The sequence below is a fragment of the Tauraco erythrolophus genome, chromosome 21 (assembly GCF_009769465.1).
Source record: "Tauraco erythrolophus isolate bTauEry1 chromosome 21, bTauEry1.pri, whole genome shotgun sequence".
NCBI lineage: Eukaryota > Metazoa > Chordata > Aves > Musophagiformes > Musophagidae > Tauraco > Tauraco erythrolophus.
Window position 1 is genome coordinate 7,293,290 of NC_141485.1, and position 137,608 is coordinate 7,430,897.

Below are 137,608 nucleotides of genomic sequence, written 5' to 3' on the forward strand. Positions count from 1 at the left end.
ACTCTCCCAGGCCACAATGTCCCCTGCAGTCACAGCGCTGTCCCTGGTCCATCACAAGCACTGGGATGGGACCGAGCCAAAGGGGTGTTTGATGTTTGCTGGCAAGGCTCTCGTTTGAAGTTATCACAGCTCAAATATTCCTCAGGTGAGAGCAAACCCCAGTCCTGGGGTCTGACTTCTTTGGTGGAAAGCTGTTCCCCCAGTCACATGAATGACTCATTTCTAGGTTTTCCTTTTCTGTCACATTTACACTGGAATTTCTAATGGCTGCTGATTTGCATCATGCCAGCCCTGCCAACTGCCCACAGCCTCTTCATCCATCAAGCCAACATTTCTGCAATTACCCTTTGTTTGCATAGTTTATTTAATGAGACATCCGGAAAGCCCCGAGGGACTTTCAGCTGGCTCCTGCCCCCGTGCAGACCACATCACTGGTAAGGCTGCAGGATTCAGCCTCACACAGATGCCCATTCAGCTGGAAGTTCAGCTGGCACTGAAAAAAACATCACAGTTCCAGTCTGCCTCGAAGGAAGAAGCAGACAAAGCTCAAGAGAAACCAGCTACGTTGCTGCAGATGAAGTAGCCAGAGCTGGGGGGCTGCTGGCCATGCACCAGGGACCGCACTGACCTCCGAGTTCCACTGCTAGATCTACTCTGATCTCCCCCAGGAGGGTTCAGCACTGCCCAGCCTGCGCCTGCTGCAGCTCCTCCTGCCCTCCAGCTTCAGTTCACGGCATCCCCCAGCCTGCCAGGCCTCCTTTCCGCAAGAACTGGTGCCCTCCCGTCCCAAGCTCTTGTGCACCACAACGGTCCCTTCCTCTCCCTTCTCCTGCTGAGTTTCACTGCAAAGGCATTCCTCCTGTGCAAACCGTAGGGACACTTCTGTACAGGGAAATCCCCAGGGGTCCAGGGAGGTCACTGGCCTGCCCTTCTGTCTGTCCCCATGGGCCATCTCCTATTTCATCTGCACATACCTGGTGGACCTCCATTCCAGCTGTCCAGGCTCCTTGGCAAGCTCAGAGAACAAGCCCTGCACCAAATGCCAGCCTTGATTAAAAGATCAGTGACATTTTCATATATGTATGTGTATATGGAAATTTGCTGGTTTAATTTATAAAAGGGCATATTCAAAGAACATTCGCTGAAGGCTTTCTCCAAAACATCTTTTGTAAGCACCATTTTGTTCTGTCAGGCCAAGGAGGCTGCAAGCACGAAGATAAAAAACGGCTAACAATGTCTTATTTTGCAAGAATCGCTTCTCTGGTTATAATATTTTTTTATTTTTAAATTTTGCTCTCGAGTTTCTGTAAGATTTTACACTATTCAGACCTTTAACTAGCAAAACTAGTAATAACTATGTAGACCTGCCTGCATCTCTGTGTAACCTTAAAATTCAACGCACCGAATCCTGCCATGTAAATGTGCTGGGTAATGAGCACGAGGCCAGAGCCTGATCGTCTAATCAGAAGAGTCCACTCTAACAGGACCTGCCTTTGGCATCATCTCAATCAGAAATATGTTTTGGTACTTTATTGATAAAAAGAATATTCTCTTAACCTTGTAACTCAATCCTGAAAAGGGCTTCAGGGACAGGCAATTCAGCGATTAGTGATAAGCACAACAGAAACACCCAGGAGGAAATTAAGTATTGCTTAGGTAGCACGCAATAAACCTAACAGGGTCACGACGCAAATTACGATTAAAAAAAAAGAGACAGTGAGCACGACACACTCACCGAATGCTTTTTGTCCGGGCACTGAGCGGGTCGCTCCATGAAACGTGAGTGTGTCATTGATACGTGACAATGCACACACCTCAATTCTGCTACTCGAGAGCTGGGCATTCGCCTTCACAGCCGTCACATCAAAAGGCTGAGAGGAGACCTGACTCATGCAGAAGACACGTCACCCAGCTCTAGGCCAAGGACACTGCTCGGCTTAACAGGCCACGCTCCCTAATACGTGCTGGCAGCTTCTTCCATCAAAAGAGAGGGGCAGCAGGTGAGGGAGGTGAGCAAAAATCCTTTTATAACTGAAATTGCCAGACACACTCAAGCTGCCAGACTGATCTAGGAATTACAACAAAGGTCAAGGAGGAACAAACCTGGCAGTTTGGTTTTCCCAGTGAAGGCTGGGACAAGATCAAACTGGTAAGAAGGGAGTGAGGAAGACAACGGAGCACCAGGGAAGCGGGGGATGCTCTAAGTCACACATGTGGCTGCAACCATGAGTCTCACATTCCCTGCAAAGGAAGAACGTGCAGAGCAAGAGGAGGAAGGCCAATTCGTATTTCATATTCTGCCTGTGAGTTCAAACTTTACAGACACAGTCAGACCTGCACGATCTCAGCCTGAGATTTTTCTTCCTGTGCCTTGTGTTTGGAGCAGAGGAAAACACATGGAAATGTGACTTGTGCACGAATCAAGGCAGCACTGTCAGTCTGCATGTAGCCTTGTTCCTTTGAACTGGAAACAGGAACAAAAACAGGCAACAGGAACAGTCTGAGAAAAGAACAGCAGAAGAAACCGGGTAAAAACTGAGTACGCACACGTCTCCTCAGGAAGCAATGGAGTGTACTGCAATCAGAGATGAAACAATGAACCAAATGAACAGCTTGAACAGTTCAAAGTTCAGCTGCTGTGCAAATGTTATCATCTGCTCTCGATGTCAGCAAACCGTCCAGCCTCAGCCAAAGTTCTGCTATGAACTACGGGGAACGTGTTTTCAGCTGTACTCTTGAACAAAGAAGCCTCCTGCTCCTTACCGCAGAGCCAGAAACGTTACGGGCACGTGCAAGGAAATACAGAATGTGGCCCTTTTCTCCGGTTCTCAATCTGTCAAACATCATTCCTTTGCTTTGATTTCATATATTACATGTGGCAGAGAGCGCTCTCTCTAGGAATGAATCAACCTTAAGGCACAGGTGGACAGATACATTTTACTATTGAGCGACCCACAGCTATAAACGCTGACAGTTATCAGCACTTCTCGAGAAGTTATCTACTCATTTCATTAAATCTCAAACAGCATTCATGCCTTGACCTTTAACATCATCCTCTTCTTTAAGAGGAAAACTAAATTTACCAAGTCATGTAGACTTGAAATTTTTCTAATCATTTACTGTTCAATTCTTCAAAAGGTGTTAAAAGGTTCACAGGTCCCATGTCAGTATTTTAGTCTGCTCAGCAGAAATGTGATTATAAAAATACAAAAATACAATTGGCTGTATTGTTAGGGCCTAGTAACAAAATGCCTTGGAAACACGGGGCTCCTTCCACAGGTGCCTATGGAAATGCAAAGATTTTGGGTCTGGATGTGTTACAGACTCCTTCCCCCACCCAGGGAAAAGGACAAAGGGAGGGCTTCCAAAGCTTCAGGCAGCAGCACTGTGACTCCTGCTGAACAATGGGAGCTTGTGCTGGAGAAAAGATGCTGAGCGCTCCCAGGCAGTGGAGGTGGTCAATCACGGCTCCTGCGGCTGGTGCACAGTGGAGGCAGAGGTGCTGATGAGGTCTTGAGGAAGGCTCTCACGTGCTTCCTGCATCCGGCGCCGTGCCCTCTGGAAAGCCTCTACAACACAGCACGTGACAACAAGACAGAATGCATCAGACAGCCTCAGGGAAGGGGAGGGATGAGTCTGTCCAGTGAAATTCATGTCTCCTGGAGCAGGAGTCTTACTTCCTAAGTTCCACCAAGAAAGCACCTGACCCTTGCTGCTCTCTTCACTTATTTCTAGCACTGTCTTTGCTCTGCACAACAGACTCAGAGACAGAGCCTGTGCATCAGCGCCACAAGCTACGCTCAGTGCCAGGCACGACTGAGCAGGTCAGCTTAGGCTCTGCCCTCACAGAGTGGTTATCCCTCCTGCCTGCTGAGAGCTGATGCCTCTTGAAGTTTCCAGCTCAGATCAGAACATTTAACCTCTGCTATGGACTCAGAGAGCTCACAGAGAGGGGCAATTATCCCCACAGTAATGGATTCTCCTGAAATATCCTGCCCACTCTGTAAAAAGGGGGCAAAAGTGAGCCAAAGGCTCGCCAGGGAGAACAACACTGAAAGCCCTACCCAAAACGTTGTAGACAGAGGTCTGCTGGCTGAAGTCTCCAAGCCGGTCCAGGACACTCTGCCTGTGCTGCCTCAGGGCACTGGTTTCCAGAAAGGCTCTGCACAGAAGTACAGCAGGAGGTCAGGGCTGCCAAAACATATCACACGAGATGGAGCTGGCACTGACTTTGCTGCACTTACTTAGACTGCTGCAGGCAGTAAAGCCGAAACGTGACGCTCCCTGTCGTCTCTGTGCGAAAACCTAAGCGGCTCAGACGCTCTCCCTGCAAAGACAGCACAAGGTTAGAGTAACCACAGTCTGCCACTTGTTGCAGCAGGCTGACCCTAGTGAAAACAAGCAGGCCCCACCAGGAGCACACACTCCTGCAGGCACAGAGTTTCTCCCTTCCCCGCTGCACACAGAAAGCGACGTCAGAAAGAAGGGCAGCCGGTTCCGGGCTGTGCTGGGGGCAGGATCTAAACACCAGCAAGCTGATAGTGCAGTGCTGATAGTGCTCAACAACTGTATCAGGGCTCATTCTTCCAGCGAGCACCTCTGCAGCTTTCTTCAGAATGTGAAATTTATGCCTGCCTCTCATCCATTGGTTTCTTGCTTCAGGAAGCTGTTCCAGGTGCCGCACAGCCCAGATTCCTTACAAAAACACAGGAAGAAGTCTATAGCTGGTAAAAACCACTATAATTTATTCACAAAAATTTCCCTGTTCCTCTGTCCATGCTCACAAGTCTCACAGAGGAGACATTTCTTTAGTCAGAGGGAGAGCACTACCAGCTCATCCTTGTTCAAGTCTGGCCCAGGCTGTCCACAAACATCTGAAGCGGAGAGCACAATCTACCATCTCCCAGCAGGAGCAATGCCCTGCAGCTGAGCCCACCTTGAAGGTTGATGGTATCCTGACGTAGGTTATGTCTTCTAGCTCAGGAGATCCACCAATGAAAAATCTCCTCAGCTCAGCGACTGTCCCCAGCTCCACAGGGCGCCAGGTAGGGATGGTGAGCATGTGGAGACCTGACCCAGGATAACAGAACATCTTAGCACCTATGACCAACAATCCATTCAGAGTCACAGAGGACAGCATGGCAGATGGATACCTGCTGACCCAAACCAAAGTAGGCTGGAAACTGAAACACTGCATAGTATCTCTATAACATTTTCCCAGTAAGTCAGCCCCATACAGTCACATAGTCAGCACTGACAGTACCCCTGCCCACGAGGAGCATCTCCTTACTACACGTGGCTGTCGGAATAGTTGTGACCCTCAGACTCCATTTGGAACAGAGAGGACTACTGCTATCGTAAAGACGGATGTGCAGCATCACCCCAGAGCTTTGTCACACAAGATTTTGTGATGGAACCGCTGGAGAAGCAACACATGATGCTTCTCAACAACAAGGCAGAACTGTGCAGGATGCATCAAATCCTTCTTTGCTGCCTCACAGACAGCTAACTATCCCCTTCAGTGTGCAAAGGCAAAGCCTCCCCAGGATCAGCTGAATCCATTCCCAAGAGGACCACTCAACTCCTTCTCCCAGACAATTAACATAATGCCCCAAGTATGTTTTACCTGGAGATGATGGCAGCACCAAAGAACCATATCCTTCAACACGATACCTCTGCCAGAAATCCAGGGACAGGACCTCAAAGTAGAGAACAGGCCACTGAGGGAGACTATCTGCAAGGAAGAGGAGCAGATCATAGCTTTGTGAGGGAGACTATCACATACGAAAAAAAAAGCTGAACGCCCAACTTCACTAGCAGGAAGTCCTTTCTATATTTTTTCTACAATGACAAACCTGGATGTATGGGTGATTATTTTCCCCTGTAAAAGCTGAACTCTCAGATTTGAGGATGTAAACAGAATTATTGATATGATGTTAAAAATCTGGGAAAATCCCTTGTTTTGAAAAGAAGTCTAAACTGGTTCCTCAATTATCTCTGGGCAGATGAGACAATCTTTCATGAATGAACTGATGCCAAACAGGGTAACCTTTTATATCTCTGACCTTTCCCACCATTATTGGGGGATGATTAACTTGGATTCTCCTACAGGTTTCCAAGCTTTTCTTTTTTCCACAGTGAAGCAAACTCATCGCGTTTACTGTAGGCTGAAAATTCATTAGTGTTGGTTGAATACTCAAATCCACATTGGATTCAAGAGGCAAGGCACGCCGCAAAGCTGATCCTACCAACTGCAATCCAAAGAGCAATGGGGCTGGTGAGGAAGCAGCAGTAGCATAGTGAAGTAGCAGGAACAGACAGCAGAGAAGCCCAGCTTAAAATAGAGCTGGAATTTTCTAAATGACATAACCTACACAAAGCTTATACAGGTCACTGAATGTGTCTACAAACGTAAGACTCAGCACGGAGTTTTAGTTGCACACAAAAAAACTGCCTGTTTCTTCTGCTGCAGAGTCCCAGGGCTCTATGAAGTACACCAGGCATGGCAACACAGAGGAGCATGCCAGGCATTTTGAGACAGATGAGCTAAGATCCAAGTAGTTTTGCAACTGGATAAAGCTGACTATGGTCTGGAAGTAGAGCAATATCAATGAATTCATGCAAATGCTAATGCATTGCTGGGAAATACAAATACAGCACATGTCCAGAGGTTGTATGGTGACAGGGTGAGCATTTGCTGAATGAGCAACTTTCCCCTTTGTTTAAAACTGTCCTTTCATCTTGGTGAGGGGCAAACCACATGCCAGTTAGCACGATGCCTACACTGCGGTCAAAAGACTTCAGAGTTTCACATTCCAGAGCAACAAGGAAACCCACCTTCTGACTCATCTCCTGGGGTGAAAATCATGTCCAAAGTGAAGAGGTAGCAGAAGTATGCCACATCATCCTAGAAAAGCAACAAGACAGAGATCAGATTCCTGGACAAGAGAATCCATCACTAGCATTGCAGGAGGCACAGAGAGCAGGGAGAAAAGAACTAATGGTGGAGAAGAGGTAATGATACCCAAACAAGATCAATCACATCACACTAACAAACATCTGACTGCATGACGGACCTGCACACACTCCCAGGTGTCACATTGATGGAACAGGCTGTTAAAAATAATGAAAAAGGGGAAAGAGTAAAACACCTCAAATGACAACTCAGCCAGCTGCATAACTATTACACTGCCACAATCTTTACAGGAGCCAACCAAAATACCTCAAATAATGGTATTACTGAAGTGTTGACAGATAATGATTTTTGTAATATGCAAACTAGCTCACATAAAAGACATTTAAAAGTTTATAAAATTCAAATTTTGTAAGAGAAGAGCTGGAGACAGCAATGGAGGCAACACCCCAGACAGGAGGAGGGGTCCATTTTGAGAAATTGATTTAGAGACTGTGTGCATTCCCACCCCTGGCAAGCCAGAACAATGCTTTGTCAACTCTGAGTGTTAGAGAATACAAAAATCAAAGCTCCAAAGGCAATCAGTCAGAAGGAAGAAAAAAGTGAGGTTCCAGAAACTGCTTTGAAGAAGTTTTATTTGGTCTAGTTTTATTTAGACACAGTGGCACCCTGAAAAATGGCAATGATAACCAGAATGAGGAGAATCCCAAACATGCTCTGGCCTTGAAAGGAGCTCTCAAGTCATGATCTTTGCTGAACATATTTGTAGCTTGTTAAATATGTTCCACTTCAGAGAATGCCTGTTCAAACTCTGCTCTGCAAGTTTAAAAGCATCCTTACCCAGCCCACTGTCTTGGTGGCACAGGTCTGTGTCACTCCTGACAGCTGCTGGAACGCAGGGCTTGACCACTCTGGGAGAAGAGGAGAACATGAGCATAGTGGTGACTGCTTTGGGTGAGAGGGAGGAGTCACAAAGCAGAGCAGCTGCAAGGAGAAAATGTTAGTCCCAGATGACCGAGATAACAGACATCATCACCCACACTGAATTTCCCTAGCTGTGTCCCACCCTGTCTTGTTCCAGGCAATGGCTGCTTCCCAGAACCCCCTGAACTGTAGATGAAAAGCACCAACTCTATCTTAAGAGAAAAATGGAACCTCATCTAAATGTACTGAGTAGCAAAAGTGTCTTTTGCTTCTCAAAAGTTTGTCTTCTGACAAACATCATGGTATAACCAGAGAGGGGAGGCAGAGCCACAGCTTCAGGGGAATCAAACATGCAGCAGGATGTGCGTGTTAGTGCTGGGAACCTTATTTATCAGACAAAACTTAACATGTGAGTGTCAGCACAAAACATGAGAACATGATGGTGACCACTGAAATCAGACAAAGTTACTGCTGAGATGCAGAAGGCAGGAAGGCTATTCTCCACAGTATAAGGAATGAACTTGAGACAGACTGCTGGTCACCATTACCACTAGCTAAGAAGCCAATGGACCTCTATGTCCCAGCCTGACTTGGAGAGACGAGAGGGGAAGATGCTACTTTCTCCCAGACATGAGTTCAGTTCAAACAATTGAGTTCTCCAATTTTACCTCTGAAGACCTCTGACTAAATTCCAGCCCCAACATTAACTTTTACTGACTTTCAGCAGAGCTGATGTGATGGACCAACCAAAGCATGCTTCATTTCTTAAACTGCTGTGATACGGCTGGAAACGTGAACACTTACGGTTAGGCAGCTCCAGGAAGAAATGAACATAGAGGTTGTCATACTCATAGCCTTGAGCTGAAACTGAGAAGAAGAGAGAATGAGCTTCAGCTGCTCTCTTCCACACCAACTCCTCTAGTATTCACTGTAGGCTTTTGGGAGAGCCAGCATCAATAACCTCAGGGACAAGTGGTTACTGCTGGAAACTGGGAAAAGCCAGGGTCTTCCAAGTAACAGAATATGACCCTCAGAGAAGATTCCCTCTCTAGACTACCCCTGTCCCAGTCTGCTCTCCTTTCTACGGATCCGTATGACTTCCTAAAACAGCTGCAGTATTTGGAACCTCTAATCTGTAAATGCTGCTCAAAGGGTCAGTTGGCGAAAACAGGGGAGGAGAAGGAGGAAGTAAAGGATTCTAGGGAATCACCTCCTCTGGACCAGCCTGTGATCCATGAATCCTTGGACCCTTTATAGTCTCAATCATCTCAGCAGACTCAGATTTTCCCCTCCAGTTACTGTTCTAGTAAGGACTCACCTATTTCTCCATTCACAAAAAGCCTCAGTGTACGAGGAGGAGTCTGTAAGAACAAGCAGATAAACGAGATAAAGGGCTCAACGACCACTGGTGGAACATCATACAGTCCCCTCCTAACAGGGTCCCACACAGATTTTGCACATCAATGATTCACTCTGCTGGTCAGACTTCTCGTATCATATTTTCCAGAAGCGAACAGTTCCTCTGAGAGAGGCTCCCTACAGAGACCAAATTTCTAGACTGCAGGAGTTCACTACTCTGTAAATCAGGTCTTTTTGCAGGCTTCGAGATGGATATAAATTGTAGTGAGCAGTCACTTGCAGAAATCATAGTCCTGTGCCTCCTGTAGTGTTCCTCCCTAAGGTGGGGCAGGTGGGAAGCACAGGATGAGCTGAGACACTCTATGGAAGTACAAGAAAGTACAACAACTTTCACACTTCAGCAAAGAAGATTTGAACAAAAAAGACTGCATTATGGGTAATTCAGTGAGAAGGGAAACTGTGCATGAGTTCCAGGGTGGGAGCAGCTGTTACTTTCAAGTGGCACATAGATCTGTTTGACACTCAAGAAGTTATAAACATGCAAACCCTCCTTTCTTCTTAAAGTATTAGAGTCAAAGGCCTTCAGACAGTACATGCAGTCTCACAGAGACTGCAGCGTTCAGCACACTCTACTGCTGGTCTGACAGATGCCAGATGGATCTCTGCAGGCCTCATATCCATTGCAATGTGTCCCTTTTGACTGAATTTTCCGTGAGAAGCCACTAAAACTGCCACTATATCCACAGAAAGAAACTATCTTTGAAGACTGTGGTACAAACGGCAGCCATGCTAACCAAGTCAACACTCTCCAAAGGCAGCAGGGCTACAGGTCCCTGCCAAGTGCCACTGGTACTCACCATTTCAAATTCTGAGCCTACAAGACCACTGAGGTATTCCTTGTGCCGACCATACAGCTGAAAACACAGAACAAGCAGATCAAAAAAGTGTCTTTTTTATCATATATATTTTTACTTATTGCAAAAATTGTAATGCATATAACTTAAAACCAATTTAAATTGTTGAGAGGCTTAGCACACAGGGTTTTTAAATTGTTATAGCAGACACAGAGAATATAAGCATCTAACAGAACAAAGACGTATAACTGCTAACATTGCATGGAACTTTGGCTTCAGAGAAGACCTTGTCAAAGGCCAATCTGGGGAAAAAGAAGCTCTGAAGAATCAGCAGAGCTTAAATGACATGTTAAAAGCACAGGTATAAACTATTCCAATGAAATTAACAGATGGGAGATCAGTGCAACAAAATCATGATTTCCTTATTGACCACAAAAATGAAAAACTAAAACATTAAGTACCTTTATAAACTGCCACAGAATTCAGAATTCAGAAAAATCAAGACATAAAATTATATCCAAATACGCTATGACATTATGGGTAACAAGAAATCATTTGATAAGTACATAGGCAGCAAGAGGAAGACCAAGGAAAGGGTTTGCCCACTGCTGGAAAGAGAAGGAAAACCATTGGCAGGTGACACTAGAAAGGCAGGAATTTAGGTGGCTTCTCGCCTCGGTTCTCACTACATACATCACTGCAGTCAGAAGCCAACACACTTAGTATCAGACATGATCACTACCTTGAGTAAGGAATGAAGCAGTCAGGGAGTATCTGAGTTCTCAAATTGCTGGGCATGATGAGACCCACTGCCAGTGACATTCATTTTGTCAACTTTCGGTGTCTACAGCACTAACAATTACATCTACATGAAGGTCTAAGTTCCCTTTGTCAAATCAGGAGAACCAGTCAATGTGATCAGCGCAGGCCAGTCCTTACGTCTCTGAACACACGCTGCTCGCGTTCCTCCTCCTCTGGCTGCACTTGGACAGAGACATTCTCAATGGTGTATTTCCACACCTCTTGCTTCTCTCCATCCAGCTCGATCCTGCAGAACCCGAAAACACATGGGCAAAGCTCCCTCATTACACAGTGAACAGGCGCAGGCAGCAACAGCATCCACTGTGGCATCCCGACGCTGCAATTCCCTCTCCACCAGGGCTGTGCACTAACAGCCCTCTCCTCGCTCCCAAGTGCCTGACAGCATCAAAAAGGGAGACTCACTTGCATCCAGCATATGCATAAACTGTATCCCTAGGGACCGGCACCAAAGCCTCACACATCACACATGCAGCGACACCAAGCACAAGTACACAATAGTCTAGTCTTAGAAATCTCTGGAATAAAACTAAAAAACATCCCTCAATTTAAGCGCTGGTCCACTGCCTGAAGGGTGACCAGGAGACAGCCATTTCAGCCCTCTGTATCAGCCCTGCTCACCGATAGGCTCCTTTGGTGCCAGTAAAGTCAGGTTTCACTGTGATCACCCCGTTGCCATCTACCTTGATTGTGCAAAGAACATGTTCGTATTCCCTGTGACCAAGCCTAATGGAAGACATCAAGAAACACATTCTAAACAGAGAACACAGGCACTTGCTTGCTCTGGAACAGCAGACTCGGTAAAGGCATATGGGGGGAACAAACACATCCATACTTTCCTACATTAGTTTAAGAAGCCTTTTGGAGATATACACTCAGTTACCTCCCAAATGAGGAAAGAAGCAGAAAGAAATGGCAGTCTGAGTTACTGAGCTCTTGGAATTTTCTCTACTTAACTAATGAATGAAACGGGAGACTCGAGCAAGGAGGGAAGATGGGTTTCCCTTTGGGAAATTAAGATCACTTCAGAATTCTACTTACTTCCCATAAGGTCCCAAGTCCCCCATGATGTACATGGTCTGGACAGGAGTGTTAATCACATGACTGTTCTTTTTAAATTCTTCCGAGGGTTCCCAGGTGATGATTTTCGACTTCAGAGAACTTGCTTCTCTGTCAACAACAGAACAGCACAAGTCACAGCTCACCTCAGCAGCCCAGCACAGGCAGCACTAAAGGCCCCACAGCAAGGAGTCAACCTGCTGGATTCCAGGTGCAACATTGCTCAAGCCACCAACTTCCACAGACCAGGCTGCTCGGCAGCTGGGGCACCAGCACCAGGAAATCTGCATTAGCAAGCTCTAAGTCCCAGTTTGCACTCACATTGGCCTACGGTCTTGCCTTCTCCTTCTTACATTGGCCATCCTCTCTGCCAGATATGATGGCACTTCATGATCTGAGTCAGTTACCTTCTGGCAGTGCTGGAAGAGAGAAACAGAGAGGAACCAGCTTAATTATAACAGGGCATCTTTCCCAAACACAGCTCCACTTTTGGAGGACAGAACAGGTATGTATACACCCACATACAAGGACAAACTGTTAAAAAACTGCAGATTTCGTCCACTGTTCTTGTGGGAAAGTATAGCTAAACTCCACCCAGCAAGTTACCTACAGAGCAATGCTATAAAACCAAGTCTCTCCAAGCTATCCCTGACCATTGTTCTGAAACAGGGAAATCTCATCACAGGTCTGGGGCACCAGGTGAAGCTGCTTTGCAGCAGCAGTATGCTCTCCTGCACTCAGGATATCCAGCATGGCCACGAACGGACAAACATTCCCTCTGCAGGGGGCCTGGTGGTTTTGACAGACACTGCTGTACAGATAATGCATAACTAAGAGCTGGTACCTCCTCTAGATTGGTGAACCGGTCATGATCAGTGTAGGTGAAGATGCGACAGTTCTTCCGACCTCCAGCCTTCTCCAGTTTCAGTATCTCCTCGTGGTACTGCCGGTCCAGGGGAGTCTGGCAGGCCGACTCATTTTGGTACAGATCCACCTCAAACTGAGAGCACCACGGGTGAAGTGCGAAAGCTGCCTTTCACCAGCACAGTCAGAGCTACAGACACTTCTCAGCTGAGATTTCCAAAGCCGCCACAGAGAGAAACAAGATCATTTGGGAATCTCCCAGCAAACAACCCGAGCTCCAGAGTGGCTCCGACACTGCTCCGGCGTGTCGCGGCTGACAGCACCCACCGGTGCCCACCCGGAGGGAATCTGACACAGCAGCTCACCCCGAAGCAGGAGACCCTACAAGGCAGCGCGGCAGAGGGGCCGTCGGGCGGCACAAAGAGGAGAAACTCCCCCAAGACCCCTCCCGACCCGGGGGGCTCCCCCGCGGCCCGCCGCCGCACACCCACCTGGCTGAAGAGCTTCTCCTGCCACCCCACCTCGGCCTCCTCCTCGTCCGGGGGCCGCCGGGCACCTGCGGGACAGGGCCCAGTCACCTCCGGCGGCGCTGCCCTCACCCACTGCCCCCGCCCGGCTCCCCACGTACCGGTCGCGGCGCGGCCGGCCAGGCCCAGCAGCTCGGGGCCGCGCGGGGCGGCGAGCGGCGGCGGGGCCTGCGGCAGGAGCGGCCCGGCCGACGTGACCCGCTGGATGCGGACCCTGCGGGGAAGGAGAGAGGGAGCGTCGCGGCGGGCCCGGAGCCGGGGCGGGGCGGGGGCCGGGGGCGGCCGCTCACCGGAGGCGCAGGTTGCGCACGGGGTCGCGGGAGCGGTAGACGGCGCCGCCCGCGCTGCACAGCGGCTCCGCCATGGCCCGCGCCGCCGCCGCCGCCGCCGCCTCACCGTGGAGACGGGGCGGCGCCAGCACAGCGCCCCCCCGCGGCCGGAGGGCGCCGCGCGGCACCGGGGCTCCCGGCTCGGCCGCGGGCGGCCCTTTGCCTCCGGGATCCGGTGCTGCCGCCAGGGCGGCTTCCGCAGGACGGAGCCCCGCTGCCTCCGCGGGAGGGGGGGTCCCCCCCATCCCGCCGCGTGAGACCCCCCCGGAGCAAAGCCCCCGCCATCCCGGTATCCCCGTGGGGACGCGCTGGGCTGTTCCCAACACCCTTGTAAAAAATATTCATTTGATTGGTGTCAGTACGGGACAATGGATGTGCAAATGGGTGGCGAGGAGCAGGGTGCGCCTGTTCAAGAGGAGTGATTGTCTTAGTTTAAGATCTCTGTGAAATGCAAAAACGTGAACCTGCGAAATGCCTCGTGATGCTGCCGACCACCAGTGACACACAGGATGTTCCGTCACTGCGGAGCAGAGAACTCTGGCGACAGTTCATCATGATGCAAAACGAGATAAAAGGAAATGGTGAAAAGTAGAAAAGGATGGAGAGCATAAAGGCTGGGAAGCACTCTTTAGATGGTCACCTTCCGCTTCAGGATTTTTCAGTCATTTAAAACATCCTGTTATAATATTGTTAATAACTACAGCTGCTTTAATATTGTTACTGACACTGCTGTACATATGGGTTTGGCACATGTTTAAGAGGGAATCTTCAACGCACAAAATGTTGTATCAATCAGGAAACTTACACAAGTAAAAGAATTTACTTGATTTAACAAAAAGGGGGGACTGATGGAGGGAATATAGGAATAGACATAAAATACTATATTAGTTATTGTTTAGATATTAAATACTAACTGCTAGATTAACTGTTGTATGAATTATTGCTGTGAAATGTTAGAAGTTTTGAAATACTAACTACCCAATGAGGAGGCTGGTGAGAGAGATAAAACAAATGCCAGCAAGGTTGTAACTCATGACCCACGCATCTGTAGGGAGGAAGGGAGACAAAAACTAGCCTATGTAGGAAAGACAAGGACTAAAGAAACTAACACTTGTATTCAGACAGTGATAGGTAGGAGTCAACCAGATGTCCACTCAAGGACAGGCCAGGCTGGAACCGGTTTGGCTCTGCAAGCTCAGCCAAATCGGGAATTTTAGGGAAGAGGTGAAAAGTACACAGTGAGGAAGACCTCCGGCCTTCATCTTGAAGACCCCTGCCCACGACCACCAGAAGGCGTGTCAAGGAGGAGCCTGAGGCGGATCCTGAGGCGGGGACTATGGAAATGATTTCCTGGGAGAGACTGCCCTTTTGGGGGGGGGTTATGAGTATGTTTGTATAAATACAAGAAAAACTGCTACGGCGGGTGTGCGTCTTGGTGGAGCGGAGACTCCCGGCGCACCCAGCGCTGTTCGCTTGCCTTTATTCCTTTAATAAATTGTAAACTTTGATTGGAATCCTGTTTGGGACCAACTCATTTATTACACCCTGCACAGAGCTCCAGGGTGTTGGGAACAAAACCTGTCAGGATCTGCATGCGAAACGGCTCCTTTCACGGGTTTATTCCCTCCTATCCATCTCCTAATCTTTCCTGACATTTGTCTGTTCGGCTGCCAGGGAAAGGATGTCTTGATGGAGACCACCACCCCCCTCACACTAGGCCCTTGCTCCCAAGTGGCAACAAGCCCATCCCTTCGCGAGCGGGCCGGGGTGGCAGCCCCTGACCCCCCCCTCACACCTCAGCACGCATTTTGTTGCCAGCTGTCCGGTGCCACAGGTTCTGCTGCATTCCCCAGCCTTTCCCTGCTGTGCCTCGTCCGGTGAGGGAGGGGTCTTGTGTAAACATTGTGGAGATGCACATACACGGTGTATGATGCAACCTCTTTGCTCAAAGAGGATGACCTAGGAACCGGTATCCTTCCTCCTTGTGCACCATCCCCTCAGCCAGCATCTTGGCTTCTCCAGTCCCTTCCCTCGAGCCAACCCCGAGGTGGACTCCACATCCCCCAGCAACCTGGTCACCCCATGGTCCTCTTTGCAGTCACTGCTCATGAAGTCGGTGTGTCTGACAGCTCTGCAACCCAGTTCTGCCAGCTGGGACCTCGCCGCCGAAGGGTCCTCCTGCACAGAGTGCTTCCCTCCCGTCCCACTCCTGGAATGCTGGGCTGGGAATTGCTTCCCCAGTGCTACTCTGGGAATGTTTTGGTCAATGCAAGCCTAAATACTGCAGGAGTGCATATTCACTTGAGCGCGCTGCAGTGCTGACGTTAAACTGGCATACTAACAGCCTGAAGTACAAAACCTGGCAGGATTTAGATCTTCCTCCTGCTTGGATCATTAGCTGCAATGAAAATTCCTCAGCGATCCTTGCAGGTATTGCAAGGCTCTCGCGCTTTCAGATCTGGAACACTGGTGGCCACAAATACTAGAGATCCCCAAATCAGAAAAAAGGCATTTATTACAGAAAAGCAGAAAGCTGATAAAATTGTACAAGAGTCACAGTGAAATATCTTTTTTTTTTTTGCCCCTGAGCAAATATGACATTATCATGTCACTATTTATTCAGCTTTTAAAAATCTAATATCAGACTAAGAAATAATAGGAGCTACATTACAAGGCAAACATTAGCAAAGCCCTGGCAACAGTTGGCATCTGAGACAGAAAGAAAAGATGTAATTATGTGGTAGATTCTCAACAGGTTTTTGCACAATCAGAGTTTGAAGAGCCGTACTGCTTATGTCGAATTCGACATGACAGTAAGAATTGGGCTGTCAACATACACGCTGTATTGTATTGACTTCGATACTCCAATAGTCCCAGTTAGAATGAGGAAATTTTAGTGACCCACTGCAGTTTCTAAATGGCTTGAGTGGGTACAAATGGGAGCAGCTACGAAAAGAGAGAAGCATAAACTGAAACACGGGAGGTTCCCTCTAAGCATCAGGAAAGTTTTTTACTGCCTGAGTGACTGAGCCCTGGCAGAGGCTGCCCAGGGAGGCTGTGGATTTTCCGTCTATGGAGATACTCAAAAGCCATCTGGCCATGGTCTTGGGCAGCCTAGGTGTCCCTCCTTGAGCAGGAGGTTGGACCAGATGACTTTCAGAGGTCCTTTCCCACCTCAACCGTTCTGTGATCCTGTGCTGCCTCCTTCCCCAGAAAGCACATTCCTGCTACCCCTCATGCCAGCACTAGCACTTGAGCAGCTGCATGCCAAGGTGGAGCTTACCTGGCTGAATATTAATTTGCCAAAAAAAAAAACCAAGTTCCCAACTCTTTACACCGTTGCACACCCGAGCCTGCTTATGAGAGGTTTGGGACCGTACTGCTGGGGACAGAACTGCCTCCATGGGCAGAAACCTGCATTTCACATGATTCCATGTGAACACAAAACCACAGCCCCATTCCCAGCAGAGATGAAGACAGTCACCACCGCTCCCAAAAGCAGGCTGTAGCTCTATCTTTTTGGATGAGAAAAGAGATGATCTGGCTGCAAATTTGCTAAAATCTCCCCACCACTGGAAAAAAAAGCAGAGTTTTGACCATTTGCACCAGCACCAGCAGGGATGTAAACAAGGATGGCTCCTATTGTGTTTCCTACCAGTGGTCCCACTCTGGTAGTGCTGAAACAACTCAGAATACACAATCAGCTTAAAGAGCAGAGGAATTGAAAGTACAAGTCTCCACACTGTTCTATGATTTATCCAATTTACCCAAGTAGTTTGTAATTGTTGACTTCCTTCTGCAATTGCCATTTTCAGCAATTTGTTCTCTCCAGGTGGTGATGTCCTTTAACTAAAAGCAATTTGATGACATCCTACAGGCCTACACATGATAAAATATATATGTCAAACTGCATAATTTTTTTTTTTTTGCATAGACTACAGAAAGAGCATCAAAAAAATCTTAAGGCCACCCTATAATATCACTGAACAAAAAACAGGCGAAGCATTCTATTGTCCATAGCCCTAGGTTAAACTGTCATCTCAAGATGTGCCTCTTCAGGACATATTTTCTTAGTGATATAGCAAATGGAGTTTAGTGTTGGCTCTGGACACCAAACAGAGCAAAAGATTGAGAGATATCTCCTCCTGTGCAGGGACAGGGTGGATGCCGAACACAATCCTCCTTTCTAGGCCTGAGAAGCGTCGGATGCTGTCAAGAACAATGACGTTTTCTAAAACATCCTCCGCTGACCCCAAGGCCAACCTCACCCTGCCTTTCCTTATTTGTCTTTTTAGCTCAGGTTCCAATATCTGACGGAACTCCTGGGCTGCATCCTGCGTACTGCACAGGATTGCAATATCCCTGACGGGATAGCCTTGCTGGATGTAGCTGTTGCACTGCCTCGTCACGTACTTTGCCATTTCATGTGTTCCCATATTTTTTTTCATTATGTAGTCACCTGAATAAGAATGGGCACATTCAGCCTGTTTAAACAACTCTTTCAGCACCTCATAGGGCATATCTGTGTTACGTTCTCGGAGGATTTTGCTCATTAGATCAAACATGACATCGCATATTTGCATGGCATTACGGACCACTTTGGTCAACCATTCCTGAGGATATAGTTCTGAAAACTCAAGACCACAACCATATGGGTGAGTGGACTGGAAGAAATCCAGGAAGACCCAGAAAATGCCACTGTTTTTCTTGACTAGCTCCCGGGCACGTTGGTGCCAGTTTTCTTCAGGACGAAAATTCTGAGCTTCATCAACCACAATGTGTTTCACTTCTGGGAAGTTCCTAGTTAAGAAGGCAACGCGTGTCACTGACTGGCACATCTCATTTCTAAAAAAAACAAAACAAAACAAAACAAAACCAAGAAAAAACATAAATAAAAAGATGTGACCAAACAAATCTGTATCGACTGCCTTCATTTCTCCGTGAGTTTTTCCTTAGAGGGCTATTGCTGCTTACTGCCTAAAAATGCAAAACTTCCTATCATCTCAGCTGCGGCACGTTGTATCCTTTCCCCCATGGAAGCATTTATTCTGACAGATTGGCTGTGTGCAGGCATTGCTGCACAGCCCCTACCAACTGGCTTTGGATCTCCCCCAGGAGGACACTCAGGCCCACCCATCCTACATGGGGACCCCAAGGCAAGGCTCCCCAGCGGTGTCCCTCTGCCCTGCTCTCCTGACCCAGGGAAGGCAGCGGGTGCCTGAGCTCCTGTGAGAAGGGACAGGTTCATTTTTCCCCCCCAGGGTGAGCAGGGACTGGCAGCACTTCTGCCAGGCCATCTGCCCTCTGGGGCCAGGACCTGCTGCCCTGCTGGAGCTAGGCTGCGATGCCCTGATGGAACTGGCTGCTGACACAAGTGGAAATGCAGTGGGAACAGGGCTGGGGAACTGCTCTGCCGGAAATCCGCTACCAAAAGGGCATTTGTTTCTGTTCTCCTTGTCTAGATGGCCCAGGTCCAAGGGCCAGCTCCTAGCACAGCTGCACAAGAGCTTGCACCAGCCCCAGCACAGCCAGCGTCGAGGCAGCAATGGAGAAAGGCAGGTGGGTATTTTTGGTGTCAGCACCAGCCGTAATAGACCGTTAAACTAAGGCCATCGTCTTTCAAAGGTCTAACACAACCCAGCAGTCACTGGACGTGGGATTCTCACTGCAGTCAGTGAATGCTGGATCTGGGCCAGAGCTCAGCTCAATAATATTTCCAGTATTAACACCTTTCTTGAGACAAATATGGTGTGTTTGTGTCAGCCAAAGTTATATATTTGGCAAACAAAGGTAAAATCAGCAAGGCTTGTGCTGTATGTACAGAGGATGGAATGAAAGAAAAAGGGGAAATACACATTACTGCTTACCCCACAAACTTCTTCAAGGGTTGATTTTCACAAATGTAGAGTATCTCTTTTGCAGAGCAGTGAAAAATATTTCTTATTCTCTCAATGATCTTTGAGGCCACGATTGTTTTCCCTGTTCCAGGAAGACCAAGGACAAACTGCTTCTTGGCTTTGTGCAGGTTCCTGGAAAGCAGCTCATACTGTTTGAGAGTGAGAACATTGAAAATCTCACAGCCAAGATGGTCACTTAAGTAGGACTTAAAGCCCAGCACAACGATCACAAGTGCGCGTAGGAACGCAGGGATGTCCCTGGAGGTGAGGGCGTAATTCTTCGGATACAAGCTGGCATAACCACAGAGGTTTTCTTGGTTTTCTTGCTGGGGAACGTCATCCTCTGCAACTTCCATCTGGTTCTTTGTGCCATTCAGGTGCAGTATTTGGTGAATCACACACACTTTTGAAGTGTATCCCCCATTATTGACTAGCTTCTGCTTTAATTCATAAGCAGTTTCTTTTAAGTTTTCATTTGCAGCAGAAGAGGCATCCTTGACTACAGTATACAGTACTGGATATGCATTTTTAGCTACTAAGAGAACATCACACACAACATCCTGTTTTTTTGGCAATCCAATGTCAACAGCCCAACTTCTTGAAAATATCAGTACCCCCTCGTTAAGTGGACGGATTTGTTTTTTCATTAAATCCTCTAATCCAGGATACTCTGAGAACAGGTCAGTGCAAATGGTTTCTGGCTTCCATTCCATTTCATTAGAACCCACTAGAAAAAAAGAAATCAAAGATTAGAAAAACAAAATATAGCAAATAATTTACACAACACACCAGTTACTGGAGGAATGTATTATACCATGAGGTCATCAAAGTAAATGATTTAGTGTGAGTAAAAAATTCAGCATTCCCATGACAGCTGGTGATAAATCCGCAAGGATTTTTTATATGAATAAAAGAGGTATAAACTCCATGCTTCAGGCATGCCTGACTTCTAAATGGAATAAGAAAAAGTCTTGTTGGAGAGATCTTTCTCCTTGCTCTCTGCCTTCCCATTATTTAGGTATTCCTCTGACAGATACGTTACTGCCACAAGTGAGAGACTGGTGGCTGAACCAGATGGAACAGCCCACTTACAGCATTTCCTACACTCCTGACTGGTAAAACACGAGGCATATAGCAAGTGAAAAGGCACCGAGGAGCATCATCAGTCTCTTCATATACAGACACACATTCCTGTTAAATATAGGGGAATACATGATGATACCTCTCACATCCCAACGCTAAACTTGGTGCTCCATCAAAATAACACATAACAGTAATTTTAAGAAATATTAACACAAACCCTCTCTTAAATTTACAGGTTAAAATTACAGCTATGCACATTCATAACACGCAGACAGATCTCAAACGCCAGCACACATTTACACTGTGTCGCAGAGCCTTCCATTTCAAAAACACGTTCTCAGCAAGAAACAGCAATTGCATACCCTGTACCAAAACACTATTAACTGATCAGTAAATCGATCATCTGAGAGTAATCCTGAAAACAGGTGTGAAAACATAGCAAAATTACAAAAATAATTAGAAAAACTAGCAATTAATACATACATCCATAGGTCAGAATTTGGGGAAACAAAACCAAACCAAACAAAAACATGGATTATATTTAATGAGAAAGTAAGTTTGCTACTGACTGGAGCAATTCTGATACTGGACAAGAACATGGAATTCCGTGTCTCTCCCAAGTGTCTCAGAGCTTCACCTAAAGCCGCAGCCCTGCGCTGCAGAGACATTACAGGATTTACATTGCCCTTGGCTACTTCTATTCTCTAGTCTTTTAGGGGTTTTTAGGTGGGAGTATCTGTTGTGCAGCAACCATCCCTGCTTTTCTAGCTGAAGTATTTCTGAAATAATCAATGTCTTCACCTAAAAAGTAAAACCAAGGCAAGGTTCTCCACCCCTGCATGGTAAGGGCTGAGCTTTACTTTCCCTTGTGTGTCCCAGCCTGAAGTTCCCCTGTAGCAGTGAGTAGGGCAGCAGAATTAACTTAACTGGGTGAGATAAGTGCCTCAGCTGATCAGATATCCAACACCCAAATACTTGGTGCTTAGTGTTGTGGACCAGCAATATGGCATTGCTAGTACCAAGCCATGGGGAGTGTACTGAGTTTGCAAGGCCTCTGCTCAGAGGCTTGTCTGGTTACTTCGTTTGAATTTTTGTTGACCTGTTTCGAGCTCTGTTTCCACTTGGTTTGCCTGTAATAGCATTTTTTCTAATAACCAGGTGGCTGTGGATAACAACAATTAATTTATGCAGACAGCAGCAACAAGCAAGTCTTCTGCACAGGATGAAATCTTTCTGCCTATAAGATGATGATGCAGAGTACAGAAATTCAGGGTCTAGTAGGACAGCAGAGGTCTTGAGATGTGAGATACAGGATGCAGGGCTGATTTCAGGTATGGGCTGGTAAGAGACAGAGCACATGAGATCCCAAGGCCAGAAACAGCTCTCGGATGGTCAGATGAAGAAATGCAGCCCCAGAGCTGGACAAACCCAGTTTAAAGGGTAACAGAGAGAACAGGCATCTAACTTCTGTGAAATACGCTGTGTTTACTAAACCCTGATGGAGCAGTGAACTTGCAGCCCAGTGAAGAAAGAACAAGGTGTATAAGTGCGTTAGTAAACCTACAGCAAGTGATCCCAACTGGATCCTGGAGTAGGAAAAAGAAACCACCACCATCAACTACGTATGGGGATGCTGATGACTCCCCCTAACAACCCCTGGCAGACTGGAGCCATCAACAGTAGGATCCTGAGTGGCAGTGGGAGGCTCAGGAACAGGAGTGGATACTAGGAAACCTGGAGGTAACTATTATTATTATTATTACTTTTTCCACAATGGTATTGATTTATTGTATTTTTCTTTCTTTATCTGTAATAACTAGATCTTGACTAATGATAATTCTTTGATTAGACTACTTAGATTTCAGTTATGCTAGAAATAAATTATTCTCTCTCTTTTTTGTCTATACAAAAAAATCTGAGAGTAACAGGGGCAGAGAGTGCTCAAACCCCTGGGAAACTAGGTGTATTCTCAGCAATTGTGTGCATTAGGGATTGTACTTAGTGGAAAAAATGGGGGAAGAGATTGAAACATCCGAAAAATCAGGGAGTAGTTGCATCTTTTAAATATCATAACAGTTGCGCGCCTAAAATCTTATATCACATTATCTTCCTAGAAGTTCTGTGAAATACAATCTTAAATGAAAAAAAATATCCAGAATAAACAGCTTACCTGGGTAGAGGCATTCTTGGAGTTCAGACACACACTGGAGACCAGCGTGTGAATAAACTGGCTTGATAAGAGGAGGACCATTTGACAAACTGAGCTCATTCATAAATTTATCAGCCAGATTTGAAAGATCTTGAGGGAAGAAAAAAGTACATTATATCGATCAAAATCCTTCCATACGAACTTTCAAAATCCAGCACTAAAGAGTAACTAAAATGATTAATTTAAAGCCTCCCTTCTCAATCTTACTCAAGAAAACGCTGCGTAGATAGTTAAGAATGACACTATTGCGTCAAACCAAAAGGATCTTGATTTCCTGTAGCAAAGAGAGGGCTCAAAGCATAGACGGCGTTATGGTTCAAAGGCAAGATCTAGACCCCACGTGGGATGAGTTTGTTGAGACCCTGGTGCACAGGTAAGAGACACCTGACATGCCAGTTCAGCACACCAGCACCTTACAGGAGCCACCTACGCGTACCACAAGTCCCTTCAGTAGACACACAACTCCAAAGAAGACCTTGCTGCTTTGTTCCCCTCCTATCGACATCACCCTCTCTGGCTTTTGTGTGACTGTGTCCTTTGCAGAAACCAGACATCCCAGCTCTAAGCTCAGAGCAGGGCCACAGGAGAGGTTTCACACAAGGCGAGAGCCGCCTGGCACAGCGGGGACAGGAGGTCCCCTTTGGCTCGGGTATTCCTTGCTCATGCAGTCACTGCCGTGGGCACATGGGAAATCTGTGTTACAGAGAACCTGTAGGAAAGAAGGGTTAGTTTCTTATTAAGACTGAAAAACTTCAAGTCTACAGTTGGAATAAACTCTCTAGGACCCACCCTACAGGGCTCGATGTGGGGTGACGGAACAAAATGCAGGACGTAGCTTTCCAAGGAGGATTTCATAATGAAGTAGGACAACGTGCCTTAAAACAAGCAAAGCCTTGCACCTCTGAGCTCCTTCAAAACAGCCTTTGACAACCACAGAGCCAGGCTGGGTGTGCAACGTGATGTTTTGGGGGACATCTGAAATGCACGTGAGCCTCGGAAAGGGGGGAGCGGTTTGCAACCTGGTGCATACCGAGCACTGCGCTTGCTGAGCTGCAGGCTTGAAAGGACTTTTCTCAGCCTGAAGCTGACCTCTGAAGAGACGACTGACCGGGTTTTAGTAGCTACCCTAGTGTTGCTGACTTCATTACAGATGTTATAAGCACTTCATACGGGGAAGAAGAAAAGTTGCACGTCAGTTTGATGCCACCATTACTGCCAAAATGATTTTACTTTAGTGCTGGTACACAACTTGTGCCAAGATGTTGGATCTATGCAGATCAAACCACGGCATGGAGATAAATCCTCACGAGTGCATCAAGTACTGGGGATTTCATTCCGTGAGGATCAGCACCAGTAAGGACTTGTTTTTTAAAATAAACCCCTTTTAGGCACCTAAAGGGGCCATATTTTCACCAGGACACCACTCCCTCCCACACATCTTAACAGATAAAGCCAGCTTTAAAAGTTTTCTGCAATTCTCATTAAGAGTAATGGAAGCTCCTGGGTGACTTTAAATCTTTCCACTTCATTTAGGGGCATACAGGATCCCTAGGAAGGCTATTCCAGTTGGGAGTCCTTCAAAAAGTCCTGCTGAACCAGTTCAGAGAGTAATGCTCCACAGAACGGTTTGGTGTTGGAGGCCAGTTACCGTAACCACCACTCCCAGTGCCTGTGACTGTGCCATGAGCCAAAGACCCTTTTCTAGGTTTGGTGAGAACACAGAACAAAAGAAGTTGGTCTTTCCTCCTGAAAGTTTACAAACCAAGGCCAAAATGAAGTTGGCACTCATGTAAATGCAGATTTTACCTGGGTCTGCAGCTGTCATGAGCTCCACCCATTCCCTGACCTCCAGTCTTTCGATGTATTCACCCTTCACAATCCAGGATTCAGGATTGCTGTGGAAAACAGCACAGCAAAATGGTTCAACTCGCACAGCGCATACATAGCCTCGCAAGCTTTCTGCTTCGTCATAAACGTTCAAGATGTGAGTCTTAAACTGCACACGAGCCTTAGAGTCGCAGAAGTGATGGACGCGTATCGAGGTCATGACATCAGCTACTGTTTTTTCTAAATCTTCTTTCTTTATTTTACCATGGCTTCCTATTACTTTCCTGGCGTTGCTCACTCCAAAAAATAAATAACCGCCCTCAGTGTTTCCAAAGGCAGAGACATAGTTCGGAAGGGTTTTGCTAATGTATTTTGAGATATTCTCTGTAGAGAAGTTCTTAAATTCAATATGTGTTGTCTCTGTGAAATCCAGGACCTCCTCAAACATCAGTTTGTCTCTCTTTAAAAACCTGGCAGCGGCATCTTGGATGTTGCACTCCTCGGTGTTTGGAGGGCTCCCCCTTGCTCCCCCATCAAAATTCAGCAGAGCTTTCTTAGCCTTTGGCTCATTCTCATCACGGCACTCGGCACAGCTTTTCTTCTGCCTCAGAAACTCAGCAGCATCTCTTGAAGTCATAGGGACAACCGAAGTGAAAGACCTACGGGACAAACCAGTGCTCAAGCTACAGATCCGCGGCTTTGCGGCTGCACTTTTCTGCTCCACGTCTCCGCAGCTCCATGTTTTAACAAAAAGCAGCAAGTGACTCCGCTGCTGCATCCACGTGAAGTATTCACGGGTGTCAGTGCAGTCGATGCACCCCCTGAGGCTCTGCTCTATGTCCAGGCCGATGCCGTGCTCCCGAAAGCAGTAATTCTTGTCTTTGCTCTCTATCCTCACTACTCCTCCTCCTGAATTCAGCAGCGCACACACTGCTTCAGAAAGCTGCTTTTGTTGCCTTTGCTGAATATGAGAGGTCTTCTTCCTGGATGTCTCTCCTAAAACTATTTGTCTGATATCTACCACCGCATCGGCATAGGTTGTTTTCAAATTAATCCGCAGCTTCTCTTCTTCTCCGGCCATCCTGATCCTGAAATGAGAAATTATTAAAAACACTTCACAATTATACACGGCAGCGTGACAAAGGAAACCGTACCCCTTTGGCTTAGGCTTACACGCTAGATTTGAAAAACTGGAAAAGTAAAATAATTACGTGCAGGGCACGAGCAAATCAAAGCCAGCCCATTGCAAAGTGACCCACGGACGTCACGTTAATTAAGGTAATTTATTGGGCTTTTTTGCACATCGGGCTCTATTCGTTGTCCTGAAGCCACCAACAGAACACGTCCCAGCCACCTCGAACGGGCGCAGGTGACGATTTACGGGAGCGGTTCCTACCGACCCCTCCTCGGGACGCCGCAGCCCTCGGTGCCCCCCGCCTGGCCGGAACAGCCGCGCCGCGGGCAGAGCCCCCCGGGCGGGCGGGGGCCGACGGGACCCCCTGCCCGGCCCCTCCCGGACGGCGCGGCCGGGCCAGGGATGCCCGGCGGGGCTGCTCCGCTTTCCCCTGCCCGGCCGGGGCTCGGGGCCGCGCTCCGCCTCCCCCCGCCCGCTCCCGGACAGCGCCGGGCACCGGCCCAGGGAGCGGCTGGGGGCACCGGGCCGGCGGGTGGGGTGCGGGGGACAACGGGACCGCAGCTGAGCCGGGGAGGGGCAGCGGGGCGGCCCGACCCTACCTTCCTGGCTGCGGACGCGGCTCCGGTGGAGCGGGAGGGATTCCCGGCGAGTCCCGGCGCTCCGCGGTTGCTCCCGCCCGGCACGGACTTCCCGCCCAGCACATTTCCCGCCAGCGGCCCGGCCCCGCCCCGCCCCGCAGACACCAGGCGCTGTATTTCAAATAAGTTTAATTTTAAAATATTCTATTCAGTGCTAAAATAACTTTCCACTTCCACGCGCGGCCGCGCCTTCAGCTTCGCCAGGCTCGATCGCAGACTCGGCGGGACATGCAGAGGCGGGGGGGGGGGGGGGGGGGGGGGGGGGGGGGCGGGGCTGGCGGCGGAGCACGGGGGCAGGGAGAAGAGCCCCGGGACGGGAGGGCTTCCTGGGGCGGGGGGGGGAGGCCTGACACCCTGCCGCATCCTTCCCCATCCCGGGAACAGGGGGGTATTTAGACCAGGGCAGGGGTCCCCCGGGGGCAAGAGGGCAGCTCCCCCAGCTCTCGGGGGGCCAGGGCAGCCAGGAGGAGAGCAGGCTGCAGACCCTGCCAGGATGGGGGTCTGCCCCAGGGGGGCTTCGCCAGCACCTGGTGGCAGGGCAGAGGCAGGCCAGGACCTGCCCTCCACGGTGGGAGCGCTCCCGTCTCTCCTAAAACTAATGGCTTAAACTAGCACCTTATTGCACAGCGTCCCAGCGGATCCCTGCTGCGGCAGGGCAGGACTCGGCCTCTCCCCACGCTGCCCCCCATGCACCCCACCTCCTGCCCACGCTCACGAGGGAGCAGACAGATCACTTTGTGCAGGTGGAAGGTGGCTCTCCTGTTCCCAGCACCGAAGGGAGGGTGGGCAGGGGAGCCAGAAGCAGGCAAACAGTGTCTGCCAGTGCCTCGGGGGCCACGGAGAGCAGGCAGCCCTGTGGGCAACTCCCCCTGCACATGCAGACCACCCACCAGAGACCCCCATATTACAGGACAGGTCAGCAGGGAGAGAGGGAGCCAATAAATAGAGGCAAATTTGCAGGTACTGGTGGCAGCCCCTTCCACCCGGGGAACGCAGGCTGCCTCTGCCAGGGCTGTCGGGAGGCTCCTGACCCCAAGAGCAGGGCAGGGCAGGGCAGGCTGGATCGCGAGCGGCAGGAGCGCCCGTCCCTGGGGAAGGGGCAGGCTAGAGGGAAGCACCCCGTCCTCCAGGGGAGGGCGGGCGGCTCTGCGAGGGGCTGGCGAAGGCGCTCTCCCTGGGGATGGGCAGGCTAGCTCTCCGAGGCCGTGTGGCACACAGAGTTCTGATCGGCACAAAATCTCTTCAGAGGTGGCGCACCGGAGTCCTCCTCCTCTTCAGTTACCTGCAAGAGCCAGAGGCAGAGGTCATGGGTGGCGACAGGAGCTCAGCGTGCCCACCAAGCCACGTGGACCTGGACAAGGTTGTGTCACACTGTGAGGACGGTCTGGGCTGAGGAAACCCCAGGGCAGTGGGCATAGGTACCCGCTTCAGCCCTGCAGTCAGCTAGAGTCCTTATTTTACTCCACCTCTTCATCCTTTCTCCACGCTTTAACACCTGAACTGAACCAGGGGACAGCTCGGGAAGCCGGGAGATCAGGGGAGCTCCTGGAGGGCACTTTGGGACTGCAGAGCAAGTCCATCTGCCGAGATGACTCTGCTACCAGAGGCAGCAACAAGGGTGAAAGTGCCAAGCGGGGTCTACGCTCATTTAACTGTGGTTTCAATCCCCCTTCCCTTACCTGAGTCTCAAGGGGGACTGGCTCTTCCTTTGTGAGAGTGGGAGGCTCGTCTGCAACTTCCGAGGAAGGCAGGGAGGGCTCTAGGGAGAACAGAAGGGTTAACGAAACTGCTGACCCAGGTGCACAGCAGTGCACAGCTCCGTGCTGAGCCAGGAGGGGAGACCTCCAGAAGACAGAAGCCCTCACTGCCCTGTTCACTTCCAGCATTGCCTCTGTCACCCACTGGGTGAATGACGGCTCCAGCAGGGCCTTCCCCCAGCCCAGCTGTCCACCTCTTCCCTTCCCAGCCCAGCACCCACCTTCCAGTGTCTCCTGCCCCAGTGTAGGTGGCTGCGAGTCGTCCGTGCGGAAGTCGGACGTGTGGGCAGGACTCATGGACTCACTCTGCTGGGGACTGGGGCTGGAGTTGGGGCTGCTGTCCACCTTGAGCTGGTAAACGTCCGACAGGGAGCTCTGGTTGCTGTTCTCATCTGCAGAAACAGCACCTAGTGAAGAAGAGCACCTTGACCCAGGGGCACAGGCAGCCAAGGGTGGCACCGAGAGCTGGGGTCTTAGGGAGAAGGAAGAGCACAGTCAGAGGCAGTTGGAGCACAGGGGATTCACTGTCACCCATCAACATAAGTGCTGCTGTGCACAGGACTCTTCACCGCGACACGGCTGGCATTAGATACACAACCGTCCACGTGAGAGGAGGTGCTTCTGCCTGGGGACTGAGTCCGAGCAGACAGAGCACGACCCTGGGCTATTCAGAAAGAACAAGAAGGCACCGGGGCGATACAAATCCTGCACTGCCAAATCTCATGCCTGCAGCTTGCGAGGTCCCCAGGGTTTTGTACCTCTTGTCTTTGCGAAGCAGCAGTCTAACACCAGGAGCAATGCTCAGCACCTGCCTCCAGGTGGGGAGGCAATCCTGGCACACATCTTTTCCAGGTAAAGCAGTCCCACACTGCAGACCTGCAATGCTAACCTCCTCACTGCATCTACTGGAAGTGCCAACACATTTCCCAATCTTCCTCTGCCGCGCCGAGCACCAAGCAGAGAGGCTGGGAACAGGCATACGCTCTGGTCCAGCAGTGAGTCCATGGGCTGCCTGAGCCTTGCTCAGCTCCACCACAGAGCCTGGCCTCCTCGTGGCTGGCTGCAGCACTCCAGGACCAAGAGCAAAGGAGATCCTCTGCCCTTTCATCTTAAGGTCCATGCAAGTCACTGCTGGAAGCAGCAGGCTCAGCTGCAGGCCTCTCCCCAGCAGGCACCGCAAAGTGGGAATGGGAACTCCCACTCCTCCAGTTCCCCTTTAAGCCTCACACAGGAAAATCCCAGAAGCAAACGATTACAATTCTTTCTGACAGCAAAAACGAACAGCTTCAGCAGGGACAGGCCAGAAGTGGATCAGCACAACCCTGCACTGAAGATTTGCGCGCTTTTGCCAGTACACGTGGCATACAAAAGCCAGTAATGTCCCAGCTTCTATAAGGCCTTCGAGTCTTTCCCCAGCTTGAAAGAGGCTCAGCCAGACTCACCTTGGAACTCAAGAAGGAGAGAGGAGTTGGCAGAGGTGTCAGCTGGGAAGCCATTGGGTTCTCGGGCAGCGCTGCTACTCGATTTGGATTTCTCTTTCTTCAGGAGAGAAAGAGAAACAGAAAGACAAGGTTAGAGGAGCTCATCACTGGCAGAGGATGCAGAGGTGCACAAACTGCTCCCTTCTCTCTCCCAGCAGCCCAGAAGGTTGTGCTGGTGCAGACCTTTCCCTTTCCTTTTTGGGCACTCTTCTAATCAGACTGAGAGGCAAAACTTCAGCAGCGAAAGGTTCAGAATCAGGAGTAAAAGGGAGAATTGACACCTATCCAGCAGTACCGCCGAATAAAAGCAAGTCCTCTGGGGATTAAGGCAAAAACGACCGCAGGCAGCAAGACACGTGAGGTCAAGTGCGAGGGAGAAAAGCCGTACGGATCCACCAACACGGCCGCTTCGCTACGGACCGGATCGGACCGGGGCGGCTGGGCGGGGAAGGGCCGGCCCCGCGCGGTACCCACCTCCTTGCTGTCCGCCACGGGCACCCACTTGAATATCCGCAGGGAGGTGTCACCCACCGTCACCCACTTCTTCTCCCTGCGCGGACACAGTCGTTAACGGCGCCAGATCCGGTCCCGGCGCCACCGACATCGCCCCCCCCCCCCCCCCCCCTCTCCGGGACGGGACCGGGGGAAGCGGCGCCCGGGGGTGCCCTGGCAACAAGCTCCGCCCTCCCACCTGCGCGACTCCGATTGGCCCACTGCAACGCCAATCCGGACCAGCGCCGCACACCGCCCCCCTGACACCGCCCCCTCGTTGTGATTGGTTGTGACGCGCGCCGATCACTGGCGCTTCCGATCCCCCCCACACTCCCGACCCGAGAGCATGAGCTAATTGGCTGCTGCCTTGCTATTCCCACCCGCTGCCCCACACAGCACGCCGATTGGATACTCGCCACCGGAGCACTTCCACCGGCACCCGTGTGGTGCGGTGATTGGCTGCACGCCGGGCAGGCCCCACCTCCCCCCGCGGCCCCGCCTCTCACCATCTGCGGACGCGCTCGATGGCCGCCATCACTTTTTTGATGTCATCCTTAGCCCGGCTGCGGGTCTCGGCGCGCACCGAGCGGCCCGACATGGCGCCCGCAGCCCCGGCAACTCCGGCTCCGCAGCACCCGCCGTCTCTCTCTGCGCATGCGCGCGCCCCGCCCCGCCCACGCCCTGCGCCTGTTGCGTCACCGCGCTCGCCACGCCCAGAGGAAAGGAGCGAGGTGGCGCGTAGTGCGCCTGCGCGGCTCGCCCCGCCCTCCTATGGGCACGGACGCCACGCAGAGGCGTCGTGATGCTGACGTCGACGCCATCTTAGGTTGGGGCAGGTCCAGCGCCTGGGTACCAGCGCTCGTCGCGCCCGTGGCGGCTTCGCATCCCCGGGACTCGGCGGCCCGGGTGGAGGGAGCCTTCGTGCGCAGCAGCGTTAAAGTACTGCCCGCTCCCGCACAACAAACCTCGGTTAGCGTTAAGGAATGAGCTTGGGCAGCTCCTCCACAAAAAAATCCCTTTTCTAAGCCCAGAAAAAAAGCCACACTGGCCCCGTCTGAGCAATCGCTCCCACGGGATATCCATGGGAGAGCGAGGGAGGACAAGCTCTGGGAAGGAAACGACACGACAGCAGCACACCTGCCCCCGGCCAACGCGCTGCCCAGCCCTCCATCGCCATGGTCAGAAAGCACACGAGAAAGGCGCTGGGCACGTGGTCCGCGTGCTCTTTTATTACAAGTTGTTCCGTGTTACTGGGGAAAAAAAGAAAAAAAGAAATCCCAAAGGCAGAACTGCCTGCAACCAGAGAGACGGGACACGCCACCACGGGGGGAGGGTTAGTGCTTCTTGCCATAGATTGCGGCCAGCGCTTTGCGGGCACTGGAGATCTGCTGCTCCAGCCTCTCTCGCGTGGCTTTGTTCCCAGTTTTTTTCAGCATGGCCTCCATCTCCTCCACCACCGCCCGGTGACCAGCAGCGTTGTGGAAGATGCGGATGGCCCGGTCCCCACACGACACCAGGTAGCGGCTGCTGGTGTCAAAAGCCAAGTCTGTTACGCACTGCCCGTGCACGGCCAGAAAGCGCTCCTCCTCCTCTCCTCTCCTCGTGTTGTACACGACAATGTCCGTGCCGCTGGAGATGGCGACGACACGAGCATCGGGGGACAGGGCGATGCGGCAAGGCTCCGTGACCTTGCACTTCCCTGTCAGGAGCAGGTATGGATCCTGTTGCTTTTTATATTCCACATCTGTGTCCCAGAATTTCCACGTTCCGTCCTTCGAAACTGTTGCCATCCTGCAGCCAGGAGACAGAGCACAGGTGAGCGCAAGGAAATCGAGCAGCACCTCTTCCCCTGCCACATCTGGGAACCAGGAATCCTTTCTGGACAAAGAGCTCTTTCGGGAAGTGTGAGTCTGTACACACATACAGTCCTTGTCCCCTTTCCAAAGGACGGGTAGCAGTCATCCCCAGGAGGAAATCCATGGGGAAGATGCAAGTGGAACGAGCCAGTGAGGCTGGCTCATTCCGCCTCGGCTCCTACGAGGGCGCGCAGGGCAGCATTCCCCCACCCCTGCACAGGCTGCTGGCGTACACTGGAAGGGGTGAGCTCATGTTTCCCAAGGGCGAGCTGTTTTCCACTTCAGGCAGTGGATAACACACACTTACCTCCTTGAGTCGTTGGAGAAGGAGAAGGAATGTATGCCAGCAGTGTGGCCTTTCAACTCAAAAGCCCTGGCCACCTCCCGGAAGTCTCCGTTCTTGCCAAAACACACCTCCCACACCTTCACATCGGGGGTAAAGCCACAAGATGCCACAAACCTGGGTGAATGGACAAGCAGAGACACAGTATCTATTACAACACGCCTGCTTTGGGCAGACCATAGGGCCAGCCCCACGCAGCTCTCCTCTGGCCTCCTGAGCACGGCAGGGGTCAGGGGCCGCCCTCCTGCACAGAGAGGTGCAGAAGACAGGGCTCTGCGAAGGCAAACCCACCCACCCAGGCTCCTACGTTCAAATCTTTGCTTTGCTGAGCTAAAAAAGTTTTCACTTTTCACTGAAACCAGGCCAGTGAAGGGAACGCTAAGGAAGGCCACCAAAGACCAGAACAACTTAGGAATAAGAAACTCTTAAGCCAAAGTAAAAAAGCTAAATGCTTTTGATCCCCAAAAATCACTGAGCTGGGACCATGGCTAGCCTTCCTGCAGCAACAAGTTAGAGCAGAGAACAAGATTTTCCTGACAAATAAATCTCCCAGTAACAAAAGATTTTAATTTTACAATTAACCTTTAAAAGGCTACGAAGAAGTTAGAAACACTGTTTGCTTTGCGTTGGCCCACCTCTGCTATCTGAGGCCAACACTGTTCCCAGCTCTTCAGGAGATGGTTAACAAGGACAGAAGGGCTGAGGCACAACAGCAGCAACCCACGAGTGTCTGGGACTATGCAGGTGAGAGCCAGTGCTCCCGGAGGGGCTGCCCTCAGGGGCTGGAATTGCTTTTTAAAATGTGGAACTCTCAAAAAATTGCATTAAAATAACAGCTAACTGCCAATGGTCTGAACTGACAGAATCATGGAATCATTTAGGTTGGAAAAGACCCTTAGGATCATCAAGTCCAACTGTAAACCAGATGATGCCCTCTGGGAAGGAGTGAGGCTCCTGTTCACTCCTGCAGCCTCTCACTCCACAGCAGGAGTGGCCTGGAATACCTCACACCCCTCACCTCCCGCAGGGCGACACCGTGGCGTAGGCATTGTTCATCTGGTTAGTGTTAATGCTGGCCAGGACTTCCCCCTTCGGGCTCCAGATCAGGATGGTAGTGTCACTGGAAGCTGTCATGATAAACTTTCCTGGGGGAGGGAGGAAAGGCAAAGATCAGGAGAGCTCCCAGGCCTAACACTGCCATAGACTCATTGAAGGCTTGGGAGGGTCCCTAAGTGGGGCAGCCTCCCCCCGCACCTGGACAGTCAAGAAAACCAAAAGCAGCACCGAAATTCAAGGAGTGCCAATCTCCCAGAACAGAGCAAAGAGCAGTATCAGAAGACTCGGCTCCTGTTAACACCTTAGTGCAACCTTGGCTTCAGCAGCCATCAGCTGGCGACGGGCACGCAGAGACCACGTGTGCTTCTTGCCCCAGCGCCCCTCAGATCTCATTTGCAGAGCTCAGCACTAAGCTGGTACCTTCCCCTGATGGTTAAAACACAGCTCAAGGTATCCGTAGCTTTCCAGTCATGGATTGCAGGCAGCTAGCTGACTACAAATCACACTACTGTTATCCATGATTACTGATTGTGACAGCATTTTGGACTCCTGCTTGTTTCCACTTGCGAGCTTTCCCCTTTTCCATCTCAGCCTGGACAGGGAGTTGGCTCTTTACCTTTTGGCTACTTGTTGCAGGTTTAAGTTTTCACTTTCACAGCTGAACAAGGGTCTCAGTTAACATTTTCTTTGCTCTATTACAGAGGTGAACTCACATTCACCCATTGCCAACTGCCCGCTGTCACATACCTGAAGCATTAATTCATCAAACCCTCACCACCGACACATGCTCTACCTCAGCCTCTGTTCTAGAAGATCCCAGGAGTCCAAGATAGATCATAGGAGCTCACTAGAGAGAACTTTGACTGGTTAAAGAGAGACTGGTGGGCCAGAGAACAGTGACCCTCTCAATACAGAGAGCAGACCTCCTTGCAACAGTATCCCTAACAATGTAAATTAGGAGACTATGCATATCAAGGAGCTAATTCTGTGCTTACAGGAACATTGTCTGTCTGAAAATTACATCTCTCAATTTACTCAGTAGTCAACAAAGGCTAAAAAGTAACATCTGGAAGACTACAGAGGATCAACTACTGGTGCAGAAACGGGCCTTGAGAACGCCAAAAACTCCAACACGTTCAACCCACCAGCTCCTGCTTTACACGGAAATCAAAACCAATCCCGAGACCCTCGGCAAGTGAGCAGCTCTGTCACTTCCATACCCGTCTCTGCAATTCCTATGTTAATGACAGGAGCCTTGTGCTTCTTTGGGAAGTCCCCCGAAGTTGCGGTGAAGGTGAAGCTGCCATCATCCTTCTTAGTCATTTTATAGACACGAATAGTCTCGCCATTCGCCAGCCAAACAATGAATGCCCTAAATGGAAGGACAGACACGCTGAACTGTTGAGAAACAGGCTACCTCAGCTCAGCCTGGCTACAACAGGTAAGCAAACAGGTCGCTCAGTGGCACCTTGGGAATGGGATACATTGGCAGATAAAGAGCTGTGTGTTTACGAGGGCACCAAGCTCTCTCCCTGTGTTAGCTCCACTGCAAGACTAAATGGAAAAGAACAGAATTTATTACTCCACATCGGAAAATTGGATCCCTTCCTCTCTCTTAAAGAGGCCACTCCACAAAAAGCCAAGGCATGCTTTTCAACCAGCCTTCCCAGCCAGCAAAAGCTCTCTCCCCAGCCCTCCAGAGAGGCTCAGCAGCTCAACCCAGCTGCTGGGTCTGCTGGCAAAGACCTTAACAAGCACTTCCCACTGGGACGGCAAGCTGGGCACTGCCATATTTGCTCTGAGCACCACATCAAAGCCCCTGCAGCTTTCATGAATCAGTGGTACTGCCAAGCCCCTCTGAGGGATGCAGCCTCTGCGCAGACCAGTCCGCAGGGCGCCCTGGTGTCCATGTGCCCCAAGCGGTTCCTGGGCCGGGGGACGCCTTGCCCTACCGGCAGTCAGGGCTGAGGCGGACAAGCTCGGCGTGGTCCAGCCCCACGTTGGCACGCAGGCAGCGGTGCTCGCGCGCCGTGAAGTCCCGGGTGCTCCACAGTCGGACCGTGCGGTCGTCGGCGCACGACGCCAGGTACTTGCCGCTGCTGCTGAAGTCCAGGCAGGAGACAGAGCCGCTGTGGCCCTACGGAGAGAATGCGGTCACAGCGTGAGGGAGGAGGGGGGGCCCCGGCGGGGCCCCGGCACCGAGCCACACGCGGTACCTTGAGGGCAGCGACCAGCAGCCGGTGGGCGAAGCTGTGCTGCTGCGGCTTGTCCCTCCGGGCCCGCGCCGCCGGCTTCGCCTTCCTGTGCTCGCCCGGCCTGGCGGCGGCGTCGCCGTTCGCCCTGGGGCCTGCGGAGAGCGGAGCGTCGGGTCACGCCAGCGCCGCCCGGCCCGGCCAGCCCCGGCCGGCCCCGCGGTACTCACCGTCCGGCGGAGCGGCGGGGAGCCCCCGCGGGGCGGCGCGGCGCAGCGCGGCCGCCAGCAGCAGCAGCAGGACGAAGAGGAGGGCGAGAGCGCCCGGCAGCAGCGACCCGCCGAGCACCGGCGCCTCCATCTTCCCGCCGCCGCCGCCGCCACCTCAGCGGGGCGGTCCCGCCCGCAGCCCCACCCCGCCCCGCGCAGCCGCCCCCAGCGCGCATGCGCCGAGGCGAGAGGGCGAGGGGGGGCGGCCCCTCCCGCTCCGCACACGCATGCGCACCATGGGGCACGCGCGGCTGCGCGCCGCTGCCCCTGGCGGCGGATGGTGGTGCTGCGGCGCCCGCCGGTCGCCGGTCCCCGCTCCCTCCCGCCCCGGCCCTCGCCCCGCCGCCCGGCCCTGCCCCAGGAAGAACCACACCGGGGCCTGTGCGCAGAGCGAGTCCTTTATCGGGCAGCCCGGCTCGGCCCCACCGGGAGCTCCCGTGCCCAGTGTCCGCCCCGCGCCGCCCGGGGTGCAGGACCAGGGAACCGGGTCCGTGCCGCAGGCGGGGGCTCCCCGAGCCGGAGGCTCCTCGCTGGCGGTGGTGGGCGTTCGTCCGGCAGCACCGAGAGTCTCGGCGGGGCTGGGGAGGCCCCTCCGGGGGCAGCTAGCAGGATCCGCCGCCGCGGCCCATCCCCGCCACCGCCCGCGTCGCCTGCTCGGGGATGCAGGCCGGGTCGCTCAGGATGGAGGTGGAAATACTCAGCTGCCGGAGGGAGCTCAGGACGGCTGCGGGAAGAGGTGGGGCACGTCAGCTGCCCCCCGTACTTCGGGGGCTGGAAGCGGCCCGGGCTGACCCAGCCCCGCTCCAGCCCTGCTCAGAGCTCCCAGCCACAGCCCCCAGCAGAAGGGGCGAGGGGAAACCCACCCTGCAGGGATTTTGGGAGGGCTGAGCCCTGCGCGGCCGGGACACGGGCTCTCGGGTTCGGGCAGCAGCAGCGGCCAGCTCAGCTGGAGCGTGGGTGCGAAAGGAGCGCGGGAAAGCACCAGGGCATCCCGCAGGTACTTCCCTCCCGTGCAGCGGAAGCGTGGTGCAGCGTCAGCCCCACCGCCCCCCAGGATGCCCCCGTCCTTTTCCCTTCGGCTTTTCTGTCAATCCATGCCAGTGGACCAGCCAGGCTTCTTTGGGGTGCCATGGACAGGAGCAGAGCCACCTACTTGGCCGAAGCGCTGGGAGGGAGCAGTGCTGGTCCAGCCAGGCAAGAGATGTCTGGGTGAGGCTCTCCATGCTGGCCGTGGAAACCATGCCGTTGAAAGACTCAAAGAGGGGCCGGATGATGATACTGAACTGATGGGAGCAAAGGAGTTAAGGACCACCCATCAGGCGTGGCAGCACTGTCTTGCAGGCAGCAGGACAAACCTTCCTGCCTGGCCATGGTGCAGACCTGCTGGGTGCCTTCTTTGGTGCAGCACCATGCTGGGCACCAGCCCATACTGCTGGGGTGACAGGGACATGAGTGTCACCCGGGGTGGGCAGTGTGAGAGCTGCGTAACCCTCATCACAATTGAGGCTGCCAGACGTGTTTACACTACCAAGATGACTCTTCCAGAGCAGACCAAGGATCCAGCTAGCACAGTGTCCTTTGAAGTGCCCAGGAGCAGGGCATGACACCAGTGTGTTCAGTGTGCTCACCTGGTGCTCCCCACCTCTAAGGACTGCCACTGGGAACGGGTGACTTTGTGCATGTAGTAATCCACAGCAGATACCTCCACCATGAGCTCGTCCTGCTTTAGGATCCCCAGTGTCCTGTGGAAGGAGCTCCACAGTGCTCCCCAACTCTGCGTTGGGAGCCACCTCTGCCTTACCCAGACTGCCTGCTCTAGATGTGAATGTGGGCAGCAAGGCCTGCCTATCCCTCTTTCACTTGTGATTTTGTAGACCTCACAGTCTCTGCAGGCTTAATGGTTCCGGTGTGTGTAATCCCTGCCCACAGAGAAGCAGGTGCAGCCCTTTGACCAGCGGTTCCCTGGCCCTTGGTCCCCTCCATCCTTTCCACCACATGGAGCCCAGACTTGTGTCCCAGGCATGGGCACACCTGGGTTTTCAGGGTGTGCCACGTGGCCACCAACGCCAAGCTATCATGTCCCCAGCTTTGTGTCTGGACCTTTCCTAATCCCTAGTTGATGGCTGCTGCTCCACCAGGAGCTCTTTCCTGCATGAGCTCAGCTCCACTGGCGACTTTGCTTCTCCCCAAGGACCAACTGTTTACTCCTACTCCTTTTCCTCCTTTGTAACAGGAGCTTCCTCCAAACCAGAGCATCTCAGCATTTTCTCACCATGTGCCTTTGGCTGGGAAACATCTCCTCGTGGTCCCCAGAGCCTCTCGAGCCGGAGGGAACCCACAGACCCGGGAGCAGTGGGTGAACCAGAGGACCTGATGTATGGTGGAGGGGTCAGAGCGAGCAGCGGGCGCCGGCCTCAAAGGATACGATCCAGAACTTCCAGTTCTGCAGCGTGGAGGAGCGGACGTACTCATCGAACATGCTGCGCATCTGGTCAAAGCGCTGGCGAGTGATGGGCACTCCCGTGGCTGGCAGCTGCTCCTGGCACAGGCTGTGGGGCACACGCAGTTCCATGGGTCTGTGTTCAGACGGCTGGGAGCCATGGGGGCTGCCCCATGGGGAGATGCTCCAACAGGACCTCAGCTCTCAGCAGGGGTGGGCAGGCAGTGTCCCCCTCCCAGGGTGGCTCTGGGGCATGTCGCCATGCTCCAGTTCCATGTGGCACTGCCTCTTGACTGTCATCCCTCCCTCAAACAGGGTTTGACGAGGGACAAAGTCAAATGCAGGTCCTGGGTGTTCAGAAGACCTGCTGTGCCCTGCTGCCTCCCCGGCACTGCCACTTGCCCAGCCTGGCTACCCTGATGCAGGAAGTGGCTCCCTTCTGCCTCCCCCGACCATGTCCTCCTTACTTGATGGAGCTGTTGAGCTCCTCAATCTGCTCCCGCAGCCGCTGTGCCTCGTCCTGTAGGGCTGCCCGCTCCTGCTGCAGCTTGCAGATGTACTCAGCTGTCTTCTGCAAGGTGGTGGCCTTGCTGACCTGCAGGGCCACAGGGGTGAGAGGGCGAAGGAAGCCCCTGGGGTGGGCAGGGATTGGGGCACCCGGTGCTTTGTGCAGTGGGTCTGGCATTGAGAGGAGCAGTTTCCCACTGCTGAGCCTCGGCAGCTTCTGCCACAGGTTCCAGAGCCCAGACCACCCTGGCATGGCTGCACCACGCAGGTCTTCATGTGCCTGGTGTGGGCTTGCAACCTCCTGCCCCTCAAGCTGGGGTGCAGGGCAAGAGCCCCACGCACTGGGGCAGACCAGGGACACAGCATCCCTGGGTGACACACCATGTCCCTGCATGCCCAGGGCACAGCCCTGGGCGCTCACCTTGATGCTGGGCTGGGCACTCAGCGTGCTCACCAGGCTGTGCAGTGTGTCAAAGCCCAGCTTGATGTTGAAGCGTCTCTTCTGCTCAGCAGAGATATGCGTGATGCGGCGGCTCTCCATCTGCGGGCAAGCGCTGTCAGGCACCTCCTGGCAGCACGGATAGCTCTGGGCTGCCCACCCGATGGGGGACAGGCTCGCCCAAAGCTTGTAGCAAGGCAGGGGGGAGTTCGGGGGGGCAGCAGGAAAGAGGGAGGTGCATATGGAGATGGTACCCCATAGCAAAAACTTGCCCGTGCCGTACCTTGCTGGACTCAGGCCTGCCCCGACGGGACACGGGGTGGTGCAAGGACATGCTGGTACCCAGCCCCACAGTGGGTCCTGGGGAAACCTGGCCAGGCTTGGGCCAGTCACTGCCTGGAAAAGGAAAGGCGATGGATCCTCTGGTGAGAGGGGCAGCAGCAGCTGCAGCCCCTTATGACGGACTGACACCAGGGTCCTGCGCTGGGACAGGCAGAGAGGAGCAGCCTGCGGCGCTGCCCCAGCGCCGGGGCAGCCACCCTGCTCAGCTGACAGGGATGCTCTGGTCCAGCATCCAACCGTGTCTTACTACTTTGTCTTATCTCAAATCCCAGTCATTTTATACAATTTCTCAGAAATGGGAACATTTGGGATGTGACATTTTACATTCCTGGTGTTTCTTGGGGTGGAAATCACCAGGAGAGAGTCCTGAGGGCACTAAGGCTGCAGTGTGCAGCACCGAACTGAAACTGGGAACGACACCAGAGCCTCATGTCCAGCCACTGCTCTGGTTTCTGCAGATGAAAGCCGGGTGCTTCCCACTTGAAAACCAAGCTCTGGGTTTTCAAAACCACAGTCTGACATTTTGCTCCTTTTTGTCTTTTCCTGTTTCTGCTTTTGCCCCTGTAGAAGGAGGCAGGTGAATGGGGCTTTACCCTCCCTCACGGAAAGAAATCATCCATGCTCAGCTGGTTAAATGCAAGTAGCTGAGATAGAAGCTGAAATGAAACATTCCTACAATGTTTGGTCCAAGCTCCCTGCAAGAAAGAAGACATCCTGCAGAGCTACTCGGGGTGCCCCAGACTCACCACATGTCGACGTGGGGGAGAGCTGCTCTGCCTTGGGGACCAGCAGCGATCCTGGCTGGGTGCCCGCCAGCGGCACTGACGCAGGTACTGGCACTGGCACCGCTTGGGAAGGGCTGGAGCCAGGAGCCAGTCCTGGGCCCAGCTGGGCCGTTCTGGAGAGGAAGGCGGTGGGGACATCGGGGGTAGCGCTCTGCTGCTGGGAGAAGACAGAGGGAAATGAGGGGTTGGGGGGCCAGCGCCCCACACACGCTGGGAGCCAGACCTTCCCCTTTGGTCGGTTGGTGCCTGGGCACTGACAGCAGAATGCCCATGAGGAGACCGGGGAGGGGGACATGTAGCCCCATTCCATCATCTTCAGGGGCAGCCCCAGCCCCATTGCTGCAGGGCAGCATCACCAGGAAAGGGGCCCTGCAAGTGGAACGTTTCCCACCTCTGTCCTGTTTCTTTTATGGGAGAAAACACTCAGGTGACTCCTGCCACCCTGGCACCCTGGCCACAGGCCTCCTCCTTCACCCCGTGCCTGTCCAGCCCCATAGTGCAACGAGTGACCCCACAGAGCCCCATCTCCCCACCTGCCATAGGGTGGCTCTACCCCTGCCCCAGCAACCAGGTGGGCTATTCCCGACCTGGGAGGGCAATTCCTGACCTGGGAGGGCAATTCCCGACCTGAGAGGGCAATTTCTGACCTGGGAGGGCAATTCCCGACCTGGGAGGGCAATTCCCGACTTGAGAGGTAGGTGAGTGCTTACCAGGGAGACTGGGGACGCGGGCATGAGTCCTGCGCCTGTCGGGCGTGGGGCATCCAGGGCTGACTCCTGCTTGGCTGCAAGAGGGCAGGGAGCAGAAGGGTGCCGCTGTGCGAGGGTGTTGGGGCTCAGGCGACCTTTCCTGCCCCATCGGTCAGCCAGCCCTCAGCATCTGTGTTGCTGCAGCCCCTTCCCTGCCCATCTGCCCCAGGGAAGGATGGAGAGGTGTGCTCCACAGCAGGGATGTCCTCGGGAGCCTTGGGGCAGGCAGGGACACCCAGCCCCTCCCTAGCTGGTGTGGACCTGGACATGACAACCTCTGCAGGACCTGGCCCATCATATGCATGGGCCGTGGGTCGGGCAGGACATCGGTCACCCCTGAGCCCATCTGTGCCAACCAGACTGGGGACATGAGGACTTTGATGCTGTGCCCCTGGCCAAGTCCTGGGGCCAGCTGGGCCCCATCTCCCTCCTGGGGCTGCTGGAGCCAGTGGGGACTCCCCCGGGCATGGCTTCACTGCTGGGTTTGGTGCTGCTCTGCCATGGGGACAGCCATGTGCCCTGCCCAGCATCCCCAGAGTCCCAATCCCATGGAGAAAGCGGGGCCTCCCACTCCGATCCCCCCCGTAGCATCCCTCCCGCCACTCGCTCACCTCTGCATCCCCCCCCAGCCCCCAGCCCCATTACCTGTGGTCAGCAGCTGGCTCAGGCAGGGGGTGGGCACGGCCAGGTGAGGTGGCACCGGGGGTCCCAGCAGCCTCTTCGCCTTGGTGCTGCTAGGCTTTGCCTTCGGCTGCCCGCCCCCACCCTGGGGCAGCCCCTTGGCGGGGGCAAACCTGGGGTCGCCCAGCAAAGTGGGGGGCAGGAGCTGGGGAGCAGCTGGGCTGGGAAACCCTGGGGGCACCATGCCTGCGGCGTAGCCCAGCCCTGGGGTGTGGGGGGCAAAGCAGGGTGCTGCGAGGGGGGAGGCAGGGTGGGCAAGGAGCGAGGGGCTGGATGAGCCAGCGTAGGGGAACTTGGAGCGGGGGGCAGAGGCAGGGGAGAATGGGGGGTCCAGACCCAGCAGTAGCACCCCAGGGGGTGGACCAGGGAGGGCATAAGGGGGTCCCGGCGGCTCCAGGCTGAGACACTTGCCAGGGATGCCGTACTGCAGCAGGGGCTTGTGTCGGAGCTGGGCACTGAGGCTGCCGGGTGCCATGGCGGGGGGCTCGGGGGGCAGGGGGGCAGGGGGGAGCTCGGAGGCCAGGAAGGCGCCGTGGAGGTTGAGCTGGGAGGCACTGCCGGGCTGCGGGAGACACAGGAGAGTCACGGGGGCTGGCCGGGGCACCGGCAGCCACGTGCTGCGTGCCGGGGTCCCGCTCACCTGGGTGCTGGGTGAGAGCGGGGCCTCGGGGCTGGCGGGCAGCCCCCGAGCACCCATCAGAGCCCCCCCGCCGCTGAACAGGGGCTCAGCCATGGGCACGAAGCAGGGTGGCTCCTGGTAGCCTGGTTGTGTCTGCGATGGTGGTGGCCGGTGGCTGGTGAAAATATCTGCAGGGCCAAGGGGAGACGGGGTGATGGGCATGAGATGCCCTTCCTGGAGAGGAGGTGACAAGCCCTGGGGCATGCCAGGGGCAGCCGTGCCCCGTTACTGGCCCTGCTGGGGATTTGCTGGTCCTGCCTTCACTTTGTGGGGCCGGGGCAGGTCTCAGCTCCACCGGCAGATTTGGCGCCTGGATTGTGAAACATTGGCAAATGGAGGGAGGACACAGCCCACGTGCCTGGGGCCAGCCTTGCCACAAGTGTGGGGACAGGAAAACCTGCCCAGTGTGCCACCCAAGGGTGTGGACCCCGTCCTCGACGCCCAGCTAGGCGCTGCATGCACCAGCACCTGGGGCTGCTCCCAGCGGGGTGCATGGCCATCCTGTTCCTCCTGAACCAGCCCTGGACTGGGACAGGGACCACAACACCCAGGCTGTGGGGCAGGGGCAGCGAGGGGGCTCGGAGTGTTCCTGGGGTCACAGTGTTCCCAAGCCGTGGGGGACAGTCCCCTGGAGCTGTGGCGAGTGCTTGCCTCCCCACCCCAGCACTGCCGAGCGTGCAGCCTGTGGCTAACCACATCCCATGGCCTTCCCGAAGCCGAGCCCCATGACCCTGCCGCGACTCCCTCTCCCTTCCTCTCCGCTTCCCACAACCCTTCCGCAGGCCCAGACACCGCAGCGCAAAGGGCTGGCCCGACGCTTCGAGCAGCCACCTCCCCAGAGAAATGAGCTCCCTGGACACAGCAGCTCCACTCGTGCCTGGGCTCGGTGCCGGCACGGCACTGCCATTGCCTGTGCCAGCACTGCCTCAGGCATCACTGCCAGGAGGGTTTTCCCTGGGAAGGATGACTGTAGAGCAGGGATGGGGCTGCTGGATGCTTCCCCATAGGACAGAGCAGGAGCACTGGCTGGGTCCGCAGGCAGCTGACTGACAGCCGCTGGAACAGGCTCTGCGCCTGAGCAGCCGCCCCGGGACACAGGTGCCCGCATCCCCTCCCGGGAGCACCCAGCCATGCTCCCAACCCCTTGGGTGGCACAAGCATCACTGCCTCCAGGCCCTGTGCTGCTGCTGGCAGACCCGACCTGCTAGCTGTGCATGCCTGCCGTGAGCAGCTGTGCCATGGGCACTTGCTGGGCTGCAAGGAGTCCATGCTCCCTCCAGGCTGTGGCACAGGCTCCAGCGCCCAGGGTGCCCTGGCTGGGACCTGCAAAGGCCTGAGACCCTTTCGAATGTATACCAGAGGGGAAATATGCCAGTGGAGTGAGATGCCATGGGGCTGAGCATGGTGATGATTCTAGCAGTGCCATATGTGAGATGAGGCAGTGCTGCCACTAAGCTGCCCCAGTCAGCCCTCAGACTGCCCCTTCCCACTGCCAAGGACATGGTGAATGCCTGGGAGCATGGCAGAGCCACCCCTGCCCCTCCATGGGCCGGCACTCGCCGTGTACTGTGGGCGCAGCACCCAGCCCCATGCTGCCCCCAGCCCTCCACTGTGCCCACACCAGCTGTCCCCTGCCACTGGCACTGAAGGTCTGTGGGTATTTATAGGCATTTCTGGTGCCCAGCTCTGCAGATTCAATTCCTCTTGTGCCTCTTGCTGTGCCACAGGGACAGAAGGTGGCTGGCAGCCCCTGGCTGCCCTGTCCTCCCTTTCCCCTGCTCCTTCCCCATCCTACAGCTCTTGCCCATACTCCTCCCAATGTTGCATCACCTTGACCTGTTCCCAGGTTGCACAGCATGGCCAGGGCATGCTGCTGCTTAAGGGAGAAGAGCCTGTGCGGTTGGCACACCACAGCTTTGGCATCCTGTTCAAACCCGGGGATGTTCTCCAATGCATTCGGGGCTACAGAGCCCATTCCCAAACCAAGGACCCTCCAGCACTGGCCCCAGGCTCTGGGAGAGCCTTGCAGTGTGACGGGGCGATGCCACCCCATGGGCCGGCCAGCCCAGCCCCCAGTGCCCCAATGCCCTGCACAGGTCCTACCTGGAGTGCGGTGCCAGCAGGGCATGGGGCTGGGCTGCTCCCTCGCCTCTGCCATCAGGACTTCTCCATCCCCCCCACACTGTGCTCCGGCACCCCCGCGGACACGAGGTGCTTCCTCATTTGGGGATTGGTTTGCACGCGCTGACTGACAGGCACCGAGCTCTGCCACAGCCACCAGGCATGGTGACAGCCCTGTGACCCTGCGGGAGCCTCGCACCGACCGTCACGGTGCACGCCCCGCAAGCTTGCACCACGGTGCTCTGCAGGAGGCTGCTGGGGGGATCCCTGCTCTCGAGCTGCCAAAAGCCATCTCACACCCTGCTAGAAAAATGGCTTTGGAGACATAACTGGGACAGCTGGCACCCACAGCTCTGGTACCCAGCACCCAGCGTTCACTCCCCATCTCCTCTCCCGAATCCTCCCACGGCCCCGTGGTTGCCGGTGGTGCCTACTGCGCAGTGCACACACCTCTCTGCTCCGTGCCTCTCCCGCTCACCCACGCAGCCCAGTACACACCCAGATCCCACCAGCGCACACAGCGTTCACACACACACACACACAGTGCTCGGCTGTCCCAGGACTGTCACCTCATGTCAACCACTTTGCATCCCAGCAACTAACACGTCCGGGGAAAAATCTCCCCACAAAGTGTTTCCGAGCACCCACAGGTCACACAAGCCTCTCTCCAGCCCTGCTCAGCTGCCTGTGCCTGGGCAGGCAACGAACCACACCTGGGATGCCATCCCTGACCCCATCTGTGTTCGGGACCCTCCCCAGCCCCAGCAGTTTGCCCACGTGGACCCGCTGGCCATGGGCAGAACAGGAAGGGGTTCTCTCCTGCCATGTAGTTGCTTGCAGTAAGACCCATTCCCTTCCCAGGCAGTGCCCTGGAGAAAAATGCAGGCCTTTTCCCCAGGAAAAAAAGACAGTTTGGCTGCTCATAGAAATGCATTGGTTGAGATGGGCACTGCCGTGCCCCTTGCCATCTCCTGCTGAGCACAAGGCTGTGCAGTGCTGGCAGCATGGATGGCAACTCTGCACACAAAGAGAGGTGCTGGGGTGGCTTCTGTGACACCGTTACAGTGAGGTGCTGCTTGAAAGGGGTTGATGCAGCTTTCCAGCGCCATGCAGGACCTCTTGGGGGAAGGGGCACTTGTCAAGTGTCATTTTGACCCATTTGGAGCTGTCCCACCTCCCATCGACTGATGCCCTCAAGGGGCACATGGGGACAGGAGGCAAAGGGCCAGCAGTGAGGACAGACTCCCTTCCCAGCATGGCTTACCCTGATGGGACCTCTGGAGGGAACGAGCTGGGGAGGACTGGCAGGAGCCTTCCCACCCCATCCATCCCCAGGTCATGCCGCCGCCTGCCCTGGCACATCAGGGTGACCCAGCCTGCTCCCCGCCAGCATCTGGTCTTGCATCATGCCCCAGCCGTATGGCGCAAGCACCCTTGTTTCCTCCCGCTGAGGGAAGTGGAGACCGGCTGCGGAGCTTGCAGGGTGCTCATGGACACGCAGAGACGTCTGGAGATGCTGGCTCCCACCCTGAAAAGTGTGCCCAGGCCACTGGCTCCATCACGTTCAAGGGCAGAGCAGGTCCCCGGTGCAGCATGCACCAGTGGTGTTGCCCTGGCATACAGGGACACTGCACAGCACAGCTAGAACTGGGACATGTCCTGCCCAACTCCATGGTGCTCACGGACACTCATGACTCAGAGCCTGCCCGTGGGAGGAGGCTGCCATTGCCCGCTTCCTAGCGTCCCCCTTGGCAGCCCCCTTGCCCCATCTGGACACCAGGTTTGTCTCTCAGGGCCCTGGAAGGGACATTGACCTGTCCCCAGAGGATGTAGCACATCCCAGGATGGGTCGCAGCTCCAAGCCGGGCTGCTCAGCCAGGGAGGGGGGTGAGGAGGGGGACACAGCAGCACAGAACCAGCTCTCTAGAGGTTTCCTCTTTCTCGTGGAGGATAATTATCCTTCCTCTGTCTGCAGCCAAACCAAGGTGGTTTCGCACTCCTGTAAAGACCCTCTGTTTGTAGAAATCTCCTTGCACAGCTCCTGGCCAGGCTCTGCCAACCTGCTGTGACTCTGCCCCGGGTGCAGGCAGACGTGCCAAGCCCCTGCCTTGCAGCTTGCCGCAGCACCCCGGCCCACGCACGCTACTTGTTCCATCCCAGTGGATGTCTGGTGCTTTCTGGCTGCCTCAGCAGCTCCTGCTGCTGCCTGGCCAACCCTCTGATCCCCCCCCGTTGGGCTGTTGTGGGATGCAGAGCATGCTGAGCTGTGTGGGATGTGGTACTGCATCCGGGCTGGCCCTTACCTGAGATCTCCATATCATCCAGGCTGGGCTGCAGGGCTGCCAAGTCTGGCTGGATCATATCAGCATTCCCAACATACGCTGGAAGAGGACAGAGCTGCACCATTGGGGCCCAGCCACTGCATCCCCCAAGACCCTCCTTCAGGGCTACTCCCACTGCTGCCCTCACACCTACCTGGCTGCCACCCCTCCCTGGCACCCCAGAGCCACCCTGCACTGCTGCACCCTGCCCTGCAGCCATGCACAGGCAGGGAGATGGGCACCCACCCTGCAGAGACCCAGGGCCATCCCATCCCCACCACTCTGCCCACCAGCACCTCTGGGACCTCATGCAGCACCCAAGAACCCTGGGGAAAGGCTGATCCTTGGTACAGGACTTGCCTGGTGCTGCAGAAGCTCCTGGGTCTTGGCCAGGCAGAGACAGCAAAGAGTGGCCATGGAAGGCAGGACCTGCCTGCTGCTTACCCAGGTCTGGCAGCTTTGGCGCAAGGTCCTTCATGGGGCCAGCCCTCCCCTGGAAGCTCACCCCATCCCACCTGACACAGCCTGGGCTGGTCCGTAGGCAGCACTGGAGGAGGAGGAGATGCTTCTGCCCTCCGTTTGGGCAGGGCAGGAGCACACCCTCCTCCAGTGGCTCTCTGCTCTGTTTGGGCAAGGCAGGAGCATCCCCTCCTCATGCCCTGGGCAAGAGGGACGCTAGGGGACCCTGTCTGCCCAAAGGACACGGACGGCGGCCAAGAAGTATGAAGGTGCTACAGTGTGTGCTGCCCGCCTTGACCTCCTCCTCCACTGTCTGCTTGAGTATGGCTTGGGGCACCTACCATCCTCTGGGAGTGCCTGATGGGTGCTGGGCATCTGTGTCATGGTGAAGAGTGTGTCAGAGATGTCTGAGAGGAAGGTGTCCAAGTCGAAGTGCTGCCTACCCCCCGGCTCCTCTTCCTCATCCCCAAGCAGCATGGGCACCACATTGCAGAAGAGCTGGTTGCACCATTTCTCCGTTGGCCTCCAGACATCCTCATCCTGCACGAGATGGAGCAAAGGAGCCCGGTGGGCATCTCTTGTGGGTAAGGTCCATGCCTGGCTGTCCAGCTGCTCTCCCTTGCAGCTCCTGTGCTCCCCATAGCATTTATCACTCCAAAGCTTCACACCTGGCACGTTGGTGCTTCCAAAAGGGTGAATTCAGCATCCCAAGCGCTTGGCATCCCATTCCATTGGGCTCGTCACACCTTGGGCCTTTCATCTGCCCTTCTCCCAAGCTGCCCAGGGCAGGGGTCTGCATTGCACCTCCCTTTTCCCCCCTCTCCACCCTTCCCCACCGAACTCACCTGCTTTGGACTGGAGAGCTCTCCCTCCCGGGTGGACTTTCGGAGCTGGAAGGAGAAGATAGCCTGTGTCACCCCCCAGCCAGGGTGGGCACAGTGCGGGGCAGAGGGGGGCAGCGTTCAGGAGGGGGGTTCCTGGGGGGCTCAGCGTGGCCACCACGAGTTCACATCTGCCTTTACTTTACAGGGTCTGGGCTGAACAGCCGCCGCAGCGGTGGGACCGGCGGTGTGTGGCGGTGCGAGGCTGCCGGCACCCTGCCTGCCTGTGGCACCCCTGGTCTTTATTGGTCCCGGGTGAGCGCTGGGGAGGAGGCTGGACCACGCTCCACCCCACATGGCGGGTGGCCAAGGTCGAGAGCGGGCACCCAGAGTCATGTGGAGCCACCCAGCCTGCCTGGCAGCACGTGCTGCCAGGGTGAGACGTGGCTGCCAGCGGCATGCCAGCAAATCGCAGCCCAACCAGAGCGCTATGGGTGAGCTGTGGCCCTGCTTGACCCACCCCAACGCGTGTGCTGTGGGTGCGCTGCCAAACCCAGCCCCAGATCTTGCACTGGGCAGGGCGCAATCATCCCAGGTTGGGCTGCTGGAGCGCACTGCAGCACTGCGGGCAGCTGGGGATGGGGTCCCCACCGAGCTCCTCACCACCGGCACCATAGGGGCAGCCAGCGTCCCCCTCCCATGCTGGCACGAGCCTACAACATCCCGCTCTTGGTCAACCACGGCTCCATGTTGGGTGTGTTGATGTCCTGTCCCACTGCTGGCACTGCCATGGGACAGGGAGCAGCATGGACAGAACCACTCACCCGCTTCTTGTAGTAGATCCTCCACTTATGGTACTCCCTCATCACCACCTCGATGCGGCGTTTCCAGTAGTTGCCCTCCAGCACGACAGCCTGGGGGAGCAGGACAGGGGGTCACGGCTGAGCCCCCCATCTCCAGCACCCCACAGCCAGGGCTGGTTTCCTTATGCCACGTCAAAAACACCTTTCCCAGCAAATCTATGAAATATGATGACCTCTGCTTCCTGCATGTCCCCAGCTCCCACCTGTGCCAGCCAGACCTGCTCCTGGTCCAGAGAGCTGTGAGGGACCATGCCTTACCTCTGGTTTTCGGTGCTCATCAGCCTCCGACCCCTCCAGCGGGTGATGAAGCTGCACACAGGGTTCTTCCTCCGCTCCACATCTGCGCAGAGGAAAACACAACTGGCCTTACCCAGAGCTCCATCCCTGGACAGGGGAGAGTGCCTGTGCACCCATATATCACTGCCCTGGTGCCAGCCCCATCCCATCTGACACTGCCCAGCACTTGGCAGACAGTGGGGTCTGGCCTGTACTCACACTGGATGTACCACGCTCTCCAGATAGCGTTGTTGAGACGGATTTTATCCCGGCAAAGCAGCCGCAGCCCCTTGAAATTCTTCCACTTTGGAGACACCAGCTTCCCACTAAAACACCAAGCAAAGGAGAGGCTGAGGGCCACGAATCCCAGAGTCCTCCCAGTTCGGGGTCTCCTGAGGGAGCCATGCCTTGAGAGATGCCCAGGGCCACCAGACTAGTGGCAAGTGTGGAGCAGGTGCAGCCACATGGCTCTGCTGCGGGCTGCTTGTCTGGCACCCATGGGAGCATCCATGGGAGCACCCTGAGCTCCTGTTCACTCTGAGAACAGCACAGACCCAAACTGGGAACTTCACAGACCCACAGGAGACTTCTTGAGCCCCTGGGATTAAAGCACAGCGCATGGAGGAATTGATTCATTGAGGCTCGAAACCCAGGTCCAAAGTGGGACCCCACTGCGCCCAACCAGGACACTACATCCTGGCCCCGTGGGACGGGCAGGGAAGTCTCCTGCCCAGGTGAGATGCCCGGGGACGTGTGTTGCTGTGGGGCTCTTGCCTCATCGCAGCATTTGGGTAGCTATTTCTGACCCTCCTTTTAATGCCAGCCAAGGCTTGGAAACGCTACCTTCGGCTGAGGGCAGGGGCAGGCAGCGGGGCAGGCAGGGGCAGCCGTCTGCGTGCGTCTGGGGAAGGCAGGACAGCAAGCTGGAGGACGTTAAGGGCATTAAGGGATGCTTGCCTGTGCCCCAAGAGGGGCAGAGAGCGGGAGCAGCCCTGCCCGCAGCCCAGCGCTGCCCTGGGCTCCTCACTGCACCCATCCCTGCAAACCCGCGCCCCCAGCCCCCAGCCTGAGCTGGGCTCCCTCTTTCCCGTTTCCCAGCTCCTAGAGGCAGCCGTGTTTGTTCTGCAGCTCATCATGGTGGTGGTGATGTCCCTAATGGGGCCTGCAGTGCCAGCAGCCTCATTTCACTAATTGTCTTGTTTCCTTCCAGTCGAGGGACACAACCCCCTCGCATGCACCCACTGGGGTCGTCCTGAGGTTTCTGCTGCCCCAGGATCTCCGTGGGGGAGGCTGGGGTCCCTCTGCCTTACTTTGAGGTCCTTTCACCTCTCCCCATGAGCCTGGCGCCTGCCCCTGTTCTCGCACCCACCAGGGCATGGTCTTGGGGCAATACTAGCGGCACAGAGGGGCCCTTTGAGAGCAGGCAGGGCGCTGCATGACACCCCTCCCAAGGAAGCCCATGTCCCTCCCTAGCCGAGAGTTTGTCCCTTAAAGATCTTGGTGCTGCTTTGAGTCACATTTGTCCTCAGCACATGCAGGGAGGAGGAAAGGTAAAGCCTGTGCTGGATGTAGGAGTGCCATATCGTCCCGTTGCCAGCATCTCCTTGGGTGCACCCCAAGGTGCCATTGGGCCATGTCCCCGGGGAGGTGCTGGGGACGGGAGCAGTGCCCAGCTAATGTTTTAAGAAGCCACACACTTGTGCATTCAAGCTTGTGAAACATTTGAGCACCCTCAAACAAGCAAAGACTCTGGCTGATTCCGCATTAACCTGCCTGGAAATCTGCCTCCCATGGCACAGCACGGCATGGCCATCTTGCAGGGGCCATGACGCAAACTAGGCTCCCTCCCTCGGCAGCTGTGCCAGCTTGACAAGGAGCTCGGCTCAGGGCTCCGTGCAGCCCAGGAGGCAGGTGCAGACAGGGTGCTGCCCTCCACGTTACAGCCAGGCAGCCCGACCAGGCAGCAGTGCAGGCAGCAAGACCCCTGCACTGCTCCCGTGCGGCTCCATGGCCAGAGGGAGCGTGTCGGAGGGCAAAGGAGAGCGCTGCTGTCCCATCTCACTATGGGGAACAAGGACAAGGGTCCCCTCCAGCTCTGGAGTCTCATGAAGGGACGTGTCTGGGAGTAGGGGTGCTCCCACCCGCAGGAGTGAATGGGAACGGTCTCCCCAGGGACACCCAGCCCAACCCATGGCCCCAGGGGCTGGGGAAGGACCTGTGTCCCTATGGCTCCGGCCTGCAGAGAGTTAAGGACTTGGCTATGTACTGGCCACTCCACTATCACCAGGATTTTGAACTTTCCCCAGTGGCACAAGGCAAACAGCACGGTGGTGCCAAGCAGAGAAGCCAATGGAAGGAACGGATTTCCCGGGCGCGTGGCCAGATTCTGCCGGTCAAGGCTACCCAGCCACACTCCTCACCAGTGCCGCCTGCCCCAACAGCCAGCTTAAAGGAGCAGCCTGAGCCACGAACTGCAGGTCTGCAGCCACAGACGGGCACCTTGGCCACCCACAAGGCTGCTGGGGCCACAGCCACGGAGCTCCCATGGGCCCTGAGGCAGAGGGGAGATGCTTTTGGCCTTTGCCACTAACCGCTTTTTTTCCCCATTAATGATCATTTTTGTTTTGGGGCTTATCAGGCTGATCTTTGCTCCCTGGTTTGCCTTGAAAATGGCCCCACCCTTCCTTGAAATTATCTCCCTGGGGAGATGGATGTAAACTCTACGCTGAGTTGCCAGAAAGGTTTGGGATGCCCCAAACAGGGTGAAGGTCCTACTGCCCCCGCTGCTGGAGAAATGGGGACATAGACCCCACCACCGGCTAAGGGGGATGGGGTGAGGTGGGAGCCTGGGGCCAAACCCGGCGTGGGTCAGCACCGACTCGGTTTCAGCCAGCCGCACCTTGTTTGCTCCATGATTCATTTAGCCCGTTGTGGCTCCTGGTTTCATGGCAAAATGAGAATTTTGATCTGCATCAACAACGAGAGGAGGGAGGAGGAATGGTCTGGTGAGATGCAGGGCTGCATCTGGTGAGATGCAGGGCTGAGAAACAGGCAGCAGCAGGAGGGGAACAGCCAAGTTGGGGTCCTCTGGCAGGTACGCAGCCAGGAGCGGGACCCTCCGTGGGGCCGTTAGACCCCTCTTGCTCCCTGGGCTGCCAGGACACAGCTTGGCCCTGGGCTGGCCGAAAGACAACAGCCTTTCCTGGAAATCCTAAAAGCTCATGTTCCATTTCTCACAAATTTTGCTACCAAAGTCATGGATTTGCTCGAATTTTTGTGGTTTAAAATCCAGAGCCTGGCAAAGAAAGTTAAAAATCTAGCCGCAACTTTCCTGAAAAGTGCCCCCGAGCAAAAAACAACTGTGTTCAAACCTGACTTCCAAACCTCTGCTATCTGAACGAGCTTTTTTCTTTACCGCGTCGCGCTGATGCGTTGGCTGACGTGCCAGCTCTGCCGCTCGCCGTGCAGCTCCGGAGGGAGGGAGCTCTGCTCCAGCGGGCGCCGCGGCTGGCGCAGGTGCATCTGGGGTAACTGGAGGGCAGCGTTGTAGCAAAGGTGTTAATAGACTGTACTGGGGATTAGATAGGGCCCCGCTCTGTGTATTTACTCCCAGATAGCCGTGCCTCTGCCCTTACAGCTCTGCCTCCCGGGCAGCCATTTACCTCCGTGCAAAGCAAGCATGAAGTGCCTCAGATGAGAAGGGAAGTTGCTTAAATCCTCTTGCAGTTGTCTGGGAATAGTGGGAATAGTTGTCTGGGAAGCTGGATAGCTGTGAACCAAGCTAGGAACATCTCCACAACCAGCTATTTAGGTGATCTCTGGAGGTATAACCCCACCATGCATCAGTGTGGGCACAGGCTTGCACACCAGCTCAGTTCCGGTGCACACTGCTTGGACAGGATCAGCCTCGAATCCTTGGGAAATGACGGAGGAAAGGCATGCAGCTCCTGGCAGCACAGCCACACTGTGGCGTGGGTGGCTTTAGCCCGAGCACTAGCCTTTCCCCCTCGCCGGACCTGTCATTGCCAATCGCACAGACAGCTCACAGCAGAGGCTGCCCAACCCACCGCAAAGCCCCAAAGGGATCTGCCGAGCCGGGGCTGCCGTTGGCACCCAGCTCTGCCCCCCTGGCCAGAGCACCCCGCCCCCTTCCAGCCAGGGCATAGGCAGCACCCAGATGGTCTTAGGTCTGGATGGGACCGAAGCCTCCTCAGATGGTGGGGGTGGACCCAGCAGTCGCAGCATACGGCCACATCGGTGGGAGCCACTTCCAGCCAGTCTGAGCCGGTGCACAAGGCTGCGGGCGAACGCTGGTGAACTGTAGTGAACTGGGGTGGGTGATTTGCCAGGAGGGCAAAGGAACATGCAGGCTCATCCCAAGAGAAGGAAATGGGGAGAGGGCAGCTCAGCGTCTGCACCACTGGGGTCTCTGCCTAGGTGCCTTCTGCCCCTGTGCATGAGTGTTTAAGGCACTGTGAATCAGAGAATCAATTAGAGAGTTCAGCAAAGCTGTAGCAGCAATTCCACTTCTTCTAGGAAAGCCTGGGAGCCTGCTATCCGCTTGCCAGGAGGATGAATTAGTACCGGATCAGCATGAAGGGTATAATGGTATAATTTAAACCAAGCCTACCTTGTTTTAAATCACAAAAGGGACAGAGTTAATACTCCACATCACTTACCAGCCTGATGTCCCTACCTGCTAAATGTCCCCTCTCGGTGTACACAGGGGAGAGGAGGAGGTTAATCTACATCATGCTCTGGGAACAGCTACAGGATGCTTCTTCTGAAGCACAAGATAGATGTGTGCGAGATAAGACCATGGGTGTCCGCGGTTTGCAGTACCCATCTGCACCCAGTTTCCTCCCTTCAGGAGGACCATTCCTCAGGTCGGTCACCCAGCGGTTCCCTGCAATGGGTGACAGGAAGGTGTGTGAGCCCAGACTGGCTCTGCAGGGCAGGAGAGCAGGGAGCGACTCTGCAGTGCTGGGGAGGAAGCGTGCTCAGCTGGGGAGATGGTGCTGAGGCCATAGTGTGAACAGTTCCTGGAAGAGGTCAGCTTTTTTGAGGGAACTTGGGGAGGCTGCGTATGCTGCAGGGGGTTCCAACCACGGGAGAAACAGCAGTCTAAGGAAGGGATTCAAGAAATACAGCAGGTTGCAGGAGACGGAACAGTGGAAGAGCATCATTAAGTCTTTAGCAGGAATGCTGCTGGAAGGAAAGTAGTGTCCTGGAAAATGGGTACCTTTGTACTGGGAACTGCTTCATCCCAGCCCACAACATCGGTAGGAAGACCTCAGTGGGGGCAGTTGCCTCTGAGGGATCTGAAGAAAGAAGTTACAGCTAGAAGCAAGCCTTGATGAGGAGAGAACGTTTCTTTCCCAGCGAAGGGGTGATGTTCAGTCCAGCCCATGGTGGGATAAACCAGCAAATCCTTGGGGCGATTGCTCAAGCTGAGACAGGACTGCCAGAAACATCTGTGAAGTGTCGTGGAGGAATGCTGGAGAACGGAGGAATTACAGCCACCCCAATGACTCTTCAGCTACAGCCACTGAAAAATGAAACTGTTCAGAGAGAGTTTGGTGTATTGCCTTTGAAATGGTGTGAGGCCGGGCAGCAAGGGATGGGTGGCTGAAACAGTCACAGCTGAGGCAGCAGGTCAGGAGGAGTGATAGTTCCCCTCAACTCAGAGCTGCTAAGGCCAAGTCTGGATATTGTGTCCAGGCTGGTCCCTCCAATGAAAGAGGGATCTTCACAAAGTGGAGCGATCCCAGAGGAGGATGTTAAGATGGTTGGGACCAATGTACATGACAGAAGAGGATGGTGAGTGATGGGTTTGTTCAGCCTGGAGAAGGGAAGGTGAAGAGAGGTTCTACTTACTGCCTTCAATTGCCCAAAGGAGGCTGTAGAGGAGATGGAGCCAGACACTTCTCAGACATGCACCGAGAAAGGACAAGAGGCAATGGACACAAGCTGGAACAAGGGAAACTCTAACTAGAGCCATGAATAGCACTCTTTCTTGTGAGAGTGGTGCAGCCCTGGGACAGGGTGGACAGGTGGTGGGCTCACCATCCTTGGTCTCCACCATCCAGGAGGGTGATTGATCGCCCTGTGTAACCTGATGTGGCTTTGGAATTAGCCCTGCCCTGCACAGGGGTTGGACTATGAACTCCAGAGGTGCCTCCCAACTGATACCTTTTGTGGTTTCTGCTTCATGAGGGAGTTAGTCCACACTACAGCACAACTGTGGATGCTCTCCTGAAGACTGGAGGACATCTGGCTGGCCACTCCAGCTGAGGCTGTGCTGCACCAATAACCCTTCTGAGGAACCTGGCTGGGAAGGAACGTGTGAAATGATGGATGATGCAGAGAAGTATCAAATCACATAAGACTAAAAGTAGAGGTCTGCTGAGTATCTTTCAACTCCATTTATCGCCTCTGATACCTTCCTCCAGCTGCTGCTTACAAGTCTGTCAAAAATGTGTTAGCAAAGCTGCCATGGGCTTCCAAAGGGAGAAAAGAAATGGCTGAATACGGCAGCCAGCCAGTGGAGTGGTCAGCTCTAAAGCCACAGTCCGATCCCACCTGTGGAGAGGCATATCCAACTCTGCATGGCAGAGTCCAGGTTCACCCAAACCTGATTTCTGATCCATGCGTGTCATCCTGTTTTCAGGATGCTGGCAAGTTGCAGAGCATGACAGCTGAGAGGTGGAGGGGGAGATCATCTAAGGATGGAAAGAACTCCAAGAGAGAAGAAGAGAGCATGAAGTCTGGAGAACATCCAATGTCAAAGTTTCCCTGGCTCGGTCTCATGGCCTGCAGCTACCCTGGCTCCACAGCAGAGCAAGAACGGCTCCCATAGGTGCTGAGCAAGATTTAGTCTTGCACCAAGGCAGCCAGGAGACATCTCCAGTGCTCTGGACTCTGGGGTGGCCATCAGTGGTGGCACTGATGCTTTGTAGCTGATGTGGATCCTCCTCACTGAGGGCTACTTTTCGACTGCTGTTACAGTTTGCCATGGCGCTGGGCTTGGGGCTGGTGTGTGCACTGCTGTGCTCAGTGCAGGAGGGAAACAAGGCCCTGCAAGAGTCCAAGAGGTAGAGAGATCTGGAGTGATGGAGCCCTGTCCGCAGCTTAATGGCCAACCCTGGGTGGCATACAGATGCCATGGTCCTCTCTGCCTGCTGAAGCGCTCGCATCCTGCCCTTTCTCCCTCTGCCTGGGGAGCACCAGAGCTCAGGGGCACAGGGAGGCTGTGGTGCATCTCAGGAGTCAAGAGCTTGAGCACCTTGGGGTGGAGCAGTGTCTGCTCCTTCAGCCCCAACTGGAAGGCTCAGAATAAGCCAAGTATGGGACTGGGAGAGCAAAAGAGAGTGAGGCCACTAGTGTCCCCTGCGTGTGGCATGTAGGGGTGACTTGCCTAACATTGCCAGGCACGAAGCATGACCCTCAGCTGGGTCACCTTACACTGAAGCTCGTCGTGCTTCTGCAGAGCACCAGCCTCAGCAGCACCTTGGAGGAGAGCTGTGCTGCACTGACTGTGAGCAACCCATCAATCTGGGATGTGGTGACGGGCCAAACGTACACCTATGTATGACTATGTAGCAACTAGTACCCTTGGAATGCTGTCCCAGCACCTGGCATCACCAGGGCTGCTCTAGCAGCGACCATATATTCCACTGTGTCGAGCACTTAAGGACTTCAAGCCATACCTGAGATGTCAGCAACTGAATGAGACCTTGTGTGGAACAAGACAACGGGCAACTCTTCAAGGCTGTTTTGCTGAGGTTGTGTTTTCATGCAGCATCAGTAGGACATTATCATTCCAGGTTTTCACCTGGACATTTTGGGAAAGCTGTGCAAGCAGTTTTGCACTGATGCTAGTAGAACAAGTCACCCTGATGCTATGCGTGAGAGAACTCAAAGCCTTGGGGACTCGTCAAAAGAGGGGAGTTGCTGCCTAGAATGTGGACCTAGGCACTAAGAGACACGATGCCGGCTCTCCTGTTGTCTTCGTGGAGCTATGGGATGATCAGATCCCTAGCATCCTGGGCTTGGGCAATTTGTGTGGTTGAGGCAACGATGCAGTCACCCCTCTGATTTTGCAGGAGAGAAGGAGGGAAGCTATCAGGAGGCCCTGGACAAAGCCCTGTGCAGCCATCAAGCCATGAGTACTGCTGCATGCCCTGGAATAACCTTGGGACATGTGGGCAGAGTCAAGGACAGGAAGGCAGGACTGCTGCTCTGGGCTGGGTTGCCAAAGACTGAGTGTTGGCTGTCCACAGGGTTACTACTGCTTTACACGGCCTGGCCCGTGCTGCAGCCGAGCACGGTGACTCCAGATCTCATGGGGAGATGGAGGAGGGTTAAGCTACATGTGAAGAGAAGAGGAACTTCTCTGGCTCCATGGCCAACAACCCAGTATCAGCTCTTTCTCCCTGAAACCTCCCGGGATGGTGGTTTTTGAGCAGCTGGCACATCACGACCCAATGGAGAAGAAGAGGAGGATGTCAGTTGGCAATTAGTAACAAGTTCCCTGATGAAGCCTCTTGCCTTCAAAGAGCCGGGGGGTCCATGAGACGCACGCCAGCGACAGCGCTCTGGGACTCACCTGTACTCCAGGCTCATGCACTCGAAGAGTCGGGTGAGGGTTGGGTCGATGCTCCGGGGATCAGCTGGCTCGGGCTTGGTGCGGTGGTGGCGTCGGCGGAGCAGCGAGTCGCTGTGCGGGGACGACACCATGAAGTGGCCACTGTGGATGACCTGGGAGGGGTTCTGTGCCCCGGCACCAGGCCCTGTGCCGCCCACAGTCGCATCCTCAGAGTCTGAGTCAGAGTCAGAGACAGGGCATGGCCCAACTGGGGGCTCCGGGAAGGGTCCTGGCAGCCCCACCTGAGCTCCTGCCATTGCCCAGTGCCTGCTGGGGAGCCCTTATCGGTCTGTCCCGGCACTGTAGTCCACGTCCTGGTTGTGCCGGAGCCCTACGAGTGCTGTGTTGGCATCGAGCACATGCTGTTGGTCTCCCCAGCACAGGACACCCACACCACACCTCCTCCTCGGCACTGCTTGCCCCACCCCGGACCACGCCGTCTCCTCCACTCTCCGAGGTTCGGCTTTCGGTTTGCCGAGGCAGCTCGCGAGCCGTATTATAGCCGTGGCAGCTGATCCCGCCCATGGCTCTCCGTCAGCCAGGCCATGGCACCCGTCACCAGCCACCGGCCACCAGCCGCGGGAGCTTCAGCTCCGCACCGCCGTCCGGCTCTTGCAACACGTCCAGTGGCTCCGGCTTTTATTTTCCCTGCAAACCCGGGGAGGAGCAGCTGCGGGTCCCCTGTCCCCCCCTCACCGGTGGCCGTGGGTTCGCTGGCAGTCGGCTCTGTTTACCCGGGGCTAATCGCTGCTCCCGGCGCGCCAGCGGGGAGAGGAGCGGGCGGTATTTACCTAGTGCCTCTGCCCTAATGTATCTCCCTGCACTTCCAAGGGAACAAATACAGATTAAGGGACACAAACAGGTAAAATTATAGCAACGGGCATCCAGCTCAGCACAAAGCACGCCGAGTCACTGAGCCGTGCACCAAGCGGAGAAGCAGCCCAGGCAAAAGCCTGCTCGGAGGTGTGACCGACAGGAGAGGGGATACAAACGCTGAATGCGAGAGAGGACAACGATGAGCTCGGGTGCTCGGGATTTACACACCGCCAGCCATCCGTCCTTAAGATGGATTGCCTTCACCTCCGAGGTGTCCTGAGAGACGCAGGCAGGGAGGGCTCGCTGCGCCAGCCCCCTCCCCTGCTCTGTGCCAGCTGATTTTTGATAAATACTGCGGGCTCTTGCCGGGGCTTAGCATGTGCCGTGCCAGCCAGACCTGCGTCCCAGGCATCTCCTCACTGACCAGAGCCGCAGGGGCACAAAGTGGATATCATTTCAGGTTTAAATCACTTATTTTCTCTCTAGTATCTGGCAACTTCTTCTCCAGCTCCACAACTTGGCACAAGCACACACGCATGGAGAGCACCCAGGAGCAGCTTTCAGGAACCTCTAATGGCAACACGGGATGAACGGTGGCATAAAGCCAACACAGATGGCCACGGGCATCTGAACAGCCAGCTTGCAGGTGGAGCAGAGCACCCTCCGTACCACCCAGGTGGGTCCTGCTGGTGCTCCGGAGGAGCAAGCAGCCGTCCAAGGTATTTTTCAGAGCTGGGAGAAGAACATGCACAAATAGCTGTTTTGGAGAGTTTTCACATTGATTGTTGCAAACCTCATTTAGGACCCATTTCTTCGTTTTCCTGCCAGTTTTATGTTGCTCCGTAGCTCTCTGCCTCTGTGATTCATTACAACCACATCAGCCCAGCCCAAGCTGCCTGTCAAGATGCTGAACAGAGAAGTAATTTTAAAAGTACCGTCTGCAGACATTTGAAAGCAATAATGGGGATGTGGGTGTCCTGGGAAACTGAGAATTAGGCAAGCCACAAGAGAAACAAAGATATCAGAGATACGCAGGGTTTCTGGGAGCACTCCTCTGTGCAGGGCCATGCTGCGCAAAAGGGACTTTCCAGGTTTTTGCCCAGGATCATTTGCCATCTGTCTACCAGCTGCAGGCAGACTTTGGTCCTCTGGGACAATTTATGTCTGAGGGAAGCAGAGAAATACATCAGTGAGGGTTTTAGGGACATCATAACTCTCCCTAGTCACCGGTCCAGCAGCTCATGTGCTGCCGAGGAGGGACATCTCACAGGCAAAGGGCACCCAGTCTGAGGAAGGAGGTGATGGATCCCACAGAGGAACCTTCCCCAGCAGACAGTGGACCAGGATAGGGGTCCCACACAGGAACAGGCAGGCTGCAGTGCTGAGGGATTTTGTAACTGGCTCTTTGGATCCTAAAATATGCAATGCCAGGTACAGCCATATGGATGCAACACAGTCTCGGAGAGAGTGCAGCAAGGGAGTTGTGGTCCTCAGGGCAACATGTGACCCAAAGATGTCCCAAAATGTGCGCTGTGACATGGGAGGTTAGAGATCAGAGTTCTGAGAGTAATTCTCAAAAATGATCCCAACACTGTGCACAGAGGCAGAGGGAAACAGCCTCTGTCTGAGAGGAGAATGGTGTTGAGACAGAGAGGTTGGATTTATTAGTAGCCGAAGAACCTGGGAGTCAAGGGCATGAACCTGGGAGTCATCTGCACGAGCATGGACATCTCCATTTGACCCAGGCAGAGCCGGGACGCTGGCATGTGCAGTCACAACAGTGATGGATGAGGATGGGCTGGACTCAGACCTGAAGGGTGTTCAACAGATGCAGAGGAGCACACAGCTCCCAGCTTAGTCCCTCAAGATAGGGATCCTTTGAAGGCCTAAAAAGTCAAAATCCTAAAAAAAAAGGGCTAAGACTGAAACTGCTAGCATTGCTACCAGGAATAACGTAGAGAGGAGAAATGTATTGTGAAAGCTTTATTACTAACCAAGCAGCAAAGTTGGTGGCCTGAATATGTCATGATCAGGGAGACCATAGAAACTGTATGGGTAGAAACAGTGGGAAACATTCACTGAACGCTGGTTAAAAGGGAGCAGGCAAAAGGGTAAAATGTAGGGAGAGCCTTTGTGAAAGTTTGGAACAAATATAATCAACTTAACCACAGCCAGATACCGAGGAGGTGAAAAGAGCCAGCAGGGACACCAAACAGAGGAGAGAAGACTATTGGACACCATTGAGAAGGTGGAAATTGCCTTCGAAGAATAAGAAAAATAGAAAGCATTATGAATTTCAGCAAGTGGACTGTAAAACCACAAAAGGCAGGCAAAAAAATAATTTTACTGAGCAATTTGAGAAAGACAAAAAGTAATATCAAAACCTCGATCGCAGCTGTCAGCAGTGGAAAGTCTGCCAGAGCATTGGTAGGCTCTGCAGAAGATGCGCCAGGGATGCTGAGGGCAGGGAGGGCAGAGGGAGCAGCACTGCATGGATCCCCTGTGGTGCTGGCAGTGGAGAGTCTGCTGTGCCAAGGCTGCCATGCCACCAGAGCAACAGGGCAGAGAGTTTCCACCTCCAAGCCCTTGTGAGTTTGGTGGCAGGAATTAAAATCGAGAAGTCAGTGCAATGAAGTCACAGACCTCACCCACTAGACGAGTAGCTCCAGGCTTCCAGGACCAGAGCCCATCACCCAGGAGCCCTCGCCAAACTGCACCAGGACATTTCTGATCTGCTGACAGTGGGCTGTGACCTGTTAATTGCGTGCCAAGAGAATGGAGGTGGCACAGATAGTGTTTGCTTTTGAAAGGCTCAGTCACTCATCTAAAGATGTCCAGAGTTAGAGGTCTCATTTCTGCACCTAGTGAAGTGGTAGAAATTGTAATAAACATGGAATTTGTGGGAACTGATGGATAAATACAATAACTTTAGGAAGAGTCAGTATAGCTTTTTAGAGGAAAGTTGTGGTTCAGAAATCTGTTACAGTTGTTGGAAGGAGAGGCGGTGTATTTGGACAGCAGTGATCTGATCAATATAATGTAATCAAAAAAAGGCTTTTAAAAATATTTATCATAGAGTTTTCAAAGACACTGAGCTATAACAGATCAATAGCTTGCAAAGCTGGGAAGGAAAGATAAGACTAATTAGTAAATTTTCATAATGCAGTAAGATTGCCTGCTGGATGCTGCAAGTATCTGTACTGGGGCTGGATTTCTCCAGTGATGGAGAAAAGGCCATAAATAGCATGGTGACAACATTTTCTGGTGGAGAAAATAGTTCAGCGCAGTCACCTCTAAAGGTGGCTGGAAAAATCTGCAGAAGGATTTTAGGCTGCAGAGTGAGTGGGTGATAAAACAGCAAACGAAATTCAATGTTGAAGAGGAGGAGATGAAGTACATCCCTAACTGCACTCAGCGGTGAACTCTAAATTAGCTGTTGCCACGCAAGAGGCCGATCTGAGTGTAATTGCAGGCGATTCTCTGAAAATATCAGCTGAAGGTTCAGGAGTTCAATCACAAAGTAAAAAGGCTTTAGAAATGGCAAGGAAAGGAATGGGCTTCCAGCAGAAAACGTCGCTTGCCACTCTGCAAACCAGAGGGAGCTCATGGCTGCGTGCAGTTTTGGTGCCTGGCTCAGAAAAGACGTAGAAGAACTGGAAAAGGTCTCAGAGATGAGGAAATGGGGTGATAAGAGGTGGGGATGACATCCCTGCAAGAAAAGGCTGAATAGATCAGAACTGCTCATGTTAGAAAAGAGATGAATGATGTGTAAGTGCTGGGGATGCAGACATTGGTGCAGTGGGAACGGAGTGCGGTTAGAGGATGGTTATCCAGCACTTTCCACAACACAAGAGCTGGGAACGCCTGGCAAAGGAATGGCCAGCAAGGTCATCTCAGGACGTTGTGAAACCAGAAGTCTGGACTCAACAAGGTGATAGATAAACTGATGGAGGGCTTGAACTATTAAAATTGATGGTTCACATACTCTTTGTGTACAAAGAAAGCTCACTCCTGGGAATTCAGCTCGCCCTCAGCCTCGTGTTGCACAGACAGGAGTTGGTGAGCACAGGATGAGACCTTCCAAACCCATAGGGTGAGAGGCATCTCCAGCTTGTCATAACGATCTGTGCCGACCATGGAAATCTGTTCCACAGGCCCATGCAAGAGTCTACAGAAAAAAGTCTTTGCACCTTCCTTCTTTGGCTGCAGCTGCATAGAAGGTCTGCAAAAAAGCAAATTCTATCTTTCTATTGTTCCCTTTTTCCCTGTAGAAAATATACAACCTGCCCTCTGCCTCACTCAGGACATGAACAAATAACTGTGCTGTGGAGACTGTGGCCCTTCAGAGCTTTATCCACCCTTCACTGCCTCACTGGAGAGAGGTGGATGGTGGAACAAGCAGCAAGGCACTCCTCCATCTCCTGCTTTGACTGCCGTAGTGCTGCCTCTCCCTGCAACCCACTGCCCCTACTCCCCTCCCAATAGGGTAGTAGCAGAAGACAGCCTGGGATCTGCATTCCTGAACACCATCATTGTGCAAGCTCACCACGTTTCCTAGAAGATGATCCTGAGGCCCACATTTTCCATTAGGAAGTGGATGAAATTCCTGTAGGTAGGCTCCATGCCAGACACCAAATGATGGCCAACGGAGAGGACTGGATTAGTACTAAAGGATTGGACCACAGGATGCTGGCACATGAAACATGGATGCAGTCCAACAAGCAGTGCCTGCAGTGGTTCTCGCTTTGCAATGTTGGATGAAGGAGATGATGCCATGATGGCAATCTTGCCATATTTCCCATGGGGTCACGGGCTCTTCTTCATCATGGCAGTTGAAGAATGGAGAAAGAGACCGAAATCTCTTGTCATGGGCTCATGGCACCCACTTCTCTGTGGAACAGAGGCTCTTCAGCAGGAGCTGGCATGGCCATCCCTTAATTTCTGGGAACACCCAAGCCCTCTTCAGTGCAGCTGCATAAGGCCACAGGTGGTGCCAGGAGAGAAACACTAACAAAGGTGTTGCTGAGATGCAGCCCCACCTCAGTGGCTGAGAGCCCTAACTGATGGCAAGTTCCAGTGTCACGATGGTATGGTCATCTGCAGTCTTGCTGCAAAAACGTTCATTTGGGAAGGCTCGATCTCCAAATTGCTCCAATTGCAGCAGAAACCACACAGTCCCCGAACGGCTCAGAACCAAATACAATGTGCTTATTGCTGCCTGTTTCTTACGATTTTCTGTAATTGGGAAAATGGCAACAACTATCCCAGAAGCCATTGTCATCCAAGAGCTCAATGACTAGACATTGGAGGAGGCTGAAGCAGGAGGTACTGGTGCAGTTTTGCCACCTAGACCGCAGCCTGTTGGCTCGATGCTGTCTTACAGGGGTCAGGTTTAAAGCTTTAATCTTACGACACACTCCAAAGTCACTGATGGGTCTGGGTGCCAAGGCAAGCTCTCCTTTGGTGTGGCCAAGTACCAGATACGTGAGAAGATCACCTCACATGATCTTTGCACATCACCAGAAAGGGCTCTGGGGACAGCTTGGGAAATGCAGGGCTATAGGGTCCAGATAGAGCCCAGCGTTCCTGCTGGAAACATAGAGCTTATAATGACGAGCAGTGAAAGCGAAACAGGGCCTTAACGAGAACTAGCAGGCAAAGGAGAACGGCTTTGTCAGAATCACTGGTGGCTTTTGCTCTTAAAATGTGAAGACATGTGACTCGCTGTGGGGATCTGGCCCTGTTTCTGTTTCCCATCGCTGCTGGAAGCAGGGCCGGCCGGGGAGGATGGCCACTTGTCACATCCTGTGAGAGCCCCCGCCGTGGCGGTGCCGCTGTGTCATGCCTGCAGCGCATCACTGCTCTGCCTGTAGGACCGGGCCACCCTTTGCTTGCCCTGAGTGTGTGGGTGCCCGTGGAGCTGAATCTATCGATCCGGGCAGGATTTGACAAGGTTGCTGTGAAATGAAGGAGAGAGACAACCCACAAGAGACAAATTTAAGAAGTGGAAACACCTCCCTGTTCCCCAGCAGCCAGACAGGCACTAAGAAAACCGAGCAGCCACTTCAGCCGTGGCAGGAAGCTGGGTATTCCCGCAAGCCCACGACAAGGAGATCCCGGGATGGAGTCCCTTTGTGCAAGAGCACTATGGCAGATGCAGGCAGCAGCATGGCACGAGACATCTGCATCACACCGTGCTGTGCCTCCCTGTGCTCGGGCGGGTGTCAAGAGCTGGTCTTTGCACAGACATCACCTGATGTGGCCTTGGGAGCAACCAGGGCCAAGGGTGCGCTCCCAGGGAGGGGAAGTGCCAAGTGGAAGTGGGTCAGATCACAAGGTAACAGCTAAGGGAAAGTAGCCAAACCTTTTGGGGGAAGGTAGAACGTCAGTTTCTTCTCCAAAAGAGATTATCCCAAATATTTAAATCCTTTGGAAAAACTTGGGAAGCCCTAGTTTCAAAGGGAGCTGATCGTATTCCCTCTGCCTGGAAAGAAATTTTCTGCTGTTTATCCATGCAATGAGATCTTGGTGCTTTCTTCCTCGGATGGCCTTGCCCGCGCTCTGCCGTGTGTACAGCCTGTCCTGGTGGGCTCTCAGCGCTCCTTGCAGCAGTAGGATGGAGCAACGAACATGGAAGAGAAAATTGCAGCCTGCAGCTGGACTCATTAGGCAATATTCCTGGGCTCTCCTTGCCCGCTCTCTTCCTTCACGCTGGAAGCTGCCAGGCAAGCCCTGGGGCGAGAGCACCCTCTAGGGACCAGCGGAACTGTAAGCCAGGAGACACCATTTCTCACATCACTCCTTTTCACATCGCCTTTGCATTTTAAGTGCATTTCATGATGGCGATTGGTGCCAGCTTGCTTGCCCAGAAAGAGGACGCTGCTGGAGAGGGCTAGCTTGCCACTCCGAGTCTCTGTTACTACGGGACAAGCCGGCTGGGCTCTCCAGAGAGAGCAGAGAGACCTTAGGGCACACAGCAGTCTAGAATTTGTAGAAAATGCAAGGTATCCCTTGACAGAAGTCACACTGTTTAGGGATAACAGGAAGCCATGGCACGACAGGGACTTTTCTGCTTCTAGCTAAGGAGGCTCACTGGGAGGATGGGGTACCCGGCAGTATAGAATCATAGAACCATAGAATGGGTTGGGTTGGAAGGGACCTCAAAGATCATCTAGTTCCAACCCCCCTGCCATGGGCAGGGACACCTTCCACTACACCAGGCTGCTCAAAGCCCCATCCAGCCTGGCCTTGAACGCTTCCAGGGATGAGGCAGCCACAGCTTCTCCTTCCATGGTGGAAGGAGAACGTGCTGATGGGGACACAGTGCAGGTGGATGCTGCTGCCTCTCTGCGACCTTCCACCATATTAGCGCTGCACGGTGGTTACAGAGCCATCAGGTCCTGGAAGGGAGGGCATCAGCAGGGAGTCACTGTAATCACACAGCTCCAAACCTATCTTAAGGCAAGAGAGTTAGCAAAAAAAATATTTCTGAATGCAACAAGAAATTCCCAAGTTTGACAGCCGAGAATATTTTATTTAAGTTATTCTCTCCTACACCGAGTGTAGTCTTCGTTCTGAGCTGGCAGCTGCCTCTTGCCTGTGGTGCACCTCATGACTCACCTCAACCCCCAGCAAAGGGGGCTGGAGCAGGAGGTGGTGGGAGGCAGGGAGAGAAATACCACTTTAAAAGGCAGACACGTACATGCAGTAAAACCGTAGTGGGAAAAAACCCACACAAGCATAACAAGATAATAAAAGATTTGGTTTGCACCAATTTTTATTTGCAGGCCTATCTTTCTCAATTTATGAAGAAGGCAGCTCTCAGCTCACTGAGCCAAAGACACTCTAAAATTCACTTGCCATTCTAGGCATTTTTAGCAAATTAATACCACAGTGGCTGGAAGCTGAAACCGATGGCATCTGCTGAAGTGCTTCTTCCCTCAAAGAAGGGAACATACCGATACTTTCAAGAAAAATGTAAAGTCATGATTTTTGTTTGGAAATGTTGTTTTGGCATCAGTGGGTTGATGGTCCATGATGGCATTGGTGTGTGAGATGTGTGAAACACATACCAGGACGGGGCTCATCTAAACGGAGGTTTGTGATTTCTGCTAAATGTGCTTTGAATCTTCTCAGGTTTTCAATGTTCAGACAAACCAGAGGGACTAGCAGGGCCAGCACGGAGGCAAGGAACAGAAGACCGAAGCGATGAGAAGCTGGAGAGAGAAGACACACGGTGAATCTGGAAATGCAAACGCTCTGAAAGAAAACTGGCTACCTAATTCAGCGGAGGTTCAAATGAACTTACAGAGTAGACAAATGCACAACATTAATTATGCTTTTGCTCTATTGAGCAGCAGAAGTATAAAGAATACATTCCAGAAACAAGCATTCTGCAAAGACATACATCTTGAGAGAAAAAATTTCACTCAGACTTTGATTACAACCTACAGGTCTAAATTTGTAACTTCCAAGAGCGGAGTCCATCCCGCAGGATGCGAGCACATGAAACATGGATGCAGTCCAACCAGCAGCAAAATCCCCAGTCTGCGAGGAGCTGTCCTGTGGATGCCAGAGGGATGGACTGGAGGACCCAGGAAGTCTTTCCTTAAGGAAATTTCACAGAACTTTGAAATCTCTTTTCAGTTTCAAAATAGCAAAGGCAGGATGGTGCCTTCCCTCCATGCTCTCATTTCCTGGAAGTCATCATGGCCCTGGCTCAGGAGGTGGACTCTCCATGGCACTTAGGGATGCCAGTTGCATGGACAAGAAAACCTAAAACTCACTGTTGCTGAGAAAAGAGAGAATGTTTTGACATTTCCTACACTTTCACGAAACTACTGTCTGCCCCGGCAGACGTCCGCGTGCAATATTTCGGGTTTCATTATGCGTTGCTTTTACCCGGCAGGCTCTGGTGTCTGTCCTACAGGAAAGCTGAGCTTCAGGGGTGGAAACCTTCTAACCCATTAAGCTCTTTGACCACTTCAAAAATTTGAAATAGACTTTTGCAATTGAGACAGTTTATTTGAATACAGGTTTACCTGAATATTTAAAAACTATGAAGCCTCAAACGTAGAAGGTGCAGAGTGGGAATTTGACTGTGCACATTATCTGTGCACACCAGCCTCCGGTTGGACAGAAAGGAAACAAAAATGCAACTAGCAGTAGGAGGCTGGTTTGATGAGGATGGCAGAAGCTTTGCAGTTCCGGTTGCAGAGGCTGCCCCATGTTATGGCCCCCTTGACATTCAGCTGTACAGAGTAACACGCCGAGTACCACCATCCACCCCCGTAGCTGGAGGCACAGTTCCCGCTGGAAGTGTCCTGATCCCGATCTTTAGTAGAGAACTTCATGTTGTCGTGCATCGTGGAAGGACTACTTGAGGTCATGGCATCCCCCGCTGTCCCAGAGTACACTCCCAGCCTCAGCCGGTAGCCGTGGGACTCATCTTCCACACTAAAGACGTTGTAGTCTGCGAACTTGGTGTTGTTTGCAGCATCCCAGATGACAAACCTGACCTGGTAGACCTTCTGCTGGGAGATCCGATGGATGTGCTCGGTGCCCAGCCAGTACTCGGTGCGCACACTCCCAAAGCCGTACTTGTAGGTGTTCCAGGACATGTCCCAGGAGATCTCTGTGTTCTGCTGGTTCCTCTGGATGACCGTCCAGCCTTTGTCGTTCCCATTCATTTCGCAGTACACCATGACGGGCTTCAGCCCTGTGGGCCGGATGATGTAGACGCCGCTGGGCTGCCAGCAGGGACCTCACTGCAGTCCTTGGGCCAACCTGGGGCAGGAGAGAACATGAAGGACCAACAGGCACAGCAACCCACAAGTCTGCTTGTCTGGCCACCCTCCACTGTTGGACCCTCATTGCCTACACCTCGCCCTGTTCCCAGTGGGGTGGTGGGGCACTTACTGCAGTTCATTATCTCCTGAGGGTCACTGGCTTTGCTCTGCCGCATGTTCGCTCCATCTTCATCTGCATTGGGAAAAACAAAAGAGTGAGACGAGCAGCCCTGTGCCACAGCACAGGGGTAACTCCAGCCTCCATGGGCTGTTATTCCCAGCGCTAAGATTTTGTAGGGCACTTCAACAATGCCACTGAGCTCATTTTTCTTCCTACGCGGCAGATGTTGGTTGTCAGCTCTTTAAAGGGATAAGATACTAGGAAGGGTAACACTCCAGGCATTGAGTGGCTGCATTTTTGGTCCACTCAGCATTATGGCTTTACAGAGTTGCATGGAGTGGACTCCATATGCGAGTAGTAGTGATGAGTACAAAGAGCTACTGCTAGAGAAGGATCAAGAAAGAAACAGTTTGTGGTTTCAGACCAAGATTAAACTGTCGAGTGACAGTGCTGTAAATCTGCATTGCTTCTCAATGGTGGCTGAAGGGATTCATGTGTTCATTTCATTCATAAAGAGCTTCAGAAACCACCAGAGAGGAAAAGGAGCTCAAAGCACATAAGACAGTAACGCTCTCTTTGAAACAGAGTTTAGAGATGTAAGAGAGAAAACACATACCAGGACGGGGCTCATCTAAACGGAGGTTTGTGATTTCTGCTAAATGTGTTTTAAATCTTCTCAGGTTTTCAATGTTCAGATAAACCAGAGGGCCTAGCAGGGCCAGCACGGAGGCAAGGAACAGAAGACCGAAGCGATGAGAAGCTGGAGAGAGAAGACACACGGTGAATCTGGAAATGCAAACGCTCTGAAAGAAAACTGGCTACCTAAATTCAGCGGAGGTTCAAATGAACTTACAGAGTAGACAAATGCACAACATTAATTATGCTTTTGCTCTACTGAGCAGCAGAAGTATAAAGAATACATTCCAGAAACAAGCATTCTGCAAAGACATACATCTTGAGAGAAAAAATTTCACTCAGACTTTGATTACAAACCTACAGGTCTAAATTTGTAACTTCCAAGAGCGGAGTCGTCCTCTTCGACTGTGGCCTGGGCTAAAGCGAGGGGCTCTGGGTCAGAATCGAGATGTTAAGCCAACATCAGTACCCGGGTCTTGAGAAAAACATCCAGTAATACAAGACAGCATGCACTGTAGGTGCTGCTGTTACCTCGAGGGAATCAGGAGCTACGACAGCAGTGATAAACACAGTACCGGGACCTGGGAGCTTGGAAAGAGGGACCTGAGGTCTTAGAAAGATCTTGGAAAGGCATTGTGTGGCCTTGTGTGGCCACAACGTGGATGGTACCCATGAGTCAGGGGCTTCCCTTAACTGTCCCAGAACTTCCCTCTCCCAGCAGGGCATCGGGCAGAGACTGGGGGCTGCCCACGACAAGCAGGGACTCTCTGTGAGGCCAGCACCCCGCGGGTGGGCCAGTACCACCGACCCAGCACCCCTGCTGCCTGTCACAGGTGGGGCTTATGCAGGGACCTGCTGAGGGTCAGTGCATCGCAGCTGACATCTGGACTGGGACACTCTGCACTTCAAAGGATGGTTTCTGCCAGCGACTGAGATCCTGAGGAATTTGACTCCTCTGGCCCAGACCAAATCAGGACGTTCCTCAACTGTTTGTTCATGGCCAGCTCCATAGATTTATGGCTACACCTTGCCCACCCAGCTTCAGTACCCTGAAGGACGTATGAAGGTGATGGGTAATTAATGCATTAATTAGCTTCCATTCCTTTTTTTTTTTTTTTTTTCTGCCCAGTGCTTTGGGCTCTGGCACAAACAGAAGTTAAATGAATGTTGCTTTACAGCACCACCTGGAGCAGGACTGTTTTGCCTGTGGCCAGGAGTGGAGGAGAAAGAGTGAGGAGCAGGAGGGTCACAGAGACGTGGGGGTACAGCAGGAATAGGGTCATCCCATCATCCCGAGGCCAGAAACGGTCAGTGGGAATAGCAGAGCTGCAGCGCGGGCGGTAGATGCGTGGAGGCAGGTGGGGGAGGCAGGGATGCCCAGCCACACGCAGCGCTGCCATCTCCTCCCACCGCACCCCACACTCACCCATGTCGTCTCTGTGGGAATGGTGGGTTTGGCCTGTTGGGAGCCCAGAGCCCAACGTGGCAATGCAGATGCCTGGTTTGGTCCCAGCCCTCCAGCAGCGAACGTATCCCGTGGGGCAGCCACGTGCACAGAGGTGCTGCTGCTCCAGCGCCGGTGCAGGGCAAGTGCCGCAGCCCTCCCAGGGGCTCCGGCACTGGTGCTGAAGTGGAGGGTCTGCTGGAGGGTTTAGCTGTGACATCACAGCTCTGGGTAACCAGGGTAACAGCCCTCATCACAGGGCTGGTTGCGGACCACCAATGAACGAGGTGACTGCGGGTTAAGTGGAATAAATCCTTACTGGACATTGAGCAGTCAAGTCTGAACCTGGCCTTGCAAATGGCACAGGAACGGGAGGGGATGATAAGAAGAGCGGTGGCGTAGCCCAGCGATGCTGGCTGATAGCTCAGTGACACCGATACAGGACCACAGTGCTGTACTTATTGATGGTTTGGCACCAGCAGGTCCTGAGCTGTTGGACCGTGTCCTTGTGCCGGCCCTGGGATGCTCCACGGCACCACTGGGGACCTGCATGGGCTCTGCTATCGCAAGGCTGGTGCTGGCTGCTTGGCCCCACACTGCCTTCATCCCCATGTCCTTCATCCCCAGGTGGCATTGCCACCTCTGCTGTCCTCCAGGAGACCGGTGGGCGGTGGTGACGGTCCCAATGCCAGCACACCCCGCCACCGCCCCAGCGCCTCGCTGTGCCTTGCCCAGCCCCGCTCTGGGTTGCTCTAAGACTAAATTACTCTCCTTTCAGTACAGCAAGGAGGACGTTTTACACCAAGGGACACATCTTCCCCTTCCCTACACCAGCCCCTCGTAAAATCACCAGCTCGAAAATTACATGTGTATTCACAGAAAAAAGGATTCTTGCCAATGCCACATGGCCGTAACACCTGATGTGCTGTTGGACAGCAGTGAGTATCTTAGACCTGTTCCAAGGCTGCTCCTTAGCGGTTTCCTTCTAATAAAGCACCTTCCTTTAGCAAGAGAAAGAAATGGCTTCAAAAGGAGGGATTTAATGTCGAGGAAACGTGTACCATGAAACATAAGTCTCTGAATGGCTTCATGGCTGCTGTCGCTGAGCAGACGTGTTGTGCATCGATGACTGTCGCTCACTAGCCTGGGCTGTGGCTCCAAGGATGCCATTGCATCTTCTGCAGCCAGGAGGAAATGGCCTGCCTTTTGTAGGCAGGGTCTGTACCTTAGTTAATTAGTTCATTATATTCAATTCATGCCAGCTGGGTAATAATAGGATGCCATAATGCCCCCTTTTTGTTTCACAATTTTTTGTTTTTAGAGGAAAATGAAGGCTTTATGGTAAGCAGAGACCCAGTCCATTCATTCCGCCTCCAGCACGCTTCGCTCCTACGAATACCACGTCGGGGCTTGCAGCTTTACCTTCTTTACCGAAGGACTCTCGCTCGCTTAGTTATTTGTATTCAATTCATGCCAGCTGGGTAATAATAGGATGCCATAGATGACATCTGCTGCCTCCAGCCACCGGCGAGCCGAAACCAGGGAGTCTGCTCTGCAAACAGTCGCTGTGGGTTCAGGGATGGAGGGGCACGCTGCTCATTGCTGCCCGTCTTCCAAAACCTGGACTCCAGTGCCATGGATGAACTGATCAGCAAGCGAAGAATGAAATTAAATGCTTTCACAGCGGTACCTCCGTGGCATTCATGTAAACCACTGCGGTGATTTAGTACTTGATCTTCCCTGAGGGGGAAGCAGAGTCCCTGGTCTGCCACAGGGATGCCGTGTCCAGGAAATTTCAGGCTGGGGAAGGGCTGGGATTGTTAGGAGCTACCTTGCAGGTAAGGTCGGTCCTTGCTGATCTCATCACCACTTTGTGCACTGCAAGTACTGCAAATCCTCAGGGAAAACAGGCTCAAGGAGTTCACAGTGTGCACACACAGAAATCATGGACAGTCTTTAGCAGAGGGACAGGTTTGAACGTGGGTTTTGAAAGGTGGTGTTGGCATTGGGCTGAGTGCAACAAGAGCTGTTCAGGTGGAATTTTATTGGAGTTAAAACTAAAAACATTAGCCAAATTCTCTAATTACATCCCTCTTTCTCCCTTGTTTATATCCACATATAACAGTTGTGCTGAGCTTTGGTACCTGCCCGGTGCTCTCAACACCTACACATCAGCCGCGCTCTCCCAGCACAGGGGCCAATCCGTCCCCTTGGCCAGGCTCGTGAGCGTCACCCTTCGGCACGGCACGCACAAGGTCACTGTGGGAAGCTGGGTTTGCTGGGACAAAACACAAGGATGTTTGAGTTTGCCAGCATTATTGGCAAAATCCAGCTCTCCAGATGAATCCTTCATTTTCCAAACTCAAGCATGGAAAAAATAGGATGATACAGATGTCTTCCTATCATCCCAGGGCCCTGCTCCAAAAAGGCACTTCTAACACCCTTTTACTTTCAAGCCAGTGAATTTTCATATGCGCTCATGGCATGTGCAGCCCTGCAGCCACACGGATGCCAGGTTTGATCAGTTCAGCAGAACATCACTTGCTTTATGGTGCTACAACACCCGAGTACAGCATCCTCTTCCCTCTGCCCATAGATGGGAAATACTTTAAGGTCACGGCTACTTATCTCATTAAATACTTTCCCAGGCGTTGGGCAGCAAAGTGACATTTCTTCCTACCCTGTCCTGATAACTTGGCTACAGCTACGGGCTCAGCAGGGCTCAGCCAAGCCCCAGCTGCAGCAATTACTGTCCTGTCCTGGTTCCTGCATCTCAAGAGGCCAGTAACGAGTGGTGTTCTTCAGGGGTCAGTACTGGGGCCAGTGCTATTTAACATCTTTGTTGAAGACATGGACAGTGGGATTGAGTGCACCCTCAGCAAGTTTGCAGATGACACCAAGCTGTGTGGTGTTGTGGACATGCTGGGGGGAAGGGATGCCACTCAGAGGGAGCTTGACAGGCTTGAGAGGTGGGCATGTGAGAACCTCATGAAGTTCAACAAGGCCAAGTGCAAGGTCCTGCACGTGGGTCGAGGCAATCCCAAGCACAAGTACAGGCTGGGTGGAGAAGGGATTGAGAGCAGCCCTGAGGAAAAGGACTTGGGAGTGCTGGTAGATGAGAAGCTCAACATGAGCCAGCAATGTGCACTGGCAGCCCAGAAAGCCAACCGTACCCTGGGCTGCATCAAAAGAAGCGTGGCCAGCAGGTCGAGGGAGGAGATTCTGCCCCTCTGCTCTGCTCTTGTGAGACTCCATCTGGAATAGTGCATTCAGCTCTGGAGTCCCCAACACAAGAAGGACATGGAGCTACTGGAGCGAGTCCAGAGGAGGGCCACAAAGATGATCCGAGGGCTGGAGCACCTCTGCTATGAACACAGGCTGAGAGAGTTGGGGCTGTTCAACCTGGAGAAGAGAAGGCTCCGGGGTGATCTTCTAGCAGCCTTCCAGTACTTAAAGGGGGCCTACAGGAAAGCTGAAGAGGGGCTTTTGACAAGGGTGTGTAGTGACACGACAAGGGGCAATGGCTTTAAACTGAAAGAGGGGAGATTTAGATTGGATATAAGGAAGAAATTTTTCACTCTGAGGGGTGGTGAGGCACTGGCACAGGTTGCCCAGAGAAGTTGTGGTTGCCCCATCCCTGGAAGTGTTCAAGGCCAGGCTGGATGAGTCTTTGGGCAACCTGGTGTAGTGGAGGGTTTCCCTGCCCATGGCAGGGGGGTTGGAACTAGATGATCTTTGAGGTCCCTTCCAACCCAAACCGTTCTATGATTCTATGATTCTATCTGGACAGCAGTGATCCAATCAATATAATGTAATCAAATAAAGCTTTTAAAAAGATTTATCATAGAGTTTTCAAAGACACTGAGCTATAACAGATCAATAGCTTGCAAAGCTGGGAAGGAAAGATAAGACTAATTCGCAAATTTTCACAATGCAGTAAGATTGCCTGGTGGATGCTGCAAGTATCTGTACTGGGGCTGGATTTCTCCAGTGATGGAGAAAAGGCCATAAATAGAATCATAGAATCGTCTGGTTGGAAGAGACCTTCAAGATCATCGAGTCCAACCATTCCCCCTGCACTGTCAGGGTCCCTAAACCATGTTGCTCAACACCAAATCCACACGGTTTTTAAACACCTCCAGGGATGGGGACTCCACTACCTCCCTGGGCAGCCTGTTCCAATACTTCACAACCCTCTCTGTAAACAAATTCTTCCTGATATCCAACCTAAATTTCCCCTGGTGTAACTTGAGGCCATTCCCTCTCGTCCTGTCATTCATAACATGGGAGAAGAGACCGACCCCCATCTCCCTACAACTTCCTTTCAGGTAATTGTAGAGAGCGATAAGGTCTCCCCTGAGCCTCCTCTTCTCCAGACTGACCAGTCCCAGCTCCCTCAGCTGCTCCTCATAGGACAAGTTCTCTAAACCCTTCACTAGGTTTGTTGTTCTTCTCTGAACCCGCTCCAGCACCTCAACGTCCTTCTTGAAGTGAGGGGCCCAAAACTGGACCAGTACTCAAGGTGTGGCCTCACCAGTGCTGAGTACAGGGGGACAATCACTTCCCTGCTCCTGCTGGCCACCCTGTTTTTGATACATGCCAGGATTCCGTTGGCTTTCTTGGCTGCTTGGGCACACTGCTGGCTCATGTTCAATCAGCTGTCGACCAGCACCCCCAGGTCCTCCTTCTCTGCTGTGCAGCTTTCCAGCCACACTTCCCCAAGCCTGGAATGCTGCAGGGTGTTGTTGTGGCCCAAGTGCAGGACCCGGCACTTGGTCTTGTTGAATTTCATACAGTTAGTCTCGGCCTCCAGCTCTTCCTGTTTGTTGCCCATGCTGCGTGCAGTGGTGTAGAAGCACTTTAACTGGGCTAGTGATTTCGCCTTTTCCTTGAAGGGAGAAGGCCTGACTCCTGTTTGACCTCTCCCTGTCACTGCCTCGACTCCTGGCAGGCCAGTGACCATTGGGTCTGGCCTGTCTCCGAACACAGTGCACTCAATCTCTGCTGGTGCAGCATACCCACATAACTCTCTGGGACATTGTCCGATTAACAGTGATGTGCAGCTCTTAGGTTTAGTCCCAGCAAGCCAGGGACTTAGCAATCCCCTCCCCGCTTCGAATTTAGTTTAAAGCCCTATCAATGAGCCCTGACAACTCCTGTGCAAGGATCCTCCTCCCCTTATGTGTCAGGTGTGCCCCATCAGATACCAGCAAACCTGGTGTGGCATAAAGCAACCCATGATCAAAGAACCCAAAGCCCTGTGCAAGACACCAGGCTCGAAGCCAGATGTTGACCTGGTGGGTCCTTCTGTTTATTCCCTCTTCATTCCCTGCCATTAAAGGGATTGAGGAGAACACCACTTGCGCTCCTGATCCCTTAAGCAGTCTCCCAAGGGCCCTGAAATCTCTTTTGATTTTTCTCAGGCTTCTTGCTTGGGGAATTTCATCACTGCCTAGTTGGAATGTTAGTAGTGGGTAATAATCAGTAGGCTGCACAAGAGTTGGAAGCTTCCTCACCACATCTCCAACTCGGACCTGGGGCAGGCAACAGACCTCCCTGTGCAGTGGGTCAGGTCTGCAATATTGCGCCCTCAGTTCCCTTCAGAAGAGAGTCACCTACGACAATGACCCGACCTTTTTTCTTTGTTGCAGCAGTTTTTAAGTTAGGCTTACTTTGATTGATCCTAATTGAAGTTTCCCTTCTTAAAGAGTTATCTCCCTTGTGGTTGGTTGACTCAACCTGCAGAGCCTCATATCTATTCTTATGGGCACCTGGAAGGGTGGGGGGCTTGCTAAGGCAACATGCCTGCTACATCAGGCACAAACTTGTTGCCATTGCCCCTCATCATCCTGATGGTTACGTTCACCCTGGTTGTAGTGGTTTTAGGCTGATCCAGCAACTAAAACTCACACAGTCTCTCCTTCTCCAGTAAAGTAGAGAGGAGAGAAAAAAAAAAAAACAAAGGGACTGAGGGTTGAGACAAGAACAGAGGGAGCACCCACCAACCACGGTCCTGGGCAAAACAGGCAGAGCTTTTCTCAAAGCAAAACAGTTTATTAATGATTACTTAGAAGGACAAAGGGAAACAAAAACCAATTACTTGAGAGGACAGAAAGAAACAAAACCAGATCTTAAAACCGACACCTTCCCCCCCCCCCGCCCCCCTTTCCTTTTCCTCCCGGCTCTACCTCCTCCCCCCAGCAGCACAGGGGGCAGGGACTGGGGGAGTGCAGGTCAGTTCATTCCGTGCTGTTACTGCTGCTTCTTTCTTAAAGGAGAAGGAGTCCTTACACCCTTTTCCCCTGCTCCAATGGATCCCCTACCCACGAGGAAAAATCCACAAACTTCTCCAGCGTGAGTCCAGCCCACTGGAAACAATCCTTCCCCACAGATTGCCCCGGTGTGGGCTTTACCACAGTCTCGGGTACTTAGGGAGCTGTAGCCACTCGCTCCGGCGTGGGTCGTCACTCAGACTCCAGATGCCTCTCCGCCTTGTCGTGCACCCCAACACGACCATCCTCAGGCTCAGGCATCTTCTCCCCACGGGCTGCGAGTGGGTCGCTGCTCCACCAAGGCCGTCCTGGTTGCAGGGGGGCCGCCTGCCATCTCACCACCAGCTGCAGGGGAAACTCGGCTCCGGCACACCTCCTCCCGCTCCATCCTCACTGACCTGCTGTCGATGCAGCTGTTTCTCTCAGATCTCAGTCCTCTCCAGGTGAACTCAGCCCAGTGGGCACCCCGGGAGTGGGGTGCCCCCGAGTTCCCCAGCTGGCTCCGCCACCGCCATTCTCCGTGGGCGGCGCCGGCCCGACGCAGGCAGCTGCCCGGCCGGGAGCCAGGGAGCGGGGGCAGTGCCCTCCTCCCTTCTCTGCTCGATCCTGGGCGAAGCACCTTTTCTGGTCCCTTTGTCCTGACTTAAATAGGGCAATTCGCAGAGGTGCCCTATTGGCTCAATCCCGAGGGGGATGGCAGTCTGATCTGGTGGCTGGAACCAAACCTAACCCGGTTCCAAAACCGGGGAGGTCGCAGGGAGCAAAACCCCTCTCCTGCCACCAGAACCACCCGCCCTCCACATCAAACCATGACACTGGTGAAGATGGGACAGGGAGCCTTCAGTATCTTGTGTTTCCACAGTCAGCGGGGTCCATCCCAGGGAAGGCAGGACGCTGCCCCAGTAATCAATCTCCCTCTCACTCACTCTGACGCTCCTCAGTCTGTCCACCTCCTCTTGAAGCTCTGTCACTAGTCGGAGGAGTTCCTCTACCCGGGCACATCTCCCACAGGAACGCTCGCCACTGCCATCCTGTACCGGGGTCGTACCAGGGCACCCCTGCAGCCTGACGCTCGGGTGGCTGCGTGATTGCACCGCACTGCTGTTGGTGCAGCTGCGTCGGGCATGGCGGGTGCAGCTCCTCGTGAGGCGGCAGCGCTCTGCCGAGGGGGCGCCATTCCGCATGACCCGGGCAAGCAGCGCCTCAGAGGCTGACGGCCGCGCTAACGGCCGCGCTAACGGCCGCGCCGAAACCGCTGCGCCGCCTCCTGCCCGCCCGTCCCGGCCGCTCCCGCTCCCGGGGCCCCTCCCGCTCCCGGGGCCGCTCCCGCTCCCGGGGCCGCTCCCGCTCCCGGGGCCGCTCTGTCTGGGGGGGCCGGCACCGCTGCTGCTCCGGCAACGCCCGGGGCACGTCAGGGCCTCCCGCGAGAGCTGCCGGCGCCTGGGGGGGGTCTCTTCCCTCCCTCGGCGTCTCCCGACTGTTGGAGAACAGCCCGTGAGCGCCGGGATGTGCCACTCCGCGGCGGGCCGGGCCGCCCCCGGCGCAGCTCCTTCGGCGGCGGCCCGAAGCACAGCACGGGGACAGCGTTTTCTGGTGGAGAACATAGTTCAGCGCAGTCGCCTCGAAAGGCGGCTGGAGAAAGCTGCAGAAGGATTTCAGGCCGCAGAGTGAGGGGGTGATAAAACAGCAAATGAAATTCAATGTTGAAGAGGAGGAGATGAAGTACATCCCTAACTGCACTCAGCGGTGAACTCTAAATTAGCTGTTGCCACGCAAGAGGCCGATCTGAGTGTAATTGCAGGCGATTCTCTGAAAATATCAGCTGAAGGTTCAGGAGTTCAATCACAAAGTAAAAAGGCTTTAGAAATGGCAAGGAAAGGAATGGGCTTTCAGCAGAAAAGGTCGCTTGCCACTCTGCAAACCAGAGGGTGCTCACACCTGCATGCGGTTTTGGTGCCTGCCTCAGAAAAGATGAAGAAGAACTGGAAAAGGTCTCAGAGATGAGGAAATGGGGTGATCAGAGGTGGGAATGACATCCCTGCAAGAAAAGGCTGAATAGATCAGAACTGCTCATGTTAGAAAAGAGATGAATGAGGTCTTTCCGTAAGGAAATTTCACAGAACTTTGAAATCTCTTTTCAGTTTCAAAATAGCAAAGGCAGGATGGTGCCTTCCCTCCATGCTCTCGTTTCTTGGAAGTCATCATGGCCCTGGCTCAGGAGGTGGACTCTCCATGGCACTTAGGGATGCCAGTTGCATGGACAAGAAAACCTAAAACTCACTGTTGCTGAGAAAAGAGAGAATGTTTTGACATTTCCTACGCTTTCACGAAACTACTGTCTGCCCCGGCAGACGTCCGCGTGCAATATTTCGGGTTTCATTTATGCGTTGCTTTTACCCGGCAGGCTCTGGTGTCTGTCCTACAGGAAAGCTGAGCTTCAGGGGTGGAAACCTTCTAACCCATTAAGCTCCATGAGCACTTCAAAAATTTGAAATAGACTTTTGCAATTGAGACGGTTTATTTGAATACAGGTTTACCTGAATATTTAAAAACTATGAAGCCTCAAACGTAGAAGGTGCAGAGTGGGAATTTGACTGTGCACATTATCTGTGCACACCAGCCTCCGGTTGGACAGAAAGGAAACAAAAATGCAACTAGCAGTGGGAGGCTGGTTTGATGAGGATGGCAGAAGCTTTGCAGTTCCGGTTGCAGAGGCTGCCCCATGTTATGGCCCCCTTGACATTCAGCTGTACGGAGTAACACGCCGAGTACCACCATCCACCCCCGTAGCTGGAGGCACAGTTCCCACTGGAAGTGTCCTGATCCCGATCTTTAGTAGAGAACTTCATGTTGTCGTGCATCGTGGAAGGACTACTTGAGGTCATGGCATCCCCCGCTGTCCCAGAGTACACTCCCAGCCTCAGCCGGTAGCCGTGGGACTCATCTTCCACACTAAAGACGTTGTAGTCTGCGAACTTGGTGTTGTTTGCAGCATCCCAGATGACAAACCTGACCTGGTAGACCTTCTGCTGGGAGATCCGATGGATGTGCTCGGTGCCCAGCCAGTACTCGGTGTGCACACTCCCAAAGCCGTACTTGTAGGTGTTCCAGGACATGTCCCAGGAGATCTCTGTGTTCTGCTGGTTCCTCTGGATGACCGTCCAGCCTTTGTCGTTCCCATTCATTTCACAGTACACCACGAAGGGCTTCAGCCCTGTGGGCCGGATGATGTAAACGCCGCTGGGGCTGCCAGCAGGGACCTCGCTGCAGTCCTTGGGCCAACCTGGGGCAGGAGAGAACATGAAGGACCAACAGGCACAGCAACCCACAAGTCTGCTTGTCTGGCCCTGTGAGAGGAATTTCTAGAAAACGGGCAGATGTGGGATTTTGCCGAGGTTGTGTTTCTCACTGTGAGTGTAAAAGCATAAAACCTTTGGAAGGGAAATATAGTGATGAAGAGACTATGCATATATTTTGAAGGTATAAGCATAGAATTTGCTTCTCCTTCTGGCTCAGGCTCTTGTTTCCTCAGCCTTTCCCAATGTTTAGGTGTTTCTGCTCCCTAATAACAATACAGGGGTTCAAGCTTGGCTTGGTGAGGGCTCTAATTACTTGAGCTGTTCCTGCAGCCCTGGCATCCACTGCATCCCTGGGGTCGGGAAGGAGAAAACCTCATTCCCTTGGCATTGGACCCCGTGGCCAGCTGTGAAAGCCCAACAGGCTTTGCTTGGGAAGCACATCTTCTGCTTGGCCTGTGCAGAGCTCCACAGCAGAGAATAGGACTTGTGGCACGTAAATAAAGGTTGCAAAGTCCTTTGTGATCTTGTCAGGCACGGCTCGGTGAGAAGCTATCACTAGTGATGAGCAATGTCTGAGCCGCCTTGGCACGCGGCGTGGAGGAGCACATCGAGCCTGTCCCCAGCTGCTGAGCCGGGTTATCCCCAGGCTCGTTGCTCACCCAACACTGTTGGAACCTCGTTGCCTACACCTCGCCCTGTTCCCGGTGGGGTGGTGGGGCACTTACTGCGGCTCATTATTTCCTGAGGGTCACTGGCTTTGCTCTGCCACATGTTCGCTCCATCTTCATCTGCATTGGGAAAAACAAAAGAGTGAGACGAGCAGCACTGTGCCACAGCACAGGGGTAACTCCAGCCTCCATGGGCTGTTATTCCCAGAGCTAAGATTTTGTAAGGCACTTTAACAATGCCACTGAGCTCATTTTTCTTCCTAAAAGGTAGATGCTGGTTGTCAGCTCTTTAAAGGGATAAGATACTCGGAAGGGTAACACTCCAGGCATTGAGTGGCTGCATTTTTGGTCCACTCAGCATTATGGCTTTACAGAGTTGCATGGAGTGGACTCCATATGCGAGTAGTAGTGATGAGTACGAGGAGCTACTGCTAGGGAAGGATCAAGAAAGAAACAGTGTGTGGTTTCAGACCGAGGTTAAACTGTTGAGTGACAGTGCTGTAAATCTGCATTGCTTCTCAATGGTGGCTGAAGCGATTCATGTGTTCATTTCATTCATAAAGAGCTTCAGAAACCACCAGAGAGGAAAAGGAGCTCAAAGCACATAAGACAGTAACGCTCTCTTTGAAACAGAGTTTAGAGATGTAAGAGAGAAAACACATACCAGGACGGGGCTCATCTAAACGGAGGTTTGTGATTTCTGCTAAATGTGTTTTAAATCTTCTCAGGTTTTCAATGTTCAGATAAACCAGAGGGCCTAGCAGGGCCAGCACGGAGGCAAGGAACAGAAGACCGAAGCGATGAGAAGCTGGAGAGAGAAGACACACGGTGAATCTGGAAATGCAAACGCTCTGAAAGAAAACTGGCTACCTAAATTCAGCGGAGGTTCAAATGAACTTACAGAGTAGACAAATCCACAACATTAATTATGCTTTTGCTCTACTGAGCAGCAGAAGTATAAAGAATACATTCCAGAAACAAGCATTCTGCAAAGACATACATCTTGAGAGAAAAAATTTCACTCAGACTTTGATTACAACCTACAGGTCTAAATTTGTAACTTCCAAGAGCAGAGTCGTCCTCTTCGACTGTGGCCTGGGCTAAAGCGAGGGGCTCTGGGTCAGAATCGAGATGTTAAGCCAACATCAGTACCTGGGTCTTGAGAAAAACATCCAGTAATACAAGACAGCATGCACTGTAGGTGCTGCTGTTACCTCGAGGGAATCAGGAGCTACGACAGCAGTGATAAACACGGTACTGGGACCTGGGAGCTTGGAAAGAGGGACCTGAGGTCTTGGAAAGATCTTGGAAAGGCCTTGTGTGGCCACAACGTAGAGGGTACCCGTGAGTCAGGGGCTTCCCGTAACTGTCCCAGAACTTCCCTCTCCCAGCAGGGCATCGGGCAGAGACTGGGGGCTGCCCACTGGGAGGCCAGCACCCCGCGGGGGGCCAGCACCACTGACCCAGCACCCCTGCTGCCTGTCGCAGGTGGGGCTTCTGCAGGGACCTGCTGAGGGTCAGTACATCGCAGCTGACATCCGGACCGGGACACTCTGCGCTTCAAAGGATGGTTTCTGCCAGCGACTGAGATCCTGAGCAATTTGACTCCTCTGGCCCAGACCAAATCAGGACGTTCCTCAACTGTTTGTTCATGGCCAGCTCCATAGATTTATGGCTACACCTTGCCCACCCAGCTTCAGTACCCTGAAGGACGTATGAAGGTGATGGGTAATTAATGCATTAATTAGCTTCCATTCCTTTTTTTTTTTCTGCCCAGTGCTTTGGGCTCTGGCACAAACAGAAGTTAAATGAATGTTGCTTTACAGCACCACCTGGAGCAGGACTGTTTTGCCTGTGGCCAGGAGTGGAGGAGAAAGAGTGAGGAGCAGGAGGGTCACAGAGACGTGGGGGTACAGCAGGAATAGGGTCATCCCACCATCCCGAGGCCAGAAACGGTCAGTGGAATAGCAGAGCTGCAGCGCAGGCGGCAGATGCATGGAGGCAAGCGGGGGAGGCAGGGATGCCCAGCCACACGCAGCGGTGCCATCTCCTCCCACCCCACCCCACACTCACTCATGTCGTCTCTGTGGGAATGGTGGGTTTGGCCTGTTGGGAGCCCAGAGCCCAACGTGGCAATGCAGATGCCTGGTTTGGTCCCAGCCCTCCAGCAGCGAACGTATCCCGTGGGGCAGCCACGTGCACAGAGGTGCTGCTGCTCCAGCGCCGGTGCAGGGCAAGTGCCGCAGCCCTCCCAGGGGCTCCGGCACTGGTGCTGAAGTGGAGGGTCTGCTGGAGGGTTTAGCTGTGACATCACAGCTCTGGGTAACCAGGGTAACAGCCCTCATCATAGGGCTGGTTGCGGACCACCAATGAACGAGGTGACTGCGGGTTAAGTGGAATAAATCCTTACTGGACATTGAGCAGTCAAGCCTGAACCTGGCCTTGCAAATGGCACAGGAACGGGAGGGGATGATAAGAAGAGCGGTGGCGTAGCCCAGTGATGCTGGCTGATAGCTCAGTGACACCGATACAGGACCACACTGCTGTACTTATTGACGGTTTGGCACCAGCAGGTCCTGAGCTGTTGGACCGTGTCCCTGCGCCAGCCCCGGGATGCTCCACGGCACCACTGGGGACCTGCATGGGCTCTGCTATCGCAAGGCTGGTGCTGGCTGCTTGGCCCCACACTGCCTTCATCCCCATGTCCTTCATCCCCAGGTGGCATTGCCACCTCTGCTGTCCTCCAGGTGACCTGCGGCCGGTGCTGACGGTGCCTCTGCCTGGAAAGAAATTTTCTGCTGTTTATCCATGCAATGAGATCTTGGTGCTTTCTTCCTCCTTGCAGCAGTAGGATGGAGCAACGAACATGGAAGAGAAAATTGCAGCCTGCAGCTGGACTCATTAGGCAATATTCCTGGGCTCTCCTTGCCCGCTCTCTTCCTTCACGCTGGAAGCTGCCAGGCAAGCCCTGGGGCGAGAGCACCCTCTAGGGACCAGCGGAACTGTAAGCCAGGAGACACCATTTCTCACATCACTCCTTTTCACATCGCCTTTGCATTTTAAGTGCATTTCATGATGGCGATTGGTGCCAGCTTGCTTGCCCAGAAAGAGGACGCTGCTGGAGAGGGCTAGCTTGCCACTCCGAGTCTCTGTTACTACGGGACAAGCCGGCTGGGCTCTCCAGAGAGAGCAGAGAGACCTTAGGGCACACAGCAGTCTAGAATTTGTAGAAAATGCAAGGTATCCCTTGACAGAAGTCACACTGTTTAGGGATAACAGGAAGCCATGGCACGACAGGGACTTTTCTGCTTCTAGCTAAGGAGGCTCACCGGGAGGATGGGGTACCCGGCAGTATAGAATCATAGAACCATAGAATGGGTTGGGTTGGAAGGGACCTCAAAGATCATCTAGTTCCAACCCCCCTGCCATGGGCAGGGACACCTTCCACTACACCAGGCTGCTCAAAGCCCCATCCAGCCTGGCCTTGAACGCTTCCAGGGATGAGGCAGCCACAGCTTCTCCTTCCATGGTGGAAGGAGAACGTGCTGATAGGGACACAGTGCAGGTGGATGCTGCTGCCTCTCTGCTACCTTCCACCATATTAGCGCTGCACGGTGGTTACAGAGCCATCAGGTCCTGGAAGGGAGGGCATCAGCAGGGAGTCACTGTAATCACACAGCTCCAAACCTATCTTAAGGCAAGAGAGTTAGCAAAAAAAATATTTCTGAATGCAACAAGAAATTCCCAAGTTTGACAGCCGAGAATATTTTATTTAAGTTATTCTCTCCTACACCGAGTGTAGTCTTCGTTCTGAGCTGGCAGCTGCCTCCTCTTGCCTGTGGTGCACCTCATGACTCACCTCAACCCCCAGCAAAGGGGGCTGGAGCAGGAGGTGGTGGGAGGCAGGGAGAGAAATACCACTTTAAAAGGCAGACACGCACATGCAGTAAAACCGTAGTGGGAAAAAAACCCACACAAGCATAACAAGATAATAAAAGATTTGGTTTGCACCAATTTCTATTTGCAGGCCTATCTTTCTCAATTTATGAAGAAGGCAGCTCTCATCTCACTGAGCCAAAGACACTCTAAAATTCACTTGCCATTCTAGGCATTTTTAGCAAATTAATACCACAGTGGCTGGAAGCTGAAACGGATGGCATCTGCTGAAGTGCTTCTTCCCTCAAAGAAGGGAACATATCGATACTTTCAAGAAAAATGTAAAGTCATGATTTTTGTTTGGAAATGTTGTTTTGCATCAGTGGGTTGATGGTCCATGATGGCATCGGTGTGTGAGATGATAGAACCTGCTTGAAGACTTCTGCCTTTTGTGAGCTGTAATGTTGAGTCCTGACATAAATCAATGCAAGTGTTGGTCTGTTGGTCTGTTACCTGCTGATACCTCATAGCAGAGCTCTTCCCTTGCTCCAGCACTTTGCTTTTTCCTACTGGTTCAGATCTGAGTCCCTCCTTACCAAACGAGACCTCTCAAGCGCAGTCTTAAAATCCCTCAAGACATCAAATACCCCACCTCTATCACCTTTCCTGGGACGTGTTCGTTACACATGAAGCGTACTAAGCCGGCAGCCTTTCTTTGTCAAGCCTGACTGTGTTAAGCCTGCAGCCTTTTGTGTGCTTCAGCTCTTGGAAAGACCAGGCAGGGTTTTGGGTGTGCTGTTAGACAGTCCTGGCACAGGAACGAGGGGTCATGCGGGTGTTTTTGAGGGCAGGCTGCTTCCCTTGCTCGCCTTGGGCTGGAGGGCTTGCAGGGCACGTCCTCCTGCCAGGGGAACATTAGGGCACCAATGGACTCATCCTGCTTCCCCTCTCTGCAGGCGGTGACTCTGGAAGTCACCCCACGATAAGCAATGGGAACGCAGCAGTGCCCGCTTGGCAGTCAGGACACTGGGTGGTACGGCAGCAAAATCTCCAGCCTGCGAGGAGCTGTCCCGTGGATGCCAGAGGGATGGACTGGAGGACCCAGGAAGTCTTTCCTTAAGGAAATTTCACAGAACTTTGAAATCTCTTTTCAGTTTCAAAATAGCAAAGGCAGGATGGTGCCTTCCCTCCATGCTCTCGTTTCTTGAAAGTCATGGTGGCCCTGGCTCAGGAGGTGGACTCTCCATGGCACTTAGGGATGCCAGTTGCATGGACAAGAAAACCTAAAACTCACTGTTGCTGAGAAAAGAGAGAATGTTTTGACATTTCCTACGCTTTCACGAAACTACTGTCTGCCCCGGCAGACGTCCGCGTGCAATATTTCGGGTTTCATTTATGCGTTGCTTTTACCCGGCAGGCTCTGGTGTCTGTCCTACAGGAAAGCTGAGCTTCAGGGGTGGAAACCTTCTAACCCATTAAGCTCTTTGACCACTTCAAAAATTTGAAATAGACTTTTGCAATTGAGACAGTTTATTTGAATAGAGGTTTACCTGAATATTAAAAACTATGAAGCCTCAAACGTAGAAGGTGCAGAGTGGGAATTTGACTGTGCACATTATCTGTGCACACCAGCCTCCGGTTGGACAGAAAGGAAACAAAAATGCAACTAGCAGTGGGAGGCTGGTTTGATGAGGATGGCAGAAGCTTTGCAGTTCCGGTTGCAGAGGCTGCCCCATGTTATGGCCCCCTTGACATTCAGCTGTACGGAGTAACACGCCAAGTACCACCATCCACCCCCGTAGCTGGAGGCACAGTTCCCGCTGGAAGTGTCCTGATCCCGATCTTTAGTAGAGAACTTCATGTTGTCGTGCATCGTGGAAGGACTACTTGAGGTCATGGCATCCCCCGCTGTCCCAGAGTACACTCCCAGCCTCAGCCGGTAGCCGTGGGACTCATCTTCCACACTAAAGACGTTGTAGTCTGCGAACTTGGTGTTGTTTGCAGCATCCCAGATGACAAACCTGACCTGGTAGACCTTCTGCTGGGAGATCCGATGGATGTGCTCGGTGCCCAGCCAGTACTCGGTGTGCACACTCCCAAAGCCGTACTTGTAGGTGTTCCAGGACATGTCCCAGGAGATCTCTGTGTTCTGCTGGTTCCTCTGGATGACCGTCCAGCCTTTGTCGTTCCCATTCATTTCGCAGTACACCATGACGGGCTTCAGCCCTGTGGGCCGGATGATGTAGACGCCGCTGGGGCTGCCAGCAGGGACCTCACTGCAGTCCTTGGGCCAACCTGGGGCAGGAGAGAACATGAAGGACCAACAGGCACAGCAACCCACAAGTCTGCTTGTCTGGCCACCCACCACTGTTGGACCCTCATTGCCTACACCTCGCCCTGTTCCCGGTGGGGTGGTGGGGCACTTACTGCGGCTCATTATCTCCTGAGGGTCACTGGCTTTGCTCTGCCGCATGTTCGCTCCATCTTCATCTGCATTGGGAAAAACAAAAGAGTGAGACGAGCAGCCCTGTGCCACAGCACAGGGGTAACTCCAGCCTCCATGGGCTGTTATTCCCAGCGCTATAGATTTTGTAGGGCACTTCAACAATGCCACTGAGCTCATTTTTCTTCCTACACGGCAGATGTTGGTTTGCAGCTCTTTAAAGGGATAAGATACTAGGAAGGGTAACACTCCAGGCATTGAGTGGCTGCATTTTTGGTCCACTCAGCATTATGGCTTTACAGAGTTGCATGGAGTGAACTCCATATGCGAGTAGTAGTGATGAGTACAAGGAGCTACTGCTAGAGAAGGATCAAGAAAGAAACAGTTTGTGGTTTCAGACCAAGATTAAACTGTCGAGTGACAGTGCTGTAAATCTGCATTGCTTCTCAATGGTGGCTGAAGGGATTCATGTGTTCATTTCATTCATAAAGAGCTTCAGAAACCACCAGAGAGGAAAAGGAGCTCAAAGCACATAAGACAGTAATGCTCTCTTTGAAATCCCAAGACCCATAGTGCTAAGATAGCGTTCCCTGAGAGCCTCTGGTGGCGGGACTTCTATCAGTGATGTGATGAGTTCTTTGTATTAGCCATGTGTAGGCTTCAGAAAGCATTTTGGTTGGTCACCTATGTAAAATTTCTGTGAAGTTTCAGGGCTACAAGTGGACTACAGATAGCAAGATGAGGTCTTCCTTCGAATATTTACAGCTCTCTGAAAAAAGCTGCCACGTAAGGTCTTGTCAATAATAGGTTGAACTACTAAATCTGATGATGTTTGGTTCAGATCTGAAGTTAGAGGAAAATTTGATCAGGTTCTTTTTATTTCTGAGCTTGACTGCTCTTCCCCAACATTATTTTCCACATCTCCCTGTGTGCAGAGAGGAGATGGCTCCTGACGTTTGTACAAACAGAGTTTAGAGATGTAAGAGAGAAAACACATACCAGGACGGGGCTCATCTAAACGGAGCTTCGTGATTTCTGCTAAATGTGTTTTAAATCTTCTCAGGTTTTCAATGTTCAGACAAACCAGAGGGACTAGCAGGGTGTTCTGGGATGGGCCGGGAAAGGGTTAATTTTTTTTTTTTTCTTATTTTTTTTTTTCTGTTTCGAGGGAAGCTGAAAGGGACACGGTTCAGGCAGCTGACCCAGCCTGGCCAATGGCTATTCTATACCATGTGGCGTCATGCTCAGGGTATATACTGGGGGAGCAGCCGGGGGAGGGGTTCGCTTCGGTGATCGGGAGCGGGCGGTGCGTCACGTTTCGCGTGCGGTCGGTTCGTATTGTTTTCGCGTTTATACGTTCAGAGTTGTTTACCCTGTTTTTCTTTTCCCTTTTCCTGATACTGTTCTATTAAATCATCCTTATCCCAACCTACTGGTCTCGCCCCTCTCGTTCTGATTTTTCTCCTCCCATCCCGCCGGAGGGAGGAGTTGAGCGAGCGGCAGCGTGGTAGCTCAGCTGCCGGCTGAGCTAAACCACGACAGTCCTTTTTGGCGCCCAACGTGGGGCACGAAGGGTTGGGATAACGACAGAGCCAAATTTGTTATACGTGTTTATTGTGTTAATAGTGATTGATCATAATGTTGTTCTGTTTGCTTTCGTGGTGGTTTTCCGCAATTCCCTACATGCCCTATGTACTGTTTGTGATGATGTTTATGACGGTTGGGAGATGGCTCAGGGCCCTCCTGACACTGTACGGGATAACGAGGGCTTATGGTCCGGTCATGGCGCTGGCCACGCGGCTGGGCTGCTCCGTGTACGCGGCATTGGCATCGTGCCCCTATCTCGGGCGCCACTTCCCGGAATTTTTTGGTAATCGCGCCCAACCGGCGGGGGAGGCCGGGGAGTCGGGGGACGATCCCGTCCACCGGCCCTTCACCCCGCCCTTCTCGTTCGGGCCGGGTACAACAGCCTTTGAGGATTTTGAATGTCCCGGGGGTGTGCTGGCCATCATGGTCCTACTGCTGCTTGTCTGGAACAGGTTTCAGGTCCTGTCTGGGGTTAAAGAATTACTCAAAAAACTCAAGAGATGTGCCCCAAGGCAGGACAGTTACAAGTGGCACGGTGTGTGGGAAGACATGGGGAAATTCCTAGAACAGTGGGCACCTCAAGTGTTTTGGGAATTCACCCCCGAACAAGTACAGAGCCCTGACAAACTGATAGAGCAATTAGGAAAAGTGTGCTGTCGCCCTGGCAATTCCAGGGACACACAGCTCGCTGCAGTCTGGGGCCTGGCCCATGCCTACCGAGTGGCCGTGTCTAATACTGTTCAGCACCCTCAAAGTAGGGAGGAGGTCCCTGAATCTGGTAAGAGCATGACAGATGCTGCAGCTGAGCTGGGGAACCCACCTGTTCCCCTGTCAGTGGCCCCTGTACAGAAAAGAAAGTGCCTAAAGAAAACAGCTCGCTTAGTAAGGGATGAAAATGAACCAGGACCATCAGAAAAACAGGAGGAAGAGGTAGAACCCACATATGAGACGGTGATCATCCGATCACTGTCGCAAGGCGAGCTGTGAGATATGCGAAAGGATTTTAGCCGCCTTCCAAACGAGAACATTGTTACCTGGCTGCTCCGGTGCTGGGATAACAGGGCCAATGGCCTGGAACTAGATAGTAGGGAAGCTAGGCAGCTGGGATCCCTGTCTAGGGAAGGGGGCATTGACAAAGCAATTGGAAGGAAAACACAAACCCTCAGCCTCTGGAGGCGGCTTTTGTCAAGTGTGAAAGAAAGGTACCCCTTCAAAGACGATATCACATGTCGCCCAGGCAAGTGGATTGCCATGGAAAGTGGCATCCAGTACCTGAGGGAGTTAGCTGTGGTGGAGGTAATTTATGGTGACCTGAATAATGAGCAGTCACCCCTAGATCCAGATGAAATCCCATGCAGTCAGTTCATGTGGCGAAAATTCTTACGAAGTGCACCACCATCATATGCCAACTCGTTGGCAATATTAGCTTGGAAAGAAGGTGAAGAGCAAACGGTGCAGGATGTGGCTGCTCTACTCCGGCAATACGAAGGAAGTGTTTCTTCCTCCGTACAGGCCTGCGTTGCGGGTTTGGAGAAACTGTCACAGGAGTTCCACCAATTCAAAGATGATATGTCCGACTCTCCACCTGCACGGACCTGTGTCTCAGCTATTAGCAAGCGTTCCCCTAATCAAGAGAGAGAATACAGAGTGTACACACCTCGAGGCAGCCTCTGGTTTTTCCTGCGTGACCACGGAAAGGACATGAGGAAGTGGGATGGGAAGCCTACCTCGACCCTAAGGGCACGGGTACAGGAACTGAAAGGAAAAACAGTCATAAAAGGGGATTCTTCCAGGAAAAGTGTTGCTTCGGTCTCCAGTGGGCAGCGCCCCAGACAGTATAGAAGGGCTGACTCCATCTCTGATCCTCTTGAAGGCACCTCTGATTTGTTCGTACAGAAGGACCGTGATGAATACAGTGACCAGGACTAGAGGGGCCCTGCCTCCAGCCAGGGGGAGGAGAGGGATAACAGGATTTATTGGACAGTATGGATTCGATGGCCTGGCACTTCAGACCCACAGCAATATAAGGCTTTAGTGGACACCGGTGCACAATGCACCCTAATGCCTTCACACCATAAAGGGGCAGAACCCATTTGTATTTCGGGAGTTACAGGGGGATCCCAACAGCTGACTGTGGTGGAAGCTGAAATGAGCCTAACTGGGAATGACTGGCAAACACACCGTGTTGTTACTGGTCCAGAGGCCCCGTGCATCCTGGGCATAGACTACCTCAGGAGGGGGTACTTCAGGGACCCAAAAGGGTATCGGTGGGCTTTCGGTGTAGCTGCTGTGGAGACGGAGGAAATTGAACAGTTGTCTGCCTTGCCTGGTCTCTCAGAGGACCCTTCTGTTGTGGGATTGCGGAGAGTTAAAGAACAACAGGTTCCAATTGCTACCACAACGGTGCACCGGCGGCAATACCGCACCAACCGAGACCCTCTGGTTCTCATCCATCAGTTGATCCGCCAACTGGAGAGTCAAGGGGTGATCAGTAAAACTCATTCCCCCTTCAACAGTCCCATATGGCCAGTGCGGAAGCCCAACGGGGAGTGGAGATTAACAATAGACTATCGTGGCCTGAATGAAGTTACACCGCCGCTGAGTGCCGCTGTGCCAGATATGCTAGAACTCGAATATGAACTGGAGTCAAAGGCAGCCAAGTGGTACGCCACAGTTGACATCGCTAATGCATTTTTCTCAATCCCTTTGGCACCAGAGTGCAGGCCACAGTTCGCTTTTACCTGGAGGGGTGTTCAGTACACCTGGAATCGACTGCCCCAGGGGTGGAAACACAGCCCCACCATTTGCCATGGGCTGATTCAAAATGCACTGGAACAGGGTGAGGCTCCGGAACACCTGCAGTACATCGATGACATTATCATATGGGGTAACACAGCTGAAGAAGTTTTGGAGGAAGGGAAGAAAATAGTTCGGATCCTTCTGAAGGCTGGTTTCGCCATAAAACGAAGTAAAGTCAAGGGACCTGCACAGGAGATCCAGTTCTTAGGAATAAAATGGCAGGATGGGCGTCGCCACATTCCGGTGGAAGTGATCAACAAAATAGCAGCTATGTCTCCACCAACTACTAAGAAAGAAACGCAAGCCTTCCTAGGTGTTGTGGGGTTTTGGAGAATGCACAATCCAAGTTACAGCCTAATTGTGAGCCCTCTTTACCAGGTGACTCGGAAGAAGAACGATTTTAAATGGGGACCTGAGCAACAACAAGCCTTTGAACAAATTAAACAGGAGATTGTCCATGCGGTAGCCCTTGGGCCAGTCCGGGAAGGACAAGATGTAAAAAACGTTCTCTACACTGCAGCCGGGGAGAATGGCCCTGCTTGGAGCCTTTGGCAGAAAGCACCAGGGGAGACTCGAGGTCGACCACTTGGGTTTTGGAGTGGAGGATACAGAGGATCCGAAGCCTGCTACACTCCAACTGAAAAAGAGATACTGGCAGCATATGAAGGAGTCCGAGCTGCTTCAGAAGTGGTTGGTACTGAAACGCAGCTCCTCCTGGCACCCCGACTGCCAGTGCTGGGTTGGATGTTCAAAGGAAGGATCCCCTCCACGCATCATGCAACTGATGCTACATGGAGTAAGTGGGTTGCACTCATCACACAAAGGGCCCGAATAGGAAACCCCAGTCACCCGGGAATCTTGGAAGTCATCACAAACTGGCCAGAAGGTAAAGATTTTGAAATGTTACCAGGGGAGAAAGTATCGCATGCTGAGGAGGCCCCACCATATAATAAACTCTCAGAGAGTGAAAAATGGTGTGCTCTGTTCACGGGTGGGTCCTGCCGCATTGTAGGGAAACATCGGAAGCGGAAAGCAGCTGTGTGGAGCCCTATGCGACGAATTGCAGAAGCTGCTGAAGGAGAAGGTGAATCGAGTCAGTTTGCAGAGGTAAAAGCCATCCAGCTGGCCTTAGATATTGCTGAGCGAGAAAAGTGGCCAATACTGTACCTCTATACTGACTCGTGGATGGTGGCAAATGCTTTGTGGGGGTGGATTCAGCAGTGGAAGCAGAACAACTGGCAACGCAGAGGCAAACCCATCTGGGCTGCCCCATTGTGGCAAGACATTGCTGCACGGATTGAAAAGCTAGTTGTGAAGGTACGGCACGTGGATGCTCACGTACCCGAGTCGAGCAACTGAAGAACACCAAAACAACCAACAAGTGGATCAGGCTGCTAGGATTAAAATTGCTCAGGTGGATCTAGACTGGCAGCATAAAGGCGAAAAATTTTTAGCTCGGTGGGCCCATGATACGTCAGGCCATCAAGGAAGGGATGCCACATACAAATGGGCTCACGACCGAGGGGTGGATTTAACCATGGACACTATTGCGCAGGTTATCCACGAGTGTGAGACGTGTTGCGATCAAGCAGGCCAAGCGGTTAAAGCCTTTTTGGTACGGAGGCTGATGGTCAAAGTATAAGTATGGGGAGGCCTGGCAGATTGATTACATCACACTCCCACAAACTCGCCAAGGTAAGCGCCATGTACTCACAATGGTGGAAGCAACAACTGGATGGCTGGAGACCTACGCTGTGCCCCATGCCACTGCCCGAAGCACTATTCTGAGCCTTGAGAAACAAGTCCTGTGGCGACATGGCACCCCAGAAAGAATCGAGTCGGACAATGGGACTCACTTCCGTAATAATCTCATAGACACTTGGGCCAAGGAACATGGCATCGAGTGGGTATACCACATCCCTTATCACGCGCCAGCCTCGGGGAAAATTGAGCGATACAATGGGCTGCTAAAAACAACACTAAAAGCAATGGGTGGTGGAACTTTCAAGCACTGGGATACCCATTTAGCAAAGGCCACTTGGCCAGTTAACACTAGAGGTTCTGCCAGTCGACCCGGTCCTGCCCAATCAAAACTCCCATGTGTTGTAGATGGGGACAAGGTCCCTGTAGTGCATGTAAAGAATATGTTGGGGAAGGCAGTCTGGGTTAGTCCCACCTCGGGCAAAGGCAAATCCATTCATGGGATTGCTTTTGCCCAAGGACCTGGGTGCACTTGGTGGGTGATGCAAAAGGATGGGGAAGTCCGATGTGTACCCCAGGGGGATTTGATTCTGGGAGAAAATAGCCCATGAATTAAATTGTACTACGTTAAGGCCACACACTGGTCACAGACCAGAGCGTGGTTTTCTTTTTTTTTTTTTTTGTTCATGTTCCCAGGAATAGAATTAAGACTCGGAGTCAAGCGCCAAAACAACCTTATTGGAAAGAAAGAAAAGAAAGATGCAGAGAAGGGAAGAGTTGGAGGAGAGCTGCCACCATGGAATTGCAGTGTCCCAACAGTCCGACTCCTCGAGCAGGTGGATGCGAAGTCCCCAGTCCCGCTTGGCTCCACCCGCTACCTGGCAGTGGTGCACATGCCCAGTGCTGTCACTCGAGACGCCACCAGGGGTCTTCGATGGTCTCCAGGCCCCTCTGCTTTTGGACCCCAGGGTCTGGATGCACGCTGGTTTTCCTGGATTCCACTCTCAGGTCCGTGGGAGGGCAGGAGATCTTGGACACAGCCAGTGGTCTTCCTTCCCGACAATCTTCGGACGGACATCCGCGACTGGTGTTTCTTCAAAAAAAAATGGTTCTCCATGGTGGCACAAGTGATAGAGATAGAGAAAGAAAGAAGAAAAGAGATGGCGCGCAACAACAATTTTCAATGTGGAAATAGAGACTTAACAATTTTAAACCTGATTAACATTGATGAACAACGATAGCTAACAACAGTTTTCAACGTTAGAACAGAGACTTAACATTTTGTATTTTTTTTTTCTTTAACATCTAATTAACATTGACTAGTAACAACATTTGGTGCCTCTGACGCCTCGGGAGCAGGCTGCGGGGATGGCCTACATGGACAGCGACAACAACAAAAACGTTCCCGGGGAAACACCCACATAATCACAAACACAAAAATTAGAAGTAAAGTCAGGCAATAAATTGGAAAGAATATTGGCATAAATTTCATCATTTTTCTTACGTTTTTTTTAAGATATAAAGCAACACAACTCTGCCCTCGCGATCCACGCAGCCTGCTGCCCTGGACTGTTGGATTCTGGGATAGTGTGCGCAGCAGAAAATTCATTTCCACGCCCCCTGTCCAGAGCGCATGAGTGGTTTGGAATTAGAACGAGTTTTCGGCAATCCATGTCCAGCGATTTTTCCTGAGACTGACATCTCCGACCCACAGTCAAGGATCGTGCCGGACACACCAGCCATGAGCTCCAGATGCAGCGTGCAACAACCTGATACTGCACACCACCTCGCCTGACCTGAAGAACTGTTGGGATAAAGGGGCCCCGAAATCGCGGACTAAATGAACTTAACGGACATGTTAGAGGAATGGTCCATAAATTAAGGGGATTAATTGGAAGATGTATGTTCCGAGCATGATGCAGATGGTATAGAATAAGGGGTGGATAATGTTCTGGGTTGGGCCGGGAAAGGGTTAAATTTTTTTTTTCTTTTTTTTTTTCTTCTTTTTCGAGGGAAGCTGAAAGGGACACGGTTCAGGCAGCTGACCCAGCCTGGCCAATGGCTATTCTATACCATGTGGCGTCATGCTCAGGGTATATACTGGGGGAGCAGCCGGGGGAGGGGTTCGGTTCCGTGAGCGGGAGCGGGCGGTGCGTCGCGTTTCGTGTGCGGTCGGTTCGTATTGTTTTCGTGTTTATACGTTCAGAGTTGTTTACCCTGTTTTTTTTTTTTTTACTTTTCCTGATATTGTTCTATTAAATCATCCTTATCCCAACCTACTGGTCTCACCCCTCTCGTTCTGATTTATCTCCTCCCATCCCGCCGGAGGGAGGAGTTGAGCGAGCGGCAGCGTGGTAGCTCAGCTGCCGGCTGAGCTAAACCACGACACAGGGCCAGCACGGAGGCAAGGAACAGAACACTGAAGCGATGAGAAGCTGGAGAGAGAAGACACACGGTGAATCTGGAAATGCAAACGCTCTGAAAGAAAACTGGCTACCTAAATTCAGCGGAGGTTCAAATGAACTTACAGAGTAGACAAATCCACAACATTAATTATGCTTTTGCTCTACTGAGCAGCAGAAGTATAAAGAATACATTCCAGAAACAAGCATTCTGCAAAGACATACATCTTGAGAGAAAAAATTTCACTCAGACTTTGATTACAACCTACAGGTCTAAATTTGTAACTTCCAAGAGCAGAGTCGTCCTCTTCGACTGTGGCCTGGGCTAAAGCGAGGGGCTCTGGGTCAGAATCGAGATGTTAAGCCAACATCAGTACCCGGGTCTTGAGAAAAACATCCAGTAATACAAGACAGCATGCACTGTAGGTGCTGCTGTTACCTCGAGGGAATCAGGAGCTACGACAGCAGTGATAAACACAGTACCGGGACCTGGGAGCTTGGAAAGAGGGACCTGAGGTCTTGGAAAGATCTTGGAAAGGCCTTGTGTGGCCACAACGTAGATGGTACCCGTGAGTCAGGGGCTTCCCTTAACTGTCCCAGAACTTCCCTCTCCCAGCAGGGCACTGGGCAGAGACTGGGGGCTGCCCACGACAAGCAGGGAGTCTCTGTGAGGCCAGCACCCCGCGGGTGGGCCAGCACCACCGACCCAGAACCCCTGCTGCCTGTCACAGGTGGGGCTTCTGCAGGGACCTGCTGAGGGTCAGTGCATCGCAGCTGACATCCGGACTGGGACACTCTGCGCTTCAAAGGATGGTTTCTGCCACCACAGGTGGGTGCTGCTGCCTCTCTGCTACCTTCCACCACATCAGCGCTGCACGGTGGTTACAGAGCCATCAGGTCCTGGAAGGGAGGGCATCAGCAGGGCATCACTGTAATCACACAGCTCCAAACCTCTTGCCTGTGGTGCACCTCATGACTCACCTCAACCCCCTGCAAAGGGGGCTGGAGCAGGAGGTGGTGGGAGGCAGGGAGAGAAATACCACTTTAAAAGGCAGACACGCACATCCAGTAAAACCGTAGTGGGAAAAAACCCACACAAGCATAACAAGATAATAAAAGATTTGGTTTGCACCAATTTCTATTTGCAGGCCTATCTTTCTCAATTTATGAAGAAGGCAGCTCTCATCTCACTGAGCCAAAGACACTCTAAAATTCACTTGCCATTCTAGGCATTTTTAGCAAATTAATACCACAGTGGCTGGAAGCTGAAACGGATGGCATCTGCTGAAGTGCTTCTTCCCTCAAAGAAGGGAACATATCGATACTTTCAAGAAAAATGTAAAGTCATGATTTTTGTTTGGAAATGTTGTTTTGCATCAGTGGGTTGATGGTCCATGATGGCATCGGTGTGTGAGATGATAGAACCTGCTTGAAGACTTCTGCCTTTTGTGAGCTGTAATGTTGAGTCCTGACATAAATCAATGCAAATGTTGGTCTGTTGGTCTGTTACCTGCTGATACCTCATAGCAGAGCTCTTCCCTTGCTCCAGCACTTTGCTTTTTCCTGCTGGTTCAGATCTGAGTCCCTCCTTACCAAACGAGACCTCTCAAGCGCAGTCTTAAAATCCCTCAAGACATCAAATACCCCACCTCTATCACCTTTCCTGGGACGTGTTCGTTACACATGAAGCGTACTAAGCCGGCAGCCTTTCCTTGTCAAGCCTGACTGTGTTAAGCCTGCAGCCTTTTGTGTGCTTCAGCTCTTGGAAAGACCAGGCAGGGTTTTGGGTGTGCTGTTAGACAGTCCTGGCACAGGAACGAGGGGTCATGCAGGTGTTTTTGAGGGCAGGCTGCTTCCCTTGCTCGCCTTGGGCTGGAGGGCTTGCAGGGCACGTCCTCCTGCCAGGGGAACATTAGGGCACCAATGGACTCATCCTGCTTCCCCTCTCTGCAGGCGGTGACTCTGGAAGTCACCCCACGATAAGCAATGGGAACGCAGCAGTGCCCGCTTGGCAGCCAGGACTGGGTGGTACGGCAGCAAAATCCCCAGCCTGCGAGGAGCTGTCCCGTGGATGCCAGAGGGATGGACTGGAGGACCCAGGAAGTCTTTCCTTAAGAAAATTTCACAGAACTTTGAAATCTCTTTTCAGTTTCAAAATAGCAAAGGCAGGATGGTGCCTTCCCTCCATGCTCTTGTTTCTTGGAAGTCATCATGGCCCTGGCTCAGGAGGTGGACTCTCCATGGCACTTAGGGATGCCAGTTGCATGGACAAGAAAACCTAAAACTCACTGTTGCTGAGAAAAGAGAGAATGTTTTGACATTTCCTACGCTTTCACGAAACTACTGTCTGCCCCGGCAGACGTCCGCGTGCAATATTTCGGGTTTCATTTATGCGTTGCTTTTACCCGGCAGGCTCTGGTGTCTGTCCTACAGGAAAGCTGAGCTTCAGGGGTGGAAACCTTCTAACCCATTAAGCTCCATGAGCACTTCAAAAATTTGAAATAGACTTTTGCAATTGAGACAGTTTATTTGAATAGAGGTTTACCTGAATATTTAAAAACTATGAAGCCTCAAACGTAGAAGGTGCAGAGTGGGAATTTGACTGTGCATATTATCTGTGCACACCAGCCTCCGGTTGGACAGAAAGGAAACAAAAATGCAACTAGCAGTGGGAGGCTGGTTTGATGAGGATGGCAGAAGCTTTGCAGTTCCGGTTGCAGAGGCTGCCCCATGTTATGGCCCCCTTGACATTCAGCTGTACGGAGTAACACGCCGAGTACCACCATCCACCCCCGTAGCTGGAGGCACAGTTCCCGCTGGAAGTGTCCTGATCCCGATCTTTAGTAGAGAACTTCATGTTGTCGTGCATCGTGGAAGGACTACTTGAGGTCATGGCATCCCCCGCTGTCCCAGAGTACACTCCCAGCCTCAGCCGGTAGCCGTGGGACTCATCTTCCACACTAAAGACGTTGTAGTCTGCGAACTTGGTGTTGTTTGCAGCATCCCAGATGACAAACCTGACCTGGTAGACCTTCTGCTGGGAGATCCGATGGATGTGCTCGGTGCCCAGCCAGTACTCGGTGTGCACACTCCCAAAGCCGTACTTGTAGGTGTTCCAGGACATGTCCCAGGAGATCTCTGTGTTCTGCTGGTTCCTCTGGATGACCGTCCAGCCTTTGTCGTTCCCATTCATTTCACAGTACACCACGAAGGGCTTCAGCCCTGTGGGCCGGATGATGTAGACGCCGCTGGGGCTGCCAGCAGGGACCTCGCTGCAGTCCTTGGGCCAACCTGGGGCAGGAGAGAACATGAAGGACCAACAGGCACAGCAACCCACAAGTCTGCTTGTCTGGCCCTGTGAGAGGAATTTCTAGAAAACGGGCAGATGTGGGATTTTGCCGAGGTTGTGTTTCTCACTGTGAGTGTAAAAGCATAAAACCTTTGGAAGGGAAATATAGTGATGAAGAGACTATGCATGTATTTTGAAGGTATAAGCATAGAATTTGCTTCTCCTTCTGGCTCAGGCTCTTGTTTCCTCAGCCTTTCCCAATGTTTAGGTGTTTCTGCTCCCTAATAACAATACAGGGGTTCAAGCTTGGCTTGGTGAGGGCTCTAATTACTTGAGCTGTTCCTGCAGCCCTGGCATCCACTGCACCCCTGGGGTCGGGAAGGAGAAAACCTCGTTCCCTTGGCATTGGACCCCGTGGCCAGCTGTGAAAGCCCAACAAGCGTTGCTTGGGAAGCACATCTTCTGCTTGTCCTGTGCAGAGCTCCACAGCAGAGAATAGGACTTGTGGCACGTAAATAAAGGTTGCAAAGTCCTTTGTGATCTCGTCAGGCACGGCTCGGTGAGAAGCTATCACTAGTGATGAGCGATGTCTGAGCCGCCTTGGCACGCGGCGTGGAGGAGCACATCAAGCCTGTCCCCAGCTGCTGAGCTGGGTTATCCCCAGGCTCGTTGCTCACCCAGCACTGTTGGACCCTCGTTGCCTACACCTCGCCCTGTTCCCAGTGGGGTGGTGGGGCACTTACTGCGGCTCATTATCTCCTGAGGGTCACTGGCTTTGCTCTGCCACATGTTCGCTCCATCTTCATCTGCATTGGGAAAAACAAAAGAGTGAGACGAGCAGCCCTGTGTCACAGCACAGGGGTAACTCCAGCCTCCATGGGCTGTTATTCCCAGAGCTAAGATTTTGTAGGGCACTTCAACAATGCCACTGAGCTCATTTTTCTTCCTAAAAGGTAGATGTTGGTTGTCAGCTCTTTAAAGGGATAAGATACTTGGAAGGGTAACACTCCAGGCATTGAGTGGCTGCATTTTTGGTCCACTCAGCATTATGGCTTTACAGAGTTGCATGGAGTGGACTCCATATGCGAGTAGTAGTGATGAGTACAAGGAGCTACTGCTAGAGAAGGATCAAGAAAGAAACAGTGTGTGGTTTCAGACCGAGGTTAAACTGTTGAGTGACAGTGCTGTAAATCTGCATTGCTTCTCAATGGTGGCTGAAGCGATTCATATGTTCATTTCATTCATAAAGAGCTTCAGAAACCACCAGAGAGGAAAAGGAGCTCAAAGCACATAAGACGGTAACGCCCTCTTTGAAACAGAGTTTAGAGATGTAAGAGAGAAAACACATACCAGGACAGGGCTCATCTAAACAGAGCTTCGTGATTTCTTCTAAATGTGCTTTGAATCTTCTTAGGTTTTCAATGTTCAGATAAACCAGAGGGCCTAGCAGGGCCAGCACGGAGGCAAGGAACAGAAGACCGAAGCGATGAGAAGCTGGAGAGAGAAGACACACGGTGAATCTGGAAATGCAAACGCTCTGAAAGAAAACTGGCTACCTAAATTCAGCGGAGGTTCAAATGAACTTACAGAGTAGACAAATCCACAACATTAATTATGCTTTTGCTCTACTGAGCAGCAGAAGTATAAAGAATACATTCCAGAAACAAGCATTCTGCTAAGACATACATCTTGAGAGAAAAAATTTCACTCAGACTTTGATTACAACCTACAGGTCTAAATTTGTAACTTCCAAGAGCAGAGTCGTCCTCTTCGACTGTGGCCTGGGCTAAAGCGAGGGGCTCTGGGTCAGAATCGAGATGTTAAGCCAACATCAGTACCCAGGTCTTGAGAAAAACATCCAATAATACAAGACAGCATGCACTGTAGGTGCTGCTGTTACCTCGAGGGAATCAGGAGCTACGACAGCAGTGATAAACACGGTACTGGGACCTGGGAGCTTGGAAAGAGGGACCTGAGGTCTTGGAAAGTTCTTGGAAAGGCCTTGTGTGGCCTTGTGTGGCCACAACGTGGATGGTACCCGTGAGTCAGGGGCTTCCCTTAACTGTCCCAGAACTTCCCTCTCCCAGCAGGGCATCAGGCAGAGACTGGGGGCTGCCCACAACAAGCAGGGAGTCTCTGTGAGGCCAGCACCCCGCAGGGGCCAGCACCACTGACCCAGCACCCCTGCTGCCTGTCACAGGTGGGGCTTCTGCAGGGACCTGCTGAGGGTCAGTGCATCGCAGCTGACATCCGGACCGGGACACTCTGCGCTTCAAAGGATGGTTTCTGCCAGCGACTGAGATCCTGAGCAATTTGACTCCTCTGGCCCAGACCAAATCAGGACGTTCCTCAACTGTTTGTTCATGGCCAGCTCCATAGATTTATGGCTACACCTTGCCCACCCAGCTTCAGTACCCTGAAGGACGTATGAAGGTGATGGGTAATTAATGCATTAATTAGCTTCCATTCCTTTTTTTTTTTTTCCCCCAGTGCTTTGGGCTCTGGCACAAACAGAAGTTAAATGAATGTTGCTTTACAGCACCACCTGGAGCAGGACTGTTTTGCCTGTGGCCAGGAGTGGAGGAGAAAGAGTGAGGAGCAGGAGGGTCACAGAGACGTGGGGGTACAGCAGGAATAGGGTCATCCCACCATCCCGAGGCCAGAAACGGTCAGTGGGAATAGCAGAGCTGCAGCGCGGGCGGTAGATGCGTGGAGGCAGGTGGGGGAGGCAGGGGTGCCCAGCCACATGCAGCGCTGCCATCTCCTCCCATCCCACCCCACCCCACACTCACTCATGTGTCTCTGTGGGAATGGTGGGTTTGGCCTGTTAGGAGCCCAGAGCCCAACGTGGCAATGCAGATGCCTGGTTTGGTCCCAGCCCTCCAGCAGCGAACGTATCCCGTGGGTCAGCCACGTGCACAGAGGTGCTGCTGCTCCAGCGCCGGTGCAGGGCAAGTGCCGCAGCCCTCCCAGGGGCTCCGGCACTGGTGCTGAAGTGGAGGGTCTGCTGGAGGGTTTAGCTGTGACATCACAGCTCTGGGTAACCAGGGTAACAGCCCTCATCATAGGGCTGGTTGCGGACCACCAATGAACGAGGTGACTGCGGGTTAAGTGGAATAAATCCTTACCGGACATTGAGCAGTCAAGCCTGAACCTGGCCTTGCAAATGGCACAGGAACGGGAGGGGATGATAAGAAGAGCGGTGGCGTAGCCCAGCGATGCTGGCTGATAGCTCAGTGACACCGATACAGGACCACAGTGCTGTACTTATTGACGGTTTGGCACCAGCAGGTCCTGAGCTGTTGGACCGTGTCCCTGCGCCAGCCCCGGGATGCTCCACAGCACCACTGGGGACCTGCATGGGCTCTGCTATCGCAAGGCTGGTGCTGGCTGCTTGGCCCCACTGCCAAGGATAAGTAACGTCAGCTGTGTTGCACAAAGAGGAGCGCTAATGGGATATCGCTTTATGCAGGAGACAGTTTGATGCATCTGGGCCACTGCTAACTAAATCCTCCATGAAGTCCCCTCTGTGGCTCTTCTGGCTCCAGGATTAATCATCTCTCTCCTTTTTATCTAAAAGACACGAGGCCGTCGGCTGCCTGCAGCTCCCATCGCAAAGCGCTGCGGGAGCCCACAGTACCCTCCGGGGAGCACTGGTGGGGAGAGCCCAGGGGCTGTGTCCTGCTCTCAGGTCCTGCTTTATTTATGGTGGCTCCTGCCTGCACGATGCCCAGGGAGCCAGCACTGAGCCTGGCACTGTGTGGTCCAGCAGGCACTGGGGTGCACGGAAAGCCCTGATTTTGGGGTCGTGTTGCTGCCACCAGCCTGGAAGAGCAGGATGGAGTAAGTGGGAGGTCTGAATAGTCATGGGAGCTGACTGAGGAACACCGTTGCTCGAGGTGTAGCTACAGAAGAGGAAGTAGTTTTCAAGTGCAGATCCCAAGAACAGCCCATGGATGATAACTTCTTTGTCCAAGTGGTAGAGGAATCAACGAGGAGAGGTGCTTTGCTACACCTTGTTCTCACCAACAATGAAGGGCTGGTGGAGAACGTGACGCTCAAGGACAGCCTTGGCTGCAGTGATGATGAAATGGTGGAATTCAAGATACTTAGGGAAGCAAGGAGGGCGCACAGCAGGCTCACTACCCTGAAATCCAGGGTGGATGGACAAATGGATTTGTTCTTATCTGATCTTCCTGGGTAATTATAGGCTGCTGGCTAAGAATCAGAAATACCAGGTCCTCCTTTTCACAACACAACTCTGTGGAAATCTCACGAAGTGCCAAATAGTCTCGCAGATCCTTCACCTGGTCCTTTATCAACTCTTCTTCTTCAAGCTGTGGCTTGGAAGCCCTGGCACAGATGGCCAGCTTTCTGTAAGAAAGCATGAGGTCCTCCCTTCAAAACTAAAAACAAACCTGAAAAGAGGATGTCATCTGTTCTAAACAGAAGCCCTCCTTGCTTTTTAAGCAAACATCTTTAAGGTAAAACTTTTTTGGCACATTATCTACCTCATGTAACTTCTTAGTAGTAAATCCAAAAACAGAGGTGAATGAGTTTGCCAAAGATGCTTCTGGCGAGAGACTGTACCTGCTGATGTTCCTGAGCTAGTGAAGTTGAGATGGGATCTGCTGACACTGGAGACACATCATGTGAGGTAGAAGATGCTGTGCTGGTTGGTGGGAGAATCACAAAGTCTTGCTGTCCAAATTTCAGGAGAGCAGACTTTGGCCTCTTCAGGGATCTCCTTGCTAGAGTACGATGGGATGAAGCCCTGGAGGGAAGAGGGGCACAAGAAAGCTGGTTAATATTCAAGGATCACCTCCTCCAAGCTCAGGAGCGGTGCATTCCAACAAAGAGAAAGTCAGGTAGGAACACCAGGAGGCCTGCAAGGATGAACAAGGAGCTCCTGGGCCAACTTGGGCACAAAAAGAAGGCCTATAGAGGGTGGAAGCAAGGACAGGTAGCCTGGGAAGAATACAGAGCGATTGTCCGAGCAACCAGAGATCAGGTTAGGAAAGCCAAAGCCCTGATAGAGTTAAATCTGGCCAGGGACATCAAGGGCAACAAGAAAAGCTTCTATAGGTATGTCAGTGATAAAAAGAGATCTAGGGAAAATGTAGGCCCTCTCCAGAAGGAAACCGGGGACCTGGCTACCCGGGATATGGAGAAGGCTGAGGTTGTCAATGACTTCTTTGCCTTAGTCTTCACTGGCAAGAGCTCCAGCTGCACAGCCCAAGTCCCAGAAGGCAAGGGCAGGGACTGGGAGAATGAAGAACTGCCCACTGTTGCAGAAGATGAGGTTCGAGACCATCTAAAGAACCTGAAGGTGGAGGGTTTTCGACAGCATCCAGGCTGTGGAGGTTTTTGGGTGTGTATGTGTAGATGGAGTTACTTCCCATACTGAGATAGCATCTGGCAGCTAGGATGTAAAGGCACCGGTCTTCTACATTCTCAAAGAAGCATTTGAAAAGAAGCTCTTAGCGTTGCAAAAGTTTGAAGAAAACCAGTGTTTTCCATCCTTAAGTAGAAAAGTGACCAAGAAATAACTGACAATTTCAGTAGAGTATTATATAACCATAAAAATGTGCAAAGTTTAAAGAATTGTCATGGTTTGATGGGGGGGGGGGGGGGGGGGGGGGCTGTTCTGGTGGCAGGAGAGGGGCTTTGCTCCCTGTGACCTCCCTGGTTTTGGAACTGGCGCTTCCCGAGTCCCCCATGCGGCTCCCCCGGCGCCATCTTGAGCACATGGCGCCGGCCCGGGCCCGGGCAGCCGCCCGGCCGGGAGCCGGGAGCGAGGGCAGCGCCCTCCTGCTCTCTCCTCACTCCTGAGCAAATCCCTTTCCCGCCCCTTTGTCTCAACTTAAATAGGGCAATTCGCAGAGGCGCCAATTTGGCTCAACCCCCCGAGGGGGGATGGGACTCAGATCTGGTGGCACAGGGAGCAAATCCCCTCCCCTGCCACCAGAACACCCACACACACAGCAAACTATCACATTCCGCCCCTCGCCTCTGCGAATTCCCTGTTTAGGCACAACTTCACTTAAAACATTGAACAAGAACACACATTTCACAAACAATCCACCCCTAGTCCCTTCACCAAACACAACAATCAAAGTTTCCCAAGGTCCTTCTGTTTTCACCACTCTGGAGTCCATGTTTTGCCCGTTACCTCTCCCAATCACTACTCTTATCTCGAATTCCTCAGCCCCACGTTGGGCGCCAAAATTGTCGTGGTTTTTGGACTGAGGGTCGAGACAAGAACCGAGAGGGAGCACCCACCAACCATGGTCCCGGGCAAAACATGACTCAGGCTTTCTTAATAAAACAAAACAATTTATTAACAGTTACTAAAACAAAAGACAAAAGGGAACGAAACCGGTTACTTGAGAGGAGAAAAGAGAAAACAAGGCCCGATCTTAAAACAACACCTCCCCACCCCGTTTCCTTTCGTTCCTGGCTCAACCTCCCCCCCCCCCGGCGGCGCAGGGGGACAGGGAATGGGGGGGTGCAGGTCAGTTCATCCATGTTGTTACTGCCGCTCCTTTCTTAAAGGAGGAGGAGTCTTTACACCATTTTTCCCTTGCTTCGGTGGATCCCCTACTCATGAAGAAAAAAGTCCCCTAACTTTTCCAACGTGAGCCCTGCCCGCAGGATTGCAATCCTCCCCATGGATTGTACCAGTTCGGGCTTTACCAGTCTCGGCCTCTTAGGGAGCTGCTGCCACTCGCGTCAGCGTGGGTCGTCCCACGGACGCCAGATGCCTCCACGACCTCGTCGTGCATTTCCATGCCCCATTATTAACAGTACCTGGTCGCGCATCCCCTGCTCCACGACCTCTCCCGGGCTCAGGCATCTCCTTTCCGACGTGGGTTTCTCCACGGGCCACGAGTGGGTTTCTGCTCCGCCGAGTGCACCCTGGCTGCATGGGGGCCGCCTGCCATCTCCACACCGATTGCAAGGGAAACCTCAGCTCCAGCACACCTCCTCCTGCTCCATCTTGGCTGACCCGGTCGTTGTGGTTGTTTTCTCTTAGATATTAATCCTCTCTGGGGGAGCTCGGCCCGGCGGGCACCCCGGGAGCGAGGCGCTTCCCGAGCCCCCCATGCGGCTCCCCCGGCGCCATCTTGAGCACATGGCGCCGGCCCGGGCCCGGGCAGCCGCCCGGCCGGGAGCCGGGAGCGAGGGCAGCGCCCTCCTGCTCTCTCCTCGCTCCTGAGCAAAAAGCCCTTTCCCGCCCCTTTGTCCCAACTTAAATAGGGCCATTCGCAGAGGCGCCAATTTGGCTCAACCCCCCGAGGGGGGATGGGACTCAGATCTGGTGGCACAGGGAGCAAATCCCCTCCCCTGCCACCAGAACACCCCCCCACACATCAAACTATCACAGTGTTTAACTCATGCACTAAGCAGAGCACGATTCCCACCGCCAAGCAACGGGATTTTGCTCTAATGCAAAAATGAGGAGGGCGTCGCGTAGTGGAAGTCCCTGGAGAGCCAACCGGTTTGCCATGGAGGACCAGGCACATGGCCCCACGCTGGAGGCAGGGGAGACAGGCGGTTGCCCTCCCATCCCTCCCCATGGGCCCTGCCTCCAGCTCTCCTGGGGCTACCCCCTGCCCAAGCACTGGCCTTGTGCCCACCGGCCCTGCTGCCTGCACAGTGTCACTCCTCATGGCCGGACCCCTCGTGTGGACCCACAGTGCCTAAGCCTGCAGCAGGGCCATGCTTGCTCACTGCTGCCTTTAGGCCAAACACCTCCTCCCCAAATGACACGGCTCCCCAGGTGTTTATCTGCCCGCCAAAATCCCAAACCCCTCCTCTTTTCATTACATGCAGTTTTCCATCTCCCCCCACCTTCCCCTGCAGTCCGAGGCAGACACGAGCTACGGGGAACTTCAGCCCAAGCAGTTACTGTCTGACAAAACGACACATAATGAAACCAAGGAAGCACCATGAAGTCCTTTTTCACTGGCTGTGAGCTGCCTGTGCTTTGAAAATGGCTCCTATAGCACCTTACAGAAGTAATGGGAATCTCAACAGCCGTTCTTAAACTCACCACTAGGTTTATGACATTAAATCTCTTTTCTAGCAGCAGCACTGAACAAGAACAAGTGTGACCATAATAAAGCTTTAGATACCTCAGCATTAATTTTACAGCGTATATATGTGTGCAGAAATTAGGCAAAGATGCTTGCTTGGAACAGAAATCTATGGAGGCATTGGCAGCGCTCCCACAGAATCATTTAGGACATTAATCCTTGTTTGCTTGGCAAAGTAGGATGACAGCAGGAAGCCGGGTACCTTGGTGGGTCCTACCCCTGCCCGTAGCCCTGCACACCAGGCAGGGTGGGCATGGGCCTTTTTGGCAGCACCATGTCAGAATACAGGAACTGCCTGAGAAATGAGGGTCAAGGAAGGGCATTTGTTGGGATAAAGCCAGGCAGAGGATGCACCACGGGAACAGACAAGGAGGTTCTAATTGCGTGGATGAACACAGAGGTGACTGCGCTGAGACTAAGCCAAGCACTGCAGGACACTAATGTGCCTTTTCATGTAGGAAGGACAAGCCCAAATTTAGTACAAACATAGAAGCCAAGTTAAAGATACCAAGTGTAGCAATGCAGTGGAGAGAGAGAGGCTGTGCCTGGCAGTCCTACACAGACTGTCAGAGGAGCCAGTTAAATACCTGCTCTGTGACTGCATTTCTCCTATTAAGTGACCCTGTAAAGTGATTTCTTGCTGCACAACGTGGTACTTGCACAGGAAAATAACAGGAGATGAGCTTTGTGTCCCTCAACACTCACAGCCAAGTGAGGTCCTGCAGTCATCTGTACACCCCAGCTCTCTCCAGCACCTTGGAAGAAGCATCCAGGTTGCAGCTGATTTCTGATATCAGGAAAATATCTTCTCCCCTCTCTAAGCATACTGTTGGACCCATACACTGCATCATGTGGAAAGGGATGCATTTGTAGCTGCATCCATTGGTAGGCACTCATATTCTGTTAATTAACTTTATCCTTATATTACAGCATTACCACTATCTCCTGCCTATTAAACAATCATTTAAATCCTGTGGAAAATACTTCTGTACGCCAACGGACACTGTGTTCTGTGCATTAACTGGTGTGTTACAGGGATATTCAAAGCACAAACCTCTCTGTTTCCAAGATTACAAACACCTCAAACAAATAAACGCCCTGTGAAGTTAAATGCTTTTATTACTCCACCAGCAGAAATGATGTGATCCTTCTTCTACTAAAGCAATCTGGTAAATACATGATAATAATCTGGTAATTACATCTACAATCTGGTAAATATTAAGTGTGAGATCCAGACACTCTCATGTCTGCTATGGAAATGAGTGACGCTGTTGGCTTTGTCACTCAGAAGCATAAAATTGACATCTCCTGGTATCTTGGGTTACAGCTGAGGCCTGGGGACACAGCGTGAGAAAAGAGATGAGAAAACTCAATGAGGGAGTACCCACAGCAGTTTAAAACAGTAACGTATCTGATTAATCATCTTTGCATTCCTGAGAACTGGGCTATAAGTGGGCATCACTGAAGAGACCTCCATCACACCAAAAGGGGTTTTCGTTCATTCAGTGCAAAGGGAGAGTGCAAACTTTAATTAACACAATAACTGTCAAGAGCTGGGAGACCTGCAGATTAATGATGCTGGCTGCCAAACTGCAGAGCGTCAGCGCTACAAGCCAGCCCTGCCATGCTGAAGACTGGCAGAGAGCAAGAGGAGCTGGGTAAGAAACTCGCCTGCCCTCCTGGTGATGTGCTAGTGCCAGGGGAGCTCCCCACCATGTCTGCAAAAACATGCCGAAGTTCAGAAAAAGTGCCAGCCTGAGCTGCCCGGTACATGACAGATGCTGGCCATTTCCAGTGGGCTCCTCGCAGAGAGCTGCAATGTGGCGTTTGGGAGTAGGAAGGGGAATGCAGTGAGGTCTAGGGGCTGTGGGGCATCTCTCCAGGGAAGTGATCATACAAACTGCACAAACCCGCCTTTTTCCACATGCACAGTCAAGCTTTGGCTACGCAGGGTGTAGCAAAGCACAATTTCTGCCATGTAATAGCCAGTACCACCCAGCAGCAGAAAACCATCAACATGGGGATGTCACTCAGGGAGGACACCAGAACAAGCCTGCTCTGTGTCCACAGGAATGGAGAACCCGAATGTAAGTCAATGACAACCCTAAATATGTCTCTGCACATCAAGCACTGCCACCTCTCCTCACTAGCTTGCAGGTGACATAGCTGAGCTGGTGTAAAGTCATCTCTGACCAAGCAAGGAAAACCCACATCTCCCAGTAGGTGCCAGTTTCCCCAGTAAGGCACATGGATTCTTAGCACACAAAAACATGGGCCGTTTCAGGATACACCTTCACTATGGGCTTCACGAACCTCAGATGACAAATCCTGTGTGGGTGCAGAACATCTAATCTTCAACTGTCTTAACTCACAGTCATTGTCCCAAATCCCAGATTCCCTTCCCTGTCCTTCCCTGGGAGCTGGACTGTTGGGACTGCCAGTAGCCCACTTGCTGCCAAAGGACACATATTGGATGGATCTTCCTTCCCTTCTTTCTAACACAACGAGGGCACACCAAATAAAAAGCTAAAGTAAAAACATCATGATGGGCAGAGAAGTCCTCCTGGCTTAGAAGATGCAAAAACTGAAGCAGTGACTGGAGATGTAGGTCTGTCTCCATGTGCACTGTGATCTGCTCTTGGATTTCGCAGGTATTTAGAGGCACTTCTACATGAAATATGAACCTGCCTCGATGCATTGGTTCCCATGTGGCCCTCCTGTGCAGGACCAAAAAGCAAAACCTTTTGGCTTTTGTCAAGCCAAGAATGACAAACTGATGCCATTCCAATGGCACCAGTCCTTCATGCCCCCAGGCACAGCTACTTCCCACTACAGACACCCAGGTCTGCACTGAGGACAAGATGTCTTTTTCTTCATCTTCAGACTTCATGCCCTTGGTTTGCCTATGTGATCTTCTCAACTCTCATTTCCAAATCCATCTTCTTCTTGTGCCGAGCCTCTTGCCAGGACAGGCAGGCGCAGCTGCAAGAGGTCTTGAAAGAAGTGAAGTACAGCCAGGAAGCCCCTGCTGCCCTGGAGGACATTGTTATTGTCCTGCTTTTGACTGGGACAGAATTAGTCTTTGTTTTTAGCAGCTAGAAGAGCTCTGTGTTTTGGTTTTAGCCTGGGATTCGCAACGCTGCACCAAAGATTTCAGGGCTAAGGTGGCAAGGGGACAGGTGCGGCGGCAGAGTCTGCTGTTATCCAGGAATCTGCAACCTGTAAGGTGTGAACCTTTAGCTGCACCAGCTCCGTATCCCTGGGTCGATATGGCAGGATTTCCCCTGAGCACCAGGCTCCTGGCTCTGGGATCCAAAAGGTTTTCTGCCACTACAGTTGTTTTTAGAAGAGGCGGTGGAATTACTGAGGTTACGGACAGGTGGACACTCCTGATTCTCCCTGCCGTGATAACAGGAGTGAGTCTTTGTCCTAAGAGAAGAGTCAGAGATACCAACCACCATCCCAGAGGACAGTTTGAGTTTGGTATACTTGGAAAGTGCTTTGGCTAGGCATGTGGAAGGACTTCAACTGGGAAAGGACAATTCTTGATTACTATGAATCATTTCACTAAGAGAAATTTTGAAAGAAATGAATGTTTTGTTAAATAACTCAAATATGGAAAAAGAACAACAGCATGCTCTGCTCGTACCTTGGCTTCACCATTGTCAAGAGGCTGAGGAAGGTCGCTTTGCAGAGTGCAGAAAAAATACAGGAGAGCTGTCAGTGTGATTTCATATTGGAATAAATGCAATTTCAAAGCTTTCGGCAGTGCGTGAGGAGCTAAACACCTGCTAAGCATACCCTGCAGAGTACACACAGGAAACAGTCTATCCGTCTATCTTCCTTTCGCCTGAGGAAGTGAGGAAATGGCACTGCAGGGATCAGGAGAAGCACAACTGTCCTAGTCTTACAGCAACAGTAAGCAGGAACGCTCTTTGCAATGCAGCGAGACAGCTGGGTGCATGTTTGCACCCAGGGGGCTGCCAAAAACATGTCACAGGCTCTTCGAGCCGTGATACTATCTACCTATACAAGGGGGTTGTACCTTCTTTGAGGGGTATCTCTTCCTTGAATCCTGCATAGATGCATCCTCCGCTTTAGGCATACTGTACAGATGCGCACAAGGAGGCATTGACTTTGAAAACGAGGGGACATTTGGCTTGATAGAATGAATGGCTTAGGAATGTTGCTTAGGAATGTCTGGATTGCTCTCAGAGGGGGAATAGCCCCAGAATAAACTTTACTGTTTGAGCTGAGGGGCTGAGCACAGGTACACACACACTCAGGAGGCGTGTTTGTGAGTCAGCAGGGCACGGCCCTTCAGCACACTGGGTTTCCTTTCCTGCTTGAAAGCGTGTGTTGCAGGGCACAGTCACTTGTTCGGCACAGAGGAAGGAGCTCAGCCTCCAGCAGAAGGTGCTCTGGAAGTCTGCAGTGGGGTTAGTCGAGGCTCCCGGCTAGCCTACAGAGGGAAATGCCTGGAGTAGATACATGTATTTATCAGATGTTTTCTGCAAGCTGGAGCATGAAGTGTTGGAGATAAACATTCACTTACTGAAACACTGGCTGAGATGGAAACCAGCTTTCGATAGGAAACCAGGCTTTGCCGGCCGAGAGCAGCAGTCACCAGCACTCACACTCCCAGGGGCCTTGCAGGGTCACTACCAAGCAAAACAGGACCACCAGGACCAAAGCCAATCCTAGAGCAGCAGCTGTGCAGAAACACCTTCCTAAATCTCTTCAGGACAACAACCTCCCCAGCCTGCATGCTGCTGGAGTGAGATCACGTAGGAGCTCTGGCTCAGCATGTCAGATAAAATGAATAGGTAAGGAGGCCGACATTTTAAAACCAGTGTGAACTGCACCTCTCCGCCAGCACAGATGCACTGGCGAGAAGACATGCTCTGTGCATACCTGATATACAACCTCCACTGTGGCCAAGTGATCGACCCCCTTTACATCTGAAGAGAGAGCATCTGCTCACGGCTGAGCAATGCGTTTGCCCTGCGTGAGTCACATCTGCTCCTGAAGAAAGAACTCATCTTGCTAGTAACCTGGTTGGAAATGAAGAGAGCCACTTCAGAAGCAAAAATCATGCAAGGTAGCAATGCCCCTGTTGGCCTGAAAGCCAGGGACATAGAGTCTTTCCCTGGGTCACTCAGGATAAGTGGAAAAGAAGGAGCTCTTTTTAGGTCTCGGGATTCACTTGTTTTCCCCTGTGTTCAGCTTCAGGTTTTTTTAAGCAATTGGCAGCGTTAAGAGGCAGGTGCTTTGTCCCCAGAGAAATCCCTGAGGGCTGTCAGGCTTCTCTCCAGATCACCTCAAAGGCTGATTCCATCTCACGCTCTGCACTGCGCTGCCCTCAAGCAGGATGTTTCCATCTGCCCCTGTTGTAGAGTCCAGGAGTGAGAGTTGGGGCTGTTCAGCCTGGAGAAGAGAAGGCTCCGGGGTGATCTTATTGCAGCCTTCCAGTACGTAAAGGGGCTACAAGAAAGCTGGAGAGGGGCTTTTTACAAGGGCATGTAGTGATAGGGACAAGGGGCAATGGCTTTAAACTGAAAGAAGGGAGATTTAGATTGGATATAAGGAAGAAATTCTTCCCTCTAAGAGTGGTGAGGCACTGGAACAGGTTGCCCAGAGAAGCTGTAGCTGCCCCATCCCTGGAAGTGTTCAAGGCCAGGTTCGATGAGGCTTTGAGCAACCTGGTATGGTGGAGGGTTCCCCTGCCCATGGCAGGGGGGTTGGAACTAGATGGTCTTTGAGGTCCCTTCCAAAAAAAGTTAACTTCTCCTATGTCGACATTTGATGTATTTAGCTTTTTCAGTGAAGATTGCTACTGGAAGGATGTAACATTTTTACTCCAGGTTGTACAAAGGCTGTACCTAACTTTACTGGTAGTTGGGGAGTTGAGTTTATCCCTCACAGCTCTAGTTTGCCAAGGCTGCTGCTTTTCATCCTGAAGCAGCCACAGCAGGGCTGTACAAAACAGACCTATTCCTCAGTGCCACGAAGCAGCAGCTACCCAGGATCACTAGACTTCTTTAATACGATACATTTCCAGGGAAATCTGCTTCCCGCATCTCTGAAGAAGTTAGAGGGACCATTGCTGTGCTTGTGTTTTTGCTGTGTCTTTTGGCAGGCAGTGCCTGAGCTGCTGCCTCTTTGATCTCTAGTACACACTGATAGCACAAAGCTGATGCGTACACTGTTTCTTATGAAAAAAAAAAAAAAGAAAATCACAAAAAAAAAACCAAAACCACAACTCTCAACTTCTTGTCTCTCCTCCTTTCTCAGGAAGGGAAACCACGGGGTGCCCGGGCCTCCCCTCCCACTGCACCCAGAGCCCCAGTGCCCGCGTGCACAGCGTCTGCCGGCCCCTCACCAAAACCACAACTCTCAACTTCTTGTCTCTCCTCCTTTCTCAGGAAGGGAAACCACGGGGTGCCCGGGCCTCCCCTCCCACTGCACCCAGAGCCCCAGTGCCCGCGTGCACAGCGTCTGCCGGCCCCTCGGGGCTACGAGGTGTCACGAACCGCCCCCCCGTCAGCTTCTCCGAGCACGGGAAGCCGCCCCCGGCCCGAAACCGCCTCCGCGAGGCCGCGCCCGGGAGCCGAGCCGGCTGGCAGGGCGCCGCTGTGTGCCGGGGCCGCTCGGGCGAGCCCTGGCAGTCGCACAACGCCGGCCACAAGAACGGGCCGGGCCGGCGGCACCGGCCGCACCGTCCCAAGGCCGCGGGCCGGGTTAGGAGGAGCCCGCGGCCTGGCCCGGCCGGCCAGAGCCACCGCTTCTCCTCGCCAGGGAGCGGAAGGCCGCGGCCCGCCGGAGCGAGCCCAGAGCTGAGGGAACGCTGAGGCGGGGCTGCGCTGGAGCCCGGGACGGGCCGGCCCGCGGAGCGACGGCCGCCGCGCACACACCGAGCGCCCACAATGCGCCGCGCGCGCTGGCCCCTTTAAGAGGCGGCGGGCGGCACGAGCCGCCGCGGAGGACAAAGCCCGGCGCGCGGCCCCGCCGCAGTACCCGGATGTTGGGGGGGGGGGGGGGGGGGGGAGCGGGAGAGCGGGCGCGCCCTGATTGGCCGCCGCCAGGAGGGGGGCGGGCGGATAACGGGGCCACAAAATGGAGTCGCGCTCTCTGCCACTTACATAACGCGACCTCTCACCTCGCGCGCGGTGCGAGTCAGCTTGGCGCGCCGGTGGGCGGGGCGAGGCGGCGAGATTGGCGGGCCACTCAGCCAATCCAGAGCGGGAAGCGCTGGCGGCCTACCAGTAGGCTCCCGGGGCCTTGGCGGTAGGGGCGGGCCCTGTGGGGCGGGAGGCAGGTTCGGGTGCGCGCGGCGAGGCTCGGCCCGCCGCCCGCCCGGGAGGGGGAGGGGAATCTCCCGCCATTTTTCAATCCTCCCGCCCAGGTCCCGCCACCGCCGCCGGGGTCGTCGCGCGGATCCGCCGGCTCTGGCCGAGACCCCGCCTCGTCTCGCCATGGCGCCGCTCCTGGGCCGCAAGCCCTTCCCGCTGGCCAAGCCGCTGCCGCCGGGGGAGCCGGGAGAGCGGTTCGTCATCCCCCACACGCAGGAGGCCTTCCGCACCCGCGAGTATCCGCTCGGCCTAGGGGCGCGGGGGAGCGGGGACGGGCCGGCAGGGAGGGCTCCGGCGCCGCCGCTGTCAACCGCCGCGGCGGCCGCCTCAGGGTAGAGCGGGCCCGCCGCTACCGGGCGCAGAACCGGCCTCCGCGGCGGCCCCGGCCCTCCCGGGGGGCGGCCCAGCGCGGGAGGGGATGGCAGGGCAGAACAAAGCGGCAGCGGGGCAGGCGGGCGGGGAGCGGGGCCCTTCGGCTGCTGCGTCGCCGGGTAGGGCCCGGCCGGCGGCGGTTCCTCTGCCCGGCCCGCGCTGCCCCCGGACTCGGCCGTGGCGCCGGAGGGCGGTCGTTCCCTGACAAGTCTGTGCCTCGGCTTAAAACGCGGTTCCGGGCGGACGGAAGGCGAGGCAGGGGGAGCAGGGACAGCAGCTCCGCGGGGCTGAAGCGGTCCGAGGCAGCGCGGCCGTGGAAAGAATGGGACGGGTGAAGGCTGCCGGGAACCGGGAACTGGCTGCGTGTTCAACGGGTACCGGTGGACAGGGCTTTATTAACGCAATTAGCGCCGCGGTGGTTCTCGAGGGGGTTTACGGTACGAATTTGGGATGTGTATCTCGTGGGTGAGGGGGCGGCGTTGAAACTAGAGACTCCCACAAGAAGGAGAATGAAACAGTGACAGAAGCAGCTCGTCTGTGAACAACTCAGGTGTGCAGTCTGAATGTGAGTATCTTCTCTGCTGCTTTTGCATGAAAAACCAGTTTATTTTACGATTCCGCAAGAGTCAGTGTGCGACGCTTCTTGAGCGGCAGGAAGTGGACGTGGGCATGGCAGGTAACGGCCGCAGACGATGTGCAGCCACGAAGGCAGAGTTACTGTGCAGGTTCTGCATAGGGCTGGAGGGGCAGGACTTGTGCGCTGTAACCTGCAAACTGCTGCTTCAGGAGGCTGGGTTGTTGTTTGTGTTATAAGGATGAAAATTTGAGCAGTTGAGGACTGAAGGAAGGGCTGGAAGTGAGGCAGGAGTGTGTGAATATAGGAACATACCTTGGAGATCTTGGCAGTGTAAGAAGAAGACAAAGAGACTCCAGAACTTATACGGACCCCTGTATTGGAGAGTATCTTGTTACTTCAGTATGAAGAACAGCCAGTGAAAGCCCCTAGGAAGGATTAGGTAGCTTTTGAAGAGGAAGTGCATATCTGAGCACAGATAGGCATTGCTAATGCATTCAGACCAATAAAATGAGATTGGATAAAGTGTTAGATACTTGCTTTTTAACAGTATTTTAAATTAAAGCGTTCAGTCTGTGACTCAAACATGCTGTTGTGCTGTGTGCAAAGTAGCTCAGTCATCCATGTTTAGCTCACATCCATGTGAGTAGATGAAGGGCTTGCTTCTCCGGCCACTTGGATGGTGTTAACATCAAGGCAAAAAAGGGGCAGTTTCTCATCCTCAGAGGGCATAGTGTTAGCTGCAGGGTCAGAAGATGAAACCAGTGCAAGCACTGGGGTTCTAGAGGGATGCTCTTCTCTTGGAGAAAGTACTGCATGGGATGCCGTGGGAGGCAGCCAGCCTAGCATGTTCTAGAAAGTTCATCTTGGCACATAGACGTCATGAAGCTAAAAAGAGAAACTAAATAATGTTGGGTTTCTATCTTGCTTTGTTCACAGTGTATAATATAAGCTAGGCAAAAAGTGGAACGGAAAATTGCAAATGGGTCAGTAAGTTGAAGGGAGATATTACCTAAGGAAGACTTGGCGGGGTTTTTTTTGGTCACTTCTGTTTATCCTAGATAGTGCAGAGGAATGACTTTTGTGGATGGAAACGGCCTGCAGAGGAGGCGTGTCAAGCAGTACCGGAGTCTTCACCCAGAGCAGCGCTCGGTGGTGTTTAAGCCAAGGCCTGGCAGAATATGGTCTCCTGAACTCTTTCCACTTTGAAAAACTATTGATCAGCTCTTCCCCTAAAGGGTTCTTATACTGCACAGCTGCGAATGAGGTATTTGAAAGACATAAAAAGTTCTTAAGACTTTTTTTGTTGTTTTTAGGATTTGCAGCTGTAGATTGGGTTGAACAAAAAATGGAGGTTGGGATATTGTATATGGGGAGAGGTGTCTGCCCCATGGGCATCCGTTAAGAAAGTGTGTAGCAGCAGGGAAGACATGGATAGGCTGGTCATCAGAGCTCTAGTGTTTACTTGGGTCTGATGTTTATTTGTGGCATTATGTGGCTTCCTTTGACTGCCAGATCCCCCAAAAACCTTTTAAGAGAAGCCCTGCTGTGTAGAGTCTGTTGTGTCCCAGCAAAACCTTGGGCTTCTGGTCCCTGACTCGGAGTGAACCTTGCTAATTGTTTGGGTGTGAGGGTAGGCGGATAGCTGGGCAGTCAGAAATAGACTTGTCCTTGCAGGAGCTCTGTAGGATCCGCTCTTAGATGTGTGGTGTCATGCAGACACTTCACATGTGGTACAGTCTTGTCTGGTTTATGTCACTGCGCACCTGGGGTGAAAGGGAAGGGTCTGCGGCACATGTACTGAGTGTTTGATGTCTACCAAACACTGAATTTGTTCCCTGGTGAGCAGGTCATCTCCTCTGTTAGCGCATGGGACCACTGCAGTGTGTGTTCTGCTATACTGGCTGTGGTTTGGAAAACCACGCTGTCAGCTCAAGAGAGATGCTTGGTTCAGAGAGCTAACCAACCTGGACTGGTGAGAAGGGACTATTCCAGCCAAAGCTTTCCTTCAGTCATCAGTGTACAGTTTTGGGAAGCTATGTTGCTTTCCTCCCCAGGTAAGAGCTTTCTCTTTGTCTTTAGTTAGTGTTTTTGTGTGGTATGCAGCACAGAGAGCCTGAGGAATCGGGCTGTGTTTGGCAGGCGGGTTAAAGGTTGTCGCTCACATCTTCACCTGTGATATCAGCCAGTTAAACTCTGGCTGAAAGATGGGAGCACCAAAGCACGGTCCTGTCACACTCTGCAGTTCTAGGAAAACTTTGCCACCCACCCGGGGAGTAGTGTCTTATAAATATACCCACCTTCCTGTAAGTCTGCCTTCTTAGCGAGTGAAAACAATTAAGATACTCTAAAGCTATTTTAGAATTGATAGTCATTTCTGGGAGAGCATTAATAACCCAGGAAAAAGTGAACTGGTTAATAGTAATTTTGTGCAGTGGTTAACTTGTTTACTTTTAAATGTTTTTCTTAAAAAAGATCCCTTGTTTTTAGTATAACTTTGTTTTCTGCCATTCAGCATCAAGTGATCTTCAGTGTGCAGCAAGCAGATGTGATAACTGTTGCACACTGGGTAGTCAGCTGTTTGATTTGTGTTATTCATGTCTTTTTGAGGAATGTTCACAAGTAGCTGATGTCCAGGGTTTTTTATTTATTATTGTTTTGAGAATTTGTGGCAATGGCAGCTCCAGCCGTGTGGAGAGATGGGTTGGTTATGGCATACCAGTAAGTCCTCACTTGTAGTCCTGAATCCGACCTGCTGAGCACTCTAAAATTTCTTGGGTTTGCTTCCAGTCTGAGTGGAAAGGACAAATAGCGTATGTGTAGTGGAAAGTTTGAGCTGTAGTAGACTTTGCAAAAACATCCTCCTGAGTTTTGGCTTTGTGCTGGCCCCAGGACTTCAAAGCAGAACCTGGCTTGGGAGCTTGCGGCAGAGCACAAAGGCAGAGTGGGCACGAGTCTCAAGTGCTGGTTAAGGAATGTGTCCGGGGTCAGTGTTAGATGAGCTGACCAGCTGAAGGTGGAATTAAATTGCATTTGAGTGGCAGAGCTGAGCTGGACCGGGAAATTGCTTTACCTGCTACTTTTAAATTCAGTGTTGGTCTGAAAAATATGGGTCCTGATGTGGTGGGATTAAGCCTCTTCTCTTAGGTGTGTACAAGGAGAGGGAGATTCTTAGGGAACTTCCTCATCGATCTTCCTGTCAATATGGGAAATGATGTTAGGAAAAAAAATGTATCTTTCAGTTATTTTTCAACTGGAGATTAGGGTTTATTTGCTTCTCTTGCTAGAAGGAAAAGAATCTCCTCGCAAGTCTAGAGAGAAGAAAGTTGATAAATGTAGGAGGGAAGTAGACCATAAAATTATTTCCCAGCCGTATGTCAAATACTTTATAGTTAGACTGCTGAAGGTTTCTTAAGGTGAAGTCCTGAACCCTTAAGAAGTGTGTCTTTCCTTTTAGCGCTGGTGTTATGTCAGCTGCAAGTCCTTCCTGTCTAGATGGTGTCCATGGATGCGCAGAAGGAAAGCCTAGGGGAGAGTGAATTGGAGTTGCTGAATGAAGCTGGAGACCGCTGTTGCTTGTGTGTTTGGGCTCCTGTCTACTGTGAGGACTGAATTTGCTTTTAACTCTTCCTTTTTGGGGAAAGGCATAGGAAGGAATAGTAGTATGGTTGTGATTTAGTCATTATTGAAGTGATTAATTACTGTAACTACAAGGAAGACTCCTGGTTTCTTGTTTGATTCCCCCTCCCCGTCAGTATCACTGCAAAAATTTGTTAAATTCACGCTTCTGGTCTGGTTGGTGATGCTGTGCAGATATGTTTCTCTGTAAACTGTGGTTACTCCTTGCTGCTGCCCCACTGGAGCAATGGCCCATCCTGGCCCTGCCCTGTAGCACCTCTCATTTCTGTGGAAACTTAAGCATCTTTGAAACCTCAGGGAGGGATAAGAATTGGGCAGAGGGCTCAAAACTTGGGGGAATGACTTGTCAGATCACTGTTCAGCTGCTGAAGAGCAGGAGACTCGGCAAGCTGGGAAACTACAGGATTTCTCCTTGGTTTTAAGCAAAAGTTACACTACAGTTTTCTTGAAAGACGAAGCATGTGCAGGATACGATGAGCGATTCGCTGTGGCTGGTGGCTCTGCTGTCACAGGAGTGTGGAGCAATCTGCTCGTTCCCACAGAGACTCTCATAATTAGCACTTGTGCTGCAGCAGGCTGAGCTGCTGTAGTTAGAAGCATGCTTTGTACTCTGTGCTTGCTGTTCTGCTGGAGAGCACGCTGAAGGAGAAGGGAAAGATGCTTTTCTTGCCTCTGTTATAATTTTTCCACTTAAATTACCATTGGTAAGCATATGGAAGCTTCAGCAGGCTGCCACAGGGTAAATTGGTGTGGATTTACACTGTGCTAGCTTTTCTGGTCATTGTGCCTGTGCGTGTTCTGTCCATAGAAAGTGTGAAGTAGCTTATATCTGTTTACACCGACAGTTAATTACCACTTGGATGGAACGGGTAGAGCGTAGCCAGAGATGCTTACAACAGAGTAGCTAATGCTGTGATTCCTAATGCTGTCTGCACCACAGTGACCTACCTGCACACCCATTAATCCTAACAGCCAGAACAACTTAACCTTGAGGCTGGTTGCGATACAGGAAGCAGGTGATGTAGTTGGTGAGAAAAATCCTCATGTTGCACTGACACAGGAGGCTGCTCTTGTCAGAAACCCAAGGAAAGGTGTCCTTTCTAGTGATTTCAGTTCTGAAGCTTTGGAGTTTTTTTCCTCAGAAGATTGGGGCTACTGGGTAGACTGGTGATTTGCATCTGGAGTTTCTAACACCACGCTAAGGCATTAGTAGTAGCAGTTGCTCAGAGTTGTTGTCGGGCGTTTAGAGGCAGTCCATGCCATCCATGTCTCCTGCACATGCCTGTGATATTGTTTGTGCTGTTTTCCAATGAATTGATATGGAAAAGCTGAAAAGTAACTTAGCGATGCCACGACATGTTCAGCCATAGGTATTCCCCTTGTGCAGTTCAGCTGAACTGACAGTGGAGTTGCACCTTCTGTCTGCCAATGCCGAACAGGACTGGCATTTCAGCAGCAGAAAGCTCCAGTGCATCCTGGTCTGAAAAGCTATGAGATTTAACGTGGCATCCCCATGGTAGACACAGGGTGAAACTGTACTGTGGCGATCCTCAGCCTTTATGCATTCCAGTAGTAAGGGTTTAATTGGATTTGATTCTTATGCTACTGTGATTATGCTCTCCACTGCATAAATCCCGTTTTCCTGAGCTGCCGCTTCTACAGAGAGTACGAAGCCCGTTTAGAGAGGTACAGCGAACGAATATGGACGTGCAAAAGCACAGGAAGCAGCCAGCTGACGCACAAAGAGGCCTGGGAGGAGGAGCAGGAAGTTGCTGAGCTGTAAGTACCAGTGAAGAAATTGCTATGTCCATCTTTAGGCGTTGGGGCAGAAGGGCGGACTTGGGAATGATATGCAATCGCTAGTTTATGAGGTGAGGTAAGTAGGTTTTTCCTGGCTCTAAGTAGATCTGGGGATTCTGGAGTTGAAAGCAATTTAAGTCCAAATTTGATGCCATCACTAATGCGGTTGAGCAATGTACTTGTTTAGTGCTGTATTTTGATATTACTTGAACTAAAATAGTTCAGCATATGGTTCTTGGCATATTTTAAAGCTGCTAGAGTAATGGGAATAAATCTTGAAGGAGCTAAAGTAAAAGTACAGTAGAAAGAGGCCGTTAAAGTGTTTGACATCATCATCGAGGTCCACAGCTGTGACTTTTTTGTTTGGTTTTTTTTTTTTTTTCCAGATCTACTTTGGAATCAGTTGTTGTACTAAATTAAAAAAAAAATATTTTTGAGTGAGATTTTGAGGATTTGCTCTACTTGAAACAATAAAAACCAAAGGGAAACAAGCAGAAGTTGTTGTTCTGTTCAGACCACCAGTGCTGCTCCGGGCTGCCATGTCCTTGGTCGCCTCATTTAGCACACTGCGCAGACCTCAGGTCCTTGGTTGAGATCCAGCGTGACCCTTGCCATAGAAGTGAATTTTCTGTAAAGGTGCAAATCCTTGGCTCAACCAACATCTATCATTTACTTTGTGATTACCAAATTGTGGAAATTATGCCAAACAAATGGCATGTTTTTCTGTTCTGTGAACTGATGACTCAGACTTCTGGGACTTTTTTTTCTTGGATTTAAACTGGGGAGATTGTCAGCAGTGCTACCTAAGAGGTGAAATTTTCTGCTGCCTCTCTTCCATGAAGAATCCACGTTACTGATTCACTGGCAAAAGAGTTAGTAGCCTTACCCTAAGGAGGAATTCCCTATGTTTGAGTTTAATCACATCCTTAAAGGCAACAAACACAATATCTATTTGTTAATAGTCCTAATTTCTATAAAGATTGAAGTACTACTGGCTTCAGTCCTTCCTCCCTACTGCTCCTGTTGGTGAGGAGGGTGCAGAGCCGACTCCATAAACTTGTAATCCTGAGTCAAAAAAGCAGTAGTCTAGTGTTGCTTTCTTTTGGATAGCAATGTTGGTTTGGTTGTTCACTTCTGAAAGCATTAAGAAATGTAAATGAAATCTAAATGGAAAATTTCTCAATATCAGATTTAGTTATGGACTCTCTAAACATGGGGGAAAAAAAAGACTCTGTGAAATGAGATTTTGGTCTTGTCTCTTTGAAACAGGATTAAAAGCTTCCCAGGCAGTCTGCTGGCTGCTTTAATACCTGACACTAGTTTGAATAAAAAAAGTTCATTGAGACAGTTTGCTAAAGGGATAAATTTGTTCATGGCAGTTGCAGAACAGCAAATATGGCTGAGGATTGTCAGCAGTGGAACCCTGAGTCTGGGAAGCTTAAAAGGGTTTTGGAAAAATGGAGTGTTTTGTTCCTCCTTACAGTAACTTGAAATGGACTTAACTTTTTAGCCAGAAAGCTTTATGCAATTTATTTCTTAGTGCTCCTGTCAGCTAACTGACCTGATCTTTTAGAGAGGAAATCGGTCAAGTAAACTTGTAACAGTCCTTTCTCTTTTTTGAATGACAAAGTTTGAAGATCTTGACATGGCGAAACACACAAAATATTTTTCTCTGGAAAAATAATTTGATTGTGTAAGCCTGCCTCTATCTTCTTTACTGTGTTAGCAGTCTGTAACCCCAGAGATTGGGAAGGAAGAAATGCTGAGTGTTCATCATCATCATCATGTTCTTGTTGGAAGCAAAAAATATAAAGTAACAAGCCCCAGGATAATGAGATGGTAGTGGTATTACTTAACATCTAATTGGGAGGCAGTAATAACCATCAAGGAATGCTTTATGGTGTTCCTTCTGGGAAGGACAAGAGCAATTTGTATTGTTATGCCAATTAACACTTTGGGGGAGTGCTGGGGTGAAGGCACCAAAATGCGCTTGGATCTTTGCGTGCTAATACGGCATCTGCCTCATCGTCCTGGCTGTTAATGTTTCTGGAATTGCGAAATGGAGGCTTCTTTGCATTTTGCTTTTATTCCCTGAGTAACGAAAACTTCTTATGTGCTTGCTCAGCTTGAAGGAGGAGTTCCCCATCTGGTATGAGAAACTGGTACTGGAAATAGTCCACCACAACACCGTGTCTTTGGAAAAGTTGGTGGATGCAGCTTGGCTGGAGATCATGACCAAATTTGCAGTGGGAGAAGAGTGTGACTTTGAGGTAAGAATCTGTTTTCCACTTTATCCTGTGCTTTTGCACAGAACTTATTTTGGATGTCTAAAGGCAGGAGATGGGGAAGAATGTGTTAGTCACTATGTGTTAGATGGTGGGAATTTCTTTTCTATAGAATCCCCGTGACAGCACCTGCTTTTGCATGTAAAGCGGTGCCATAAGCAGAAGCACGTGGATGACCTGTACTGAGGGCACAAGAAAAATGACTGATCTCTGTGTGCATGTGGGGAAATAGAGATAGATTTGTTATACTGTGTAAATATGTGATGGTCTGTGTATATATTTAAATATACATAAAAATACATATTTTAATTAAAAGAAGTTAAAAATTGTAATCTGCTGTAATTTTTTTACCTGACATGTTCCCAGAAGGAGTAGTAGTCTTAAGCTGACATAGCATGAAGTCAACTGCTTACAAATCTCTACTGATGCTGGAATGATTAGAAAATACCCTCCAAAACTGGCGATGATGGGGAAAACTCAAAACTTGTTAAAAATAAGGGGTATTATAAAATGCTCTCTGATAGCAATCTGTTTGGGACTTACTCTCTCCACTGGGGCTGCTGAGAGAGCACATTTGCACCTTGCACACATGCTCTTTCCTTAGGCTGAGAAAGCAGCATTATTAAATAGTGGAAAAACTTGTGAGTTGGCAATTCTCTCTTTCGTAGCAATTTGTACAGAACTTCCAGGTCAGAGGAGTAGAAAGAAATTCTGTAATTGTTTCGTGAGGAGAATCATGGGCTTCTCTCAAGGAGAACATTTTAGTGTTTTGCCACATTATGGTTTGTGGATGGTCTTAGTTGATTTATTTTCCATCCTCATAGTGTTAAAACTCATTAGTTCATGTGTCTCGCTGAGGTTCAGTTTTCATCAATATTTCCATTCAGGTTGGTAAGGAGAAAATGTTGCCTGTGAAAGTTGTGAAAATACATCCTCTGGAGAAAGTTGATGAAGAGGCCTCGGAAAAGAAGTCTGACGGAGCCTGTGATTCCCCGTCCAGTGACAAGGAGAACTCCAGCCAGGCAGCCCAGGACAACCAGAAGGAAGCTATCCTGAAGGAGGATGACAACAGGAGGGAAAGCATGAGTAAGTAGTAAGACAGCATGGCAGTAGGTAGTACCTGGAAGTGAGTGTTTGAATTCATGGATGTCTGTATGACCTGGGCTGTGAATGTTGTATGTGATGTTTAAACAGCGTTAGTTAATGAAAACCCCAAAATTGTCATTGTTAGTAGTGCAGCTTTGGTGGATCAGTGCTGTTGGCTTTCAACTGTTCTTTTCTGTTTTAAAGCAGAAAGCGTGCTGTCATTCTAAGGTGTAATACTGAAAGCTATGCCTGAAATCTATAAGTTTCAAAAGTAAAGTGTATTTAAAGAAAAAAAAAAAAGGAAGGAGTGGGGAACAGCAAAGGTTCATGCAGAATTGTAAAGTTCTATTGTGATGTTCATCCTCAGAACAAACGTCTCTAGTTCTAAAAGCTGTTGTTCTGCAGTCAGAGACAAGGTCTAATTCTCTATTATGTCCCCAGCTGACATAAGAAATAAGGGGATTTTTTAATTTTTGTTTATCCTCTTTCCAATTCTCCAATGCTGAGACAAAGTTCATACAGAAAAATGCATGGTAATTTTTTTTTTCTAAGGGTTCAAAATAAAGCATGTTTTGAAATGTTCCCTTCTTTCATATCTGTTCCTCCTTGCTGCAGCACTAAACAGTGGATGTCCAAGGCTTTTCTTGACTCTGAGAAGGTTCTGTTGAAAGAGGAAAAAAAAAATTGGTTTCCAATCCTGTGTAACTTCTTAAAAATGGAATAATAAGATTCCTTAAAAAATATTTCAAAAAGTGTTTTCAAACAAACAAAAAAAACAGCCCCACAGCACAGCTCTAATCTGGATAGCTTAATTTTAAAGGCTACATATTTTGTTACATAAATGTAATAAACTGTTTACATTTATAAATAGCCACTCCAGTATCTGAGGTGGGTGTACCTATCCTCCTCTCATATGGAAAAGAGGAAACTCGGAAAACAGCCCAGCAAGCTAATAGCGAAGTCAGGAGTGGGAAATAAGTTCTACCAAGCTTAATAATTGTCAGCTGTTTCTGATTGGTACTGGAAAAAGTTATGAGCTGTTCTGATCTGTTTTGATTTCCTTGCAGTGTTCTGTATAACCAGGAGGAAAAAAAAAAAGTTGCAGAAACAGTCTGGCCTTGTACTCATCCTTGGAAACAGTAGTAGTGCTTGGAGAGGAATTAATGCATGGGTTTATTTATTTATCTATTTATTAAACTGAGTAATAGTTCTTTCAAACTACCTCATAAAAGGCATGGAAAGTACTCTTTAGTTTAAAAATGCTCATTGATGAAGTTTACAGAAGCATTTTTGGGCTGGATGTTTAATAAAGCCTACCATACTATTTTGTTCATTGGTGTTGCAGTATTCTAACCAGCTGTGTTCAGCTGTGCTCTTGCTGACATTGCCAGTATAGCTCCCTGAGACTGGAAGAATGCTCTAGGAATGGGGATTCCTGCACCTTTTTCAGTCTCTGACTCAGCTGATTATCTGGCCTGTGTTTAGTCACCTCTGTAAACTGGGACTGCCCTACTCTTTCTGTAAAAGGTGAACCTCAACATTTTCAAATCAAAGGTGCTAGCAGAGTCATAACATAATCAGTAAAAGCAGTAAGCACCCATTCTTTTAACTCTTCTTCTTGTACGTAAGCATTTATTAAGATTATATTTTATTGCTAATGCTGTTATATTCCAGATTCTAGTAGAACACAGGTTCATAGTAAGCTCATTGCTAAATCTGTATTCCAGAGTCCATTAAAATAGCTACGTAGCATTTGTTAAATTTATACAGCATACCACAGTAGTAAGGATTTGCTGTCATTTAGTGAGTTGAGGCCCTGAAGTGCACCTGCAGGATACAGTGTACAGTGTCTGGAGGCACCTAGCCACACTGGGACTTTTTCTTTCTAATAACTTGCATACTTCACCACTGATAGTATGGGTTGAGGTCACTACACAAGAGTGAGCGTTTAGAAGCAGTAACAGGCTCTGCATAACAGTGTGTGATGCAAGAGCTGTTATCTTGCTGTGCTCGCACGAGGGGGCAGAGTTAACCTTAGGATTTTTTACTGATGCTTATGTCAAACTTCCTGATCATGTTTGTGGAAAAAAGGAGCGGAGAAAGAGCACTTCAGTCTCTCTAGGAGTCTGCTGTGCTTCAGAAGCTAAAAATAAGGCTTTATGGTGGCTTTATTGCATCATATGTGCAATCTGAAGTGGCTTTGTATTTTTAGTTGCTTAGGGAGCAAACTCTGGAAAATCTGCAGAAGTGAGAGGAAAGGCTAGTTTTTCCTGAATATGGATGGTGAACTACCAAAGGCAGGTTTTGCAGCTTGAGCTGTAATTGGAACTAATACTACTTTGGAAAATCCAGAATAAATGTTGAATAGAAGGAGACAACAGCATATGGATGCTTTATGAGGTTCCAGTAGCGTAGTAAATGCAAGTTTTATTATAGTATGATGTAATGACAAGTGTACTTGAAGTATGCTTTTGTAAAATAATTTCAGGAAGGGAATGTATAGTGATTTCTTCTCCCTGTCTCCCTGCCAAGTATCCAAGTGCTGCTTGATGGAATCCAGTGTAGTCATCCCTATTTCTGGAATCTAGAAAGTAAATCACAAAAGGAGAGGTCGCTTACAGGCCAGGACTAAGCAACACATTGTGATTTCTTAAATATGAACTCGCTATGCGTGGTACACATCCAGCAGAGAAAACATTCAACTGCTTAAAAGCCATTGAGGCAGATCTCTGAAAGCAGATCTTTTACAGAGCTTGAAGTGTCTTGTATGCAACTTCCATTGTGCTCTTAAGCAGAAAAACATAGTTCAGTATTTGCGAACTTACCAAGATTTTTCTAGTACAAATGTGTAACCAAAGCAGGCAGAAGTCTCAGCCTGGCTTGCAATGAGAGGATTAGCCTCCTTTCACATATACTGTCACTGTTGGGAAATCCAGAGGGTTTTAATTTTAAAGAAAGTCTTGTGTAATGCGTGATGCTTGGGGCAGAGGATTCTGTATCGCGATATCTGAAATATAGCACTAACGCGGGACGTAGCCGCACGTTCATGTTTATGGTGCAGTGCGCCTGCAGCACCTTGATCTGTTCCCTGACTGAAGTGACTGATTTTTGGAAGGGATGGGAGGGTCACAGCTTGGCTTCGTACCCCGTAACCTGTAATGCTGCTGAAGCTCAAGTGCTGTAGGGCTTACAAAGTGACAATGGCATATATGTATTTAAAAGTCTGACTTAGGTCTAGCAGGGCCACAAAGATGATGAAGGGAGTGGAGCATCTCCCTTCTGAGGAAAGGCTGAGGGAGCTGGGTCTCTTTAGCTTGGAGAAGAGGAGACTGAGGGGGGACCTCATTAATGTTTATAAATATGTAAAGGGTGACTGTCATGAGGATGCAGCCCGGCTCTTCTCAGTGGCATCCAATGATAGGACAAGGGGAAATGGATATAAGCTGGAACATAGGAGGTTCCACTTAAACATGAGGAAGAACTTCTTCCCAGTAAGGGTAACAGAACACTGGAACAGGCTGCCCAGAGAGGTTGCGGAGTCTTCTCTGGAGATGTTCCAAACCCGCCTGGAGGCGTTCTTGTGTGATCTGATCTAGGTGGTCCTTCTCCAGCAGGGGGATTGGACTAGATGATCATTTAAGGTCCCTTCCAATCCCTGACATTCTGTGATCTACTTGTATTCTGCATATACTTAGGAGATAATTATTTTCATCTGTCATGCTCGCTTTGGTGTTTTCTTTGAGTCATAGCCACAAACATAAAAACATTTGAGGATCACTTTCTTCAGTAAGCTTGGATTTTGTCTTAAATGATTAACATTTGCAACCTGAATATAGAAATAGTAGACTCAACATCAGCTGGCAGGAAGATGTGATGCCTTCGTACTCTTTCAGTTACATTTCTCTTGAGAATAAAAAGACTGACTCTGTAAGTGTGCCTAAAACTCCACCTCAACTAGCTCATACACATAGGGTTCATAACTGTAAAACACTTAATGGCCACCAAAGTTAAATGATTTTAAAAGTTACTTCAATTTAGAGTCAGTAGTTCCTGCACTAGAATTATTTCAAATATGGCATGGCAGAGACAGCTCATTCTCTCAGCAGGAGCTCCCTAAGCAGGTTACTGGGTAGGCTGTGAAACCTGTCTCCCCTACATGAATTTCATAGACGTTTTCTGCCTTTGCATAGGTAGTTGCAGCTTACTGCTGTAGAGAGATGGTTTTAAATGCTGCAAGTGGTCCTTTATACTCCTTGAAGGATAGGTGTTACCTCCTATTTCAGAGCTGTTTAGGGACTCCGTTCCCAGCCTGCGTCTTCAGGATATTTCTGAAACCTGATTTGAGATTTTTTTCCTGATGTTCCAGTTTAACCAAACACTGTATAGATAGCAAGGGATGGAGTGCCCAGTCCAGCGATGGTTTTGACTCCAACACTAAGACTCTTAATTCTTACCTTGCTTTATCAGACGACCGAGCACGTAGGTCTCCTCGGAAGCTTCCCACTTCCTTGAAGAAGGAAGAAAGGAAGTGGGTTCCACCTAAATTCCTGCCACACAAATATGATGTCAAGCTAAAAAATGAAGATAAGGTGAGTTGTCTGCTCAAATCCTTTCTATTTGAGTATGAATATGCAAGTTTATATGAAACATGAATATGCAAGTTTAAATAATCACTGTCAGCGTGTCTGTACAGCACAGCGTAGTACTTTCTGCCGGGGTCGTCGTGTTGGAAAGAGAGTGGCTGTAGTTGTGCTGTTTCTGTATTTGATTGGGTTTTGTGCATGGAGACACCTGACAATTCCCTCATACCACACACTAGCAAGCACTGAGTCACAGTGCTGCAGTAGCTTCAGAGTTGTTGCTGCTAACTGTCTAATATCTGGTCAAGCAGTTAGTGAAATGTGGTCAGAGGTGGACTAGATCATGAGTGGCAGTTGCTGTCCTTGTTCTAACTGAGCTTCTCTGAGAGTTGTAGATAGCTGTGCTTCGGGAGGCTCTGTAGCTGCAGCGCTGCTGCATGCTTTTTGCCATCTATTTGCTAATTTGACAAGAGAGGCAGTGCTGACCTCAATTTAATGAGTACCACTTGCAGAGTTACTCCTCTGGTCTCAGGAAAAAAAAAAACAAAAAACAAAAAATAAACACTAATATGTAAAAACTTTTAAGTTAGTAGCAAGCACAAGCCGGAGGGAGGCCAGAGATAAAGCAGTGGGCTTTGGCAAGAAATCTGTGTCATAAACTAATGTTTTTCACTTTTTTGGCTAACTGAATCTCCTGCCAATCTCTGTTGTGCATCTCAGTTCTGCAAGTTGTTTGGTTTGCTTTGAGACTTTACAAGAGAGCTTTGAAAGAGTGAAGAGGTTGTGGACATGAAGCAGTACAATGGTCCTTGCTCCTTTTACTCGTATGCCATGTAGTTATAATGAGATTAGAAGTTAAATGTTAACAGTTTCTCTGTTTGTTATCTCCAAGATCATCAGCAACGTACCAGCAGATAGCTTAGTCCGTACAGAACGGCCTCCCAACAAGGAGATCCTGAGGTACTTCATCCGTCATAACGCGCTACGGGCCGGCACGTGTGAGAATGCCCCGTGGGTGGTCGAGGATGAGTTAGTGAAGAAATACTCCCTCCCCAGTAAATTTAGTGACTTCTTGCTTGATCCATATAAGGTAAGAATTCCTAAAAGTATCATCTGTGCTTTCTTACCCGTTCCCCACCCTTAAACAGTCTTGGCATAGACTTTGGTGTGCCAGTTGGGTTTTGGTGCTCCCAAGGTTATATCAACTTAGAGAGATGCAGACCAGGAGGGCTCAGTCTTCTGAAGATTGGCCCTTTAAGAGGTGACACAACTTGAATGTCTGAAACAGTGGTCTGCTCTGAAAACCTGAGGTGTAACTGCCTTTTTCTTGATTTTTTTTCCAATAGTTTGTATTACTTGTCAATGAGTAAAGACATGATTTACTGGTGTAAAACAAATGGAAGAGCTATAGTCCTTACCTGGTAATGTCAGTTATTGTGCCCTTTTCATGACTACAATGCAAGAGGCGCATGTGTTTGACTTCATGGTGCATGGTTCTTGTATGGTGATGGGCTAAGGGATGGCAGATACCCCAAATGTTGTACTGAATCTAAATAACAGGGATGGGTTTTCTTGCCAGCCCTTTGTAACAACAAGCCAAGTGTACTGTTAACTGAGTATGTGCCATATTATGAAACCTGCTGTTTTAAAATCCATCTTTGGGTGTAGAAAGTATTATTTATTTCATTTAGTAAACTAAGTTTTTCATGAACTCAGTCTTTGTCAAGTGTTGTAAAACTAGAAGAGAAATATTTGCTATACCCTGTTTTCCTCTTCAGGAGGAGAGCACCCTTTTCTAGCAAACTTCTATGGATGACTCTGGAGTAAATTTGCTTAAAGGGAAAAATAAATTCTTGATATTTGAGCTGTGTTTACCCTTGCTGTACTATTTGGAGTCACTGCCTTAATAAAAATTAAAGTATTTGCTGGTGATGTACAAATTCTTTTACTCAGTGCTTTACGTTTAGGGCTGGTGCCTTCTGTGGTGTGTTTCCCACTTGGCATAGAGCTTGAATTTATGTTGAGTTTTTAAACACTGAGAGGTGGCTGGAGAATTTATTAATCCAGGATCAGTGTTCTGATAAAATAACTTTTGACAGTTGAATGCATCATGTAAGTCGTAGATCTAATATTTGTGAATTTGTCATTAGTATGATTCATGTCAGTGGTGGATGCTTTTGACTTAGGTAATTCTGTTCAGCAAAAATTTCAACACTGAATTTTTGCAGAATGAAGTTATACAGACACTGGATTTGGTGATTGTGCAATCTTCAGTAAAAATTTCTCTAATGGGCTAATGAGGGCTCTTAAAGTAAAGCCCTCAGGAGTGAACATCCATGAGCCAAAAACCTGAATATCCTATGGCAGTCTTAACTTGCTTGCGTTTGTGTATATCTGTCCTTAAATAAATGGTTCTTAGATGCTTGCACCTTTCGCTGTGCCTACCACTGTGGAATTTTTTTATTGCTAAGGAATCTCAGATTTTCAGCCCCTGTCTTCTGGCAATTTTATCCATAACCTAAAGGTTATATCTTTGTATTTTATTTTTCACTTCTTGAAATAAATTAGTATTCTGGGTGCATCTGAATTTGAGATGCTGAGGTAGTCCTGAAATCAGTCTCTGTTTGGCTCTGGGTTAAACTCCTCTGTGCTAAAAGCATGCTATCAGGTAGGTTATTTCAGCAGCTTAAAAAGTCAGATATTCCGTCACGTTACTTCAGAACTGAATCCCGTCTCTCCTTCATTCCAGACACTTTCAGGCAGCTCAGAGACCAGTCTCTGCATTCCTGTCGCCCATCACTTCTGTGCTCCTTTGGTTTTCCTCTGGGTGGGGTCCAGGACTGCCCTACGTGACTCACTAAGAAATCTCTGAGCAGAGGAATATTTTTGAAATTAATATCAACGTTTTCCTGGCAACCCCTCACCCCACAGCCTTTTAAATAGAAACAAAGTTTTTAGAGTTTATATAATGTGGTAGGAAACGTTTAAAATTCTTTTTAGAGTTCGATTTTTATAAAGTTAAATGTGAACTTTCTGGAATGAGCTAATGACCTTATAACCAATGTAGTGACTACAGTGCAGCATACTGAAAGCTATTGTAGAAGCCTCTTACCCTTAATGTACTGAGTACTCCTTGTTCATTGGAAAAATACATTAAAAATAAACATAGGCAAAAATATTTGACAAAAAATATCTATATAACCTTTATTTGTCTTTAAATATTAATATAAAAATCATTCTTTCTTTAATTTTAGTATATGACTCTCAACCCCTCAACCAAGAGGAAGAGCTCTCGGTCACCTGACAGAAAGCCTTCTAAGAAATCCAAAGCTGATGGATCATCCCTGAGCCAGCCACTGAGCCCTACTCTGTGGTGCCATGTGCATTTGGAGAAATCTATTATTGGTTCACCACTGAAGGTGAAAAACTCTAAGAATTCAGAAAGTCCTAAAGAGGAGCTAGAAGAGGTCATGAAAATTGTGTCTCCTGCTAAACTCGGTTCCAACTTTCACGTTCCAAAGAGGAAAGGTCTGGGGAAGGGCAGTAACAAATCCTTGGACAAAAAGCAAAGAGGCAAAAGGGTTCTGAACGGGCAGAAGTCATCAGGGAAATCAAAGTCTCCTAGGAAAGGCTTGAAGACCCCTAAGATGAAAATGAAACAAATGACACTACTGGACATGGCTAAAGGTACCACTAAGGTGTCCAGGACTCCCAGGAATTCTGGAGGCACCCCTAGGTCTTCCAGCAAACCCCAGAAACGTCTGCCTCCTGCAGCACTCCGTCTCATTGCCTATTACAAAGAAAACAAAGACCGGGAAGACAAAAAAACTGCTCTTTCCTGCATCATCTCCAAAACAGCCAGGTTACTCTCAAACGAGGATCGTGCCCGTCTCCCTGAGGATTTGCGAGGGTTAGTACAGAAACGCTACGAGCTTCTAGAGCACAGGAAGAAGTGGGCCACCATGACAGAGGAGCAGCGAAAGGAGTACATGAAGAAGAAAAGGGAGAAGGTGAAAGAGAAGCTGAAGGAGAGAGCAAAGGAGCGGAAGGAGAAGGAGATGAAGGAAAAACTGGAAAAACAGAAAAGATATGAGGACCAAGATCTAAAAGGGAAGACCTTGCCTACTTTTAAACTGGTTGATACCCCAGAAGGACTTCCTAATACGCTCTTTGGAGATGTTGCCATGGTGGTGGAGTTCTTGAGCTGTTACTCAGGGTTATTGATGCCAGATGCTCAGTATCCCATTACGGCGGTTTCGCTAATGGAAGCGCTTTGTGCAGAAAAGGGAGGCTTCCTGTATTTGAACCGAGTACTGGTCATTCTCTTGCAGACCCTGCTGCAGGATGAAATTGCTGAAGATTATGCTGAGCTGGGAATGAAGCTTTCTGAAATACCGCTTACTTTGCACTCTGCTTCCGAGTTGGTTCGCCTGTGCCTGCGCAAGTCAGATGTGCAGGAGGAAAGTGAGATCTCAGACAATGTAGATGAAAGCAAGGATTCAGCAGCTTTTGAGGATAACGAAGTACAGGATGAGTTTTTGGAGAAACTGGAGACCTCGGAATTCTTTGAGTTGACTCCTGAGGAGAAATTGCGGATACTTGGAGCGCTGTGCCACCGGATTCTGATGACGTACTCAGTGCAGGACCACGTGGAGGCCAAGCAGCAGACGTCAGCCGAGCTGTGGAAGGAGCGCCTCGCTATCCTGAAGGAAGAAAATGACAAGAAGAAAGCAGAAAAACAGAAGCGAAAACAAATGGTGGCCAAGAACAAGGAGAACGGGAAAGATGAGAATATGATGGGAAGAAATGAAAAGAAGAAAATCGAGATGATGAAAATAGAGCACCGGGTAGAAGTAGAAGCTGATATGATCAGTGCTGTGAAGAGCAGGCGCCTTCTTGCCATCCAAGCCAAGAAAGAGAGGGAGCAACAAGAAATACAACTGAGAGGTAAGAAAAATACCAGGGGAGTAGAATGTTTGTGTGCTGTGGAGTAGAGGGGAATAAGTTAATGGCAAAATTGACAGCCTGTTTTCAAGAGCATTATCTGGTTTTAAGGGATTTACTCACTGGAGAAGTATAAATCAGCTGCTGCGGTTCCTTTGGCAGCTCAAAATCTGGGATGTTAAGAAAAAGCAATAACTGCTTCTAGTTTTTTTATCTGTGGGCATCTTTTGTTTGGTACCTTTCTAATTCTGTCAGGCCCAGGAAGGCCGGAGGGACAGAAAATAAAACAAAAAACTATTACCTACGTCCAGATATCTTCTGGCTCTTACGTCCAGAGGAGATATTTCCTGCCTAAAACCTGGTTCCTACAGCTGCTGCTGGCTTTGCTGCTGTGCACATTGTCAGGTTGATGGTAGCAGCCCTTCTCCCACATAAGGACTTGGGCAATAAATTTCAGTTTACAGTTTCTCACTTTAAAGAATTAATTATGGAGTTGTACAAATATAAACTGTCCACTCAAACATCTATAAATCATGAGTTGCAATACCAAACTTTGTATGCCTCTGTGTAAGTAGTGCTTTCTGTGAAGGAATATGAAGAGCAAAATACTTTGGAATTACACTTCAGGGATATTTTTTTTTGGTTGTAAATGTGGGTACTGGGCAGGTGGAAGTGGACAGCGTAGCTCATCTGGGTTGTTTCCCTTCTGAAACAGTTGAGGAACAAGCATCCCACGTGCAGCCTGGCTTATTTACCTTAGCTGGAATCTGGGAGTATCTGTTCTGGGAGACCAAGAACGGGTAGATAATGTGGAATACCCTGAGGCCCCTAAGGAAATAGACTGGATACAACCATGCCTCATGCTGAAAATAAGTAGGTCTTTCAGATCTTCTGTTAAGAACTATGAGTCTCAGAACTACCAATAAACTGAAGATCTGGAGTTCTGTCCTACTTCTCCAGAAAAACAAAATACCAGATACCTAACATGCTGTAGCTGAATGGCCTCTTGGCATCGATTCTTGGAGTGTTCTAGTTGTTTGACAGTTTATGATCAGACTTTACTGCAAATTGAAGTACAGTTTGGACACTACTCCTTGAGATGCTGCTGCTTATTCTCACTTGATAGTTTGTGCTAATTATATATGAAGAAAAACAATATTACATTGATGGAGATAAGAATCATTTGACTTGCATGCTGGGGAAGTTTAATTCTTTTGAACTCCACAAGGACAGCTAGGTCTCTTTGACAGGGAAGGAAGGATGAAGCCTTTCATTAAGGTTTGAATTCATATTGCTTCCTTTGCACATAAAAAACCCCCAACATTTCAGGCACCCAGGGCTGCTTTTACCTGTTAAGGAGTTGCTACCAGGCATAAAGACACCCTGAAAGTACCAAGGATCTTGGTTTAATGTTGATGGTGCAGTTGTCAAGGCTGCAGGGTTAGCAGCTTGGAGCTGCTGTGTTCAGGACTTCAGACTTGGGGACTGATGTGGTTTCAGTATGTGAAATACAGTTCTGGATAACCACAATGAGACTTTCATCAGTGCGCTCCTACCATCACACAGGCTTTCTGTGGCCTTTTCTGGCATACTGCTTTTCACACTACTTCAGTTGCATTTGCTTTTAATAATGTTAGTATCTCTGGGGAAAGTAAAAGAGTAGTTGCTGACAAGACACTTATTGTGCAGTGGTTCGTATCTATATATATATGTATATACCATTGCACAATAGGTGTTTTGTCAGCAGCTATTCTTTTCCATCTCTCTCTGGTAGTCAGAGGTTTCTTTTTCACTGCTCTGGTACCATCTGTAACACAGGGAGCACTAACCTCTTTCAAGTAAACCTGTCAAGATTGTGGCCAGTGCTACCAGGCTCGTCTGAGCTCAAAAAAGAATCCAGTGTAAGGAAGCATACCTGTATTTTTTTGTTCTTTCTTGACTTCAGAAGTCAGAACAGAACTTCTTGTTGAGATAACATGACAAATATCTGTATTTTCTTGATAGAGAAGTCAAGGCCCTTCCATTTCCATGTTACTGCAGCACTAGGAAGTGTTCTTTGCCTTATCGCTCCATGAAGCAATAGCTCCTGTACAGTCTGTTGGAGGAGAATGGAGATCGGGAAGCTGACCCAGCTAATGAAGTTGTATACAAGGGAGAGAGAGATGTGTTGACTGAGACTAGCTTTTGCCATCACAATTGAAAATAAGGTGTGGGGAGGAACCCTTTAGTTTGGTGTCTTTGTTCTCGATATTGAGCTCCTGGAGCGGGTCCAAAGAAGGGCGACTAAACTGGTGAAGGGGCTGGAAAATAAAACTTATGAGGAGCGGCTGAGGGAATTGGGGCTGTTTAGCCTAGAGAAGAGGAGGCTGAGGGGAGACCTGATTACGGCCTATAAATACTTGAGAAGAGATGGTGGGGAAGTGGTGAAGGGCTCTTTACATTAGTTATGGGTGATAGGACAAGAGGAAATGGGTATAAGCTTAGTCAGGGGAGGTTCAGGTTAGATGTTAGAATTTCTTCTCTGAAAGGGTTGTCAGCCATTGAAATAGGCTGCCCAGGGAGGTGGTTGAGTCCCCATCCCTGGACGTGTTTAAGAAAAGGGGGGATGAACTGCTTAGGGACATGGTTTAATGGGGGATTAGGGACAGTTGGACTGGATGATCTCTAAGGTCTTTTCCAACCTAGAAATTCTATGATTCTATGACTGAGCATTTTTGGCACATGAGTAAATTTAAGTTTCTGTTCTTTCCTTGCCTCTTCCTCACTCTGGCACTTGGTGGTACCTGCTGCAACTGGGCTTTACAGTTGGGTAGAGAAAACACCTGTCTCGGGAGTCCCCATGATATCCCATGTTGTAAGTGTTGAAGAGTTTGCTGACAGCATGGCTTGTTTTGGTTGGAGTCTTGGCTCTTGAGGGGAGGGAAGTGTACCTTGTGCTAGCATCAAGTGAGAGCAGCAAGTCTTGAGAAGGTGTCAAGAAGAGAAATCCTAGGGGAATTGTATCACCTCTGTCTCCTAGTGAAAGGTGGGAATGGTAGTTCCTGTAGTATGGGCCTCCTGATGTGGTTTGCAGGGCTCAGATTTAGGTGACATGAAGCATTGGGTACTGGTTGTTGTTACTTGTTCTAATTTCAGTACTTTGACATAGGGAGAGGTCACAAAGTTTAGGGAGGAGTTGGCGTTACAGTTTAAGTTTGGTTAACTGAATTCCTTTAACTGTGTTCTTTCCTCTGAAGTCCTGCTTAGCACTGTTGAGAATCATTAGTATTATTAGCCTTGTTTTAGCATCAGTAGCTAAATTTGCTGAAGCCTTAGGCTGCAAGCTGCAAACTTTCACCTAGGAAAGTTGAACTTGCCTTGAACTGTTACTGAGTTGCGTGAAGGGAGGCCCTGAGACCAGTGCAGAATGGAAGATAAGGGGGCCACGATTGTCGAGCAGAAGCTACAACTCATCCAGATAAGAAAGAGCTGACAGCCTGCCTGGAGACAGAGAAAGAATCCAAGAAGGAACAAAGACCCCAGACCAGAAATTACCATTGGACCAAGGGATGTGTGCAAGGTGCATGAAGAACAGGTGCATAGACTGTAAGGGTATAAATGCCCAGGGGTTTCTTTGTTCAACGTCCCTCTCCAGAGACACGCAGCTCAAACTGTTCCTATTGCTGTACCACTCCATTAAATTATTTTTTTTAACCTGGAATCTGATGTCTGAGACTCTGCTGT

The 137,608-nt window shown here is 51.4% G+C and overlaps 9 protein-coding genes and 1 pseudogene across 15 annotated transcripts in view; 1 reads left to right on the forward strand and 9 right to left on the reverse strand.

Annotated features, from left to right (window-relative positions):
* Positions 1–1,755: 1,755 nt before the first annotated feature.
* On the reverse strand, positions 1,756–13,683 carry MKS1 (MKS transition zone complex subunit 1). Of its 3 annotated transcripts, none has more exons than XM_086624394.1 (18): positions 13,610–13,683; positions 13,470–13,533; positions 13,284–13,370; positions 12,773–12,928; positions 12,250–12,347; positions 11,911–12,039; positions 11,491–11,595; positions 10,990–11,098; positions 10,054–10,110; positions 9,156–9,198; positions 8,642–8,704; positions 7,754–7,824; positions 6,838–6,907; positions 5,627–5,734; positions 4,937–5,070; positions 4,245–4,327; positions 4,065–4,162; positions 1,756–3,569 (listed from the first exon to the last, which is right to left on the reverse strand). In XM_086624394.1, exons 1-18 carry the CDS (start codon positions 13,681–13,683, stop codon positions 3,463–3,465), a joined length of 1,656 nt encoding a protein of 551 aa, XP_086480520.1. In that variant the 3' UTR covers positions 1,756–3,462. The 3 variants fall into 3 exon arrangements, with proteins under 3 accessions (XP_086480520.1, XP_086480519.1, XP_086480518.1); XM_086624393.1 differs by having other exon boundaries at positions 13,284–13,386; positions 13,417–13,533; XM_086624392.1 differs by having other exon boundaries at positions 13,284–13,533.
* A 4,035-nt stretch (positions 13,684–17,718) lies between these two features.
* On the reverse strand, positions 17,719–25,745 carry LOC104377838 (schlafen family member 11). The gene is made up of 4 exons (XM_009984711.2): positions 24,644–25,745; positions 22,799–22,927; positions 19,516–20,272; positions 17,719–18,493 (listed from the first exon to the last, which is right to left on the reverse strand). Exons 1-4 carry the CDS (start codon positions 25,743–25,745, stop codon positions 17,719–17,721), a joined length of 2,763 nt encoding a protein of 920 aa, XP_009983013.2.
* Positions 25,746–27,553: 1,808 nt separating this feature from the next.
* Positions 27,554–30,765, reverse strand: BCL7B (BAF chromatin remodeling complex subunit BCL7B). Of its 3 annotated transcripts, none has more exons than XM_086624717.1 (6): positions 30,674–30,765; positions 30,150–30,225; positions 29,637–29,733; positions 28,416–28,586; positions 28,117–28,196; positions 27,554–27,719 (listed from the first exon to the last, which is right to left on the reverse strand). In XM_086624717.1, exons 1-6 carry the CDS (start codon positions 30,763–30,765, stop codon positions 27,627–27,629), a joined length of 609 nt encoding a protein of 202 aa, XP_086480843.1. In that variant the 3' UTR covers positions 27,554–27,626. The 3 variants fall into 3 exon arrangements, with proteins under 3 accessions (XP_086480843.1, XP_086480844.1, XP_086480845.1); XM_086624718.1 differs by having other exon boundaries at positions 28,416–28,601; XM_086624719.1 differs by lacking the exon at positions 28,416–28,586.
* A 647-nt stretch (positions 30,766–31,412) lies between these two features.
* On the reverse strand, positions 31,413–35,974 carry TBL2 (transducin beta like 2). 2 transcript variants are annotated; one of them, XM_086624552.1, is made up of 8 exons: positions 35,845–35,974; positions 35,639–35,769; positions 35,375–35,559; positions 34,935–34,976; positions 34,643–34,794; positions 33,385–33,511; positions 32,331–32,483; positions 31,413–31,958 (listed from the first exon to the last, which is right to left on the reverse strand). In XM_086624552.1, the coding sequence occupies exons 1-8, from the start codon at positions 35,972–35,974 to the stop codon at positions 31,502–31,504; spliced, it is 1,377 nt and encodes a 458-aa protein (XP_086480678.1). In that variant the 3' UTR covers positions 31,413–31,501. The 2 variants fall into 2 exon arrangements, with proteins under 2 accessions (XP_086480678.1, XP_086480679.1); XM_086624553.1 differs by lacking the exon at positions 34,935–34,976.
* A 511-nt stretch (positions 35,975–36,485) lies between these two features.
* On the reverse strand, positions 36,486–58,270 carry MLXIPL (MLX interacting protein like). Its single transcript, XM_086624880.1, is given in 21 exon segments — positions 36,486–36,607; positions 37,037–37,166; positions 38,309–38,432; positions 38,791–38,918; positions 39,252–39,371; positions 39,553–39,665; positions 40,358–40,553; positions 41,107–41,180; positions 41,791–42,388; positions 42,467–42,633; positions 44,609–44,719; positions 46,547–46,574; positions 46,576–46,595; positions 46,930–47,007; positions 47,748–47,946; positions 48,252–48,296; positions 49,052–49,141; positions 49,349–49,392; positions 49,395–49,430; positions 49,586–49,692; positions 57,975–58,270. Coding segments are annotated over 21 exon segments (2,826 nt in total).
* A 9,717-nt stretch (positions 58,271–67,987) lies between these two features.
* On the reverse strand, positions 67,988–70,804 carry LOC147527278 (fibrinogen-like protein 1-like protein pseudogene; annotated as a pseudogene).
* An 8,940-nt stretch (positions 70,805–79,744) lies between these two features.
* Positions 79,745–81,860, reverse strand: LOC147527279 (fibrinogen-like protein 1-like protein). The gene is made up of 3 exons (XM_086624760.1): positions 81,722–81,860; positions 81,115–81,177; positions 79,745–80,373 (listed from the first exon to the last, which is right to left on the reverse strand). The coding sequence occupies exons 2-3, from the start codon at positions 81,158–81,160 to the stop codon at positions 79,745–79,747; spliced, it is 675 nt and encodes a 224-aa protein (XP_086480886.1). The 5' UTR covers positions 81,161–81,177; positions 81,722–81,860.
* A 4,739-nt stretch (positions 81,861–86,599) lies between these two features.
* LOC147527280 (fibrinogen-like protein 1-like protein) lies at positions 86,600–87,415 on the reverse strand. The gene is made up of 2 exons (XM_086624762.1): positions 87,361–87,415; positions 86,600–87,228 (listed from the first exon to the last, which is right to left on the reverse strand). The coding sequence occupies exons 1-2, from the start codon at positions 87,404–87,406 to the stop codon at positions 86,600–86,602; spliced, it is 675 nt and encodes a 224-aa protein (XP_086480888.1). The 5' UTR covers positions 87,407–87,415.
* Positions 87,416–98,527: 11,112 nt separating this feature from the next.
* On the reverse strand, positions 98,528–100,643 carry LOC147527281 (fibrinogen-like protein 1-like protein). Its single transcript, XM_086624761.1, has 3 exons — positions 100,505–100,643; positions 99,898–99,960; positions 98,528–99,156 (listed from the first exon to the last, which is right to left on the reverse strand). Exons 2-3 carry the CDS (start codon positions 99,941–99,943, stop codon positions 98,528–98,530), a joined length of 675 nt encoding a protein of 224 aa, XP_086480887.1. The 5' UTR covers positions 99,944–99,960; positions 100,505–100,643.
* A 14,085-nt stretch (positions 100,644–114,728) lies between these two features.
* Positions 114,729–137,608, forward strand: part of BAZ1B (bromodomain adjacent to zinc finger domain 1B) — a 50,529-nt gene continuing 27,649 nt past the window's right edge. For both annotated transcript variants that reach the window (XM_086624832.1, XM_086624833.1), the window contains exons 1-7: positions 114,729–114,841; positions 120,853–120,969; positions 123,116–123,260; positions 124,163–124,361; positions 128,829–128,950; positions 129,834–130,031; positions 132,196–133,888. In XM_086624832.1, coding sequence (XP_086480958.1) covers positions 114,729–114,841; positions 120,853–120,969; positions 123,116–123,260; positions 124,163–124,361; positions 128,829–128,950; positions 129,834–130,031; positions 132,196–133,888 — 2,587 coding nt within the window. The remainder of the gene's footprint in view (positions 114,842–120,852; positions 120,970–123,115; positions 123,261–124,162; positions 124,362–128,828; positions 128,951–129,833; positions 130,032–132,195; positions 133,889–137,608) is intronic.

What these genes read in the sequence shown, in the direction of transcription:
- BCL7B (XM_086624718.1), bottom strand. Translation starts at nt 30,765, where the DNA reads ATGTCGGGCCGCTCGGTGCGCGCCGAGACCCGCAGCCGGGCTAAGGAT. An exon ending in ATCGAGCGCGTCCGCAGATG is followed by an intron (nt 30,226 to 30,673) that starts GTGAGAGGCGGG and finishes GTGTCCGCGCAG; the next exon opens with GGAGAAGAAGTGGGTGACGG. An exon ending in CCGTGGCGGACAGCAAGGAG is followed by an intron (nt 29,734 to 30,149) that starts GTGGGTACCGCG and finishes TCTCTCCTGAAG; the next exon opens with AAAGAGAAATCCAAATCGAG.
- TBL2 (XM_086624552.1), bottom strand. Translation starts at nt 35,974, where the DNA reads ATGGAGGCGCCGGTGCTCGGCGGGTCGCTGCTGCCGGGCGCTCTCGCC. An exon ending in CGCCTCAGCCCTGACTGCCG is followed by an intron (nt 34,977 to 35,374) that starts GTAGGGCAAGGC and finishes TTTTCCATTTAG; the next exon opens with TCTTGCAGTGGAGCTAACAC. An exon ending in CATAGGAATTGCAGAGACGG is followed by an intron (nt 33,512 to 34,642) that starts GTATGGAAGTGA and finishes TCCCTCCCCCAG; the next exon opens with GAAAGTTTATCATGACAGCT.
- LOC147527280 (XM_086624762.1), bottom strand. Translation starts at nt 87,406, where the DNA reads ATGCGGCAGAGCAAAGCCAGTGACCCTCAGGAGATAATGAGCCGCA. An exon ending in TCAGGAGATAATGAGCCGCA is followed by an intron (nt 87,229 to 87,360) that starts GTAAGTGCCCCA and finishes CTCCTGCCCCAG; the next exon opens with GTTGGCCCAAGGACTGCAGT.
- LOC147527279 (XM_086624760.1), bottom strand. Translation starts at nt 81,160, where the DNA reads ATGTGGCAGAGCAAAGCCAGTGACCCTCAGGAAATAATGAGCCGCA. An exon ending in TCAGGAAATAATGAGCCGCA is followed by an intron (nt 80,374 to 81,114) that starts GTAAGTGCCCCA and finishes CTCCTGCCCCAG; the next exon opens with GTTGGCCCAAGGACTGCAGC.
- LOC104377838 (XM_009984711.2), bottom strand. Translation starts at nt 25,745, where the DNA reads ATGGCCGGAGAAGAAGAGAAGCTGCGGATTAATTTGAAAACAACCTAT. An exon ending in CATGACAGCTGCAGACCCAG is followed by an intron (nt 22,928 to 24,643) that starts GTAAAATCTGCA and finishes TCTTCCCTCAAG; the next exon opens with ATCTTTCAAATCTGGCTGAT. An exon ending in CCAAGAATGCCTCTACCCAG is followed by an intron (nt 20,273 to 22,798) that starts GTAAGCTGTTTA and finishes CTTTTTTTCTAG; the next exon opens with TGGGTTCTAATGAAATGGAA.
- LOC147527281 (XM_086624761.1), bottom strand. Translation starts at nt 99,943, where the DNA reads ATGTGGCAGAGCAAAGCCAGTGACCCTCAGGAGATAATGAGCCGCA. An exon ending in TCAGGAGATAATGAGCCGCA is followed by an intron (nt 99,157 to 99,897) that starts GTAAGTGCCCCA and finishes CTCCTGCCCCAG; the next exon opens with GTTGGCCCAAGGACTGCAGC.
- MKS1 (XM_086624392.1), bottom strand. Translation starts at nt 13,683, where the DNA reads ATGGCGGAGCCGCTGTGCAGCGCGGGCGGCGCCGTCTACCGCTCCCGC. An exon ending in AGGAGAAGCTCTTCAGCCAG is followed by an intron (nt 12,929 to 13,283) that starts GTGGGTGTGCGG and finishes TGGTGCTCTCAG; the next exon opens with TTTGAGGTGGATCTGTACCA. An exon ending in CCACCAAGACAGTGGGCTGG is followed by an intron (nt 6,908 to 7,753) that starts GTAAGGATGCTT and finishes TTGCTTTTCTAG; the next exon opens with GATGATGTGGCATACTTCTG.